The sequence below is a fragment of the Gossypium hirsutum genome, chromosome A09 (genome assembly GCF_007990345.1).
Source record: "Gossypium hirsutum isolate 1008001.06 chromosome A09, Gossypium_hirsutum_v2.1, whole genome shotgun sequence".
NCBI classification, from domain to species: domain Eukaryota; kingdom Viridiplantae; phylum Streptophyta; class Magnoliopsida; order Malvales; family Malvaceae; genus Gossypium; species Gossypium hirsutum.
In genome coordinates, this window is record NC_053432.1 from 68,007,416 (window position 1) to 68,149,792 (window position 142,377).

The window sequence follows — 142,377 nt, forward strand, 5'->3', positions numbered from 1 at the left end:
TAAAAGAATGTGCTGTTATTTAGGTTAAATGAGAAAAATCGAAACCCAGAAAGTTAGGACACGATTTTCTCGAATTTCCAAGAACGGAATATTGCCTTATTTTATTTTTTTATTCAAATAAATATGTATGCAATGTTTAAAACCATGCATATCATTTGAGTTTCAGTGTAAAGAATGAACCTTTAACATGGCTCATGATGTGATTGGAATAATAATAGAATGATAACACGAATAAACAACATAACGACTTATCTATAATAATAAAACAACGAGTATGCCGGGGCAATTAGCAACTAAATCTAATATTAATTAAACCATGATATACATAAGAATAATAATGAAAGAAAGTGGAATATGTATTAAAAATGAATATGAAAACATCAAAAAGAAATAAATAAATAACAAAGATGGGTTAAAATAATATAACAATGACGATAGTAAGATTTGGTGAAAACATGAGATTATAAACAATCATATTTAAGAAATATATGTAATAATGAACAAAAAGAAAAAAAATCGAAATTATATAAATAAATAAATCAAACAACTTGAAGTAATACAAAATTTAAGGATAAATAGGTGTACGTATAATATTACATTTAGAAATAAAAATAACAAACAAATAGTTAAAGTAATGTTGGATAATAATCTAGGTAGAGTATTAAAAAGGAATAATAATAAAAATACTATGATAGTAATGATGACAATATTAATAATCAAATTGCAACAACAAAACAAACAAAGTGGCTCAAAATAAAATAAAAATCAAAATAGGAGGTGCATAATAATAAAAGATAAACTATAACATGAAGATATAAGAAATACATATATGTGATAATAATAATAATAATAATAATACGCGCAGTAGAAAACACAAATAATCTAGATTTTAAAATATACGTGTATATATATACATATATATAAAAATACTTAAATGGAATATTATACAAAATGTTAGGATAATATAACATGAAAATTCCAACATAATGATTTTTCAACAAGGCAAAACCAATAAAGCAATCTCGGCAAAACGAGAAAAAAAATAATAAATAAATAAAAATAGTAATAAAAAATAAAAAAATTGAATGAATCCTTTTGAAAATAAGTATTGAATAGATAATAAGCCTAATTAAAATAAATTTAAAATAAAATGGGTAATCTGAAAATAAAGAAACCAACATGGGGGACACAGTAATGTGCGCAAATGCACAAGGACTAAAACTGGAAATAATCCAGGTCCCATAATGTAGTGCTTAGACGCGGACCGAATTGCCAACATGCGTAAATTTTGAAGCCAAATTAAAAAAGGAAGTGAAATAAATAAGGCATGGTTGAGTGCTTGCACAAAGGGGGAGGACTCAATGTGAAATTCCCCTATTTTCAACTTAAAAGGCGCAGATCAGGCCTGTTAAACAAGTTGAAATGCGGGCCTTCCTTTTTACAAATAATTTAAAACCCCTTTTTTATTCCCTTTTTCAAATGCAGCCACCTTTTAACTAAAAAAATCTATAACCCTAAAATCAATTAAACATTGCAGCAAAAAAACAAAAATGGAAAGAAGAAGGGGAAACCCAAATGTTTGCCCCCATTTGGTCTGCCGTTCAACCACCATCAATCCACCATGAACGATGGATGGTGGTCTACCAAAGCGTTCCCCTTATGCCTTCATTTAAAGCCCAGCCTCAAGGCTCATCAATTTCGGCCTCAAAACCCCTCTCAACCTTCGACGCCGGCGAAGAAGACGAGGATTTGGTGGCTCGTTCGCAAAGTAAGTCTTCTATCTTCCCTTTATTATACTAAAACGCATGCAGAGCAAAAAAGAAAACGAAATAGACCTGAGAAAAACAATGTACAAGACTTTTGAAATCCTTTTTTCTTTTTGATTGCTCTTTTTTTTTATATTTCAATCTTTGTGTGTATAAAAATACAATGTTTTTTTCCCCAAAATTCCCCTATTTTCAATCGGTTCCCTCTCCCCAAAATACCATCGATCCTCCCTTTACACTCATTTTTCCTGCTCTTATAACCGAACGGAGTACAATATTTTATATTTCTTCTATTGTTTTGGTTCCATTTTTGTCGTTTGCTCTTGTTTACATCTGTTGTTTGCGCGTGGTTTCTTCCTTGCAGGTGTCAGAGGCGTGCAACGCGCGTGGAGGCAGCAGACAGTGGTAGCATGGGGCATGTGGCGGCTGAGGCTAAAGGCATGCAGCTGAAAACTTTGGTGGCTGTTGAAATTTTTTTTTAAGATAGTGGGCTTGGGCTGTTAGGGTTTTAAATTGGGTTTGGGTATTATATTTGGGCTATTGGACTTTTATATTTGGTTATTTGGATTTTGTTATATTGGGCTAGGGTTTGATGTAAATTGGGTTTGGGTATTTTAGTTTTGGACCGAGCATAATTGGGCCTGTACAATTTTTATATTATTTTATGTGATAATATAAAGGTTGTTTTAAATAAAGTAATTATAATTTACTTTTATATTTTCAATAAAATGAAAATTATTTTAAATAAAGCAATATTTTGAATATTTTTATATTATTTCATGTAATAAAATATAAATAATACAACATATTGACAATTACAACAACTATCAACTATTGCGATTTGGACATGATCTACTTGTATGGCCTGGGTTCTTACACCATCCACATAATTTCTGTTGATTGGTTGTTTCTTGGATATCCATATTGTTGCGTATTCTAGTCGAGCAAGGTCGACCCTTTGGTTTACGCCGCAACTCTCTATCCAGTAACAGTTTAAACGGAGCAAGTGATACAGAGGGCCACTTACGCTCATCTGGGACCGGTGAGAATATGTGTCTCCACACGTTGTACATGTATTCCAATTTGTACACGTCGTCGATATAGCTCATGGGATTCAGACGAAGATTTTGACAAGCTGTAACTACATGAGCGCATGGATAACGAAGTGCGTCAAACCTCCCACAATCACAAGTCCTATTTCTTAAGTGTACACGATATTGCCCGCCAGTAATACCTTGGTGCGGTTTGTCAAACTCTGTCACACAAAACCATAAGTTGTCTCGATCGTGACACATTGTGTGCATAGTGTTCGCCCGTGCATTCGCCTTGTTAATTTCTTGAAATACATTTGCGCACCATACATGGCCTCATTGCATTTGGCCTGCATAACTCGCTGCTCGTTTCGGAAATAGTGCCGCTAAACAAAAATATGTCTCTTGCACAACTGATGTTATTGGTAAATGACGTGTTCCTTTCAGAACCGAATTTATACATTCGGCCAGGTTTGAAGTCATGTGACCATATCGTAAGCCGCCGTCGTATGCTTGTGTCTACTGTTCGAAAGGTATATTACATAGGTAGTCATGGCCCTCTTCGTTAACTGAATGGAAAACTGCCAACATCTCATGAAAACGGTTATTACTTATCTCATATCCTACCAATATAAATTGATAGCGAAAATTACATACCACTTTTCCATTTAAAATAAATTCAATATTCCAAACGAAATTATATTAATAGAGATAAAGTTAAATACCCATGTTGGCCACTTGCCGTCGTTCACATTTAGATGGATATTGCCTGTAGTAGTTGGAAGCAATGTGCCTTAGGTAATACCGATGGTGTGTGCGATGCCATAGGCTTCCCTTTCACTCAATTGCAGCTAGTATCCCAGTGCCTCGATCTGATATAACGCATATATCAGGTTGGGGGCAAACATGCATCCTTAACCTAGAAAGAAAAAAATCCCAGTCATCAGCTAACTCCTCCGGTGTTATTGCAAACGCAATTAGAAGGATTCTTCCACTACCATCCTGTGCAACTGCTAGCAATAGCCGATGGGTATATCTACTGTACATAAAGGTACCGTCAATTTGTACCAATGGCTTACAATATGCAAATGTGTCTCGGCATTGCTTAAAGCTCTAGAAGAGACACTTAAATACTTGGCATCTATGGAGCAATCGATCGTTGTAGTATGCAGGTTCTGTTTGAAGGTCTGTTATGCAACCTAGGACGTATCTCTCTAGCACTTGACACCACTGTCATATTTCATTATATAAAGCGTCTCACCCACTATGCAGCTTCTCCAAAGCCTTCTACTTAGCTATCCAAGCCTTGCGGTAAGATGACGTGTACCTCATTTGGTTACGAATATTGGCAATTAAGACTGGCACTGAAGTCCTAGGATCTGCCTTCACCGTGGGTAGTATTAAGCTAGCTAACATAGCTGAATTCATCTTGGGATGATCTTATGAAATACCTGTCAACGAAGTACGTTAAATAATGTAACATTACATAATAACAGTATTATTCAAAAACCTTAATACTATACCTGCAGCACATGTATGTGGACCTTTATACTTTTTTGTCTCCCACAACCCTATCATTTTCCTCAACGAGGCGTAGATTTTCCATGAATAACTTCCGTCTTGCACTGCACACTTCGCCTCAAACTTATCGGATTTAGATTTAACCACGTAGTAGTTAACACTGTTATTGATGCTATGTTGTTTCAATACACTAAGAAAACTATCCTTATTGGAAAACTCCTTACCAACTTCAAATTCACTCAAATCCAATAACGAACTTGTATGATCACGCGTTCTCTGTGGTAGATCTGGAAACTCCAATGCATCATCTGCAGATAGATCAACATTATGCATGTGGGCTGGATGCGAGTATGCCCTGAATCGTGGATCTTCTTCTTCATCTGAACCCCCTTCAATATCTTTAGGTTCAGTTGGAATAGGCTCCGGTTCAGAAAATAATCCAACTTCTGTGCCATCGCAGCTGGGCTCTCGAGGTGGATCCACATCGGACTCATCATCTAACCCACCATCATCTACGACGTATGAGGTCCCCTCACCGGTGGACGTCATGAGGAGTACATCATCCCTTATTCTGGGCATTTCATAACGTCCCCAATTGGATGTAGATTGCCAAGCACTATAAGTTGATGTCGTTCCCTAGTACATATTTCCAGCATCAAACATCGACCCACCTAGGTGCATGTCCCATCCACTAACAGAGTGTCGTGCAGGGGTTGTGTATTCCATACCGCTACCAAAAACCGGCGATTCCGTGTTATGTAACCCACTAACGGAGTGTCGGGCGGGGGTCGTGTATTCCTCTCGAACAGCAGCCGCAAATGTATCATTTGGCGATGCAAATTGTACATATAATTCAATATATGGTGCTCCACTAGCAAGATGAGTCTGCACCATTGCCTCCAAGCTACGAGCACATTTGATGTCGAACGAGTCATATGTTACTGGATCAATAGAAGTACAAAATCAATACCTAATAGACAACACTTTCATTGGCTTCGTTCTGAATATTATACGCCTAATCCTTTTACGAAGTTCTGTCAAATTTATGTTCTGGTTAAAAACCAGTCGTATTGTATTCTCCGAAAAAAAACAACACCGTTCTTGGTGTAACGAACCTCACCATCATAGTAAATAACAGCACTAATGCGTTCACTCATCTTTAATTTTTATCCTTCTTAACCTCTTTATTTTTTTTGCTGTAAGTTATGCAACCTGAGAACAAAATTTGGCTCATTTATAGCCCAAGTTATTTCAGAAACCACTGTAGCAAAAGAGCGTCCACGTGGGAGCTTCTTTTAGTACTTTTGCTAAAAATGCAGCCTGCTTGAAGCGTTTTTGACACTATTTATGTAGACACGTCTTCTCAAAATTATTTTTTCAGAGACCACTGTAGCAAAAGAGCATCCACGTGGGAGCTTCTTCCAGTAATTTTGCTGAAAATGCATCATGCTTGAAGCGTTTTTACCATTATTTGCGCAGACACGTCTTCTCAAAATTATTTTTTCAGAGACTACTGTAGCAAAAGAGCGTCCACGTGGAAGCTTCTTTCAGTACTTTTGCTGACAATGCATCCTGCTTGAAGCGTTTTTATACTATTTGCACAGACACGTCTTTTCAAAATTATTTTTTCAGATACTACTGTAGCAAAAGAGCGTCCACGTGGGAGCTTCTTTCAGTAATTTTGCTGACAATGCATCCTGCTTGAAGCGTTTTTGACACTATTTGCGCAGACACGTCTTCTCAAATTTATTTTTTTAGAGACTACTGTAGCAAAAGAGCGTCCACGTAGAAGGTTTTTTAGATTAACAAATAATTTAATTAAGTTACCCTAAACCCCAAACCCTAATTTATTTGATTTTTTTCTTAAATACTCTAAAACCCTAAACCCTAAAATCCTAATCTATTTTTTTAAATTTATAATTAATTTACTCAAGTAACCTTAAACCCTAATTTATTTGATTTTTTCCTTAAAAACCATAAGCACTAAACCATAATCTAATTTTTTAAAATTAGTAATTAATTTAATTAACAAAAACTAAACCTTAATTTATTTAATTTTTTCCTTAAAACCCTAAAATTTAAAAACCTAAAATTTCCAAAATCCTAACCCTAATTACAGAAAACCCTAATAAAAACATGGGAAAAACGCTTCCTCAAGGAAGCGCTTTGCCTACGTGGACAGAAAGCGTGCCCTCAAGGAAGCGTTTTTTGTCCACGTAGGCAAAGCGCTTGAGGAAGCATTTTCTTGCTTTTTCCCCTGACAACGCGCTGACGTGGACGCGTTTTGTAAAAACTGGCCCATTCCAGTAAATAATTTCTGACCTGGCCCGTTTCGGTAAATTTAAAAAAAAAGGGGCTTTTATTGGTAATTTGCCCTTTTTATTCCCTATCTTTCAATTTTTAAAATTTTAGTTATCATCAAACAATAATCATTAAATTTATTAAGTTTTCTTATTTTTAAAATTTAGTGCCACAAATATATTGACATATAAGTAATATCGTGTCAACTTATTATATTTACATATTACTCCTTAAAAATCTTGTTAATTGGTTAACAACTATCAATTCTATCAAGACTAGAATTTAAAAATTCGAAAAGTATCAAGACTTATAATGATTCAATTAGAGAATATACACTAAATCTAGAATTATACATATATCACAATACTAGTAATTGAATTTAACCAAACAGATTTAATTGTTATTATTATATTAGAATTAAAATTTCAAAATTTGAAAAGTAGATAAACTAAAATTTACCAATTTGAAAGATAAATGAACTCAATTTGATTAAATTATTATAGTGTTTCTGAACAAGTTCTAGATAACAAGCTTAAAGGTTTTCTTATTGATGATATCAATATTGATGCTAGTGACGATATTAATCGTGACAATGATACGGAGTTGGGGCCTCTAACTATGATGAATGCGTTAACTATGGATATAATGTCAGAAATATACCGATTTTACATCACCCTTCAATTCGAACTAGCAAAAGCAATGTTTCCCTACATAATATGAATTCCAAACATTCATAATATGGATGTAAATGAGGTGAATTGCTTATCCCTCAGTCTATTAGTGAACTATTTCTCAAAAATTTGTAAAATATATTCCATTATAAATATTATTGTTATTGCTTCGACTCATATTCCCTCAAAAGTGGATCCCACTCTAATAGCTCCGAAGTACAAACATTAATAGTAGAATTTAATTTCACCTCTAATTTGAGTAATTGTTATTTTAAACATCAATAAAAATTTTTCACAAGCTAAATTAATTTATTATTTGTGAGAGACTCAATCTTATTCAAGGTCTGAAATACTTAGAGCATTATTTAATTTTATCTTGTTTTATGACAATATAAAAATAGACTGAGGAAGACAATATCCCAATAAATTTATTGTTAAAATGAAGTTTTGATTTACAGTAATTCTTGAATAATATTTAAACGTGGTGGCTTAATGATTAATAGTGTTTATTACCTCATGTGTGATTCGAGTTTAAATTGTGTTAGTCGCATTAATTTTTTAAACTTTATTCTATTATTATAATTCACCAAAAAAATATATCCTTATTTTTACAATAATTTAATCACTAATCATTAAAATGAACTATTTGTATTTAACTTATATGTTTCAACCAAAGAATTTCCACGTTATGAGTGCATTTTTTTGGAAGAGTGATCATTGTCTTTGATAATAATTAATTTTCTTGTGAATATAATATTTTATTGGGGATTATTTCCTTCATTCATGAGAATATGATTCATGTAACTAATGGTAGGAAAGTAAATTTTCGGTGGTTAAATTTTTTCATTATATATAAATATATATTAAAAATATATAATAAAGAATGACACCGTAAAATTTGAAATTAATAATAATAATAATAGCAACACTTTAATAAGGTTTAAAAATATTTTAAGATTATTTTAATAATTTAATTAATTAAGTTAGTGTTAAATTCACTCGTAACACAAATTTAATCATGCACTTAAATAATAATAATAACAATAACAATATAAATATATATTAGAAATATATAATAAACAATGACACCATAAATATTGAAATTAATAATAATAATAATAATAATAATAATAATAATAGCAACACATCAATAAAGTTTAAAAATATTTTAAGATTATTTTAATAATTTAATTAACTAAGTTGGTGTTGATTTACTCATAACACAAATTTAATCATGCAATTAAATAATAATAATAATAATATTATGGATACTAACAATGTGGGTAGAAACTTTCGTGTAATAATATCAAAATGTAAAAAAAAAACTCTTAATGGAGTATTGATTTGAATGATAAAGTTAATGTTTTATGCACATTGATGACATGTATTCACTTCAAATACTATTATATACAATTATTTATTAGTTTTATTTAAAATGTAAAAAGAATAAAAATACTTTTTATAAGAATGCAACTTCTTTTAAATATGTAAAGTAATTTAATAAATTATTTAATAAAGTTGGTGTTCGATTGACTTATGACACAAACTCAATTAACTCAATTAGAGATTAAATATTAGTATAGATTTTCACTATAAAATCTTAAAAATTATTTAATGTTAAATTTAGTTTAAAAAATATCAAATTAAATTTTAAATTACATTCTATCTTAAATACATACTAAATATTTTAAATTCAATCATACATTAATATGGAGATTAATTTATTTAAAACAAATAGATTTTAAAATAAATAGATTAATTTACATGTTAATATTAAACTAAATTTTGTTAAATATCTTTCAAACTGTATAAGTTATTTTTTTTGTGTGTAATTTATTTTATAGGAGTAGTTTTGAATTTTACCATTATATTTCCGATAAAATGTACAATAAACCAAATATATCAATGTAATTTTCTTATAAATTTTAACTAATATTTTATTATGCATATAAAATGCTATAATTTTACATTCTTAATAATATTCTCAAGAGTCACATTATATTGAAACATTGACATGGAAACGTACAAAATATTATATATTTTATATGTAAAATGTAAATTATATCTGACTCAATCTAAATTTAATTATGACTTACAAATTATGACAAGTATAAGTTTTGTTCAGAATTATTTTAATTTATATTATGTTGGCCTTGTTTTTTTTGAGTTACTTCATATCCGTTTTACGGTCCATGTTCACGGTTTATGATTGTGTCTTCCAACAATGTCATCTCAAAAGTTGGAGCCTAAGCCTCCCATTAATAGTTCAATGTATCTTACCATTAATTAAATTTAATTGTTACTATATTATCAGTAATAGTTCATCTATAATTTATGTTAAATTTACCTAGTTCTCTATCATCAAAACAATTTTATTTACAAGAAAAGACCAATTAAATTTAACGATTAGGAATGACACCGAGCGGATCCGTGGCGCAATGGTAGCGCGTCTGACTCCAGATCAGAAGGTTGCGTGTTCGATTCACGTCGGGTTCAAAATCCTGAAACAATCGGATCCTTCTTTTTTTTTTTTTTGCCATCTTCGGATATGGCCGATCTCGGCTAAACTCGACCCGAGTCGTTCCTGAAAGAATAAGGGAATCCTTGCCTGCCGACCGTTGATTAGAAGTGGGTTAAGACTGTGATTCCTGATTCACTGTTGAAGAAGAATAAGAGGAATGAAGAATGGGAGCTTGCTAAAAAGCAGGAACTCGAAGCTGCAAAGAGGAAGAATGTCGAGAAACGCAAGCTAGCTATGCAGTATGCAAAAGACTATGAGGCTCAGGTATATGTGAAGGTGAAACCTAATGGATCCGTGGCGCAATGGTAGCGCGTCTGACTCCAGATCAGAAGGTTGCGTGTTCGATTCACGTCGGGTTCAAAATCCTGAAACAGTCGGATCTATTTTTTTTCCCTCTTCGGATATGGCTGATCTGAGCTAAACTCGACCCGAGTCGTTCCTGAATGAATAAGGAAATCCCTGCCTGCCGTCCGTTGATTAGAGGTGGGTGAGGAAGTTAAGACTGTGATTCCTGATTCACCGTTGAAGAAGAATAAGAGGAATGAAGAAGGGAGCTTGCTAAAAAGCAGGAACTCGAAGCTGCAAAGAGGAAGAAAGTCTAGAACCGCAAGCCCATTTACTCAAGAGCTATGCAGCATGCAAAAGAGTATGAGGCTCAGGTATATTTGCTGGTCTTCTGGATTTATGTTACTTAGTTTTTGATAAATCTTGAAAGCTTATCACTTATGTTGTCTGTGACCGGTGATGTTAGGAAAAAGAGCTGATTCAGTTGAAGCGGGAGGCAAAGTTGAAAGGAGGGTTCTATGTGAATCCTGAATCTAAGCTTTTGTTTATCATTCGAGTCCGTGGGTATGCTTGATTATTGTGACATCACAGTGGCATGTGAATATAAATTCTAAATGGTAATATGGTGTGAATGATTGTTTTTCAGTATCAATGCCATGCGCCCAAGGACAAGAAAGATCTTGCAGCTCTTGCGTTTAAGACAGGTAGCTTATTGCATCATTTTTTTTTCCAAAACTAAGTGAATTATAGGTTATGACTTACGAGAATCCATTTCCCATTTCAACTTACGTTTGGCTGTGCTAGTCTTTAAGACTTTCTGTCCAATTAAAATTATTGTTTAAATTGTTTATTTATACTGTGAAGTTGTTGAAACATCAGAGTATTTGATTTCAGTAGTATGCTCAAAAATTAAAAGTTAATGTTTTAGCTTCTTAGTGACTACCATCTTATTGTTAAATGTGCATGTTTTTGTATGATGCTGCTTCGACCTGGTAAAACTGGGGTGAATGGAAGTTGTTATATCCAGAACATTTTTATAGTTCTTATAAATAAACAAAATCTAAAGCTAAATTGATGCGTTTGCATCTTATTCAATGCAGATTTTCAATGGCGCTTTCCTTAAAGTGAATAAGGCAACAATGAACATGCTTCACCTTGTTGAACCTCATGTGACTTATGGGTATCTTTTACCTTTCTGGCTTCCTGGAATTTTTTTTTCACCAGTTCAATATAGTTGCCATGGCTTATTTCTTCTTAATGTATGCATCTAGATACCCTAACCCCAAGATTGTTCGGGAACTGATTTACAAAAGAAGTTATGGGAAGTTGAATAAGCAGAGAGTTGCTTTGACCGACGATGCAATCATTGAACAGGTCTGTATCATTTTTCATTTACGGTTTCATGCTGGTGACGAGCATTTAATAAGCATGCCTGTCGCTTTTACTGGTGAGAGGCTTTGGGTAAATTCGGCATCATCTGTGTGGAAGACCTTATCCATGAGATCATGACTGTGGGACCTCATTTCAAGGCACCATTGGGTGGTTTGAAGAAGAAGAGAAGGCCATTATGTCGAAGGAGGAGATGCCTGCAACCGTGAGATTTACATCAATGAAGTGGTTAGGAGAATGAATTAATAAACTTGGCCTTATTAGGAGGTATTTTGGGTTTTATTTGGAGGGGTCTTTAATTTCATTTAGAAATTAGAAACAGTATTAGTAAAAGCATCAAATCTGCATGGCATTACCATTACTCTACAATGTGCTTGAGCTTGAGCTTCAATATAAATGATGAGCTTAACTCAAATACAAAAATTGATAAACGAGCTTAAAAGTAAATATTTGATTTAGCTCAAGCTTTTCAGTATTTATGCTTGGCTCGGCACAATTAACACCCCTAATTTGCCAAGAAATTTTATTAGCAAGAGGCCCGAGTTGCATTTTACGTCTTTTAAACTGCACTTGCTGCTTCTGTCATAGACCACCAGCGAGAGTTACCAGAGCATGTGTTTGTGGAGCTAAGTCCGATACAATAGCAGAGCTCAAGTCTCGGCATTTGAATAATAACGTTTCTTTTTGAAACTGGAATTCCTAATCCGCATGTTGCCAGACCTAAGAACATGAGAAAAATAAAGTGAAATAAAACTTGTTTGAAATCTCATTCACCATATATTTCCGAGGCTGGACATGGACATGAGCTGTTCACTGCCTATTAGGAAGCGGATGAGGAGTAACGAATCAGATTCAACTTCGATGCTAGCCAGCTACAGCTCTACTAATAATTCCAGACCACAAATGATAGATAGCCAAAAGGCTTCCATATTATGAGACCCAAGTCTCGTACAAAACCCACAATATTTACTATTTTCTTGGCTCTTGCTTTGCATCGACGTTGAACTTTAAACAACCCTCTCCTAGTTTGCTCTATTTGCTAAGATTGGAGAATTATCAAAGCTCTGCGCACACAATAGTTTGCCCTATCTACTTGGTCTCTGAAGCTAAGCCCCAATCTAACTTACAGGACAAACTAAAATTATTTATTATTCAACCGTTCCAATATTCTTATAGAATATGTATTTTTTTCCCCAGAGTGATCTATAAATATTTATAACTAATATATCTCAATGGACACGGTAATACCACCTGGATCCGTGGCGCAATGGTAGCGCGTCTGACTCCAGATCAGAAGGTTGCGTGTTCGATTCACGTCGGGTTCAAAACCCCGAAAAATTTCGGATCACTTTTTCCTTTTTTGCCTCTTCGGATATGGGCCCATCTGGGCTAAGCCCGATCTGAGTTGTTCCTTAAAAGGGTGAAACAGGATCCCAGCCATCCATGGAATCATCAAAAACCTAACAAAACCCTATTTAACATTTTCAAAGTCTCTTCTCGTTCCCCTTTTACTCTTTATTTTTGTACAAGCCCTTGATAACTCTCCAGCAGCCGCATCCAAGTAAGGTTAGAAATTTGTATTTCTTTGATTGTATTTTCTGTTTTGCTTTAATTTTATTAACTATACATTCGTACAGGCATTGATTTTGTTTTACTAAATTGCTTATTTTAAAAAAAACGGGTCATCTTTTTTACTTAGATTGTGCAAGGTTTAGTCTGTAAAAAGTTTTACTAACTCTACATTAACACAAAATAATGGATTGGGTTTTATTCTACGACTGTTAGATACCTGGAATTTGTTTCCTGATTGGTTTTGGTTGGATATAATTTTGATTAGAGATGGGTGAGGAAGCTAAGGCTGTGGTTCCCGAGTCACTATTGAAGAAGAATAAGAGGAATGAAGAATGGGAACTTGCTAAAAAGCAGGAGCTTGAAGTTGCAAAGAAGAAGAAAGTTGAGAACCGCAAGCTGATTTTCTCTAGAGCCAAGCAGTATGCAAAGGAGTATGAGGCTCAGGTAAATTCGCTGTTTCGTTTTTTCTTTTTGGATTTATGTTGTCTGTAGTCCTGAAAACATCTGAATTGTGTTGTGTTGTCTGTAATCCTCAGGAAAAGGAGTTGATTCAATTGAAGCGCGAGGCCAAGTTGAAAGGAGGGTTTTATGTTGATCCGGAAGCTAAGCTTTTGTTCATCATTCGAATTCGAGGGTATGTGAATATTTTGACATATCATTGGTTTATGAATGTAAATTCTAAACGGCAGCATTTTGTGAATGTATGTTTTCAGTATTAATGCCATGCACCCAAGGACAAGAAAGATCTTGCAGCTCTTGCGTCTGAGACAGGTAACTTGCCTTATCTTTCCAAAACTAAAACTCTGTGTTATGAGAATCAATTCTCCTATTTTTCCTGGATGTGTGCTGTGCATGAAGTTAATTTCCCTTTGAGAGCTAGTCTGTGTTATGATATCTTGTTGAAATAACCCTAATCGTTTTATATGTTGGTATTAATGTGCTTTTGTTTGAGAAGTTTTGCCCAAATTGAAGGCAAGTGTGGGTTTGTTGAAACTTTGGGTATCATGGTAAAAGTGAGCCTTTCTAACACTGTAGGGAGACCGTCGTTAATTTAGTGGAAACTATTTAATATTTTTGTGTAATAAATAAATGAAATCTGAATCTAAATTATGGTGCTTGCTTCAATGGAATGTAGATTTTCAATGGTGTTTTTCTTAAAGTGAACAAGGCAACAATGAACATGCTTCACCTTGTTGAACCTTATGTGACTTATGGGTATTTTTTTAAACTCTCCTGCTTCCTTGCATTCTCTTTTACTAGTTTTATGTACTTGCCATTGCTTATTTCTTAGTAATGTATGCATCTAGATACCCTAATCTCAAGAGTGTGAGGGAGTTGATTTACAAAAGAGGTTTTGGGAAGTTGAACAAGCAGAGAATTGCTCTTACCGACAATGCCATTGTTGAGCAGGTTTGTAACTTTTCATTTATGGTGGTTCATGTTGATGTCGGACATTTTGTAAGAACAATTGGTTTTGTACTTGTTGCAGGCTTTGGGCAAGTTTGGCATCATCTGTGTGGAAGATCTCATCCATGAGATCATGACTGTGGGGCCTCATTTTAAGGAGGCCAACAACTTTCTTTGGCCATTTAAGCTAAAGGCACCATTGGGAGGTCTGAAGAAGAAGAGAAACCACTATGTTGAAGGTGGAGATGCTGGCAACCGTGAAAATTACATCAATGAGCTAATTAGGAGAATGAACTAGACATTATATCTGTTAATTTAGCGGTTTGAGATTTTAGTTTATGTGCAAGGATCCTTGATCTATTTTGGAGGTTGAGAGAAGTTTTCATTAAAATTATGAAATTTGCAATTATCTACTATGCGACTGTAGTTCCTAAAAGTTTTGTGGTATTTAAAGATTTTATTTCTAATGCATTAGATAGTGTTTATTTGATTTTTGTCACCTTAAATACTTAAAATGTTAGCAGATTCATAAAAGTTGGGGCATTGTGAAGGTAAATGACTAGTCTTTTTGTCTGAAATTTATTGACTTTTTAATGATGAAATAGAATATGGAGACCAACTAATATAAACCTGAAATCCCATATTCCCAGGTTTTTGTTGAAAGTTACGAAGTCAAAATAGTGTGGAATTGAAGTAAAAGACTATTTGTAGTACTTGTAATTTTGAAGTTGATAGACAATATCTTTGGATACCATAAGGATTAAAATGCATTTGGTTTCAAGTGGAAAGTATTATGGAAATTGAAACTTCCATGTAAAATTGTTAATGTTGTTGCGGAAAGAGGGCAATAATCTAGTGCCAGTCAGGAATGAACTAAAAGGAAACTAATTTGGGTTATTTGTTCTATCATGATGTAGAGACAATAAACCACCTTTTCAGAGCATGTTCCTTTAAGAAAGAGATATGATTCGGTACTTACTTGAGCAATAGGATTGACAGTAGTCAAAATTATATACGACAATGGTTCCAACAGTGTTTTGAGTTCCACGCGACGGAGGTAATGATTAGGGCAGGATCTATTTACCTAAATAGCATGAATGCTACTGTGAAAATGATGGCTGAAACGAGGGCTGATACCAAATCGAAACAGGAGCCAATCCCTCACAATCTGTCTCATCAATCGCATCCAAAATATTCAATCGCGATGAATTGGCTCTTGCCTTATCTATAATTGTTTCATCTGATGTTACCGGTGTGCTTGCAGCCTTCCCCAGCAGCTGCTATTGACGCCCTGCAGCGACCATTCATGGGCCGTGCAACTCTTCCGCATCGTGATTATTGTTATCCCCCGTTGAAATATTTTCAGTCAGTTTATCCGTAGACCTATTGCCCTTATCAGCATCCTTATGTACATAAGACTCCTTTATATGACCAAAATGACCACATACGTAGCAAATGAGCAGTAACCCTTCATACTTAATCCGTTGAGAAAAATCGTCTGATACCAAGTGAAGGCAACAGTGGCTTACTTAGGTAAACTATTACAGCAAGGTGAGCAAAATGACCCCTCTTCCCTTCAGTCGTATTATAGTCGATTTTGATCACCTTGCCAATAACATTCGCAATTGCCCGAAAGATACTCTTAGTATAATACCGGTTAGGGAGCGCTGGCAACAACGTGAGAAGGATATAGTTCCTTAGTGGACAAGTGCCTACTCCAAGGCTGGACTGTCAAATAACTATCATACAACGTCCATGGTCCTTCCATGAGCACTTTCTTGCAATCTTTTTTATTGAAAAACTTTACAAGGAAATATTCATTATCAAAACCAATAAGCTGTAACCTACCCGCTAGCTGCTAGAGTGGTTGAATTCACCGCATTAAAGCTTTAAACCCAATTGATCTTCCAAGTAGTCGTACAATCTCTACATTTCCCATGCTACCATCAACAAGATTATAAACCCTATCAGAAAAATGGATCTCCGGAATTGAGCATTCTCAACCACCACATCCTCCTCCCCCAATTCAAAACCCACTGCTCCAGGCCAAGCATTATCACTCTCAACTAGAACTGTATTTAAAAGCAATTTATCCTTAAAAGATAGCTTTTCAGCCGGTACTTCATCCATAACCAAGTAAACAGTATCATCCACACCATCCTCCCTATTCTTAACTTTTTTTTTTAACTTTCGCAATCTTTAACGGAATCGAAGATCTCGGTTGTTTCTCTGTCGATATTAAGTTAAGATTCACTGCTGCCATCCCCTTATATACTCTTTTAAGTGTATGTAAAATATATACACACGTATTTTTTAGGATTAAGCACTTTTTAAACCTTATGAGTTGAATGAAATTTTTTATGAAATCGAAGTTGTCCTATTACAGTTATTTGAGTCTATATTGATTCCACAACCAACTTCAATGTTGGAGGAGAACTTTGACCTATATATATATATATATAAGAGCTCACTTTGTACTCACAAAATTTGGGCCGGATGATATTTCCGATGGGGGTTGGTATTATGGTAGATGAAGTCTGGCATGAAACGTTGGAATGCAATCAAAAGTGGTTTATTGGGCATGCAAAGCTGTCATTTCTCACAAATTTTCCACTTAATAATCTTTTATATATTTTTAAAATATTTCCATTTTTTACTTGTGCATCTTCTTTTATTTTTTTTAAAAAGACCAATATTAAATAAAAAGAAATACAATAATTGATGGGTCATTCCCTCTATTATTATACTCTACGGGTGGGGGTCCATTTAAAAGGAGTTTTAAATTTTGAGCAAAAACTTAGAATACACTTATCCTCCCTAGTGTCCATATCCATTAATAAATATTTTCGCAAATTAAAAAAAATTGAATGGGAATTTTGTCCATAATCATCAAAATATAATTATTTTATTATTTATGTGTGAGTTTACATTTAGATTAATTTTGATTTAATTCTAATGTACAATTTATCTCATATGTTTTGGTTAATAATTTATTTATAATTATATTTTGTATATATCACTTGTAATTAAAAAACGAAATTTCTTAATTCAGAATATTATAACTCAATAATAATATTATATTCTCCTCTCTTAAGTATAAAAAAAGTACCCGAAAATTCTGAAGATAACTAAATAAATTATAGTAAAAGAGGAAGGGCGGGTTTGTCCTTTCGCTCCTATGTTCTTCTTGTTTTTGCCTTTACCTTTTTAAAAAAAAGCAGAACATCAACCAGCATAATATTATAAGAAGAAAAAAAAAAAGAGCTTCACTCTCCCAATCTCCTTGCATATTCTCTTTATTTTTCTTTTCCTGCTTTACTATTTATATTAATTTCTGTAGATAATACTAAATTTTTTCTTCCATTTCATGCAAGCTGATCCAGCAATCTATTTCCTTTGTTTTTCTTTTCACTTTTTCCATGATCTGTAAGTTCCAATTTTCTTTTTCTTTTTTCCTTTGTCGTTGAACTTTTTTCTCTCTCTTAAATTTAGGGTTTCAGTAACTAGACATTGTCTTTTTATTTTGGTTCTTCTACCCCTGCTTCGAGCTTGTTTAATGTAGTGCTTTGTTCTGGTTAGAGTTTAGATAATTTCTGTTTTTTTTTTTGTTCTATACTTTTTATATATATTATGTTATGAAGCTTAATGGAAATATCAATGTATATTATTTATGCTTAGTTACCAAACTATAGATCATCCGAGTAATATCGGTTTGTTTAGTTAGATGTTTGGCACTTAATTAGATAGATGGTTAGCAATGACCTGCATTTTAGTTTAAGCTGTTAACAAGTCTTTATTTTTCATAATGAATTTCCATTCTTAACCATCTTATTACACTTGTTCTTTCTTTGGTGATGTAACAGAGTGTAGATTCAGAACAATGACGAGGGTAAGTCGGAATTTTAGCGATACTGTGGAAAAGGAAGCGCTTCCAGCTGTATCAGCTGATGTAATATTTGCTTCGAGTCGTTTTCCCAATTACAAAATTGGGGCATATAATCATATTGTGAATGTCAAAGGAGATCCTAAAGTTTTGTCAATGAAGGAGATTGTTGCACGTGAGACTGCATTGTTGTTGGAGCAGCAGAATCGCCTCTCTGTTCGTGACCTTGCTAATAAATTTGAGAAGGGGTTAGCTGCTGCTGCTAAGTTGTCTGAAGAGGTCAAATCCTTTCAAAGTTAATTTAGTTGTTGCAGTTTTCTTAGATAGATTGCTAAAGACATTTGTATAAGTTTTCTACCTTTAAATTGACTTATTTGTGCCTTATGAAGAATCTAAAGAATTGAAGATAGGTTGTTTGAGACTACTTATAAGTTGGTTTGTGTTTAAATCTAATGCTAAAAGGTTAGCTCAATGTTCTGCTTGAGTGGCAGTAAGCGATCAGTTGGTTGATAAATTTTGGTTTATATGTTATGATTTGTTTATGCTTCTTGGATTATCACTGGCTTGAAGAACTAGGTTGCTCTCTGTGAAGTCCGTTCATGCGAGTCATTCTTCTCTTTTTGTTTGCTGTTTCTGTTAACAATTGAGAAGCATTGGGACTATTATTAATTTTTAATCCCTACAGATTGTCATGTGAACAAACTATAGTCATTTATTGGATTCAGGCTAGACTCAGAGAGGCTGCATCACTGGAGAAACATGTCCTTTTGAAGAAGCTTAGAGATGCGCTCGAATCTTTAAAAGGACGCGTGGCTGAAAGAAACAAGGATGATGTAGAGGAAGCTATTGCCATGGTTAATGTTTTATGTTTTGCAGTTTTATCATTGAATTATGATCTATCAGTGATATGCCAGTCCTATTTATTATAATTTTGAAAGTTAAATGCTAATATTTAAAATGCATTACTACTTTTTAGTATTCGCTATTAGTCTTGGTGTGTAGGAAATAATGTTCATGGTGAAATATTAGGGAAAAAAATGCTGTAACTTTAAGGGTGTGATTGCTGATTTGTTGCTTCAGTTGAAATTGCTAGGTTCAATGATGCTAATATCATTCATCTCAACATTTTCCAAACGTTTTGCCACTTTGTAATTATTGGGAAAGTACTATGTCTGGAGTTTAATTAGCAGTTAAACATGATGTGCCGTACCCATTGATTTCTTCTATTAAAGAAGGGTTTGGGTTTAGAAATAGCATCGAAAGTGTTTTAAGTTTTGCGGTCATCATCTATAGTATGGTTAGATATGAAGCCAACTTCTTTTCTAGGAGAAAACTGGTCAACTTATTTAAATATATCACCTTTGAGAAAGCATGTTTTTTCGCAGCATCCTGGGTGGGATAAATCGATATAAATAAAAAGTAAATTAAAAAAAATCCTTCAATGCTTGAGATGTTCTCTTTTCATCCCTGATTATCGCTATCCCCTTAGTGTGGTTCATCTAATACTGAAACAATTTATTTGGTTTCTTAGTTAATGTATATCGCCTGAAAACTTTCCAGTGAGGTTATAATAACCTTTGAAATATGGTTGCTTCTGCAGGTCGAAGCTCTGGCAGTTCAACTTACTCAAAGAGAAGGAGAGTTGATTCAAGAAAAGACAGAAGTGAAGAAACTAGCAACTTTCCTGAAGCAGGTAATATAACTTATGATAAATGCTGGATGCTTTTCCATCCTTTTTCTTTATTTCATATTAAATTAGTTTAGAATGTATAATTGTAGCATCAATATGTCTGAAAATGCTTAACAATCAAATGCATTATTTGTTACATATTCATGCTGTACTTCAGAAGTGTGCTTTTGGTACGAGAGATGCTAAATTTTGATCAACATTTAGAAAATATAAATGTACCGTCTAACAAAGACAGTGATTTATGACAGTCTTTCTCTTGAGCTTTCAGTATTTCATGTTAAATTACCCTTGTTGAGAAGTTCAGCTGAATAGCGAATAAGTATGGCACCTTTTGGTTAGTTATTATAGTTTAGTGGAAGAATACCTTTTTCTTTGTTGAAGTACTGATCTTTTTGGCTGGAATGATGTCAATTAAATTATGGTTCTCTCAAGTTCACGAATTTATATCTTGGAAATGTAGTGTGAGGCTATCATATTGAAATTTTGAGTAAAAATAATAGTTTAGAAAATGCTTTGCTTGCTATTTTTTTTTTTAAATGTGCACCTTAACTTATTATTGTAGCTATTCTTTATGATCCTCACCTTAACTTTAATATTTTCTCTCCTTTTAAATTTGTCTATTTGGTTTCACCTTGTTCTGATTGTTGTCAAACATTTACTGATACAATGGTGGTAGAATACTTAGTTTGTTGCTTTCTGATTAGACTGGCAAGATTTATTTTTCTTTGCGACCCTTTCCTAATTATTAACCCTCATCTAGGAAAGGAATGAAAAGACCTTCCTTTCTAATTCTGAAATGTCTATACTTCTATCAAGGTTTTCTGGAGGACTGTTTTTAGTTTTTGTCTCTGGAAACTATCTTTTGTTCTAAAAACCATAAGTTTTTTCAATGTAACAATTTCAAGAGCACTGTTCTCTGGACACCCGATTTTCTCAAAAACATATCCATTTATTTGTTTTTATCTGCATTCAGATTGTTTCATTTTTGTTTTTCAGTTTAAGTTATTCAAATGTAGTTTTGTATTAGAATTAATGCACCTAACTTCTTTGCTTTCTAAGAAAAGTGTTTTGAGAATTAAAGAAAGAAAAGAACATTGAACTTGTTTTAGAAGAATTCTGCTCTGATAACATCTGAGATTATCTAAGCATGCATTGCCTGGGTCCTTGAGTTATTTGCTTAATTACCTTTTTATACTTCGATGCATATAACATACTAATTCTTCTGTTACTGCTTTGCTTTGCATACTTGTGTCTTGAAATAGGCTTCAGAAGATGCTAAAAAACTTGTCGATGAGGAAAGAGCTTTTGCTCGTGCTGAAATTGAGAATGCTAGAGCAGCAGTTCAGAGAGTGGAAGAGGCCCTTCAGGAGAAAGAACAAATGTCTCGAGCTTCAGGCAAACAGGTTTTTGTTTTAATATTCAGTTTATTGCAATTATAGTCTATTTGCTAAAGGAATCTAGATTTATACTTACACTCCTCTCTTTCCCCATTGCATTAACTGTGAAAATATGTTTTGCTATCACTTAATATAAATTTCATATTATAGTATTCTCTTGTGAGCCTATTTCCTTCATCATATCAGTTTCTGCTATTTGTTTTTAAATGTGGCAATTCTTTTCTATGTTTTTGTCTTTTGTTTGTGAACAAATATTTTCCATGGATTTCAGGACCTGGAAGAACTAATGAAGGACGTTCAAGAGGCTAGACGGATCAAAATGCTGCACCGACCAAGCAAGGTTTATCTTAGATACTTATTATTATTTTCTGAAAACTTCTAACCTATTTGAAGTCACTTTGGGTTTATAGCACGCTGCTGCCTCAGTTTTTTAAACCATGAAAATTGGTTTACTTTTGTGCATGATGCAAGTTATATGTGTCTGCTGCAGTAATTCACAATCTTTTAGTCTTACAAACTCATAATCTTATATAACGTGCAAGAATGTTAGAAAATATATGCTCTGATGTATTTTAAAGATGGAGTACATTATTATCGTACTTTTATCATCTCTCTTGAGGTCGGGATAGCTTGTGGGGGTCAATGAGTTTTCTTGTTTACCTGTTTCACAGCCCCAATCATATTAATGACTTAAGTCTGTTAAGTCTTCTTCTGGATTTTGTTAAGGTAAAAAAATCAATCTATAAAGATAGAAGTATACTATATTAGGGATGAAAAAAAGCAACAAATGTAATAAGTCTTTTGTCACCATGTGCATGGTTTATGCTAATATCTTTTATCTTTCACGTATAATTTAAATCTAGGGCCTTAGCGTAAGGTAAAGTGCCCTATTATTTGAGTAGTTTTGTTGCTGCTTCTGTTGTCATTTGAAAATATGATTTCCAAAGGCAAGTATTAATATGACCATGGTCCTCTCTTGCTCTTGAATTGAAGAAATAAAAGAAAAAGGAAAGTTTCTTGTGTGATTGTTAAGCATCCAACCTGAAACCAATTGCCAATAGGTGAGGGGCTCAACTTGGATATAAGGTCACAAGAAACCTGATATTTATTAGATGTGATATAATACCAATTAACACTCCCCTTTATGTGTTTCTCAACAAGGGCCTATATGTGGACAACCTCACAAGGGGTCTACATGTGGACAACCTCACAAGGGGTGGTTGACCCCGTATGGGGTCAGGCAGGAAGAATAGATCACGCCTTGGGTCTAATACCATCTTAAATAAGGTGATGATAGTCCTAAAAGCTTAAGCATATAGGAAATGGTCCAACCATTATATTTAAGTTTCAACAATGATGAACATAGTTCTTAAAAAAAATGAAGCAAGTATAGTTTTTATAGATATGATTACCGAATGGCAAGTCTTATTATTGCCATTGCTCTCTCTTCTTCATCCCTGAATAGAAAAGGATTGGACCTGCTAGTGATGAAAACTGTTCTTCTAAACATGAAAATAATTATTATGGCATCCACTTGGTTATTTTTCCTTTGGCATTCCTCTAGACATAGGTGAAGAAATCATGGAGTGGGATGCATTATGTTAAACAATTCAATTATAATTTGACATATGTTTTGAAGTTTGACATATGGGGACAGAGCAGACACTTAGAGTAACCTTTGGGTATATGCTCATGAGGATTTGTGTTGAAATGTTGCATTCTTTAAGTTTTTTGTTTTGTTTCTCCCGTAGAGCTCTGTAATTGAATGATAGCTTGTCTTTGGCTGCAAAATGAATCAAGTTATGGATAGGCACGTTTAATTTTAAGGAGGTTTGCACAAAAAGCAAATCTTATCAAGTCTATTATATTGATGTATGTAAAATGCTCCTCTGAAGTATGTCTGCTTTGCAGCATGACAAATCAAATTGACACCATTTCTGCTAGATGTACTTGTTTCAAATCATTTTTAGTTGAAATACTGGATGAGTTAAACCAATAACAATTTGCAGGTAATGGATATGGAACATGAGCTTCGTGCATTAAGGGTTCAACTTGCAGAGAAGTCTAAGCATTCTCTACTGCTTCAGAAAGAGGTTAGTCTTTTTACCTTTTATCATGTGGATCTTGTTGATCAGTTTCTTTCAGCCATTCTATTTACAATAGTTGAATGAATGTTCATAGGTTTTTAGATTATTCTTGGTTCTTCCAAAGAAAGGTATATATATTTTCTATGGTACCGTGTTGAGCCACAAAATTTTCATTTCCTTCTCACTTTCTATTCCTTTACTGTGTTGGTATTTGCTTTGTTGAAGGAACTTCTTCTGAAACTGAAAAGTTAGGGAGGTCAATGATCTTTGGGATAATACATTGACCTGTAATTCTCTGGTTTCAGCATATTGAGGCCCTCATATGTTTGGGTTCTGATGTATATTTCAAATGTATGGACAAACTTAGATGTCTATACCTCTATTCCTAAAAAACATAAAATAAGACTGAATCAGTGAATAGTATGCTCTCTACAGCTTAAATAAGACCCTCAATTAGCTTAACAGCAAAGAAAGACCACATAATTTTCTTTTTGAAACAATCTGTTTCAAATTTCCATACACATGATCGTAAGGTTTTGTGCTATCTAAATGGACATCATCCCTAGTAGGCTTTCCCCCAAATAATCAGCTTATAAGTTAACGAGATCGTTAAACCATAATACCAATTAAGTAGAAAAAGGGTGGTACTTATCATTTCTTTTTCCCACTTTGCAGTGCTATACTGATATTCTTTCTGAAGGATGTTATTAACTCCTGTTACATTTATTTTCTAATTTCTATTAGGCACTTATGTGGAACTGACTGGTGGATATAACTGTGTTCCATTCTTTCTTTAATCATTAACTTCTTTAGCCTTCTGCTTTCCTTAACTAATTTTTGCAGCTAGCAAGAAGCAAGAGAGTCGAGGAAAATTTATCTCACTTGTATGAACTGGATGGTGCTGAAGTTTTAGGTTCATATTTGCGGATTAAACCTTGCTCTGATATTGCTCCAGAACTTTCCAAATGTGCAATTCAGTGGTATCGTATATCATCTGAAGGTGGCAAAAAGGAGCTTATATCAGGTAAAGATGGCCATTGATTATATCAGTTGGTTCGGTCAGTTAAGTCGGTTAACTGACTTATTTAAAATATTATAAAATATATATTTAAAATAATGAAAAAAAAATATTTAAGTGACTTAACCAACGTAACTTATATATTATAATTTATAAATATAATTAAAAACATCAAAAATTTTAAGTTAGTTGATTCAATTATGAAATTTGATAATCAATGATTGACCGACATAGCCAAATAAATCGACCCTACAACTGATTTAACTGCCACAGCCTACTAAATCAAATTGGTCAGTTAACTTATGTTTTCCCCTAGTGACCATAACAAAATAGTTTTAGTAAGCTACACAGAAAACATTAATAAAATAAGCATTATTGAGATCAAGATGCTAATCTTGACTCTTATGGTCAATAGAACGGTGTTTTTCCTTTTTGGATCTGATATATTTTTCTACCTTGCTTTACCCAGGTGCCCGTAAATCAGTTTATGCTCCAGAGCCTTTTGATGTTGGTCGAATCCTGCAGGTTGAGATTATTTATGATGGTCAGCTAATCATGTTAACAACTACTGGTGCTATTGATCCAGGTATACTGCATGTGTGTGTGTGTGTGATTTTAAATCCTTATACCTACTTTTATTTATTTATACATTTTTGAAGTTTTTATCTCATTATTTCTTGAGATTTGTAACTTGTGTTCTTTGTTTGTGAGAGCAGCTGCTGGTTTGGGGAACTATGTGGAGGCACTTGTGCGGAAACATGATGTTGAATTCAATGTATGTTGTCCTGCTTCAAAACAGTATCCTTACTTGGCTATATGAATAGTCTTAGGCTTTATTTGTTTTAGGTTCTTCAAATAATATTTGATTGTTGCATCTTTCTATTGATTTATAAAATTATTTAGCTAGTCCTATTTTTAGTGAACTTTTTATTTATTTTCCAGAGCAGAATGAGTTTCCACCTTAAACTTGAGTTTTAAGATACAATGCAATTGTTATCTTTCTAGCAGTGGTTCCTTAGGAAAATGACCTCTTATCTGTTTATTTGTTCTTCGTATATCACATGTTCTGTGAATAATCTCTCCTGTTGCTGCAGCTCATTAGAGCATTGAAGATCTAAACGTCTGTTATCCTTGCGAGAATTTTAAACAATCCCTCAAGACCTTAAAGCCTTAAACTTGTAGAGAAGTAGTGTTGAATTTAGAGCTCCTGCCCCAAGCAGAACTTCCCGTCCAACATCATTCTCAGATGCAAGTGTTGGTTGCTTGGTTACCAATAAACCCAAACTTGCTTGTTGTTGACCCTACTACTCAATGACCATATAGTCTCCACAATTCTCCTAGCTCCTGTTATATCAGCATCTCTCTGCATCTGTTTTGGGAAAATGACATGCTGAAAAGGTTTTAAAGCTTTTCACATAATTAATTGACTTATTTTTATCTCATCAGTTTTTCACTGGTTTGGGGTGCAGTTGCATACATGCAAATATTTACTTGTATTAGCTGAAAATTTAGCCATTTATTCCATTGTTTTTGCTTCTAATATTTGTTCATTTTATAGGTAGTTGTTCCTGGAATGAATGGATAACGAATATGTTTATTATATCTTTTATATAGATATTAACAACTTATTCCTTTATATTGGCTTCTAAAATATCATTATATTTTTATATTTTATAGGTAGTTGTTACCCAAATGAATGGTGTAGATCAACCATCAGAATCTATTCATGTACTACATGTGGGAAAGATGAGGATGAAGCTACGTAAAGGAAAGGCGACAATTGCTAAAGAATATTATTCCGGCTCAATGCAGGTACTAAGGCTTGTTAATTTTATCAGCAGTGAAAAGATGTTTTGATGTTTTCTCTAACAGTAAAGGGGAAAACGAAGAGAAGTTTTGTAGTTTGGGGACAGTTCTGCATATAACCTTCAAATTGTTCCTTGCTTTTGAGTATTATTTTTTTAGAATAAATTGTTATCAGGCACTGAAAGGAGTACAAAAAAAAAACCCATGTTGCCGGACTCGGGAGTGAGTGTCAAATATGGATATGTGTTTGACATGGTTATGCTCAATTCTTCTAAGTCTTCCATATATTTGGAAGAACATATCTCATATGTATGCTCGAATGTTCCGGACAAGAATGTCGGACAGAAAATGAAGAGTCTTGAGTAACATAGCTAAAAACCACATTTCATACGAGTAATTAACAAAATGATGGGAAACATGATTTTTCTGATATTCATATACATACATATCCCATGTGCAAACAATGTTTTGTTTCATAACACGTTTTGCTTATATATGGTTTAGCTATGTGGAGTTAGAGGGGGTGGAAATGCTGCTGCACAGGCTTTGTTTTGGCAAGCAAAGAAAGAGTTTTCGGTCGTATTAGCATTTGAATCAGAGAGAGACAGGAATGCAGCCATCATGCTTGCCAGGAGATTTGCTTTTGACTGCAATGTAAGTTTTAAGTGGTTTTCCAAATTCTGATTAAATGGTTTATTTTTTCATATTTATATTTTTGAAAATGCCAGATCATGCTTGCCGGCCCTGACGACAGAGCTTCTTTAGGAACCTAAACAGACTTGCTTAGGGTTCTGTTTTGCTAATTCACTGTAATTATGTTGAGTGAGTTTGTTTGTTCATTATGTATCATTAAGTTTGTATGTAATGGTAGGTCATGACATCATTGTTTTATTCTGTACTTGGTTTTCACCATTCTTTTGTCCTCTTGTCTTTGCCATTGTCTTGTCCCAACACTGAGGCATTGCTTGGTGTTTGTTTTTGTTATTGATTTTTTCTTTTTTAAATTATTATTGTACTAATGTAACATATCCATACCTACATTTGGAAGATTTCATTGTGGAGCCATATCTATTTATGGAACGGTTTATGCAAAAGGAGCGGTCATGGGTTTTTGGTAATTCTAATCCAAACCATAAAGTTTGTTCTATTAATATTTGGGTAAAATGTACTTCAAGTTCCAAGTCCATGTACTTGTGCATCTTATTTTTATTTCAATGAACTTAATCTATTTACTTTTTATATTTTATATTTTAAGATGTAAGCTAATTGTTAATGGCGTTAAAATTTTTTTATATTAAATTTAGGTTTATTACGTCTTTTTTTTGTTACATATGATTATTAAGTGAGTATTTTATTATTTTTTAACGGTGCTAATAATTAATTGAATTTGAATTTTGAAATTTGAAAAGTAGAGAGATTAAATTATTAAAAATAAAATTAGAAGTATTTAATTTCAAAGCTAAGAAAAGTATAGGAACTAGGCTAATGAAAATTCAAGCCTCAACTTCAAGTTACCTTATAACCATGTAGAGTCAAGTATAAGGCCGACACCAAAATGCAGGCTAGAGCTCCGTATTTGTCACTGGTTTATTTAATTATTCCAAATTTTCTGTTTATATTCAAATAATACTGGAACCTGAAGTACAAAGTGCTGGAGCAGCATAATAAACCAGAAGACACGCAAGGCAACATGGATGGTGAAGGGCTGAAATACAGCTGAACCCACCCAGACTTGAAACACCATATTTTTATTACCCAGAAGCAGGGGAGGACTATTTAAAACAAAATGTTAATCAAACTGACGGAAGAAGTCATAAATGAGGTTGTTAATCTCGTCGGGTTTTTCCATGTGGATGAAGTGCCCAACTCCTTCCATTACCACCACTTCCTCCAACGTTGGCACGTCCTTCTTGAATCCACCATTGTGAATGTATTCTTTCATGCCAGGCATATGGTATACCAGGTCCAAATCACCCACTACGAACTTAGCCGCTACTTTTACATCACAACCAGTCCATGGTGCCATCAATTCCCAATTTCTGTCATTATATCCGAACACTCGCATATATTTAGCCTCAATTTTCTTTGAATTAAATTACTGAATATAGCAAGTATTCTTATATTAGAGCTTGAATTAAGCACTTGTTCTCACATAGGACTAATTTGGACACAAAAAAAAATAAACTTCAATATAGGAACATTGCCAAGATCAGGGTCCAATTAGGATAAAAAAAAGGTTCAGATCCCACTTTAAGACTTAACTTGAACAAACAAAAGTTCAAACATTAATATGAGAATAATTGTCAAATTCAGACAATTTAACCCATTATCTTTCAATCCACCAAAAAATATAGAGTATTTTAGATTGATATGATTGAAATATTAGACCAGTTCAAAAATTTCCATATATGATAAGTATAATTATATTGATAAATTCAACAGTTAGTTCATTAAAATACTAATGATATAAATAACTACAAAAGTGTGTAAAACTATTTTAATTTTTTTAAACTGTATAAATCCATCAGTGTATATATATAGTTAGATACCTGTGAAGGTTTCGGTAATAGTTGATTCCACCAGTGAAGCCACTTTTGTTGTCAAATTTAGAGACATAGTAATGAACCTCTTCCTCTGATAACCAAGAAGGCAAAGCAACTGGGGTATCCGCTGAATGTCCAAATGGTTTCCCTTTGGGTAACATTATTGGACCAGGAACTCTGTATGTCAGAAATGCCTTCACTACTGTCTCTGTACCCATTTCCGCAAACTCAGCTTCTATTTCTCCAGGTTCCTGTAATTTTATTATAGTATGAAACTGGTTAATTTGTTTCTCAATCTTAATACAACCTACAAATTATACTTGAAAATACATTAAACAAGCGATATACCTGGAATCTACACATGTAATAATCATTCCCATAGATAGCTCTCCACCCATCAATAGGGTTCATTTGTGGATTATGTGGAATAAAGGGCACACTGAGGTTGAACATAGCTTTCACTTTGTCTGGCCTAAACAAACACATATACCAAGCTATGGCAGCTCCCCAGTCATGCCCTACTACCAACACTTTGTGTTCGTTTGGGGCAATAATATTTAAAAGCTGAACCAAATCCCCCACTATATGGAAGCAGGTATAACTGGTGATCAAATCTGGCGCATCCGTGTCACCGTAGCCTCTCAGGTCGGGTGCCACAGCTCGGTAACCTTTGGAAGACAAAGCAGCAATCTGGTAACGCCAAGAGTACCATAGCTCGGGGAAGCCATGGATGAAAAGAATGAGTGGGCCTTCCCCTTTCTCTGCTACGTGCATGTTTATGCCATTCACCTTAATAACTCTATGCTCAACCCCTTCCATCTTTCACATCCACAACCTTAATTTCAGTTTCTTTTGTGGAGCTTTTTCGCTGCTCACACAATCATCATAAATGGATTTATGAAGAAAAAAATAAAATGGTACACCGACCATTTGAATGAAACATAAATGTTTTCGCCTCCCTGCCGGCCCTGATTTTGTTTGTTTTTGTTGATTTTTTCCTCTATTTGTATCATTATATTTCATATCTTCTATATTTCAAGTTTTGGTTTGCATCTGTCCAACTAGTCTTCGTCAATGAGCTTTGCTTGTTACTTAAAATTAGGTAAACAAAAATTATTTCTTCTCTTCAAACCTTTTTGGACGTACTACGCTATGGTGAGAGCATAATATTCCCAAGCATATCTTAACTGATTGGATGAGAATCCTAAGGACGGCCAGAAGCTTAGCTTGCCATCTACCTATTGCAAATGGCATATGTTTCTTTGCAAGCAGGCTGATGAAGATAGACATGGACTTTTCTTCTGTTGCTTCTCTCTCTGTAGACTTTGCTCTAGACTTGTCCAATGCTCTACCTGTCCGAAAAGTGGAAGGATTCGGGTAATGCTTTTTTGCCCTGAGCTTGATCCGGCCTGAAAATGCAAAAAAAATAAAAATCTGTTTTTTTTAAACTATTCTTGCTGTTTTTTTTCTTGTTTTTTTTTGTTTTTTTTTCACTATTTTAGTACCATTTCACTATTTTGTTGTTATTGGTTAGATATTGTATAACTTTTGTTTTATTGTTAAATTTGTTACTATTTTAGATGCATTTGCTTGTTAACTTGCACTTATCTTAGTGTTATTTAAGTCTACATATTGTTTTTTTAATTTATTTTTAATTTATTGATGTTTTTAGTATTTTTGATGTATTATATATTTTTAAAAAATTATATAAAAATAATATAAAAAATTAATATGGGTGGAACGTACCTGAGTTTTAACATTTTTATCCAGGCCAGGTTTAGGTAAAATTTTGGCCCATTTTTTGGACCGGATCAGACCCGGTCCTAACAAATAGGTCTAGAATTTTGTTTGGACTTGACCCTTCCCATCAACACCTCTATTTTGATCATATCATAACCATGTATATTTATATAAAATTTTATATATTAATTATTCACATTTATTGTAATATCCCATTTTTAGTGAAATAAGGACAGTGGTTTCGAGACCACAAATTCGAAGTCGAAAAATTTATTTTATTATTATTATTATTTTATGGTATACAGTATGATAGAAATACTGTATGAAAATTTCGTTAAGAAATTTTACCGTTTACATATTTAATTTGATAATAGGGACTAAATTGCGTAAAGTGTAAAAGTTAAGTTCTAATAGCTAAAGGTATTAAATAGTTATAGAATTTTAAATTGGAGGTCCTTATATAGTAATTAGCCACTAAAGTTGTTAATGGATAAATGTGAATAGTCATAATTGGAAACTGAATGAATTATTAAAGTTAATTTTGAAAATTAGTGATTAAAGTTATAATAAATTAAATAAAATAAACTATTATCATCCATTCTCATCATCTTCCATCAAAAAAAGAAGAAGAAGAAAGAAACCTAACCATGGAAGCTTGAAAATTTAGGCAAGCTTATTTTGCTCAAATAGGTATGAATTTTTGTTCCCTTTTTTATAATTTCTATGTTTCTGATATCATAGTAGCTTAATCTAACTAGTTCGGGGATTAATTTGCAAAACTATTAAAATATTAAGGTTTTTCTATTGATGAATATGCTTGAATTTTGAAGTTTGATGATAGAAAATGAATGGTTGTTGTTAGATAAACAACTTTTGTAAAGAGAATTTTGATGAAATTATCAATTAGGGATTAAATTGAAAAAGATGACAAATTTATGGTAAAAATTGTGAATTTTGTGAAAGATATGAGATGCTATTAATATGTATAAAATCGGCTAGACTTGAGGAATGATTAAATTGTATGAATTTCATTTTACGAGCCTAAGGACTAAATTACAAAAGAATTAAAAGTATAGGGAAAAATGATAATTTTGCCAAAATTCCATGTTAGATTAAATTGAATGAGAATTATATTGAAATGACTTAAATTTATTTGTATAGATTCTGTTAAACCTCGTACAGAGTTAGATCGAGGTAAAGAGAAAATATCAGATTAGTCGCCTTTGTGTTTACGTACATTTTTCGAGGAAAGTTCGTGTAATTAAATTGAGTATTTATATGTTTTAATTGAATCATATGTATGTGATTTGTATAATTGCTATGTATAAATACCGATTTCATATTCGACGATTACCAAGTCCGATTTGAACCTAAGAAAAACGTAGGATACAAATGACATGTTATTAGGATTATCGATTTGATTGGGGTCACTACAGGAAAATAGACTTTTAGCGGCACTTTTTTTAGCCTTTAGCGGCGCTTTTAGGCGCCACTAAAACTTTTACCGGCGCTTTCTAAAACGCCGCAAAAAACGCTGCTATAGGTAACGCCACAAAAATTTGTGGCGTTTATTGGGAAAAAGCGCCGCTAAAGGTCAAGGCTTTTAGCGGCGCTTTTTTTTACAAACTCCGCTAATTTTGGCAGATTTGTAATATTTTTTTTCACCAATATCCAGCCCTTCCTGCATTAAAATCCAACCAAATACAACAAATATAATATAAAATGCAGCCAAAAACAGCAAATTTAACATAAAAAATACAACAAAAAACATTAATTCTAAATGATACTTCAAATTTAACTAAAGATATATGATATAATTAATAAATAAAGTATAATTTAAAATATTTTTACAATAATGTTAAACGTGACAAAACTTAAAAACATTCTTACAATAAGAAAACTAATGTCTAAGACGGCGGCTTTTGCGATTGTTGAAACATATGCATCATCTGCTGAAGCTGTAGCTGGAGGTCATCGTACTTTTTGCTCTGTTCTGCTACCATCGCTCGTGCCTCTGCCTCTCTCGCTGCAGCTGCTGCCTCCCTCTCTGTTGCCTCCGCTCTAAGTTGTTGCTGGAGTTCTTCATATTTTCGTTGAACCTCGGTAATTTGCTTAACCGTGTTCGCTTGCATCTGAGCTATCTGGTCTCTTAACCTCTGAACTTCAGCTTGAGCTTGACTTCCGGAAGGCATGTATTGCTGGGAGCCGGATCTAAAATATTGGGTCGGGGTAACACCAGATCCTTGAAATCGAACCCGACCGTACCTTTCAGGACCCAAAACTTCAGTGATAATTCTGTTATCAATGTTCTCAAGATTAACAGAACTATCACTCGAAGCAATCGCTTCATATTCCGCCTTCTTCTCCTTTAGTTTCTCCTAAAAAATCAATTAAAGAGTTAGAAACGAAATATATAATAAAAAGAAATGCAACATAACTTAACATTTTTTAAAACTACTAATGATGAATTGAATTAAACAATTATAATTAAAGATTATAAATATTTAGAATAAATCAAATATTATTAAATGAATATACCATAATTTCTCCAGCTTCGAATGTCATAGGAGATCCATCTTTCTTCCTATGCGTAATCTCAAAAAGCTGAAGGCGTCCAACTTTTTGTCCGGATTTGACTTCCTACAATATAGTAGTAAGAATATTATTTAATAATAGAAAGTTATTAATATTTGAAAGAATTAATAAATTCATAATACATCGGCCTCAGCTACAGAAGCAAAACTTCTCGACCCTGCCGTGTGCGTGAATTTTTGTTTTTGCCTGCTGCTTGTTCCAACTCGCTCACGGTCCTACATAATAAAATTATTATTACGTATATAGTAAACACTATATATAAGAGTTTGGAAATACGCAATACCTCTCCTTTCTTTGAATTCCAAAATCTAACCGCATCTTCCCATTGATACCTCAGCATTCCTGGCGGAACATTTCTCAGTTTTTCCTTGAGGCTTATGTCTTTCTTAAAATATTGTTTCTTTAAAGTGCTTTTATTGTCTCTCCATCTTTTACCTAATGCCTTCTTGATATAATCATCGGAGACTTCTAAAGCAAATCTCTCCTAAAAAAAACATAAGTTTAGAATGTAAATATAAATGAAACTTAAACCAAAGTATTATAAATTGCATTCACATTTTGTTACCTTAATATTAGCGAGAGCCTGGTTTTTGTTGCTATCAGGCATGTGATGCCATGATTCGTAGTTGATGGGCAACATATTTGCATTTCGTGCTAAAATGCCCAAATAGCCTGCTAAAAGTCGAGGTTCAGATCCAACAGGCTGACCATGAGTATTTCTACTTACTTTAACACGCTCGACAGGATCTAAGTCGTATAAATCTCTAAGTAGCGTACGTCCTCGAACTCTGCACGTCCCACCACTTTCAGCTGAAAAATGATATACTATTATTATATTAAAATTGACAAATAATTCAATAATAAAAGTCAACACATGTAAAATGAACATAATATTACTTTGAAATTCTTCAGGCTCATCAAGTGTCTCCGGCACATTCGAAGATCCAACAACTGTCTGCTGTTCACTATTTTTTTCTTCCGAATTTGGAGTATTCTGGATAATACTTAAATCTCGTACTCTTCTTCTACGCATTTTTCCTACAATACACATAAAATAATTAAAGTTTTAGTAACAAATTACAACAATAGTAGTACATATAAAATAGTTAAATTATATAACATGACAAAGATTAAAATTATAATATTACATATAATTAAAAAATTGTAAAATCTTACTACATCATTATTCGTAAATATCTTCATCCACATCATGTCGAACCCATTGATGTTGTGTATTAGTACTAGGGATATTTTCATCTAAGTTTTGTTCTAGAAAAGGTAATGTTTCTGATCTTTCGACGATGTCATCTCTACTTCCATTACCCATTTCAAACAAGTCTCTAGGGGTGTTCCGGAGTACAACATACCAACCCTCATCAGTTGGATCTTTCGAATAAAAAACTTGTTTCACTCGAGAGGAAAATACATATGGCTCGTTCATCAATTGTTGTCCAGTGTGAATCAAGCGAGAGAAATTCAACATTGTAAAACCAAATTGATCTTCTTTAATTCCTCGAGCAGTATTAACATCAGCCCAATCACACCGAAATAAGACAACTTTCCATCTGCCATAGTAATCCAACTCAATAATGTCGGTTATAAGTCCGTAATACTCTACATTACCCTCAACCGGATTACTGTCCCTAGCACTAGCATAACTCGTAATTGAAGAATTAACAACAACTCCACAATTTTGAGTTCTCCTCATTCTCTCACGATACTTTGTATGAAATATGTATCCATTGATGAGGAAAGCACTATATCTTTTTATTATTCTGTTCGGACCTTGGGAAAGCCATTTAACTTCGTCATTAACGTCCTTTCCACTCCAAACCTATTGAATCGAAAGTAAATTGAATAATTAACTAAATTTCAGGATTATATGTAACTTATTAACTTTAGTTACATACCGTTTGACTTAACCATTCATGAAAAGATTCTGTAAATAACTTATTAATCTCTCGATGTTGCAATCTTCGAGAGCGTGCACGAGATCTCAAAATTTGTTTGTACTCACTATGTTAAAAACAAGTGTATTTGGTTAGAAGATAAACAAATCAAAACGACAAATATGTGAGGAAATTTTAGAACTTACTTGCGTAACGGTTCAACTAAATTGTGGTGAAAAAGTACGTATCGATGTGCTTGTATCCACGATATATCATCTAATTCTACAATTTCAACTTTGCCGATTGGTTCTCCATAACTTTGGAATAAATAAGTTTCGGCCAAGTTATGATCATTGAGCCCAGTATTTCTATTTGTTCTATTCAATCGTGTTTCAACATCTTCTAAATATCTAGAACAGAATGTTATGCACTCCTCTGCCAAGTAGCCTTCAGCAATTGATCCTTCTGGATAACGCTTATTGCGACAATAAGATTTCAATTTGCTAAGGAACCTAAACACGATATACAATATTTATCAAAAGTTGTAACTAAATGTATAGACGCGAATAAATAAATACTTGACAAATAAATTAGCACCTTTCTATTGGATACATCCATCGATAAAAAATCGGTCCACCAAGTATTGCTTCGTGAGGGAGATGGATTACCAAGTGCACCATAATAGTGAAGAAGGAAGGTGGAAAGATCTTCTCCAAATTGCATAAAGTCAAAGCAGCTCGATCCTGTACTTTCTTAAGTTCTTCAACATCCAAAACTTTGCCACAAATAGCTTTCATTATATTGGATAGTTTAATTATACAGGACGTCACATTTTTTGACATGCAGCACCGTAAAGCAACTGGGAGTAAATCTTGCATCAAGATGTGGTAATCATGTGATTTTAATGAATATAATCTTCGATCTTTAAGACTCACACATCGAGATATATTTGATGCATACGCATCTGGGACCTTTATATCCTTCAACACCATACAAAACACCTCTTTCTCTTCCTTTGACATTGAAAAAATAGAAGGCAGCAACCGATATTTCCCATTCGGAAGTACCTGAGGATGAAGATCACGCCGAATTCTTATGTCAACTAAATCAAGTCGACTCTGAAGATTGTCTTTTGATTTTCCATCGACATTCAAAATTGTCCCAATTATGTTCTCACAGACATTCTTCTCAATATGCATGACATCAAGATTGTGACGTAAAATATTATGCTCCCAATAAGGTAACTCAAAAAAAAAATACTTCTTTTTTTCCACAAGTCTGCCTCATTAGGATCATCCTCTTCGTCAAATTCATCATCAGATTCATCCCTCGATATTCTCTTTACTTTCGTGTTAGGTGGTTGATTCATCTTCCCATAACTAAAGTTGATATCTTTTAACATAAACAAGATTTCAGATCCAACGGTCTACTGAGGAGCTCCTATGTACTCTTCAGTACCGTCAAATAGAGTCCTCTGAAATCTAAATTTATGATTTCCATCTAACCACCGATGATGGCCCATGTAAGAGAACTTCTTCCCATTGTACAACCACTTCGAACAAGTTTGCGCAGCACAACAAGGACAAGCATAACGTCCTTTAGTACTCCAACCCGATAAATTAGCATAAGCCGAGAAATCATTAATTGTCCACAATAAAGCTGCACGTAAATAAAAGTTCTCTTTTCTTAATACATCATATGTCTCAACACCCGACCATAATTGTTTTAACTCTTCAATAAGTGGCTGCAAATAGATGTCAATATCATTTCCGGGACCTTTCTCTCCAGGAATAATCATTGATAAAATATACGAAGATTTCTTCATGCAAATCCATGGAGGCAAATTGTAAGGAACAAGCACCACAAGCCAAGTACTGTACGAAGTACTCTTGATTTTAAATGGATTAAAGCCGTCAGCTGCTAGCCCAAGCCTCACATTTCGAGGATCGCTTGCAAAGCTTGAAAATTTCAAGTCAAATGATTTCCAAGCTAAAGAATCCGCAGGATGTCTTAATAATCCATCATCGGTCCGTTGATCATTATGCCACCTCATAGATTCGGCTGTCTTTGACGACATGAAAAGCCTTTGAAGTCTTGGTATTAGGGGAAAGTATCGCAAAACCTTGACTGGATTCTTTCTTAACTGTGCCCCACCTTCATCCGCATTCACATCTTCTGTATTCCCATTCATCCAACGAGACTTGCCGCAAACATTACAACACTGTTGGTTCTTCTGATCACCCCAGTACAACATGCAGTCATTTGGGCAACTATGAATTTTATCGTACCCAAGGCCCAAATCTTTTATTAGTCTCTTCATATCTTGACAAGATTCGGGGATTTTTGCAAAAGGAAACATCTCTCTCAGAAACTGTAGCAGCATTGTAAAAGAATTTCCAGTCCACCCTTCCAAACATTTTAAGTGAAATAAACGAATGCAGAAGGACAATTTCGAATATTTTGATCCCTCGTAAAGTTCTTCGTTCATTTCATTAAGTAAATTGTAGAACTTCGCCGCTTCTTCATTTGGCTCCTCATAAGGTGCAATTGTTCCCGTTTCGCCAAAAACATTTCCACCAATATTACAATCATCGGATGCAATAAAGTCAGGTGGAAACGATTGCTCACCATGACTGTGCATATTAAATGCATCCTGCAACATACCTTCCATGTCATCTTGTCTAACATACTGATGGTAATCAGTATCAGGATAAGTCGGATTAATCGTTGAAGAAGTTCCACTAGATGTACACTCTCCATGGAAAATCCATTTTTTATACCTCCGAATAAAGCCATCAACAATTAGATGTTCGTAGACAACTTCACGAGTATGCCAATTGATGTTGCCACACTTCTTACACGGGCAAAGAGTCATATTCTCTTGGCTTGCATTTTGAAATGCAAAATTCAGAAAAGTTTGTACTCCATTTCGATAGGCGTTGCTTACCTTTGACAATTTCATCCAACTCCTATCCATTTCGTAGTTCTTGAATTCTAAAGTTGACAATAAATTACATAGGTAAGTTGTTTATTATGTAAGTCTTGATATGATATATTTTTATGTTTTATGTAAGTGATGTAGATTATGTAAGTTATGAAATATGAACTTTAAACTATATGTTTTTAAAGAAATTATTAGATTACACTACATGTATTAGTTAAGTTATGTAAGTTGTTATGTACGTTATGTGAGTTATGTAAATTATGTAAGTTATGTAAATTATGTAAGTTGTTATGTAAATTACGTAAGTTATATGAGTTATGTAAGTTATATAATTTATTGAAGTAATAATCAATACTAATACTATTTTGATAAAAATTAGTTATAACTTTTAAAGACATTTAAAATTATTAAATATTAAAATCAAACATTATTAATATAAAAAAATAGTAATTTGAATATAGTAATTTTTTAAGATTCATCATACGTGGCGCTGTTACACCTAGGGAGGATCCATTATATCTTACAGCTCGATATAAGGCAACCCGTCAGGTTTCCAGCCTATATACTTTGAATCTTTAAAATATTTAAAAAAAGGTTGGATAGAAGGTCAGCTATTGTTGTAATTTTAATGGACAAACAAGCTACATGGTAATAAATATTCAATAGTAAATGAGCTCGATAGAACTTTTTTCAAGTCTTTTTAAATTTTTTAAGATTCATCATACGTGGCGTTGTTACACCTAGGGAGGATCCATTATATCTTACAGCTCGATATAAGGCAACCCGTCAGGTTTCCAGCCTATATACTTTGAATCTTTAAAATATTTAAAAAAAGGTTGGATAGAAGGTCAGCTATTGTTGTAATTTTAATGGACAAGCAACCTACATGGTAATAAATATTCAATAGTAAATGAGCTCGATAGAACTATTTTCAAGTCTTTTTAAATTTTTTAAGATTCATCATACGTGGCGTTGTTACACCTAGGGAGGATCCATTATATCTTACAGCTCGATATAAGGCAACCCGTCAGGTTTCCAGCCTATATACTTTGAATCTTTAAAATATTTAAAATAATGTTGGAGAGAAGGTCAGCTATTGTTTTAATTGCTTATAAATGCAGTTACTATAATAAAGTAATATTTTATAGACTAAGGCTCCACAATGATCACCATCAATTATATAATTATTCAATGCTCCGCAAATTATAACACAAAATGAACAACAGTATAAATCATACCAAGTATGGAGAGAGACCTACCTTAGCAGATATTTCCAAATTTGTCCTCCATATAAAACATTACTAACTTATACAATGCTCAAACTTAACACATTATATAATTATTCAATTATATTACATTCACACAATTATATTAATTCAGTATAACAAAAAAATGTATGTATTTATTTCTTTTAAACATGTACAATTGAAAGAAATCAAAGTTTTATACATACATATGAACCGCAATTTAAGTTTCATTTATATAATAACACCAAATGAAAATTTATGTATCAAATTATAAGTTTGATCAATATTTATGTATAAATTTAATATTTATTCCTATAAATATTAAAATATTCACTTATTCATATAATTAGCACATTTTCAAAAAGATTTTATTAAGGTGAGCTGAAACGGGATTAGCACAGATCAGAAAAAGAAGAGACCAAGAATTTACTTAATGAAACTTACTTTGCCAAATTTGATCAGCTGAGGTACAATCTTGAGCACAGTGGACGACGGGATAGCAAATCCTACACCAGCTGATGTATATGAAATGCAAATAATGAAATCAGAATGCATCTATTTTACTTGGACTCAGGTGTGACAGTATGGATATATGTCTGACACAAGTATGTTAAATTTGTTCTAAGTTTTTCCATATATTTGGACGATCATCATCCCCAGAGCACTGTCTGGATACATGTTAAACACAAGTGCCGCACATTGGTACTTCATGAAAAATGAAATGTTAGAGCAAACATAAGAAGGCATTACATAGGCATTACATGAATAATATTTTTCTCTTATATATATATATAACTAATTATGCAATTCTTGACCAATGAGACAACCTTTCACATAAAATCTACATTTTATTCAACCTTTATATTTTATTTTATATATATATAATAAGTAAAAAAAGGAATTGAAACAGCCCTCCCTTGGTTTAGAACTGGTGTGATCCCACCAGCAGGGACATTGGGCAGACCCTTACACTTTGTTTGTGTTCGAGATGGCACTCATGGGATTTGCAGAGCACAGAAGGTTCCAAGACTGGGCCAAACCAGGTTTGATGGGGAAACAATATTTCTTGGGGTTCGAGAAGTACCTTGGAGGGTCTGGTGAGCCGGCATACCCTGGAGGACCACTGTTTAACCCACTTGGTTTTGGGAAAGATGGGAAGTCATTGAAGGATTTGAAGCTGAAAGAAGTGAAGAATGGGAGATTGGCAATCTTGGCAATCTTGGGTTACTTCATACAAGGGCTCGTGACAGGTGTAGGACCATACCAGAACCTGTTGGATCACTTGGCTGACCCTTTCAATAACAATGTCTTAACTAACCTCAAGTTCCATTAGATGAAAGTGCCTATATTTGTTCCATGGAACCTATAAGTTATAATTTTATTTTAAACAAATGGTATCATCAACAAGGGTTCTAAATTACATACAACCTTCCTGCAATTTGCAAGCAAAGAGAAATGAATGAAGAATTTAACTAATGACAAAATCACCATGTCACTGCATATAAACCAAATACAATGTCAGAATCACCATGACAACATAGATACTAAGCTCAATGCCTCATCCATGGAATATCATTGATGCATTTCAGTAAACTTGTTATCAATTGGTATCATGAGAATGAAAATTAAAACAAAATTCAGTTTCTTTTTTTAAACCACACGTTGAAAGAAAGTGAACTTTTAAATAGAAAAGCAATTTCTAATTTAGAGTTCTAGGGTGATTCAATCTTTCTTATTGATACTGCTAGTGCTGAAGCATTGAAGAGATGTTATAACTTAAAAATCCCGTGCCAAACTTCCCGAATACCCATTTCCTCTGTTGGAACTTGAGAATTGAGTCTTTGGTTTTGGACTCCGAAGGTCTCAGATTCCAATTTTGAAAATGGAAAAGGGTGACCTCGCATGACTCCATTGATTCTTCATATAATGAAAAACTTAATTCTAGTATGCATGAGGCTAAAGTTTCTGGAGTCAATAAAATTTTCATAGTATCGCAGAGCTTATGCTGTTCGAGAATTGATTGAAGTCATAAAATTTTTCTTCTTTTTCTAGAAAATTTTAGTTTAATGTGTATTATTTTCATCATGTTACAACCATTCGGTGTTAGGAATGCAGGTTCAATGAAGAAAATTTCAAACTGAAAATCATGCATTGCTCTTCTAGAAGGCAAACAAGTATGAGTAAAGAAAATGAACCTATTGAAAGTATTGAAGAGCCTACAGGAAGAATTACTCGAGCAGGGGCTAAAGCACAGAGGGGAGCAGAAGGAATGTGCTCTTCAAAACCATCCTTCAAGCAGGACCAAAAATGTGTTATTCGTATGAACTCCAAACGTGCATCATCGGATGAGAACAGGACTTGTGTGGCTGCCACTGTTGGCCTTCAGCCTAAAAGAAGGGCAGTGCTTAAAGATGTAACAAATGTCAGTGCTAATGGTATGCAGATCGACTGCTTAAATGTAACCGAAATTCAGGTGAGGACATCTTCTGATTTCATCCTGAAGTTCAGTCTGCAAATTTCGTATGCACCAAATAGTAAATACAAATAACATTTATCATGAGCAGGAAAAACAAACTAAGTTAAAAAGTATAACCTGTCTACGAAAATGAGACGCTAGAGTTGCAGCAAATGGGTACTGAAATTTACCGACTAATTACGGAAGCGGAGAGCAACGGCGAAGGGACACAGAAGAGACGACGGCGAAGAGACGCAGAAGAGACGACGGTGAACAACGATGAGTAGGTGATCGATCGACTGAGATGCCTAGGGATTTGGGGGAAATTAAGGGATTAGGGGAAATCTATTTTGGTCTTTTGGGGGAGAAGGCTGAGACTATCGGGCATGAAAGAAGGACATAAATTCTGAAATGAAAACGACGCCGTTTTGAAAAAAAAATAACTGTTTGCGGCGCTTTCAAAAAACAATCTTTTGCGGCGTTTTCAGGTGAACGCCACTAATCTTTGAAGAAAACGACGCCGTTCCTATTAAGCACTAATGTTTTTTGCGGCGTTTATTTAAAAAACGCCGCTAATCCCTATATACTCAACTAAAACGACGACGTGTACTATAAACTTGAATTATTTTGCGGCGTTTTTGAAAGTGCCACTAATACCCGTATATACTAAAACGGCGCCGTTTTCGTTAAACTAATCTGTATTTTGTGGCGTTTTCTATAAAAACGCCGCAAATCCCCTATATATTGAACTAAAACGACGACGCTTCCAGTACACTTTACTTCTGTTGCGGCGTTTTTAAAAACGCCACTAGTACTCTATCAATCTAAAACGACGCCGTTTTCTTTCAACTATACTGTTTTGTGCGGCGTTTTTTTAAAAAACACCACTAATCTCTTAATTTTTATTCTTCTTTTTATTTGTTATAATTTGGTAGCCATAATAATTTACTTATGATAGTCAATAGTTAATAATATATCTATATTGTATGATAACTTTGAAATTTTAAGTTTAAATTTCACTTATATAAATTAAGTGTAGAGGAATTAATTTGAATTGAATTTTTCGTTCAATTAACTGTTTAGATTAATTAATGATTTTAATTATTAATACTAATGATGATAAATGTTAATATGATGATAATTAGTTATAATTTAATCCTAATATTATGAATAAAAGTTTAAAAGATTTATATCTCTTCCTGATATATGGTACGTACATACTAATCTTTTTTTCTTTTTTTTTTACATTTTACGGAAGTAGATAATTTTCAGTTTTTATCTTTTAAATATGCTTAATATTTAATCCTTATATTTTAATTTCTATGGTTTCTATGTGTTTATAATGTTATTAAGTAGATATAGTACCTATATCCATATATATGTTTTAAAAAGCATCAATTGATTGTATAAAAAATTTCATCATTAATTTAACAAATTTCAAGTAAACCAGCTTAAATCTTAAACCTTTTAATATATATATAAAGTTTATAATTTTAATAATTTAAACTATAATCATATATAATTTTAATATATTAAGATAAATATTATATATACAATTATATAAGAAATCGTTTAATAGATAAATTAAAAAATGATAATTAATCAAAATCGGCCTAAACCTCTAACCCTTTATCTGGCCTTAAAACCTTAAACCCTAAACTAATTGATACCCTAAATATCACAATACACATGTCTAATTAAACTCTAACCCTAAACTCATAAACCCTAAACCCCTAACCCGACCCTACTCATTAACCCCTAACACTTAAATCTTAAACTCTAACTGTTAAACCCCTAAATCAATACCTTAAAGTACTACATAATTGTAACCCTTAAATTAGTAATTCCTATACCTTAAACCCTAAACTATATACCCTAAATCATAAACCCTAAACTATAATGATAATTAATTCAATATTTTAAAATTAATACTATCTATTTTACAATTATATAAGAAAAATTTAATATATAAATATAAAAACAATTAGTCATATACCAAAAAACTTTTAAATTATTTTAAATAATAATATTTTAATTTATTTCATTTTTAATAAATATTTTCCTATGTTTTTACTTTTAAAATTATTCTACGTGTCATTATTTTCTTTTAAAAATTTAAATACACAATCAAAAATAAATTATACTCTTAGCGGCGCTTGATAAAAATGCCACTAAACCCTAAACCCTAAACCCTAAACCCTAAACCCTAAACTCTAAACCCTTAACCATTAACCCCAAACACTTACACCTTAAACTCCAACCCTAACCCTTAAACCCTAAATCATAATCCCTAAACCCATAATTCATCATAAACCTTCAAATACTAGTTAACTCCTAAACCTTAAACCCTAAACCATATATCTTAAACTTTAGTTAACTCATAAACCTTAAACCCTAAACTATATATCTTAAACTATAGTTAACTCATAAACCTTAAACCCTAAACCATATATCTTAAACCATAAACCATAAACTATAGTGATAATTAATTCGATATTTTAAATTCAATACTATCTCTTTTACGATTATATAAGAAAATATTTAATATATTGTATAACCATAAATTTTAATAATTATTGTTTTAGGGGTTATAGATTAGTGTTTATGATTTTTTTGGGTTTATGGGTTATATGACTTTTAGCGGCGTTTTACCAAAAGCGCCGCTAATGCTCTGGTTTTTAGCGGAGTTTTTCCAAAAGCGCCGCTAATGCTCTGGTTTTTAGCGGGGTTTTTCCAAAAGCGCCGCTAATGCTCTGGTTTTTAGCGGCGTTTTGCCAGAAGCGCCGCTAATGCTCTATTTTTTGTGGCATTTTTTACTAAAACGCCGCTATTGCTCTGTTTTTAGTGGCGTTTTTGGTAAAACGCCGCTATTGCTATGTGTTTTACAATTTTTGCGACGTTTTTTGATAAAATGCCGCTAAAAACGCCGCTAAAGCCCTATTTTCCTGTAGTGGGTTTTGCATTTGTTGTAGACACACCATAACTCATATGAGCTTTTAGATTTACAGCTCGTATGAACTTCTCGATTTGTATCTCGTTTGAGCTTCCCGATTCACAGCTTGTATGAACATACATGAATATGAATTGATGGATTATAGTTTAGTACACCTCGAGTGTACTACCCGTGTATCCAACGATATTTTAAATGGTCACAGTTCTGTTACAAGATTATATGAGTTCGATATGAACTATTACTGGTATTTACATGAAATATGATTATTTGATGAATTCAACCGTATGTGTTGGATCTTATATGTGATTTTCATAGCTAATATGTTGGTGATCATGTGTTTAGGCTTTTGGCCAAATTGGTTGTGATATACTATGTTTACTTACCTATTTTATGGATATATGGTATGTTAAATTTCATGTTATTTAAACTTACTAAGCTTAAATGCTTACTCTGTGTTATTTTTCATGTTTTATGGTAATTCAGAAGCTCATTCGGGTTGGAAGCTGGTCGGAGCTATTTCACACTATCTATCTGTCCTTTTGGTACTTTCAATAAATTAATTCTGGTTATAATAACATGTATAGGTTAATTTGGTCAATGTTGGCATATAAGTGTTTTGTTGAGATTAACCATTTATATGGCTTGTGTTTGGTATATTTTGATGTGTATATATATAAACTTATCATGTTTGATGTGTGATTGATATGATAGAATGAAATAAAGTAAAATGTGATTTGAATATGCATATATGTATTTGGTCATTTAGGTAAGTTGAGATACTTGGTTGACATATTTTTAATTTTTCATTTGAGGTGCTTAAGGGCATATTGGTTGTATGTGGTGATATTTTATGTTTAAGACTTGATTTTGACTTGTTTTGAACGTCTTGTTATGGCTTGTTGATGTGCAAAAATGTTGAGTTAGGTTGATGTCAAATTGGGTGAGAAATGTGGTTTGGAAATTTACCTATTTTCGTCCACACGGGCAGAGACACGGGCGTGTGTCCCTTGTATCTTTTTAAGAGTGCAAGTCAGTATGCTCACACGGCCTAGCACACGGGCGTGTGACTTGGCCATGTAACCCAAGTCAGAGAGTTACACGGGCATTGACACGGGCTGGGACACGATTGTGTGTCCCTATTTCAAATGCCCACACGGCCTGAGACACGGGCGTGTCTCCTGATCGTGTGAGTCACACAGCCTGGCCACAAAGCCGTGTGACCCCTACAGCTTTGAAAAATTTCAATGTTTTTTGAAAAAATTTTTAAGTATCCGATCTAGTCCCAACTTGTTTCTAACGCATATTTTGGGCCTCGAGGACTCATATAAGGGACAATATGTTTGTTTTCGATTGGTTTCTGACATGAATGCTATATGGTATGAAATGTTTGTCTATTTGATCTGTAAACTCCGGTAATGCTCCGTAACCCTATTTCAGCGATGGATTCGGGTTAGGGATGTTACATTTACGATTTGATATTGTACACATATTATTTGTTCATATTGTTTCATGTTTCGATATTTACGAATAAGGTCTGTTGCACTATTCTAGAATATAAAGGAATGGCGAGATGAATGTGGATGCATAAATTCTGTGGGAGGCAAATGACTAAGGAAATTTATAGTTACGTGACTCAAGTTAATATAGAAATTTGTACATTTTAAACTTTTAATTTATTGATTGAATTCTAATTTTTAACTTTAGTTTAGAACATTAGGAGATTTGCGTGAGTAAGTGACTGAATATTTTTTTTAAAAATTAATTTTAAAATACTTTTATGTTATTTATGTGATATAAGATATTTTTGTCCATATTTTATGAAAATCAAGTTAAAAATGTTAGTAGTACTAAAATTTGAAACATGTATGTTTGAATTATCTAAATATTTTTTTTCTATATTTAAATTTCATCGTATGATTATGAAATATGTTTCGGTGTATATATAAAATATGTTTTGCGAAAATATGTTGTCGAATTATGTTTTTGTATATGAAAGACATTACAGTAATCCAATTTTCATGATTTTGAGTTTGCTCCTTGTTGATATTGGGTATCAATAAGGGAGGAGACATGAAGGAGGGTACGTTGGTGTTGATTAAGGCTAGTTCACCCAGATAGGACGAAAAGCCAAAGAACGTATGTGAGTGAGGATGTTGAGGACACAAATATGGATGTTGAGGGCAATAAGGTAGCTATGTGTACTTAAGGGTCAATCTATTCTTCATCTCATGTGCGTGCAATGGGAGGTATATAGAGGAGGTTTTGTGTTTCGTGGTGCTAATGTGGTGAACTTGTTATCACGCCATCATTGTGGGATGGATGTTTGTAATGAGACACATTTTGTCATTCCTTCTAAATTGTGGTAGTTAGACCCACGTGGAGTTTGGTAACCTAAAAGTCACGTTTTGAACAGAAGAGCAGGTGTTCCTTAGGAATGGGCAAGTGAAAACCTTCCATTGAAAGCGGGTAGTAACCTTACAGGGATGGTTGACAAGAATCCTTCTGAGGAATATGAAATGTTGGTTGGAATCGGGCCTTCCGAGCCATCAATCTTTTGGTGATTTGCCGGTTGGTAGTGAGCGGAGGGATATCTTTTGGGTGGCTTGCTGTGCTAACCAAGACCATTAGCAAGTGAACATGTTTTGGCTTTATGTTGAGAACATGGGAATGGGGAGTTTGGGAAATGATGATTTTAGACATGATTGCATTTTTTAGCTTTTAAGACTTTTCAATTTTTCTTTTAAAATTTTTGATGTTATTAGATAAGTTTAAATTATCTTCTGAACTTTATTAGTTTAATATATTTTTGATATAGAGAAGAGATTGTATGAAACTGTGATTACACGTCATCCTTATCACTTTCCAATAGGAGAATGATAAATTTACTTTTTACTCTTGATTTTTAGCATTTTTAGTTGGATTTGAATTTTTTTCAAGAGAGAAAGGCTGAAAATTAGGAGGAAAAATTTGAATTGTCGTTCTCATGTTAGAAAGGGATAGGGATGTCATGTACTTACAGTTTCACACAATCCTTTCTCATCTATGTAATAGCCTTGCCCTTTAAAAAATGGTAAATATGTTTCTTAGTCTCTTTAAAATTAATGGTAAATATGTTTCTTAGTCTCTTTAAAATTTATGAAATTATAAATTAATATAATGATAAAATTACACTTTAATCCTACCTAAAATTTATAATTCATCTCTAACTTTCTTAAAAATAATTTTTTGTATTCGTCCTCTTTAACTATGTGATTTAACTATCTTATAAATCATCTTTTTATAAAAATCTTATTAACTATCTTAGTTGTGATAGATCAATAGCAACAAATTGATCGTATATTAAAAAAAAAATTGTGCATCCTTCTTTAGAACCTTCTACTCAATGCTATCATTGTAATTCTCAAGAAAAGAAGCTATAAATCTCGTATACAAATATTTGCTAAACACAAATATTTCAATTATATATCTAAAAACATTCGGGGAAGGATGTCGGGGGATTGGAAAGATCAAATATCAGTTCCCGAAATCAGCTGGATACATGCACAGATGATTAAGGTCCTTAAGCTACCCAAATTTTATTACACAAATATAGATGGAACAGACAAGGATTTAAAACAAAATGTCAATCAAACTGATGGAAGAAGTCATAAATGAGGTTGTTAATCTCGTCGGGTTTTTCCATGTGGATGAAGTGCCCAACTCCTTCCATTACCACTACTTCCTCCAACATTGGCACCTCTTTCTTGAATCCACCATTGTGAATGTATTCTTTCATGCCGGGCATATAGTAAACCAGGTCCACATCACCCACTACGAACTTGGCAGCTACCTTTACCTCACAACCACCCCATGGTGCCATCAGTTCCCAATTTCTGCGCGCGCAGACACACACATGTAAGGTTAAATCGTGAGACAGAAGGTAAAAAGTACCTATTACGGGGATGTTTAAAGTCGGAAAAAGAATTAAATACCGATCAAAGTTACGGTAATAGTTGATTACAGCAGTGAAGCCGCTTTTGTTAAACTTAGTGACATAGTAATTAACTTCTTCCTCTGATAACCAAGAAGGCAATGTAATTGGGGTATTTACTGAATGCCCGAATGGTTTCCCTTTAGGTAACATCAATGGATCTGGAACTTTGTATGTTAGCAATGACTTCATTACTGTCTCTGTACCCATCTCTGCAAACTCAGCTTCTACTTCTCCATATTCCTGTAATGTGTTTCAGTTGTATTTATTAGGATACTGTGAAATTACATATTAGAACCATAAAATAATATATGATATAAAACTTAAAAATCATAAATTAGGATCTGTCATGTCAAATCATTAAAAATAAATAAAGAACAAAACTAAATGCGGAAGCGTACCTGAATTCATCGATTTCTTGAAATCTTCGGATTTTATAGTTTTGATATTCCAAATTAGCACATAAATAATCTAGAGAATGTGGCTCTTTCTTTTCTAAAGAGGAGATATTAAAAAGTTACTTTATGTATAATTTGCGAACCATAACCTTAATATATAACTTTTGTAAATTAACCCTAATTTCTAATTAGCCCATTATTAATTAAAAATTAGTTACTAGAGTATCTACACATATTTAACACATACTTTATTTAATAATTAAAGCCCAATAAACCTTAATCAAATTAGATCACTTTTAATCTGGGCGAACCTATTATGATAGTAAATAATAGCATGTAATTACCCTTATTATATATGTGATGTTCATATTTTCCAACAATCTCCCACTTGGACCACATATATATACTAATTACTCTACAATTAAATGTCATTATATAACCGTATGAGCTCAAAACTTTACTATCATTAATTATGTTAACATAGAATCAAGAAAAATTTTGTTACATATATCGTAACTAAATCCATCCCTAATCATGTATATTAACACAATCAAATGACATAGATCAAGTATGGATATGTAGCATGGAAATTACATGCAATATGATCCAAACATGCCTATTTCCAATTGGTCCTCCTTAAACCTTATTGAGATCGAACCTTACCAAAATTAGAGTGTAAATAAACCAAATAAACTTTATTTCTGCAGAAAATAAACTTAATATCCATAAATTGAAATAACTAAAAAAGTATTTATAATATAAAAGCATTTAAAAGTACAAACTCCCACTAAAACTAAATATCATTAAATGTGATTACACCCATATGAGCAGTGTGCTCATGAAAAACCTTGGGTGTAGTCCATTAGTAAGCAGGTCCACAATAATGGAGTTTGTCCCAGTATGTTTTATGTCTACCTAACCATTCTGAACTTTTACTTTAACAACCAAGAACTTAAAGTCTATGTGCTTTTATTTTGATGTGCTTCTGTTGTTATTGGAATAAAGAATTATCAATTATTGTCACAAGTTGCACCCTAGTGACAAAGTTTTGCATCAATATTCCATCAAAATTAGAGTCTGTATACCTAATGATCTCTAACCTATCAGACTTATGATATGCGAGCATGTAATCTATTTTTTTTTCTCTAAAGATACCTCATAGCCCTCTTGGCTGCTATCCAATGGTTCATACTAGGGTTGCTTAAATATCTATCTAACATCCCGACAATGTACGCAATGTCCGGACATGTATATACTTAAGCATACATTAAACTCCCCACCCTTGAGACATAAAGAGAATCTTATGCATTTCCTTAATCTCAAAATCATTCTTGGGGTACTAGTCGAGCATTAATTTATAAAACCAAATATAGAACCTTACTCCTATTGAACTTGTGGTATATGCAATTATCTACCAAATTCATCTCTAAACCAAATGAGATAATCATTTGGTAAAATTTGTAAAACTATTGACGAGAAGTTAGCTTCAGCCTATTGATGGAGTTCTTTAATTTGCAAACCATTAACTTTGCATCATCAGTCACAAAGTTTTCTAGTTTCACCATATAAATGTATGATCAATGTTACCATTGAGAAACCATTAACTTAACATTCATTTGAAACAGTTTAAGGTCAAAATATTCCACTAAAACCGTTATAACCCTTTCTCTAATTGACCTTCTTAATGACATTCGTTCTTATGGTTGTTGAGTTTGTTCTTCTAGAATAATTACCTCATATTGAATAGAGAGTTGTTCAACATTACCTTGTTGAGATTCTGGATTTACTTCTTGATCAATGATAGGTATGAGAACCTAAATATCGTCAAAAGTGATAGTAGGAACTGAGTTAGAATCGAATTCCTCCTCAAAAGCAATGATTCTAATATTATTTCTCCCTCCAAACTCAACATCCTCAAAATATATTGCAGTTCTCCTCTAAAAACGTTCCTAATCGTGGGACAATAAAACTCGGCCCTTAGATCTCTCAGAATAACCAATAAAATAGTTGTTTACTGTTTTGGAGTCCAATTTCTTTTCATGTGGCCTATAAGACTTTGCCTCAACTGGACATCCCCACATGTGAAAGTGTTTTAGACTAGGCTTTTGACCTATCCAAAGCTCATAAGGTGTTTTTGCTGCTACTTTAGTGGGTATTCTATTCAAAATGTAAATTGTTGTCTTTAAAAGTATTGACCAAATGATCACTTTTAGACTTATCATGTTTCAACTTTTATTCCTCTTACACACAATAAGAAATGAGCTTATTTAGAGTCCATTTATCCTTTTGATAGTTGTAACTAATTTTAAATTTGTTAAACTGTACAAGAATCGATACCGAAATCATAAAAACAAGCAATTAATCAGAAAGTTCGATCTTAAGTGCCTTAAGTCTTGAAGCAACATGGAACATCTCCATAATGTACTCCCTCACATTTCCTTAACCCTTATACTTCATAGACATCAAAAAAGTCAAAAGTGATGTCATCTCAACCTTATTGTTTTTGGTAAAACATTTCTCAATTTCATTAAGAAAACCTTGGCTTGAGTAATCTCTTTAGATTTTGTACCCCTAAAGGCTTTTGGAATGATGTGCTTCATGATCATTAGATTTATGCGATTTGAATGATCCCACCTCTCAAAATCTCTTCTAACATAAGGTGTGTTTTTCACAGTGAGAGGTGTGAGCTATTCTTCCTTTAGTGTAAGGTCTATATCCATATAGTCAAACACTATAAGTGATTGTCTTTTCCATTAATTCATTGGAATTAGTCCCATTAAGCATGGGTATAAAATTTATATTAGCAGATATTGTGGCAGTAGAAGATGAACTAGTTGAATATAGAACAAAATAGATAAAAACAATCTCAAATGAATATTCATAAGTAAATAATAAGTTCAAAATAGTGGCTAATCTCATATCAAGATACCAAACACAACATTAATATCAAGCCTTTGGACAGTAATATTAACAGTCAGCGGTACTGTACTCTTGTTGTAGCAATCAAACATTGACAATAAATTATGTCAAATAATGAAATAATCTTTGGACTAACATATTGCTGACATAAAGTACCTTATAATTGTCACACATATATCAGCACAGATGTTGAAATTCTACCAAATATTAACTTACCTTTGGGTCAATTAATAAATGCATGAATCAAATAAACAAATAATCATCTTGATATTTTAAATAAATTAATCTATAAAATAGAGGTCACTTTGGTGGCATTTTGTTTCAACTAATCTATTTAAAATATTAGACATCCTTAATTTAATCCTCAAGCCAAAATCTATATTTATTTGTTCCAAAATATTTAAAATTTAAACTAAAATAATTTGAATAAAGGTAAAATCCATTTCAAGATATTGGACACTCCATTAATATTTCATCTTTGGACAAAAATATTAACTTGTAAGTGATATATTAATGTAGTAATCAAACATTGACAATAAAAAAACATGTCAAAAAATAAATCTTCCTTTGGGCCAATTTATTACTCACATGTAAAACCGAATAATTGTTACATGTTTATTACCACAATTGCACATGTAATATTATTAACCTTCATTTGGACTGATCAATATTAATATAACTTAAGTTACATGCACACAACCTTTTATATTTTAAAACAAAATAATTTACACAAAGAAGATCACTTTGGCGACTTATTTCTTCGATTAAGTACTTATTTTAAAATATATAAACATTCCAATATTCAATTTTAAAATTTTCATAACAATTAAAGGTCAAAATTATTATTTTTATTGCAATACAATTTCCGGAATAACCCAAAATAACATTGTCTAAAGAGTGCAATAAAAAAACTGAAAACCTTACGCTTTGACTGTTTTTTTTTAAACCATATATGTCAAAACCAAATAGAAATAATGTAGTGATTCAAAGCTAAATAATTAACAAGTACTTATATTTATAATTTTGGTATAGACAAAGCATCAAACAATTCACGCATATACATGTATTCGAAATCAAATAGAAAAATTTATCCTACATATACCATGTAAATCCAAAATTGTATTAATAATTAAACAAAGATTTGCATGAATACTTGAAAAATACATTCAAGCTAACAAATCTCAAAAACAAAATCATAATAGTTGGTATATCCCACAATTCATACAATAAACCACATCATCATAATTTAACCAAATATTTGGAACCATAAAATGCCAAAATTTATATTATAGAACCAAATTTAAAACCAAATTCTTTAAGCATGTATTATGATGGACATAAATTTGCACCAAACACCCAAAAAAATAATAAACTTGTAATCTATTCAAAAATGAAATGTCACTAAAAACTCATGCCTTTCATGTGAGCAGACAAAAGTAAATCAAAGAGGCAAACACTATAACCTTTTGAAAAGAAAACAAATAAGACTGCCTTCAGGCTTCAATACAGCTCCATCTCAGTGCACGAAATCAACATATATAAACCAAACATGAAAGCTTTGGGATTAAAAAGTTAAAAAAAGGGAATTCAATGAAAATTTAAAATCATAGACAAATAAGTGCAAAATTCTGACTTAACTCAGCCCCACTTCTATGATACTAAATATATATGGAGAATTTGTACGAAAACATCCCTAATTGCACAAATCAATTTTTATGTAATACAATGATACATTGAATTCTATTGCAAATATAATTCAAACGATAAATCTTGAATTATAATTCCATTGTAAATATTCATAATTAAGGGACAATAATGGAAGACCAAAGTTAAAAATTGAAAAATAAAAAAACAAAAACAAAACCTTAATTTTCTGTACATAAATTGAGAATGATTAAAAACATCTAATTTAGATATCAAATCCATAAAATATTCATAACGAATTAATCTAAAAATAATAGAAAATCATTTTTTCTCAATGATTTGATATGACGAGGCTCAGATGCTACTTATTAGGATAGTAAAATAATAATTAATATAAAACTTAATAAAATCATAAATCAGTATCTGTTATATCAAATCATCAAGAATAAATAAAAGAGTAAAACTAAATGCGAAAGCGTACTTAAATTCATCGATTTCTTGAAATATTCAGATTTATGGTCTTAATCTTCCAAATTAGCATATAAGTAATTTAGAGAAGACAAATCTCTCCTTTCTAAAGATGAGATGTTAAAAAAAGTTACATTGTGTGTAATTTGGGGAGTATAACTTAATATATAAGTTTTGCACATTAACCCTAATTTCTAATCAATGCATCATTAACTAAATATTAGTTACTAGAGTATATGTATAATTTGAAGGGTATCTACACATATTTTACCCATATTTTATTTAATAATTAAAGACTAATAAACTTTAATCAAATTAGATCACTCTTAATTTGAACTAATCTATTATAATAATAAATAATAATATTGGATTTCCATTATTATATATATAATTTCCATATTTTCGATCAAATTCTGGTTTGAAAGACATTAAAAAAATGTGATTTACCTGGAATCTACATATGTAATAATCATTCCCATAGACAGCTCTCCACCCATCAGTGGGCTTCATTTGTGGATTACGTGGAGTAAAGGGCACACTGAGGGTGAACACAGCTTTCACTTTGTCTGGCCTGAACAAGCACAAATACCAAGCAATGATAGCTCCCCAATCATGGCCAACCACGAACACCTGTTCGTCAGGGGCGATGGTGTTTAAAAGCTCAACTAAATCCCCCACTATATGGAAACAGGTGTAACAGGTGACTGAATCCGGAGCATCCGTGTCACCGTAGCCCCTCAGGTCAGGGGCCACAGCTCGGTAACCCTTGGAAGACAAAGCAGCAATCTGGTGACGCCAAGAGTACCATAGCTCCGGGAAGCCATGGACGAAAAGAATGACCGGGCCTTGCCCCTTCTCTGCAACGTGCATGTTTATGCCATTCACCTTAACTATTCTGTGCTCAACCCCTTCCATCTTTGGCCTGTTTTGTTAATTAAGATGGTACTTAAGTAGTTCTTTCTCACTGCGACTAACTAATTGGAACCCTCGATTCAACTGTGGATAATTTCAGTGAAATCAACTATCTTTCTATGAGAAGTGGACAACAAAGAAGAAATGCAAGCAAACTAGCAGAATAGTAGGAGGTGGGCTTATCTTTGTGAATCTGCTTTGATTCTTCAACCAATTATCTAGAGGCATGTATATTTAGTTTGGCTTTTTAATCTTCTCTTCCAAAAGGAGGATAGAATTTATCCTTAATAAGGTAGATAATATAAATAAGGGCGTGAGAAAATATTCAGCCGAAAAAATTGAAGTGAAAAAAAATTGATTTTTTCAATTTATTCAATTTAACTGGTTTATTTAGTTGGTTTTTAACTTTAATTAAATCAAATAAATTAATTAATGTTATAACTCATAAGATCATAAGGTTATAAATATTTACATACCCAAATTCAAATTTAAACATTAAACCTGAATAGTGATAACTGTAAAAAATAACATGTTTTAGTCTCATTTTTAATACATTTTTATTATTATTTGATTTAAAATTGTGAATTTTATGCTTCTCATTTTTTAAATTCATGTTTCTATACTTATGAGAATATTTGAGAAGAAAATGTGTGAAAAACGAGTAAATTGAAAAATTGGAACAAGTTTCAAGAGCCACGCGGGCTTGGCCATTTCACACGGGCTGGATACATAGCTATGTGAGCCATACGAGCGTGTACCAAATTGTATGAAAATCACGAACCATACTCCTAACTTGGGCGAAAGCGCATTTTTTAGGTTTTTCGAGCATTTTAAGATTTATATATAACAAAAACAAGAAAATGAGAGTGAGCCGTCATACAATACTTGGGAAAATAACTCAAAAAACACCATTGAAGTCAACTCTGAAGCATCTTTCCATCAAAATTGAAGATCTCCTTTTGATTTCTTTGAAGTTTATTATGAGTTTCTTTGTTTTTTGTGATTATACTGTCTTTGGGATATTTTTTTTTTGCTTTCATGAACTAATTTTTCAAATACCTAGGGAGATGAATATTAGGATGGATTCTGTCATTATTTGATTTATATTTTTATGCAATAAATACTTAGATCTTATTCTCAATTATGTGTGGTTAATTCTTGGTTTAATATTTCTAGACTATTGATCCATATTTGATGTGCTTAAATTAGAGGAGGAATAGTTCCCGTTTAAGAGTAGATCTAGAGTAATTGAGTGGAGTTGCATGCAATTTTAGAAATAGAATGAGATAAATCTATCGGATTAGAGTCAAATCTAATTGGGAAATCTATAGATCAAGTTAATGCAACAATATATATTTTAATTAGAAAGAAATTTCAATTAATCAACCTAGAGTCAGATGCTCTTAGTCTTGAAGAGAGAGATTAGCATAATTTAGGGATTTCTACAAATCAAGATACTAAGTGAAGAAATTGCGTAATTTAGATTGATAATGACAAATGAAATCTAGGTGAATTTTTTCCTAGGTATTGTTTCGCTTCTTGGTTGTTTACTCAATTATTTTCTTAATTTATTCTTTGGCGTGCTCTTTAGTTAATATAATTAGTTAATTTTAGTTTTTAATCAATCACTCTAATTTGTCGGTTAAATAATAGAAAAACGGTAGTTACTAGTACTTTTAGTCCTCATGAAAACGGTATTTTTACTTACCGTAACTATACTATTAATTGATAGGTGCACTTGCTTTAGTCAAATTTTTAATTGGTTTATAACTACAATCAAATAGTCATTAAAACTTAATACTTTTAAAGCGCCAAATCCTTAAACCCAATACTCATTAATATTTAAAACTTAAATTGATAATTTATTATTTATTTTTATTATATTCATTTTAGTTTTATCAATTAATATATATTTATAACAAGAGTAAGGATATATCGACCATGTGAGAAAATAAATATCTTTTGAGTTCATAAAAAAAATATTTGATTTAATTTTTAATAATTTTATAATAAATTTAAAATAAAATAAAAATTAAAAGTGATAAGATATAATAAAATGAATAAAGAAATAAAAAATCAAAGAAAATAAAATTATAAGTACCTCAATTAAAATTTTGTTCAACTTAAAAATAATATCAAAAAGGGAAAACCACACCAAAATGCACACCCCTAAAATTGAAGGTGGGCATATCTTTTATAATAAAAGAGAAAGCTAACTGGTGGTCCTTACTGGATAATATAATAATATCAAATTTAGTTTTTAATGTTGAGACTTTTTTGTTAAGTTCACATTTACTTTTTTAGTTAAATTTAGCTTTTTTTTAAAATTAAAACAGTCAAATTTAACCATTAATCTTTCAAAAAGATTCGAATTATTAACTTTTTAATAGAATTACTAACTAAAACATTAAATTTTTAAACATGATAACTTGCATGATAATTCACATGTATTTTTTATTTAATTTTTTAAATTTTAATGAACTTTTTATTTTTATTTTTGGAAATTTGAAATTCTTTAAATTTTTTAATATTTCTATTGTTTTAAGATTATTTGTTCGCCATGAAGTATATATGAATTGCGACGCAAATATTGTCAAAAATTAGTATTTTAACTAATATTTTCGTTAAAAATCGATTTGGCTTTTTTAAAAAGTTAGAGCCAAATTTAGATAAAAAAATTAAGATCAAATTAATAAAAAATACAAATAATGAGAACTAAATTTAATATTATACGTTAAGGAAAATGTGTATTAAATTTTTTTTTATCCCTCAATGAATGTGTATTTAAATTTAATAAACGTTTTATGCATTTTAATTGAAGAGTGCTAACTAGTTTTTTGTATCCAACCGATCCATGTTCTAGACTTGGTAATGCTTGATAGTCTCGACTTTCACAATCTTCCGTATTTGGCTTGAATACTCGATGCATGACAGCTATACTTCTTTCATTAAATATAATTAAACATTTTGTTCATAATTAAATATAATTTACATTTTATTCATTTTAGTCCTTATATAAATGCTTATATTTTCTGATACTTAAAATCGAATTAAAATCTAATTTCCTATTTTTTCATTAGAGACCTTATACTTTTAATCTATAGCACAATTTCTTAATATGGGGACTAATTGTATAATTTAACCTAAAATTTTTGTTTGAAATGATGATTTAATATGCCACGTCAGCTTACTGTTACATCGTTAAAAGAAATTAACGGCTCAATGACTAAAATGTTATAATAAAATAACGTAAGTGATTAAAATGTAATATTTCAAACATAAGTGAGTAAAATATAACATGAGATAAACAAAAGTGACCATAATTATAGCTTACCCCTTAAACTAATAAGCAGAAATTGATGAAATGATTTAATCATGCACTTTATCATGATTAATAATGATTAAATAACTATTGGGTCGCTTGTTAATTGCTAATTGGGTCTTCAAGCATTTTTTAAATTAAAATTTAATAGCGATTGCACTGTTACAATTTAATCTATGTACTATAATTAAAGATTTTCTCAATTTAATTACTTGACCGTTCATTAATATATTTTCACACTAACTTTGCAAATCCTCTTATTCATAATTCACTGACTCGGTTTTTGAAATTGAGTTAAAAAATCTCATTTCTTTTACATTAGTTATTACAGTCATATTCAATGTTCTGTCAGTCCAGTCCGTCACATTTATGTCTCTAGCTTCTAGGAGTTATCTGCTCCGATGTTCAAGACAAAACATCACCCCGGTTGGATTTAGTAGGCGACATATTATTATTTCAGTCGGTTTTACTCGTTTCCAATTAGACTAAGGACATGTTTAGATTATCTACTAATACAAGTTATCTTTTCGTATCACAATCCGACCACATAATACCACCTAGCATTAGTTAAATATTAGATAATCAATGAGCCAATATTTACTTCCATTATGCTTTGCATGCAAAAACCATTGATGACATTAAACAAATAATATTAATGTAAACAATGAATATTTTATTAAACCATTTTTGTTTGAAAAACACAAGTATACAAAATGAATATACTAAGAGCACAGATCCAACACCTTCTAGATTGTTTCTTGAATGCTTTGTTGAAATTCTAAGTTAACAATGCTATTTGTTCTTGCAATTCTTCTATTACAGTGCTTTGTGCAATGAGCATTTCTCTGGTCTAATATTCTTCTATGCCTTGTGTTAGGATCTAGTGCCTAACGGACTAGGTGTTAAGTGTTGGGCGTGTGAATAATAATGAAGTTACCTGGATGTACCATAGCTTAAACCACTAACATTGGCTTTATATAAAACTTATTTGCAAACATGGGCCAATTTTGGTGGTTTGAGCTACAATCTACTCAAGTACCTCCACTATTATTCACATGCCCAATACTAACACATATCTTGAGTATTGCAAGTACCTATGTCCACCAATTGAGGCGTCCCCTTCGTGAATTGTACACGAGTCTCCACGAAGATTGGGGATAAAACCCTGACATGGGGGTAATATCTTCAATTGTTGAGGTCCAAGTCAACTACCTAGAAAACAACACTTCGAAGACAAGACTTCTACTAAAGGAGTCGGTTCCCCCTAAATAACTGTAATGTCACTCTTCAGTTAAAGTTTTTTTTCTTCTTATTTATTTTGTGAGTTTCTAAAATTTTTATAGTTTAAATTTGTAGATGTTTATGTCTCTCTTTTTTTTTTCTTCTCTAGGGTAGGAAATGTTTTATAGTTTTGGAGTTGTTTTTTTTGTCATTCTTAAAACAAAAGATCTAGTTTTAGATGTTTGAATATCTTACCTTTATTTTAAATTAAATGATTCATATTTATATCAAATTAATTTTTTTAAAACATCGAATTAAATTAGCTTTTTTTTAAAATTACATTTTAGTGTCCATTTTTTTTTTGAAAGTTAGAATCTCCTTATTTGTGTGTACATATATAAAGCTTTTTCAAATGTTTTAAGAATTTGTAATAAGATAAGGGTAGTTTGGAACTTTAAAAAAAAATCTAAGCATTTTATTCATTTAACAAATAGTAACTTCCTACTACAAAGCATTGAATTGTTCTTACATTAAATTGTGCGGTTTCAAAAATAAATAATCTTTATTACTGTTTTTATAGACTAATTTCATATCAAAGTACAAAGAAGAAACAGGAATACGAAAGTTGAATGCTTATTTTACTTACATAATCACATTATTTTCATTTCTTAATTTCTATATTGATTTCATCACTTACCTTGGTTTCCTCTATCAGTTTCGTTTCTTAAATCTTTTGTGTATAAATCTTTTTCAATTTGAAATCGAAAAGTTGGTTTGTTATATTACTATATTTTGGAATGATAGTTGTTTCAAAATTGTAGACATGAAATTATTAATAAAGTGAAGTTACTGTTAATAGTATTGTCTGATCACGGACTGGTGAATCGGTTAATAACAAAATGAAACTCGACTCCATAGACATAAAGATATATTACTATATTTGAGTTTATGTTTTCATTCTTATTACTAATGAGAACCTGCTCAATAGAGATATATTATTATATTGTGTTTAATTCGATGTCAATTATGTTTGTTAGGTCACTTCAGAACATACTCAAATATTATGCTTAATTCGATGTCAATTTACCAAGGTGGAAATCCGTTTAAGATGATCAACTTGGAGTTTATTAATGAAATTGATATTTCCTTTTTATCATATCATATGAATGATAGATAATTAGCACAATGTGTATCTCATACTTGCCCCTCCAACTCTACACAATACAGGTAGAATCTAAATTGCATATGGAATCTTAAGCTAAGACTAGTTTATGAATCATTTCTTTTCGGGAAATCATTCTTAATGTTTCTGGTTGTTACATTTTAATATCATGATTTTATTTTTATTAATTAGAATTTATATCTTGTATATGTTATATAAACTTAATAGATATTTTTTATTTCGTTTAGGAGATATATATATATTGTTTATAATTTTTTAATATTAATCTCATTATAAGTTTTTTTATCAGATCTATTTTTTTTATACAATTCATTGAATTACTCATAACTCCTCTCCAACCCTTAAATAGGAGGATAATGTGTTTTAGCGCACTCAAAACCAAATTATTATATATAACTTGTAAGTAATTTTTAACTTAAAAATACTTTATAATTAAGTTTAGTTAAACGAAAATAATTGAATTATATGAATATTTTCTTTTACATATATGAAAAACAAGTTACAATCATATGTATGGACTGGCGATTTTTTTTCTCACTCCAACTTCAACTTGGATTCTATATCTTCGTTAAAATATATTATGTATCTCTTTTATTTTAAATTCGAAATTTAATCTTTGTATTTTTTAGTTTTAAGAATTTAGTTTATCTATTTGTTTATATTTTAAAATTCAAATCTAAATATTAGTATTGTTAAATTTTTTTGATTAAATTTATTGAGGTGAGATTTTAAAATTAAAAAATATATATATTTATAATTGAAAATGAGATTAAATTTAACAAAATAAATTTAAGATTATCTCTGACTAAGCTTCCCTTCTTCTCCTACGTAGTCAGGATTGTTGCCTCATTCTAGAATTAGTCCAACTGGTTCATATTATCATCTCTGATATTCAACAAATATGAAATTTAAATCCCAAGAATTGCTGCCTCATTCCTTACTATTAGATCACGGCCTGTTGTACGAAAAAAAAAAAAAGGAAAAGTTTTTTTTAAAAAAAGATTTCAAACTAAACCCAAGATAAGAAGAGATTTTGTATTACCAAACTGATTCCCAACACCAGGTAAAGAGGAATAAAAAGAAGAAAACATAACCATGATGAGTAACATTCAATGATATGTCACAAATAAAATCCAAAGCAACTTCCAAGTAAATCAACCTGAACCATATGTCTATTGATCACTTCACAACACCACACCAAAAATGTTCAAAGGGTCGTTACTGTTGCTTTCATTTCCAGGTAGAAGACAACAGTTCTCTCTAGATCATGAAAATTTCGGTGACGTTGACATCCGGGCAGCAGCCCTCGCAGTCATTGACATTTTCTTGAGTTCCCTGCCTCAAAAGTATCACACAAACATAGAACTATCAAGAACGAAAGTTCGTTCATGTACTTGTACATTATCACGGTCTTTATGGATCTCCACATTGTTTGTTGCAGATTCATCACCAGAAAATCTACTGTTTAAATGGTTGGAGGAAGCATGAGGTCCTGAATCATCCTCACGATCACCCTCCGGTATCGTCTGATCATCAATTGATCGGCAAGGAAGCGACTGCAAGAAGTTGAAGTATGCATACTTGATATCGAACTGCATATCGTACCCTGCAAACGAAACTTGCACAGTTTTAGCTTCTGAAAGATCATGCCAAGGCAACAAAGAAAATCATTTCATCCTTACAGTAATTAACAGCGATAGTGCATCCTCCGTCTCCAGGACTCTGTCTAACATGATGAAACCACATACTCGGCCTGCGCCGTCCAGAAAAAACAGCAGAATTATGATCCAGATAAAGCCACTGACCTTAGTATTTAAACCACAATACTCAATAACCATACACATAAAATTTAGAATGTAATAGTACTATAGACAGCAGAAATGTATAGCATATATACAATGAAACCCAGATTCGGGACATTGGAAACAAAGTTTAATGCACAAAAATGCATATGAATAAAGAGATGGGAATCGTTATTACAATGATCAGTGTTAAAAGAGGAAAAGGGAGGCTTACAAGTAAAGAACTTCTCCAGCTTTGACAGTAACCTCAAATGGCTTAGGCCCGTTAAAATACAATGGGAATTTCAAGCTCTCCTGCTTCAAACTCGCCCTTGCAGGACAAGGATCCACACTAGACCATGGCACATATCTCTCCGGTTCTTCGACTTCTAAACGAAACTCCCCATTCTCCTGTAAATCCAATACAACACTCGAAATGAAGCAGGATTTGCACATGCTGACAGTAATTTCAAGCACCCAGTTTCTTCAAGTAAAAACCTGGGAATAGGAGTATCGAGCTGCTGGGTACTCCTTAATATACATGCGGTGAACGTCGGTTGGGGGGAGAAGCAAAAAATGCTTCTCGCCGGAAACGACGGCGTAGAGATTCTCGTAATGGTCTTTGTGGAAAGAAGTCTGGGAGAGATGATTTCCGATCCAGAGATTGACGGCTTCAGGTAGGCAGCCTAAGGCTTCGGAAGCCCATGGAATATGGGCATCGCAATCGGACTCAAGCTCACAGTACTCAGTCCTGAAGCAGTCGTTTTGCTGCTGTAAATATGCCACCAAATGGCTGGGGGGTAGGCGAATGAGGTCAAGGGCTTGAGGGAAAAGGGTGGGTTGGACATGGGCTGAGACGAAACAGAGGGAAGACTGCGAAGGGTGAGGGACAAGGGCATCGGCCTGGCCGTCGGGGGTGAGGTGGAGGGAGACGAGAGAGGAGGAGAGGGCGGTGGCGAGGTAAGAAGGGGTGGACCAAAGAGAAAGGGCTGGCCAGTGAGAGATGGCATTGGAGATTATGCAGGGCTTGCTTTGGGAAACGAAGTCCCTGAGGAACTGCAGAGGTGTGGGCGGCGACTGAAGGCGGTCCACGGTGGTTCCTAGGGTGAGCTCCCTCACTTCCTCCCAGAGGGATTCCACTTTGCCCTCCATTTTTTTACTTGGTTGGATTTGGGCTGTTTTGCTTGGAAATTTAGTCGCTGTTAATCCAAGTTAGGGTTTGGTATGGCCGCTAATGAATGTCATATACCTAATTCACTAATCTAGGGTTTAGGGTTCAAGGGGTTGATTTCTGGAAAATGTGAAATTTTGTTTTGAGAAATTGTGCCAATAATTTTTGTTATTATTTTTTGCTGCAATTTTACTTGGTTGGATTTGGGCTGTTTTGCTTGGAAATTTAGTCGCTGTTAATCCAAGTTAGGGTTTGGTATGGCCGCTAATGAATGTCATATACCTAATTCACTAATCTAGGGTTTAGGGTTCAAGGGGTTGATTTCTAGAAAATGTGAAATTTTGTTTTGAGAAATTGTGCCAATAATTTTTGTTATTATTTTTTGCTGCAATTTTTCCTTACAAATCCATTTTGCTGGAAATTTCAAAGGAAATGTTTCCTTAGATACTAGCAAAACTCCAATTTTTCAAACGACACTTTCCATTGAAAATTCATGTTCAATTGGTACAAAACACCAATGTATATGAGAAATAAAAATGAGAGTGACCAAAACACCACACCGTCAAATATATCAAATGCCTAGTAATAGTCAAATCCTACTTCAAAGATCATAATAGAAACATGATCAACCCCCTTATATATGCAAGCGAATAATCAAGGAAACCTAACAAAAGCATTAGTTATATAATTTGTCTAGAATCATCAGCTTAACACTCTCCATCATGAATTGCTATCGGCAAAAGGCATTTTGCAGGTGCAAGAAGGGCCACGGCATTACGATCTGGACTTGAGAATTTCCTATACAATGCTTTGAGCTTACTTTCTGCAGCTGTTGAGTGGAATTTAACCAAGAGTTTTGCACACTCACTGCACACATCAGAAAAGAACATACCAGTTTTTTGTTATTTTATCAGAAGATGCCACACATTGATCAAAATGGGAAAAGGATGGGAGTGATTACATTAGCTGCTCTACCGAGTATCCCGTGTGGTGCTTCAGAGTTTCACTCCACAGAGGGCTCTCCCCAAGGGTGCATCTTGCAGCATACACAGCTGCAGCAGCTAGCATGGACGGACAGTATGAAACTGCGGACGGATATTGCATAAGGCCAAGCTCAGCAAGGTAAAACACCAAATCCTCCATCTGCATCCATTATCACCCCCAAAATGAACCAACTGAACCAAATTCTTAAAGGAATAAGCTGTTAGATAAATTTTCTACCTTATCATCTGATGGAACAGATGCTTTGATAAACCGGACGAGGAAGACATATGGTGTAGGAACCGTTAGGCACCATTCTAACTTATCCAAGATTGTTTTCTCCATAACCAAGACATGCTCCCTGGCATAAGCATTGTCTGATATGAAAACAAAGTCATTGACCTGAAACAATAAAAAAACAATGTAACAGAAACATCAATATCAACATTAAGGAAAACCTCCCAATTATACAAACGCACACACAAAAAACAGTACCTCTGGTGCCCAAATCTCTTCATATTTGCATGCTACGAGCATTGCACTAATGCCTACCAATTGCAGTTCCTTTCTTCTTACAACCTTCATCGAAAGAAATCGATCAACAATATTCATGGTAAGATAGAGTGTTTCTGGCATGAGCTCGAATTTGCGATGGACTTCGATCAACCAGTCAACAAGGATTGATCTCATCTTGGCATTGATATCCGGCTGCAAATCCATATAGTCGCGTACTCGACCCTCATCCTGCATCAAAAGACGTGTCATGCATATTTCACGTACAGAAGAAAAGATCAACACTAGAAAAGTGAAAGATTATTACTTCTGTGAGCTTGTAGAACTTGTAGATATCATCAACATATTCAGTAACAGCCAACTCATTACCAGCATCAGCTCCATCAATGTTCTCAATTGAATCATTAAGCTTATTGACAAGTCCGCAAGCAGCCTGAAATCAAATCAAAACCAAATCAACCCACAAACAGTAAACAACACAAGAATAACAGAAAAAAAAATGAAGAGTAGGAGCAACATAGATATATTACCTTGCTTCGAGCAGAGAGGATTGAAGTGAGGGTTTTGACATCCTTCCTTGAAGATCCTTGTCTTTTGGTAACATGTTTACTTTTCTCAGATTTTTCATCAGAGCTTATCACAATCACGTTCTCTGGTTTTGGTTTGTCAACCTGCTTTCTTTGGACTCCTTTCACAGCTTGTGCAACCACAACAGCTCCTTCGGTGATTGGTTTCTACAAGCAAAAAACACCAAGAGCAATTAGTGGTTGCCTAATATTTGCTACTATAATGCAAATGAAACATTTTTCTGTGTTTACTGGAACTACCTTTCCTTGTGCTGCTGCTCGTTCATTGACAAAATTGCCAATGTCTTGAAGAACTCTTCGGTTCCTTCCATCTGCTAATGCATTTTTCAGCTTCACTTCTCCTGAAAACAAAGAAAGTATAAAAATGTGTTGGATTTCAGGAAAAAAGGAAACATACATACATGTACTGAGAGTGGGAGAAACTCTTGACTTCGGAAAAGATAGAGTCAAGTCAGTAGTCACCAGCATTATACCCAAAAGGCAATGATGTAAAACTTATCAAATCAAAGGACAATGAATAATTTTCCCAATAAATCATATTGCTGGCTCTATGTTTGTACAAGTTTTCTTTATCTGAAACAAACATATCATCAAACACCCTTTTTTATTAATTATTCTAGATGCATCTTTCCCTTCAACTTTTCCATATACTAGATTTTTACCAGTCAAAATCCTGAAGCTGATTCAACAAAAAGATCCCCAGAAACAAAAAGAAATGTCATCGAAATCAAACCAACAGACCTCCTTAAAGAATCCCAAGATCAAAACAGAAATTTCAAAAATTCAACAGAAAAGCACACAAAGAGTAAACCCAGAAAGAATCAAGATCGGCGCGAGTTTTAAAAAACAAACCATTGTTTTCATGCTGAGGAACAATAGCTCTAGACGCCATCTCCGGTTCTTCTTCTTCTACTTCTTGTTCTACAACCTGGCCTAAAGCTCCACCAATAGTGGCCAACAAAGATGAAAGGAACACCCGGAGACGGCTTCCACGCGCCTCCTCCTCTTCTGGGTTTCTTCTAGTCGCCACCCTATAACTCTTTTCGTCACTTCCAAACAAGAAAGTAAATTCCTTGTTTCTGGCGCTTTCCCTTTGTTGTTTTCAGTTTTCAAATGGATTTTTTTTTCTTTTGATAATCGAAATGAGTTGCTAATTAACTCTTCTATTTTTTCTTTTTTACCCCACTAGTGGAGTTCCCTTTTTAAGCAGTGTTTAGGAAGGGACGCTGTCTCTCCAACGGTATTATTTTTGAAAATCCAATTTTGACCGTTTGATTGAGTGAGTATCTAACGGCTACCAAGCGCCTTATTTTGGAAACTTTCTAGCCGTTATAGGTGAGAAATTGAGTCGGGCTGATATGGGCTTCGAGCCGTTTGTTGGTCATGAACAAAACGAAATCTTTTTAGATTAAACTTTCCCTGGGCCGGTCATTGACAAATTCTTTTCGTAATTTGCATATGTCAGGCCCAGCATAAATTATTATTTAATAATTACAATATTTGTTTAAAATTAATATATGTTTTTAATATTAAATGAAAAGTAGTTTGGGTCTAATCGACAGTTAAGTCTAAAATGATGTGATCCATTCATTCGATTACTTGATATACGTATCGGATTGAAAGGTAATTATTTCTCTATCTATTAGGATTACACACAAAATGCATATAAAAATTATAGTCTCCATTGCTTAAGATTTTGGAGAAATCAATTTATCAATATAATTCTTCGCAAGTCTAATGGTCAACTCCAATTCCACATCAGGTATGTCTTAAACTTGTGAAAAATTATATTATTCCTAATATCATAAAATCATTATGTGTATAACATTAAGATTTTGACTTATATAATTTTAAGATCTAAAGATTTTATATGTGGTAGCAGAGCTTAACTTAAAGAATATATAATTTTCTAAATAATTTTATAATTGTTTCTAATAAACTATTTATACTAATGAATATTTTTATTTTAAAGGATTAGGTTAAATCATGAGATTTAAGGCTAGTAAAAGTTTTATCTTTTACTGGTAGAATATTTTAATTGATTTATATTATAAATGTCAATTAAATTATGCATATGTAAATTATCAATTTTCATGTAATTAATTAAATGTTGATGATAATAAAAATGTATATTTGACTTTCACACTCATTAAAATTTCGAAATTTACCCTAAGGTGAATTATTTATTTTATGAATAGTAAAAATTATGGTGATAAATTATTATTATACTTTTTTTTTATTGATATTTGTTATTATCCTTATGAATTAGAGATAAATTTACCACTATACTTTAATTTTATATGAAATTTTATAAATTTACTTTTATTTGATTGAATTTTGGAACTAAAGTTAGAATTTTTTTATATTAAACTTTGGTTTTTAATTTTAATTTAAAATAATATGAAGATAATTTTAAATAAAAATAGTTTTTTATATTTTACTTTAATATTTAGCAATAATAATTTAATTAGTATAATTATAGAATTAAATAAACATGGTTATTTTATTAAAAATAAACTTTTTTTATTTTACAAGCTTTTATTTCATTTAATGGAAAATTTAATTTAGTTTACTAATTTTTAATATTTATAAGTTAAATTATTATTAATTATTAAAATAAAACATTTGAAAGATTTTTTCCTATTAAATTATGTTCTCAAATCATCAAAATTAATATTGAGTGGTAAATTTTTATTAAAAAATCAAAATTAGTGACAAAAATTAGTAAAATTCAAAGTTTAATGATAAAATTTAATTACATAACTTGTTGCTATTATTGACTTAAGCGGTGAAGAAGAGATATTATACTATAAACAAAGGGAATGACCAAACATATTAAGCATTGTATTGTTGAGAATGACTATTTTCAATAACATTAAGACCATAATTCTACAAATTGAAAATGCGAAAGAATATCTTATGCTTGTGCAAGAACGTTTTCGTTTTGCGGATAAGCCTCTCATTGGTACTTTAATGATAGAACTAACGAGCATGAAATATGATGGGTCTAGGGGAATGCAAGAGCATATCATTGAGATGAATAATATTATAGCAAGACTAAGGACTCTTGGGATGACGGTGGATGAGTTTTTAGTGCATTTTATATTGAACTCACTACCTTTGAATAATAGGTCGTTTCAAATTAACTATAATACTATTAGCAATAAATGGGATATTAATAAATTGGCTAGTAAACTCATTAAGGAGAAAGCAAGATTAAAAAGTCAAGGAGTTGAAAAAAGACTTAAAGGCAAAAACAAACAAATTTAAGAAAGAGAAAAACTCGCTTATTAATGTCTCTAATGGCAAGAAAAATGAACGAATGACAAATAAATGTCACTTTTGTAAGAAAGCAAGACACTATCAGAAAGATTGCCAAACATGCAAAGCTTGGTTCGAAAAAAGGTAAACATTATGTTTCTAAATGTTTTAAATCAAATTTAATTAAAGTTCTTTGTAATACTTGGTGGTTTGATTCCGATGCTACTACTCATGTGTCCAACATGATGGAGGGATTCCTTTAGATTCAAACAACAAACCTAAATTGAAGTTTTCCTATATGTGGGGAACTGTATGAAGGCCCCAATTGAAGGCATAGGGTCTTATCATTTGGTCTTAGATACCGATTATCACCTAAACCTATTTTAGACTCTTTATGTTCCTTCAATTTCTAGGAACCTTATATCTATTTCAAAACTTGATGTTTGGGGGTTTAATGTAAAGTTTGGGCATAATTGTTTCAGTCTATTTAAGGATAATATTATTTTAGGTTTTGAAAACCTTATTGATGAATTATGTAAATTGAAACTTGATAATATTTTTTACAAATTCCTTACTTGTTGATAATGTGAATGTACCCAATTAATTGTAGTATGCCAAATGAAAATTATGCTTACTTGCCACATAAACGTTTGGATCATGTATTCAAAGAAAGATTAGAAAGATTAATAAAGAATGATAATCTACTAATTTTAGATTTTACTGATATTGGTGTAAGTGTAGATTGTATTATTGGAAAGCAAATCAAATATACTAAGAAAGACGCCACAATAAATATTCAGCTTCTTGAAATAATACATATTAATATATGTGGACCTTTTGATGTTCCATCTCTTAATGAGGAAAAGTAATTTATCACCTTTATTGATGATTTTTCACAGTATTGTTATATATATTTGCTTGATGAAAACCCTTAATCAATACATGCCTTTGAGATATACATTAATGAAGTTAAAAGGCAATCAGATAGAAAATGAAAATAGTAAAATTTGATAGAGGTGGTGAATTTTATGAAAAATTTATTGAATCAAGAAGATGGTCAAATTCATTTGCAAAATTCCGTGAAAGTTGTGGCACATGTGCACAGTACTACACCAGGCATACCTCAACAAAATAGTATTGTGGAAAAGCATAATCAAACTTTATTGAATATGATTCAAAGTATGGTGAGTAACTCCTCATTACCTATATTATTGTGGATGCATGCATTGAAACCCATTGTATATCTATTAAATAGGGTTCCTAGTAAAAGTTCCAAAAACTCCTTTTGAGCTGTAGATCAGAAAGAAACCTGGTCTAGCCTAAGGAATTTTTGGTGAGATAATTTTATTGTTTATTCACTTTTGAGTAATTAGTTAACAACTTTTAGTATAAGAGTTCATACGAAATGTACGAGGGTAAGTATGTAATTATTTGATAGTTAGGTAAATTAAGTTTAAATCAGTGCTTGTTCTACGAGTTTAGTTGTGAATTTCTTCTTTAGGCAAAGCTCTGTAAAGTTATGTGATGCATCAATTTGCGTTAAGTTTTTTTCTTATGTTCATCCCAATGTTTTTTGCTTTATTCACATTGTTATATCAATACTTATACTAAAGTTTGTGCCCACATTATGTATCATGACACTTACTACAGCATAACAGATATACTTTTAAATTATTTAAATATTTCATAAATATTAATTACTTAAAAGTATTTAAAATACATTTTTCATGTATCGTACTATTAAATTATTTAAACATTAGTAGCTTCGGATGCAATATTTAATTAATTTTTTTAAATATTTTATTTTCAAATATTATAATAAAAAAATTTTAATTAATAATTAAGCATTTTGAATATATTCAACATGCAATATAATTTTACTTCATATAATTAATACAAAGTTACATCATTCAAAATAATAACTAATTAACATAATTAACTTTAATATTATTTTTTATATAAAACTTTAATATCAATTAAGTGATAATTAAGATGGTTACTCTATTTTATAATAAATAAAATTAACATAACTTTTGTTTGCATCAAAATGTTTTTAACTAATAATTGTATATTATAATTGTAATTACCAAAACTTCTATTTTATTTACATTTTTAAAAAAATATTCTCGTCAATTCAAATTTCTTTCTAAATTCGTTGTTTTATAAAATTAAAATTAATTTAATTTTTAGTTTCCAATTTCATGTCTAAGATTAACATTATAATTTTTCAGTCTAATTTTCTAGAGCATTATTACACACTTAAAATTACAAATCACACTTTTTCAAATAACCATTAGGAAAACACTTTTCAAAAAGTTAAAATATGCAATTAATCTCTATACTTTTTCAAAATTTAAGATTTAATATTTATATTTTAAAAGCTAAAAAATAATCCTTCTAAATTTTCAATTTAAAAATTTTAATCCAATTATTATCATTGTTAATTTTCATCAAAAATTGTGAACTTAACAAATTTATTTATCAATCATATGTAATGTCATATGAGAAAAATCTAATCAACATATCAAATTGACAAAAAATACTAAATAATGTTAAGATAGAAATGAGATTTTAAAATTAGAAAAGTATGAAGAAATAATTTTTTAACTTTTAAGTATAGGGATTAAATTTTAAATTTTATGAAATTACAGGACTAATATCATTTTTTTGACCTTTCAAAAACCTTTTTTTAATGCATTCCGAAGTACAATTACAAATTTACAATGCCAAACATGCCCTGGAGTGAATCTCATAGTTCAGCAAGTGAAACCGAGCGAGCGCTCGGTCGCATCGTACTCTTCCAGCCGAAAGCTTATAAGCGCTGGGCACCATAAGCAAGGTGCATACAAAAGGGCCCCAAGCCACAAGAGCCTGAAAATCCTGGAGCTCCTTTTTACTGCTGAATAATCAAAATCCAATATACAAAGATTCTATTTAGTTGCAACTTTATTCATTCCTAGATTCACCAAAATCCCACTGCAAAACCCTTCGTTTATTTATTTATTTATTTTTTATTTCCTAAGTTCTCTCCGGTTGGAAATGGATTTCCAAGTGGTGGTTTTAGCTGGTGGCAATTCGAAGAGTCTAACTCCCCTTGTTTCCAAGGTCTCCCCTCCCACTCTTTTGGATAAAAACAATGACTATAATAAAACCCATTTCTTAATTTCATTATTCCTTACTTTTTCTTATTTTTGGTTCTTGAAATGCTTGCTTGCAGGACGTGCCTAAACCGCTGCTTCCGGTAGCCAACCACCCTGTTCTTTACTACGTTCTGCACCAATTGGAAGAAACCAACCTCAAAAATCTCATTGTTGTAAGAAAAGAGAGTTCCTTTTTTTCCTTATTTCTTTTAAAGGCTTGGGATGTTTTAAATGGATATTATTATTATTTGTTTATAGTTTTTAGGGTTTTTTATTTTGTTCTGAATGTTTGGGGTGGCAAATAGGTGGTTGAAGGAGAAGATGCTGGGCTTCTTGTTGGTGCTTGGATTTCTGGGACATTCGTTGATCGTCTACATGTTGAGGTACTGTATTCTTTTCTTTTTCTTTTTTTTTTTTACAAATTAGCTTTGATATTTTTATGTTGAAGCTATGACATTATATATATGATACATATATATATTTCATGAGAAGATATCAAGTTAATTAGTTTTACACCATTTTATAGTTTCATGTACTATTAGATTTAGCTTAGGAAGTTACATGGAGCAACCAATCAAGTTTTGTAGCTTTGTGATAGAAATATCAAATGCAATGAAATAGTGTGAGATAAATCCCTTTTGTGAGATCTTGTGCATTGACTTGTAATGGACCATGACAGAATGCCTATGAGTGTAATATCAAGAAGATAGTTACCCCTTTTGTATGGAGGTGTGGTTGGCTGCATTCTACAATGGGCAAATGCGGTGGAGTCTATAGAGTTATTGCTTTACTGCTTCACTGACTTGGAAATTTGCAGTCCTTGTCTTAGCTAGGCTGGGTATTGCATTAAATGATTGACGGCTTTGCAAGATTGTAAATCTGTTATCAAGAAGAAAAGAATCAGGCTTTGTCAATACATTAGTCAATATGATTATAGGATAATAGGATAATCAGATTAAGCTCTTCTTATCATATTAAACAATTTTTTATGGTTACTATTATGGCAATGTTTGAACTGTTAGAATATAGAACTAATCGATGCAGGAATGGAAGCAGTAATTTTCTTGTTGTGGCATTTTAGTTTGAACAGTTGAGGTTGCTTAAGATGGTAATTTCATCCATTAGGGCTTTGCTCATTTTATAGAATCTTATGCGTTTCATGTCTTTCCTCTTTACACTGTAGTCTTATGTTATCTAGTACTTGAAAAAACAAGGTAAAATTCATTATTTTGGCATCTTGAGAACCACATTATACAGCTTCGAAGTGAACTGTCCTGTTATGATTTGTTGTCATCAAGAGATATCCTTGGTCAAAAAGTAGACTTGAAAGTGCTTTAGTATTTTCCCTTTTATACTTTCTCTTTCTCCATGCTGTTAACTATTTCTGTTCTCGGTTTTTGCAATCAGTACTGTTCAGTGTCAGAATTTGTTATCATCATTATTCTGAAGCTTCCTAATCAGGTTATGCATGTACTTTACGAAACTCCACTTGTTTGCACATGCAGAATCCCTTAATCACATATGTTCAGTCTATTAGTGTAAGATTTTCCTTTTTTCTTTCTTCAGTTCCAAAAAACTATATCTAAGATGACCATGCATGCATACATGCTTCACTTCATTTCTGTTTTCATAAATATGTTCTTTAAGGTTGTAAGGTTGCATGCCATTCTTGTGACTATGAATCATATTTGTTTGTGGTGAGATACTCTCCTTTTCCTAGTTTAATAACTAACTGGTTTCCTTTTATCTGGTGTTGCAGATTGCTGCAGTCCCTGAGGATATTGGAACGGCTGGGGCACTTAGGGCAATCTCACACTACCTCACTGCAAAAGACATTTTGGTTAAGAGTTTTTTTCATTAATTGTGTTTGAGTTCCCAAACTAGCTTCTTTCCTTACAGCCCTCTTCATGTTCCTGCAGGCTGTGAGTGGTGATCTTGTTTCTGATGTTTCTCCTGGTGCAGTTGCTGCCACCCACAGGCGACATGATGCTGTAGTGACTGCAACACTTTGCAGTGTTCCCATTAGTGGGTCTTCAGAATTAGGGTCCTCTGGTGGGAAAGACAAAACCAAAAAACCAGGACGATACAACATCATTGGACTGGACCCTCGCAAACGGTTTTTAGTACACATAGCAACAGGTTAGACTTCTAATGTTCTGATTTATTTAGCATTTTCATTGGGCTGGAGTCTTAATCTTTGAATGCATTCTAGGAGCAGAAATTGAGAAAGATACACGACTTCAGAAGCACCTTCTCCATGCAGTAGGCCAGGTATTGCTTTCAATCAGTCCATTTACTTCTTCTTCTTCTTCTTTTACAACATTAATGCCTATTTGGTGGGGTTGACTGATGAGAGAGTTGCATGCTCCCACTTACAAGTTTAGAGGCTTCTAATATTCTTTATGGCCAATAATTCAAAAGCTGCTCTTGATTCTATTGCTTCAGAGAAGCATTTGTGTTATTACAATAAATTGGCCTTTTTATTGGCAACATGGCTTATTATTTTATTTTAGTCTTGTAATATTAATCTTTTCCATGCACTTGTGCTTGGATCCTCCCTCTCCCTCCATCCATATGTTTGCATATGCGTTTATTTTCCTTTGTCAAATGGAAAAGTAGATTGCTAAAGAAAAATTTTCCTTTTGCATTTTAATTATCTGGAAAAAGACTCATATTTGTTACATTCTGTTGTTATTCTTGTTTTCCTTTTTTGTATTTTAATAGATGGAAATTCGATCTGATCTGATGGATGCACACATGTATGCATTCAAGAGGTTGGTTCCCTGTCATCTCCTACTTGCTTTGAAATCAGCTTTCAAATCTGGGGTGCTCCATTTTAGTATAATTTGTTATATTTCCGCTCAGGTCTGTCCTGCAAGAAGTTTTAGACCGAAAGGATACTTTTCAAAGCTTGAAACAGGATGTAGTTCCTTATCTTGTCCAGAGCCAGTTGGTTAGTAGCACTACATTTCAGGATGTTCAAAGGCCACTCTTGTATAACTGGGTATCTAATTTTGTTCCTGATTCTTTTAAAACTGTCAGAAATCTCAGGCTGTATTAAGTGGAATTCCACAAGCAGAGGAAGATGGTAACAAGAAGGTTAGTTTCCCAAACAACCAAGTAATGGTCTCTCAAATCCTTGCTAATGCATCTACCCCAAGCTTTCATGAACTCTATTCTATGGATCCTGATGGTTTTGCCCAAACTCGGAAAACCCATAAATGTTGTGCTTATATTGCAAGCAGCAGCAGTTATTGTGTTCGCTTAAATTCCATTCAAGCATTCATGGATATCAATCGAGATGTGAGATCTATTTTTCATTTTGCTTTTTTTATTTGGCACTTTGTGTTTTCTAATCCACATTGTATTTTTCATAAATAACTTATATGTATCTCGAACATTTCAGGTCACTGGTGAGGCAGATCATCTGCTAAGTGATAATGTTATAGGCCCTTCACCTAAGCTTGGAACCAAAACTACTGTAAGCCTACATCACTAGCATATCTTTAGAATCATTAAAACCAATTTGGATAACTGCTGGTTTTTATTGTGAATACTAAAGAATAAACATGCAGGTTTTAATATACATGCTTTATACCCATAAAGTAAGGCCTTATCTTCCTATGATTTTAGGTCGGACCACACTGTATGCTGGGGGAAGGTTCAGAAATGGGTGATAAATGCCAAGTAAAACGATCTGTAATTGGCCGTCACTGCCGGATAGGCTCCCATGTAAAGGTATGATGATTTATTTAGTCATAATAAGCAAGTAAGATAAAGCAAAATGTAAATCTGTCAGTAAAGCTTGTCCCATATGATTTTGTCATTTATGAACTTATAAATAAAAGTTTCAAGCTTTGATTTTTGTTCACTTTGCAACACAAATCGCTTTCCATGCATATGCAGGTTGTCAATTCAGTTGTAATGAATCATGTTACCATTGGCGATGGCTGTATAATTCAAGGCTCCGTGATTTGCAGCAATGTACAACTTCAAGAGTGTGTTGTATTGAAGGATTGCCAAGTAATTCTCCAACACTGTTAACTTTTCATAATGTGAAGAATCAACTAATTTCATTAATTTTTATTACATTTTAGTATTTATTACCGTAGTTATTCCATTATGCTTCTTTTAGGTTGGGGCAGGCTTTGTAGTTACCGCTGGAAGTGAGTATAAAGGAGAATCTTTGGCTAGAAAAGAGAAATGAGTGAAGGCAATTGTATCCCAGAAGAAAAATGCGAGGCTTGACCCCATCTCATTTTAATGTTGTTTTTCGGGCATGCTTCTATGGAACTGCTGGCACTGGTAAAATGTGATCCTTGGCAAGTGAAGGTAAGACAAATGTTAACAAGGCTATTTTCCTGCTTATCATTTTATTTTCATTTCGAATGTTTGATGGAGTTACCTTGCTGTGTATTTTTTGGAAGACAAAAAAGGATATATAGAAAGCCCAATTTTGGCTTATGTTTTGGTGGTCCAAATTTTACAGTATTAAAAATGGAATGCCTTTGATTATATGTTCCTATTTATGCTTTGTTTTTGTCCTATTAAAGTTTCTGGTGCATGGTTTTCTTGTTAACCACGAATGTAGTAACAAGAAAACCATATAATCAAAGGCGTCTGATACTGGCATATATATATTTTAAGATTTTCATATATTTTGGAGGGCAAGGATTTCCTTGCAAAAGAGTTTTGCAAGTCTTGAATGATAATAGAGGTTCAATCAAAGCCAAATCGAGTTTAAGTTAAAAGGAGTCCTAGTTATATGAAGCTTGAACTCATCGGGATTAATTTTTAAAGTTCAAGCTCGATTTGAGATACAAATCGAGTTATTTGAGCTTTGCTAAATTAGAGGCTCAAGTAAGCCTGTTACCTAGTAAAAGATAAGCTCAGTTTTCATGCCAGACTTCAAACTTGGTTATTACGATTATATAAGCAATCAAGCTCAGCATATTAGGAGATTATACAAGATCATAGACAACCAGACCAAATTCATTTTCTTATAGCATGTTTATTTTTCCATAATCATTTTAATCATTTTACTTCAGCAAGGACATTGCAACAGAGGGGGATCAATCATATCCTGGCAAAGTCCATCGTTTTCTTTCCGTCATGTTTCTTGCTGAAAAAAATATTTGAAGTAATCTGAGAAGACAACTTCCTTATACAATGGTTGCTCCCCACTTTCTAGCACTTCCGGCAGAGGACTGAAAACAGCATCTGGTCCTGGATTCACAAAAATAGGCACTGAAACTGTCTTTGCTTCCATTGGCAACCACCCGGTGTTCAATGCTTTTGTATCTGTCGTTGCTCATTATTTGTAGAATGTCTCCAATGTTGATTACGAGAGCCCCATTGATTGGCAGAACATGAATCCAGCTATCATTTTGAGTTGCTCGAACATAAAGGCCGCCATTATCGTCTTGGAGGAGAACAGTGAGTGCTGATATATCGGAGTGAGGCCGTACTCCTGCTGTGAAGTCTGGGTTCGGGCAATGTGGATAGTACATTAGGTTAACTATCGGCGAACCCATTAATGTATATTCTCTAGCTTTATCTATTTGTTTCACCTTCAGGCCCTCCAGGAGGACCTCCAGCAGCTTCCTTATCACAGACTTTGCACTCTCCACGTAATCCACCACTTCATCCCTGTAAACAGTCATGAGGCAATTGTAAATATGGGTGTTATTTTGCAGTTCGAGGTTTTTTTTCAATCGATATTTTCTGTAATCGACTGTCGTGTCACCCATTACATCCGCAAAACGTCTGCAAATGCATGAATCAAGCTTACCTGTCTTCCGACTTGATAAGAATATATCCAATCCTCTCAAGCACCCATTTTTTAATTGGTCAAGAACTGCAAAAAGGTAACTTCTTCAAAACCTAACCCTCAATGAAGATTGTTATACCAAAAGAGCAGATCCATAACCATTACAAAAGCTTGACTTAAACATGTGTAGATGCTTAATAGGCGACAATTAAAGCAGAAGGGTAGAAGAAAATAAAATTACCTGCAAACAGGGGGCCATAGGGGGAATGATTCCAGATCCCGAGGACTACAACGAAAGCTGAGGTAATCTTTCCACTCAAGAGCAGCCTCTGCCTGCGGAACAAAGCTTGTTTTCAAAGTCACTGTGTCAGTGAGCGAATTCCCAGCCCAGTACTTGTTTCTCTCTTCGTATGGTAACCCAAAGAACCTATGAGCGGCTTCCTTGACGGCGTCGAGAACATGCAAGGGCACTCCATGGTTAATTATCTGAAAGAAACCCCACTTGCCGGCAGCATCGCGGATCGATTCCTTAACCTTGGGATCATCCCAATTGGAAACGTCGATTACTGGGATGGAGTCGTAAGTTAAGATGTTGTTTGGTAGCAATCTCTCCTCGATTGGTAGAATGTAAAGGTCGGGAACGGTTTCAATGCCTGTATCCACTAATCCCTTTATTCCATTACCTTTGTTTACCACAAAATCGAGTATCTTCTCGGACTTTGGGTTTCTTGGTGGCATTGCTAGAGATAGAAGAGGGAAGACTGTAAAATGGTTGTCTGAATTACGTTGCCTTCCGTAGTTATATAGCAGTAATCCTGCAAACCGGAGTCCCCGACCACAATAAAATATCTATGCAAGTGTCGGCTGGAGGGTTTTTATTTATTTATTTATTAAAATAATATAAAAAATTAATTACAAAAATGATATAACTAAATTAATTATAAATATTGTTTCGGATGCTGTGTTAAGTAACACACTAAAATTCTCTCACTTTCTGCTAATGAGTCGGTAAAAGAATATATATTTTGAAATGGTGTAGCTAAGCGTATCAAGCAGTATCAAAATAATGCTCCTTAAATATAGATCAAATACGATACGGATAAAGAAAAAAAATATTTTTTTGAGGTGCGACACCGGTTTGAACTAAAAAAATTTGCTGCTTTAAAAAATTTAAATGAATTGGCCAAAAGTTGATTCCACATTTTTTTTTGCCTGAAAGGGAAAAAGCTATCTCAGCTTTGAAAATATAACACAAGCATAAATTAAAAAATAATAAAATAGTCAAACATAATATAGCAGATACAACTCACCCGATAGAAAAAACAAATAAATAAAAAGTGCATTGACTAATTTGATTCCCATGCCTGGAAATAGAAAAATGAAAGAGAAAGTAAAGTTGCCTTCCAATAATTACTAAGAAGAGAAACAATGAAACTTCAAACTAAAAAAGAAGTAAATGTTGGCATGTTGCACATGCATCCTCACATTATGAAGTTTGTGATCGGTACCGGGGACCTAAGGGAGGTGCGAAGCTGAATAGGACGGTGGCCTGAAAGAGGTTGAAGCAACAGCCAGCAACCAGCAAGCAGAGGCACGGAGCAAGAGAGGCAGCAAATATGAAGGAAGCAGAGAGGCGACACCCTCAACGTCAAGTTTTTTTGTTTTTTTTTTTAAGCAGCATTTTTTTTTCTTAATTTAAATCATTGTGCTGCTTGACATTTTAACGGTACCACTTTAAAAAATAATTTTTTTTCTTATTGATGCCATTTTTTTTGTATTTAAAGGTATTTTTCGGGTGTTATTTAATTCTCTGATGGCATCACTTAAAAAATATAATGAGTGAAGTTAGACGGAAAAATTAAATTATAATTTTTACAATAGTAAAAATATAATTTTATTATTTTAATAGTTTATATATTTATAATTTTTAAAAGATTAAATTAAATTTTTATTATTTTTAAGAGGTAAAGTGTAATTTTACTTTTATTAATTTAAAATTTTAAAAATTTTAAAAGATCTAAATAAAAATTTTCTATTTTAAGTGGGGCGGGGCCCTTACCAACTCCCTAGTTATGCCTCTAGGTGGAGGAAATTTTAGGATGGTGTCGCCAGACACTTTGGTTACACCCAAAAACACCGCACAAAACGACTTAATTTTTGTAAATAATCTACTTCATATATAATTTTCATAATTAAATTTTTTGATATTATTTTAATAAAATACCCGACAGCTGGATCTAAACTATTATTTAACAACAAATTGATATACTATTATTATTAGCTATTTAATATATTTTTTATTATGATATTTGTGTTGTTTTTTTTTATTTAACAAAAGTTAAATATTTTAGTGCCAAAACGTAATATTGTTAACTATTCAATGTTTAATTTAAGTTTTATGTTAATTTGATAAAAATTGATTGATAATATTATTAGGTTTGAATTTTTTATGATTTTGTTAATAGAATAAATTTAATATTAATTGTGAATTTTTTTAATTTTGCATTTAATTTATCAAATGCAATTCGATGATGAGATTTAATTCTCATTTTAGGGTTGATTTGATCAAAGTTAATTTCTATTATTATTAGCTAGTTAATGAATTTTCATGAAGTTAACTTTAAAATCCAAATTAAACATTAAAAAAGTTAACACTATTATCTTTGGATACCAAAATATATAACTTTTGTCAAATACAAGTACGGGATTGAACTAAAAAATAGCACATATGTCATATTAGAAAAAAAAAAGTGTCAAACTAGGTACCAAATTATTTATTAAGCCTTTAAACTTTCATTAATTTCCTTACATTTTACTCAAATCTTATATAAACAAGAATGTATCATGTGGCATGGTTTTATTAAGGGTAAAGTACAAAAATGGTCACTAAAATATTCAAAATTAAACTTTTTTGTTCACCTACCATTAACACTCATTTGTAAATTGACAGAAGTGTTGACGTGAAATTTTTTATTATTAATCTAATAATAAATTTAGTTTTTTAAAATTTACACATTATATCAAAAATGGTCACTAAAATATTCAAAATTAAACTTTTTTGTTCACCTACCATTAACACTCATTTGTAATTTGACGGAAGTGTTGACATGAAATTTTTTATTATTAGTCTAATAATAAATTTAATTTTTTAAAATTTACACATTATATCAAATTGATTTTAAAAATTTATATAAAATATAAAAAAATATTAAATTTCTTAAAAAATACTAAAATAATATTTCACTAAAATTATAAAATATTTGCATGAGGGAATATTACACTAATTTTTTTTGGAACACATTGTTTTTATTTAATTTCTTAATTATTTTCTTTGAAGTTTTAATTTCTCAATTATTAATGTTAATTTTTTTACTTTTATAACCTACCCATCACCTCCAAAAAGCTTCATCAATGAACAATAAAAAGGAAAAAAGTTAAGCCTCAAATTCATAAATGAAAATTGAAACTGAAGAAATTTTTTTTAAAATTTTTTATTTAAACTACTTAAATCAAGCAAACACAAAATTTTAAATACAAAACATTCTTCTTCAACAAATTAATGAATGAAAACCAAAAATTAGTTTCAGTTTTAATATAAGCTAAAAGCAATAAAAAACAATAAAAAACAAAAACTCTTATCTCAAAATTGATGAAGACAATCAAGTATCAGTTTCAGTTTTTATTCATCAATCTCAAAAACTTACAACCCTAATCAAAAACATTGAAAATAGAAAACAAACACTTAAAAATTTCAAGCCACTTAATTCAACCAAAGTAAAAACAAATTCATAATCAATAATTCCAATAAAACTCATTTAATCTTTTGCCAATTAAACCTTTTATAATAATCTGTTGAGTGTCAATGGAAGAAGAGATAAAAGGACTTGATGACATGTTAGTTCAAAGCCTTGTTGATTGGTATTTTTGGATTTTGGATTTGAAAAATTCGTCTCAACCTTAGTTGGAAGAAGCTATTGGTGTCGACATTGATATTTCTAAGATTTTAGATTTGAAACTTCATCGACGTCGTGATGGTAAGAAGCCACCAATATTGACGCTAATAATGGCGACTCCTAAGGATAGAACAAATGAGAGCTTTGTTTATTTCAGAAAAAGACTATAGTGAAAATTCAGAAAGGTTTTTTTTTTTTAACTGCTAGAAATGACAGTTTTGTAATATTTTAATTTTTTTACCATTTTTATATTTTATATATTCTTTTTGAGAATTTAATAATTTATATAAATATATTTTAAATTTAAATACTTTTTAAATTTTTAAATAATATTCTATAAGTTTCTATATATTTTTTAATTTTTTTAATTAACTGGTGATATGACATTCATGTGGACTGCCATATTAGTAAAGTTAACCAAGGAATGCTTTTACAAACAATGCAATTCAAAGGCTAAAAGAGACATAAAATTTGTTATTTTGTAAATGTTGATGACTAAATTTATTAAATTTTTTAGAATTTAAACTAAAAAAAATTGTAAACAATAAGGGCTATTTGTTGAATATTTTAAATTTATAATCAAATTGATAGAAAGTATAAAAATTAGAAATTTAAATTTATTATTAAATCAATAAAAAATTCATATTAGTGGTTTAAGTTTAATGATGAAAGTAGAAAATTTTGAAAGTTCAATAGTAGATTTAATAGTAAATTAATTAATTTAATAGTAGAGTCATCATAACAGTTATGTAAATTAAGCTGTTGGTGGGGTTTATGGCGGAATATTAGACAGCTTATAATCTTAAGGATTCAAATTCCTTCACGAGTCACGAAGCTTACGGCTGAAGCTAAGTAGACAGACCATTGGGATTGCTCACTGAATTTATTCATTCATTCTAGATTTTTTGACTTTTAAATGGCTTACGCGTTAAGGAATGTAATTTCCACCCACGGAATCTCAGAAATAAATTAATAATGTTTGGAATGGGTAGTTTTCATTTTCTTCCGCATTTTCAACTTTTTAATTTTATTAAATCATATCTCTAAGTTTCCATCCTTAATAATTTAACCCATTTATATCAAGTCAATTCTGATAATATCTACTCTACCTATTTATGTTGACATTTTGGGCCCTAATGGTTTTGTACGGAAAAAAAATCACCAATACATGGATAAATTTTGAAGATATTATCCTAATGAGATGTTAAAAATTAGATACTGTAATTAATGTAAATGATTTAATTTATTAACATTTGATGAAAATTAAAAAATGTAAATTATCAGACTGTAAAGGGGAAAAATTGTATCTACTACGTTAAAACTCGAGTTTTAATTAAATTACTTTGCCATAATTTTGATCCTTAGTAAGTTTTAACTGATAATATAAAATTAAAATTTTAACTTTTAACAGGGATCAAAACTAAAATTAAACCAACAATTTTAAAAGCGTGGAAAATATAGCTCTACCGATACTGGATAGTTGTTACGCGTCGATCTCCACCAATTACTAGACGCAAAGGATACTGAAACAAAAGCATCTCTTTTTGTCATTTCGCTGACTTTTTTTCTTCTATAAAAATACGACACTTGGATATCGGAATTACTGAATTACATATAATAAAAATCATATCCTCAGAAAAAAGAAAAAAAACGCAAAGAAAAGAGAAAATGGCTACTTTGGGTGGAATTAGCCAGGTCGATGGAAGCGCCAATAGCCTGGAGATTGAAAACCTCGCTCGTTTTGCTGTTGATGAACACAACAAGAAAGGGGTACTTTTTTTTTAATTTGAATTTACATGTCAATTCTCTAAACTTTATTGTCGATTAATGGGTTTTTTTTGGATTGGGGGGGGGTAAAAAATGTAGAATACGATGCTACAGTTTAAGAAGGTGACGAATGTAAAACAACAAGTGGTTTCTGGGACTATGTATTACATAACATTGGAGGCGATGGATGGTGACAAGACGAAAGTTTATGAAGCCAAGGTGTGGGACAAGCCATGGATGGATTTCAAGGAGTTACAGGATTTCAAGGTTATTGGCGATGCTCCCGCCGGTTGTACTTCCACCGCTTAAGGTTAAAGCTCAATCCCATTCCTAATTTTGTTTTCTTTTCTTACTGTAGGTGATTAAATGAAAATATGGGTTGATCTTTTATGGACCTTAAAAAGTAGTGTTCATTCATGGAATCTCATTTGTTCTTGGATATGGGGTTCATTTAAGCCTTCGGATAATGAACTTCGTCATAATTCATAGTTGGGGATTGAAACTCATTTCACAAATTATGAAGAGTTGGCAAGCGAATTGATTATTTGGGTTGTCTTTGGTTCAACAAAATTGAATTTTGAACTGTGGATTGATGCTTAAGTTGCCAGGTTTTTTTTGTTGGGATTGATTTGGTTTAACAGTTCTCCATTTTTTTCTTCCTTTCAATGTGCGGTTGCATGTGCATGTTGTTGCTTCATCGATATGCTTGCTTGTATGGCAATTGTTTTTCCCAGAGTATAAACTAAGGAGATTGAGCTTTTAGGATCTTTTTTTTTTCAAATGTTTGATCTTGTTTACCATCTTTATTCTATGTTTATCTGATAGGGATAACTTTTTGTGGACAATTGTAATGGATAAGGTAGGATGAGATATGGGGGAAAGGGGACAAATCGAGGCCTATGGAGTTCGGATAGTGCATGAAGTATGCAATGAGCAAAAGGATGAACTTGAGGGTTCAGTGAGGATTATAACAGTTTGGAAAATAAATCCGAGGATTGGAAAATAAGTGAACTCGAGCGCAATGATGACTAACAAATAGAATTTACATGTTTGGATGGATAAAAGAAATTGCCAACCTTGGTTAATTGTAAGCTGTAATAGTATAAAACCTGAAGAGATGATGTTAAGGAAATTAGTAAAATTGAGGCATGATAATGGCAAATGTCATTAGGTTCTAGGTTGCTCTATTTTGTAGGCTTGGGAATATGAAAAATTGAATAATCTTTCCATAGTTCTTTGCCTAATACATGACTTTGCTAGTGTTACTTAGAAACTAAAACAAGGAAACGAATAGTTTGGTTATAAATTTGATTAAATTCTACTACATCGGGAGCTGTCCCGATAACGCTGGATGATTTGATTTTCAAAATCATTCTAGTATTATAATTTTGCCTCATCTATATGTAGCATTAGAGCTTAATAACCTCTATCCCTCTTACAGAAAGAGTAACTCTTCATCTGAATCTCAAAAACCTTATTATCACAAATTTTAACCGTGGTCCCTTACTTTTGGGGAAATTCGTGTTAGCTTTCACTATCAATAATCTTGTTGCTTTTTCTATTTTATACGAAGTTACATTACTTCTTGTTCTGTTTCTCTGTTTTCGATTCGTACTTGGGAATTTCATTATGCTCTTTTCCTATTGTATAGGCCTGGTGGTGGTATAGTTTTATTAGTAGTAATATTATCTTTATTTATTTATTTATTTATTCAGGTGACTGGAGATTGTAGAGGAAAGGATATCAGGATACCGAATGCGGGTTTTAAATAAATGTAACTGTCTTATGTTAATTTGGATTTAGACTACTAAATTCAGTGGTATTGAACTTAAGCTTATCTAGAACAATGAATGAATAACGTCTATTGATGCAAAGTACATAATTTACCTGTGTCCCTTGTACCCTATTTCTTCTGTAATTTTAGTATGATACCATTATCTGAAGTAAATCTACATTTTGGGGATTTTATCTCCATGACTGTCTTTCTATATGCATAAAGTTAAATTTCTGGCTTCCATGGTCTATGCATAATTTGCACCAAGCTTTTATCATCTGTTGGGATTGATTCAAGCAGAACTCTACCTCTTCAAATATCATAATCATGTTTAAAGTGTGTTATATACATGTTGTTTCACCCATCTGTTCCAAGGCCGCCTTCCATGCTTCCAGGCCTATCTTGCCTGCATCAACTCCCAGCTGATGCTTGGAGATGGAGGGCCAGTTGATGCTGATTCCTTCGGTTTCCAAGGGCAAACTGGTGTTGATGGCATTCGGCTACCAAAGGGCATTCTTTCATATTAACTTCCTCCCTGTCTCCAACTGCTTTCGGCTTTGTGTTGAAGTTCCAGCAAATAATGTCAGTTTTTCTTCTGGATTTATTTTGGTGATGAATTATAAAACATAATTTAGTACTTGATTTCCAGGTTTATTGCTAGCTAAAGAAGTTCCAACAGATAATGTTACCAAGCAATTCTTTTGCAAAATGATAAAAGACAGGTTTTAATCAGAAGGTTCAAATGAAAATGGAAAAATGAAAAACAATACCATGAATCACGTGATCAGATGAGGAATCTTTCCGGTGAGAAACGTAGGGGGAGAGTTTTAGAAAAGAGAGAATAGTGGGGAGATGGGGAGAGGAGGATTTCGAGGACTAAGTCGGTGAATGAAATGACAGTTTAAGTATTAAAATGCATTTTAAAAATTTTAAATACTAAAGTAGAAAAATGATGAAATTTAAAGGTTAAATCGTTAATTAGGTCTATTTTTTTTATATCGGAATTATGTTTTAAGGTGTTATATTTGGATACTAAAAATAATTTTTTTATTGATCAAATAGGCCATTTTAGAAAGAAAAAAAAGTTTATACATATGTAATATTTATTTTTTAATCTATATCATGAATATAGCAAATTTTAGTATTATATAGTTTTATATGTGTATTTAAAATATTTTACATATAAATATAATGATATTTGAAATAATTAATTGAAAGATTTTACATAAAAATATATTTGAAATATCATACCCATAATATAAATGAAAAAACATTTAATATATATTATGTTTTCTTATCCCATTAATTTGAAATATATTACCCTCTCTCTCTTCCCAATTTCTCCCTCCCTTCATCTTCCCCTTTCTTCACTCAAACATATATTACTTTTTCTTATCCCATTAATTTGAATTTTTTTTAAATATTTAACTCAAATAAATAGCATAGTTTAAAGGCAGGTTAATTAAACTCTTTAGACATAATGTCAAATTTAACCTTTAATGTTTACATCTTGTGTCAATATAATTTTTTTAATTAAATTTAGCTATCAACCTTTTAAAAAGAATTTGACCATTAATCTTTTAAAAAAGAGACAAATGATTTTTTAATGAAAATATTAACTAAAATGTTAAATTTTTAAATATGACAATTTGCATAATAATTCATAGTATTTCATGCTATTTTTTAAAAAATATTTTAAGTATTTTTTAATTTTAATTTTTAAGTATTTTTTTAATTTTAATTTTACTTTATTTTTTTATAATTTTTAAATTATTTGTTAACTTAGAGCATAAGAAAAATTGACAAATGACAAATGACCTTAAGTTAAGATGATGTTTAAATGGATTGAGAAAAATTGTAAGTGTAGTTATTTTTACTTATACTATGGCATGGGAAATGGAATAGGATGGCCCACGTTATCCAGAGAGAACAAGCGTCGTCCTTTGCTTTCATCAGTTGAACCATGTCTCTGCTTATATTGTTGGAGCGATAATGACACTGCCTAGTGACTAAGCTCAATCAGCTGACTCTAAGCTCTGAAAGGGAAACACGAACAATGTCCATCTCTATGACTATTCCACTGCAAACGCCCACTTCCCTTATCTCTCGTGCAAGGCCTCGACTACTCTTGCACACCCACAACTTGTTGTGCCCAAAATCATTGCTCAGAAACAGACTTCACCACCACTCTCATCACCAGCTTCCTACTCCTTTCAAAACCTTCAAGTGCTCCTCCCAGAGACAGTCTTCTGATAATCAGCCTCAAGAATACGAATTTGAAAGGCTTTTTTCAAACCTCAATCAAGCCACTCTCAAGAGAGAACCTGGTATATATATATTGTCCTTTTAATTACCCTTTAAAATTTTAATGATATGTTTGACTTTTGGGTTCTATGATCCCCTCTAGGAAGTTTATCCAGTGCAATATTCCTGGTGGCGGGTACCACGGTATGCCCTTCATTGTATCAGCTCTCCTGCCATTGTTTGAGTTTTTACGTATACATACATATATGTGTATGTATATATAAATATTGATTTGTTTGCCTGATGTTGGCTCAATCTATAGGTGGGTGCAGGGATCCTGGCCATTCCAGCAGTGACACAAGATTCTGGGTTTTTGGCCTCCGCAGTTGCTTGTATCCTTTGTTGGGTTTTCATGGTGATATACAACATTCTTTCTTTCCGTTTTTTCGTTTCTGTTCTTCATCTCTATACTTTTTTATTAAGGCAACCATTCATTCCAGGTTGCCACTGGGCTGCTCATTGCTGAAGTAAATGTCAACACAATGTGTGAACTGGGTTCTGGTGGTGTTTCACTGGTATGTATGTAAACTATATGCCACTCTATCATTCCTAGAAACCAAGTCTGCTTAGATCACATTTTGGTTAGATCTTTTGTAAGCTTACCATTAGTTTAATTAAATTCAATTAATTCCTATTTCCATATGGCATATTTCAGGTATCTATGGCCAGGAGAACTCTTGGACCAGTTGGAGTTCAAATTGCTTGGTAGGCTGAAAAGACATAAATTTGATATTAGCAAGTACATTTTACAATATCAAATGCATGCTTTATGTCTATAAATGAATAATGGAAAAGTCAACTTAAGTAAATTTTGTGTTGATTTATCTTATCTGGTTTGAAATTGTTTGTCAAACACCTTATAAAATTTTTGCAGCTTTTTAAGTTGTCTGAAGTCATTATTGTTTTGTTTTGTCTGCTTGTCTTGCAGTTGGTCATACATATTCATACATTATGCCCTTCTTGTTGCCTATCTGGCTCGTTCTTCAGATATTTTGACAAACTATCTTGGCCTTCCCTTGTACGAGTTCTAAGCTTCTAACCAACTTATCATGATACCACGCTTCTACTATGATTAATGTATCAAACAGTTGTTCCTATGTGGTTTTAGGTTTTGATGACAGCCTTCGATTTGCAGATGGGAGAGTGCAACATTGTTCTCTTTGGTCTTTGGTGGCATTTGCTACTTTGGAAGGTTGGTGTTGTTTCGTATTTTCTGACATGAGTATGGGCGTATGATCCTCCAAGAACCCTTCAAAAACATGAAATGCTCTTAAAAAATTGAACATATACCTGTAACTGACACTCACATCTGTATTCAAGTAACATAAGTTGAAATTGTCATTACTCATTGATGTGCTTACGAACGTGCTAAACTATTTGATAGCAAGGCTTTTTAAGTTTGCTTACAAAACTTTCTTGAAAGTTATGTTATTCAAATAAACTAGTTCAGATGCAAATAAAATAATAGTTATTGTAATTATCTCAATAAAAAATTATTTGCATCACGAAATTTAAGCTCAAGTACCCAAATGCTCATCTTTTTATCATATATATATACATGAAGCCAAACCTTAAGTTATAAAGAATTGTTAGCAATATGGGATTACTGACACTATCGTCCCTACATTTCTTTTCTCTGCCAAAATTATTCCTTGTAAGTTTAAAAATGTACTTCCATATTTCTTTGTTTTAGAATGAACAGATTAAGATTAACTTGGACTTGTGTTTCAACTGTAGCCAGCGCTTTATTGGTGCTGTTAATGGAGTTCTTGTATTCGGAATCATCGCTTCTTTCACTGCTCTTGTGGTAATTCCCTGACTTTTTTATCAACAATATCGCTTAACTTTCATTATTTATAGCTTAATTAGGTCCTCTCTCACTGAGTTTGCTCTTAAATATATCTGATGGATTTGTGTCAAGTCTTTGCACATTTCACTAAGAAAATGATGTTTTTTGTTTTTGGCTTAGTCTGTTGCAAGTGGAGGCCTAGAGTGGGATGCTCTTCTTAAAGCTAACTTTGAAGCTGTTCCTATGAGTATACCGATAATTGCACTATCATTTGTTTACCAGGTAAAATCATTAACATATACTCGTATAGTTGCAGAAATCCGTACCTAACTTGCAAGGTACGGACACCAACCATACCTTACAAGTTCGGCACGGATCTCCATCCTAGTAAAATCCAATGTATAACTAATTTGTTTACGTGATTCAGAATGTTGTGCCGGTTCTCTGCACAAATCTTGAAGGAAACATGTCAAAAGTAAGGTGACAGATCTTATCATTAAGGTTCTTTTTATTCCTTTCCATTCCCCCTCCATTCTGATTTTTTTGCCAAATGGGGGCACAACATTTGTGTTATTTCTTCTCAATATTTTGTTTGTCAACTGATCTCTCTGTTTGTGTCCTTATGATAAAATCTTTTGTTTAATGCAGGACTGCTATTGTTGTAGGCACAGCAATACCGCTTGGTTTATTTCTTGTGTGGGACGCTGTTATTCTAGGATCTATTTCAAGTCTTGGCACGGGCTCCGATCAGATGGTAGATCCATTGCAACAGTTGCGAGCTAGTAATAGTGGAGTTGTTGGAGTAAGCTCATTGTACTTTAATGGATTTCAGCCAAAAAAATTTCAGGTTCAAAGGGGTTTGTAATTGACACCATTTTTGGGGGTGTTTGAAACGAATTTGCAGCCAATAACTGAGGTGTTCTCACTTCTTGCAATTGCAACATCATATATTGGATTTGTTTTGGGACTTTCTGATTTCCTGGCTGATTGTAAGTTTTCCTTGGATATTGTCAATGATTTCACATGCATCAATATCTTACTGCTTGTCCCACATTGGCTTCAATTCGAAGCTTATGTTACTTGAATATGTATACTACACAACATTATTCAGCTTAATTTCAATGCACCATATGTCATTGTTATAATGCATAAACTACCCATTTTTGCTAATTTTATTTTCCAATGATTTCAGTGCTGAAACTTCCGGCCGGTGAGAATAGGCCTCAGCCCTATCTCCTTACACTAATTCCACCACTAGGACTTGCTTTGCTAGACCCAGGGATATTTTTTAAAGCCTTGGATTTTGCTGGAACATATGGAGGTAACTCTCTAGTTTAAAGCACTTTCTGCACCTTTTTCCCAAGCTTTGGACATTAACTAATTTAAGCTATTTTGTTCTACCTCATTGTTTTGCGGAACCCTCAAAATCTATAAAAAATATCCTTGAGATATGCTCATATCTAACTTTTTGCCGAATCCATGTGACATAGAGTTTTAAGATAAATATGCTTTTCCACTTGTATATTGAGAACTTAAGGTTTACTACAACTGGATTCATATAATCACACTTACAATGCAACAATTAATAAGTTTAAGATTTGAATCGCAAAGGATTTTCGTGCCTTGCATCGGAAACAACAATAAACTGTTCTAGTTTTCATTAAAAGCCTAAATTCCTTTGCCTTGTAAAGTGACAAAATGTTGCATGTGTTTGGCCAGTCTTGGTATTATTTGGGATACTTCCTGCAGCTATGTCTTGGTCAGATCGGTACTCCACTCCATCAACATCAGTTAAACTGCCAGAGCTCGTTCCCGGAGGAAGGCTTACCCTGACTCTGGTAATGCTATGTTCAGGAGGAGTCATTGTTACTGAAATACTCGAGAGCTTAGGCCACCCATGATTATCCTAAAGTAAATGTAGTATCATATATTTGAGGAGCATTTCCAAAAGAGTTGCACCAATTCAAACTTTGACTTTGCTGATATACAAACATGCGCATATATCCATGGGAAGATGAGCAAAGACATGTATATTCCGAGTTCTATATATCTACCTTGGCCATCTGAAATTAATCAGTAACCTTTGCAGTAAGATGAATGAGAGGTTGCACGAGGCAAGCCACCAATCAGTCCAAAAGTAAATCAGTTCACCATTGCTCCGCCCACTCTCCATTGGTTTGCAGCCATCAATATCTACTTCAACAGTGAATGAGAATAAATGCTTGTGAAGGAATAGCAAGAAAAGGCCTGATTTGAAATTTATCTCAATTAGCAGGCTTTTTCTTCCCTCCGAAAGAAGATATTAGTATTCAATATCAAAGAATTGTATCCATACAGATAAAACAACCTAAGCGCTTTAGCCAGAACCTATGACCAGTAACCCTGTCTAGGTTATAACAGCATTAGAGTGGAGCGGGCAGCAGCAAGCTATTCAATACTTGCACTTGTGGGCGCACTGTTTCTCTGTTGGAACTTCATAGCATCAGCCAACTATTGTTTGTGGTTATAAGAAGAATGCACAATATTCTATTTCTAGTATTTCCTTACGAAATGCATCTTCATCTCGATATCCTTTATGCGATCATGTTGAACTGGATTATTGGCTATTCATATGGTTGCTTTTATTATCACAAAATAATTCTATAGGATGTTCTTCAAGCACTCTCTTCAGGCACATTAATTCACACTCCATTAGCCATCGTCTCAATATCTGCACATTTTCATTTTACTAAATTTTCCCATAGAAATATACAATTTCCGAAATAAACCCTATCCAATATACACCAGTGAAAATCTCCACCGTTTTACTGCTTCACTTGGTTACCGGTGTAATAAGAAGAGGAAAAAGTTTTATTTATGAGGTATGCATTGTAAGAGTTAAATATGAAATAAAGAATTTAATACAATTTTAAACTTGAAATTAGAAAAAAAAGTAATAACTCTTGTTAAAGATAAGACATATTCAAAATAAGCTTTTTTTTTTCAAAATAAATAAATGAATTAATTTATTACTAACTAATATACTAAAATATGTAAAATTAATAATACCCCGGAAAAGACACAAATTGCAAAGGCAATGTCAAGCCTTCCTATGAGACGCTGGTACATCCCTTTTTCCACTGGCACTCATTGGTGTTTTCTTCAAGCTTATGGTTAGCATCCACATCCACTCATCCCGGTTTCCTTTAGTCAGTCTAACATACACTTCCTTAGCATTGTTTATAACTTGAAAAAAGCTTTTCACTTATAAAGTACTTTTCAAACTCTACCTAACACTACCTTAGTAGCTTACTCAAAACCTCCATGAATCGAATCTCCAAATTATCATCAATAATTGAAGTGAAAGAGTTTGGCAACAATGGTAAAGATGAAGTTCAAGATTATGTCTGCCTACTGATATGGATTATCATCAATAATTTTGTTTTTATCTAAAAACCAGTAAATAGCAGTACCAACTACTCAGCTGCAAGTTCCGGTACCTTACAAAAATAAAATTCAAGAAGTAGACAGTTAAGTTATTACGGAAATTAAACTACTACTCCACAATACAACAAATTTGTATACTTCAGCCCACAAAAGTACTATAGTTTACGATCTTTTTAACAAGCCAGGACTCATATTATTATTATATAAATCAAAAGAAAATTGGTATAGCTTTTTCTTTCCTGCAGATTTCATTTGCTTATGAATTTACATTACATGGCAGCTGCTTTCAAACAGAGCCAACAAACTACTAAGAATTTACATTTGCCACCCTCAATCCCTCCCACACACCACAAATGGCACGTTATAAGCAAAAAAAAAAAAAAATTGAAGTAAAATCAACTGAAATATATATCATAAAGGAGGGAAAAATAAAAGAAAACCCAATCCGAACTCTCTACTTATGCCATTTCTGCTTCCCTCAACTCTTGATGAACAATGGAAAGCCGAACATAATATGATCCACTGAGATCATCCCAATAATCGGGACTGCAACCTTGCCAAAGACTTACATGTACATATGGTTATTTCACTGTGTTAATGAGCCAAGTCCTCACTCCCAACACCAAAACTAGATTTGTCTATCATGCGCACATTGTATTGCTCATATACCCTTGCTCTGTTCTCTGCCCACCATTGTTCCGCTTGTTTCTCGCTAAACCGCTTCTTACTGCATTTAAAGTTTCATAAACCATTTATTTCTCTTCAACCTTGGATGGTTACACAAATCAAGGGTAGTCTAAACAGACATGGTTATTTCCAGGCCATTAAATGTGTCTGGGTGTGGATGAGGAAATAGGAGTGTTAGCGTTGTAGTTTAAATTAAATCATATCAACAAGCTTTTCACTCAATTTAGTCCCATTCACTTAGTTCAGAGGCCAAAAACACGGGTTACAAGCTTAGCACTTAGGGATGCATTTAGGAGTAAAATTCAAACATTATGTTCACTTACCCGTTCTTCAAAGCCAAGCATGAATATCAGTTGATTTTCACATGCTTAGATAATGCCAAACATCTGACATCAGGCTAGTTTATGAACACTTAAAGTCATCCTACTTGAATTTGCTTACTACAAGCAGAAATGTCCTCCCCATCAAACCACTCCCACTTCCCCATTATTTCAGATTGATTTTCTACAAAATCTAGAACTGCCAAAGAGAGTAGTAAAAACACATACCTGAAACGAACTCGCTTGAGATCCTTGGCACCTCCTGGTAGCGAGGTAAGTGTTATATACACACCAGGTTCATCTTGCTCAACCCATTCATTCTCATTTCTAGATTCACTCTCTTTTGTTCTACCTCCACTTTTTGTTGCTGGTTCAATATGGCTTTGTTTGTTATGGCCAGAACTACGAGTACTCGCAATGCTAGATCCATTAGAAAGCAACTGGCTGTTCAATACATTTGAATCTTGTTCTTGGCACACTAGTTGACCATTCAATCTGTCAATTGAAACACTAGAGACATCACCGGAAGCAGGGTTGGAGCCAAGCGAAGTAAATGAAGGTGATTTGATGCTCCGTGCAGCCCCCATAGGCAATCTTTCAGCCATATCCTTTAACTGTTCACATAAATTATCATCCACATCAGTCAAAAGACACTATTAAAATATTGAATGTCCAACTAATCACTTAACTAACTCTAGTGATACACTGAGAAAGTATATAAACAATAGAGCAGAATAAAGAATATGTAATGCACCGGTAACACCATGCATCATGGCTAATACATTTAATACAAAAGCATTTAATATGCAATTGAAAAAATGATCTATATTAGTGGCAGTTTAGAAGAAGGATTCAGATTTCAGAAGCTAATTATTCAAAATTAATTTTGTCTTGATTTACAACAGAGAACAGGCCAGCCATCTGTTAAACCAGAAAACAAGGAAAAATAATCCACTAAAAGTGTAGTATAATCGAACTTGGGCATGCTTGTGATCTCGTGACATGCTCAGAGTCACAGTCCACCACAACCTGCAAAATATTTCTACTTCAGACCCATTGGGCCTCATGATTAAATTCCAGATAATGAAACCCCATAAGTGAAAATGATGTGAATTGTTCAATTGAACTCTATACACAGCCAATGAGGGATTCAAGGCTCCCTATCAAGACATGACATCCTATCCAGTCCAACAGGTGCCCACTATCCTCGTGGCACATTGCTAGTATCCCCCAAAGCCAGCTTTTGGTATTTTACCCATTTTAGCCTATTTGGCACTGCTGTTAGTCCTACAAAATGTGCCTTACTGGCTGAAAATAGTGTAACAGTAGAACACAGCCAATCAGAAATTTGAGGCTTCCTTTTCAGACCATGACACTAAGTTTGTTGCATTATGGTAAGCAGAGAGATTCAGATATAAATAAGAGGAAACCACAGTATAAAAACTGGGGAAAATGACTTGATAAAGCTAAGAAAAGAACAGAGGACAAAAAATATATTTCAAAGCAATAATCACTCCTAACACATTGCAATTCAGAGATAACAGATGAAGTTTTATGAATATAAATATCCATGGATAACAAACAAACATAAATCCATCTTACTTGGGCAGTAAGTGACTTGATTACTTCCTTTGCCGCTTTGCATTTTGCAGTCTCCTCATCTGCAATTGCTATAGCCTCCTTCAGCTGTTTCGTTGTTTTCTCCAGCTCAACTTCTTGAAGTTGTGCTTTACGTGTAAGATTCTCCACCTGAGATAAAAGAATGGTAAGACATAAAAGCATAAGCACTGAACAACCTGTGAAGCAAGTTAAACAATCTTACAGAATAAAGAAAACAAGAGTAGATCTTCTATACTGTAAAATGTCCTGCAAAAGTTAGAAAATATCATTTACTTTCCCAGCCCATTTTTAGCTCTTAGATTTTACTCCTTCCTCATTTGTTGACATATTATCTGTGAGAGAAATCTTAGAGCTTGCAGAATTTATTGTAAAATAGGAAGTCATATCTTGACCATTATTCTGAAAATAAGACTTTATTACAGTGCATAGCAGAGGCACCTTTTTTGATGCATTCACACAGTTGCTTTGAACAGAAATATATAATCCATGCTCATCTGTTATCTAGGTCCAACAAATATCAATTTTACCATCTAAAACACTAAGCGAGATGGGTTCTCATGATCTAACCACTCTCACAGTTCAATGACACAGTATAATGTTTTCAAATTCTTTATCAAGCTTATTTCACCTTAGCTAAAGACACATTAAACTGTAAAATGTAAACCCTGTAGGGCACTGCAATTTATTTAGGTATCATTTGGCACCATATTTTGCAACTTTTCTTTTTGCTCAAAAAAGTCAAAAAGAAAACGTGTCTGAATATAAAAGGTTTTGTTTCTTGAAAAGTAAAAAATTAAAAAAGTTTTAACTTTTGGTCAAAAAATTTATTATACTTACCTTTATTAAGAATGATTACGTTAGGATTTCTGCTGCTTTCAAATCACTTGTTCATTTTTAATCAATATGATTTTTTTTTCCTTTTGAATCTTTTAGCAATTTGTAGGCAAAATTTAAATAGGAAAATACAAGGAGCACAACAGCAATCAAAGGGAACATTAGTTAAGAAATGAAACACAAAAAATAAATCTCCACAAGAGCAATGAGAATTGCAAAAGGCATAATACCTGAGATCTTAATCTAACAACCTCTTGACTAAGGTTATCATTGGTCCTCTTAGCATCATCAACAACTATTTTTGGAGAGGTGAGGCCTCCAAGAGTTGGAGTTGGTGTAGTTGAACGAGGAGGGCTAGGACGTCTTGATATTGGTGATGTTGCACGAGAAACAATTCTTGATCCAGGAACAGAAGCTGAGAAAAATTTCTTGGATGATCCAAATACCGGATTAAAAGATTTAGAAATATTAAGTGCTCCCCACTGGGAGCCTCCATTTGGAACTGGCGAAACTCGACTACTATTAAATTCTAGCTTCTTGTTCCTCTTTGATCGGCTTTCTCCTTGCTTTAATGATTCCATTGACGAAAATCTAGCAAGTTGTGCACGAGTTTTGAATTCCACCTTATCATCTTTATCAACAAATTCACTAGTCCCCAGATTTATGCTTCCTCTTCTACTTACAGAAGATTGCGATGACGCCTCAGTTTCAATGGCTTTCCTCAGCTTATTAAAACAATTGTCACATACTCGATAGGGTTTGTTGGGATTAGGAGCCATTGAAGCCTTGAGACATTTCTTACAGCTACATGCATGACAAAAGGCCAGTCCACAATTATAACAATTGTGACGTTTTCGTTTGAAGTTAAAGGGGAGGCGACAACCAGAACACATGGACTGATCAATGCCGGAAACCCATTTATGGAGACAGATTGCTGCAGTGAAGTTGGTGCCACAAGCAATACTTTTGACTTGCTTGTCTTTCAGAGCTTCTAACAAAGTTGGGGTGTTTCTATCATCAGCATCCCCATGACCTAATCGACCGTTTGCTCCCTTCCCCCAAGTATAGACTTCAGTTCTGGAAGTCAAAGCTGCAACATGATAAGCACCACAAGAAATTTCCTCAACAAAACTCTTGGAAAGCTTTCCTTCAACACGGGTAGGAACCTTTCCATCAGCCTGGGGATTTCCCAGCTGGCCATAAACAGAACTTCCCATAGTGTATACATGCCCTGATGTTGTAAGGACAACTGTCAGACTGTGTCCACAAGCAACTTGACAAAAGTTTGGTTCAACAAGAGCAGCAACACAAGTAGGAACAAGTTTTGTTTCTTTATCACCATGCCCAAGACGACCTTTATCCCCATCTCCCCACGTAAATAGCTTCCCCGAGGAACAGTTGCTAGAACTCGAATTTCCTGCCATGACTTCAACAACTGCAGCAGTATGCCACACTCCACAAGCTGCTCTCACAGTGCGGAGCCCCTTTAGGGATTCCACTTCCCTTGGTATTGAGACACTATTACGATCTCCATGACCCAAAACGCCAAATGTGCCATCACCAAAAGTAAACAATTGACCAGCAGAGGTTACTACAGCTGTATGCCAGGGGCCACAAGAGATTGACGAGACATGTATGCCCTCCAAGGGTCCATTCACTCGTTTTGGCACCCAATGACTTACTTCATTTCCATGACCAAGAAGACCAAAATTATACATGCCGTCACCCCATGTGTACAAATCACCTGAAAGTGTTACAGCACAAGTATGGTACTCACCACACGCTACAAGCTCAATATTGGTATTACTAAGGGCATCAATAAGCTTTGGATGCAAAACATCAGTGTCTACACCATGCCCAAGTTGACCTCCAGATTCCTCTCCCCAGGAGAAAACTTCCCCCTGCTTGGTTACCAAGGCAGCATGTCGACCACCACAGGCAATATTCTGGACATCGAGTACAACTGCAGATTCTAAAGCCTTAGGCAAAAAGGAATCCATTTTAATACCACAACTGTCAACTTTATGAAGTCCACCACCCAAAACACCATCCCCAGTGCCTTCACCCCAAATGAAAACATCACCTAAAGCATCACCGTCATCATGACCAGACCCTTGGCTTGATGAACTAACTGCACTCGAGAGACTAACCCTAAAAGCGTCCATAGCCATTGTCTTCATGTGACCGTGTACACTATCTGATCCAGCAGAAGACAAAGAATGAACCGAACCACTAGCAGAATCAGGAGGAAAGAAACCCTTGGGAGGAACAGTATATAATACATCTGAAAATGCCTTATCCAGACCATTCTTTGGAGGACTTTCATACGGACTATGAAGGCCAAGATGATCCCTACCATCCTGAATTTAAGTAGAAAACACATCTAAATTTGCAAGCTTGCAGTGTTATAAAGCAGATTCTGCAGAAGTGGTTGAAACTATACCTTCTGCAAGCTATCATTACTACTAAATGGAGAATGCAAAGGTGAACTTCTTCGAGTGTATGTTCTTGGACTATTTGCTTCAGAAGGAATGCCATCACTTCTTGATTCTGTCCTCCATTTTCTTTGGTGGCTACGGGAGATTAATGCTTTTAAACCACTAAACCAGACTTCAGCCTCATCTTTATCCTTGCAAATCTAGTATATAATTTTATTCCCAAAAAAACTAATACTAATAAGAACACCTTCTAGTTGCTTGTATATGGCACAGGAAAGGAGGCATAAAACAATAATCAGACAAACAAGAAACCATGCTTATAAAGAGGCATATTCTTACCAAATCCAGCGATCTCTCATTATATATAAGTGAAAAAGACTGATACTCTTTCTCAGGCCGAGGATATCTTTGAAAGATAGGCTGGGAGATCACATAGACCAGTTATTATCAGTACCAACAGAAAATCAAAATTAATAATATAGTCTGTGTCCTGAAGACAAGACATAAATGGTGAAAACAGGGCTACCACAAAAGAATATACAAACGCCACTAGTAAAAATAATACGCACAGAAGAGACCTACAAAAACTCATTACCCACTACTTCATGCAATTGTGTTATATTCTATAGCAGTGTGGATAAACTTTTCACAATTGGTTTTCAAGTTTCTTTAAGGAAATAACTGTTACATATAAAAGATGAATAATGAATACTGCCATAGAAGAGATAAGGATAATGATTAACAATATCAGCCAAAACAAACTTCTCCTTTACATTTTAATCAGGCATGTACCAACTCTCTAAATATTGACAGAATTAGGGCAAAAGTAGGCACAGATAATACACCATCTCTACGGAAAACCACTTACAGTGCGCTGCCCAGATATAATTCTAGAGACATGACTTAGTTTAAGATGTTTCTCCTCTTTCCCCGAGAACCATATTAAAACAGACTCATCCTGAAAGTGGAATAACAATCAAGAATTAGGCTTCTAGCACAAGACAAAAGGATAAACTGGAAAAGCATTTGCAATCTAAGCTTTCGTCTCAAGCTTTTTCAATGCAACATATGCTATTTCAGGCAGTTATAGACCAAGATTTTCAACAAAGGGTATATTGACAAAATACATGATCCCATAGATTTGCATATACAAGTGATGGCATGTGTAAGCTTCAATTTTCTTTTATTATCTTAAACTGAAGGGTCATGAAGGAACCACTATTATTATGTAATAAATCAAGTGATGACGAGTTCTACCGATGGCAATCAGACTGTAGTCTCACCAAATCCATTTTAGCGTGAATTGTGATAGCATAGAGGTGACAGCACATGGTTATAAATAAATATGATGTGTTATCATCCAGAATAGGTTGATTGTTGTTCAAATATAGATAGTTTGTATCCCAAGTTGGCAATCAGAAATAAGTCTTCTTACCAGCAGCTTTAACCTGAATTTTATAGTAGTATTTGAGCAAGAGTTACAAAAGACAAACAAATAGCACCAAATAGTTGTAAACAAAGTAAAGGATTATCATGCAGAATAAGACTCATTTCTATTCAAATAAAATTAGCTTTAACTATCCAAATTGACACCATGAATAGCCATATTATCAACATCTTTGAACCCACTTTTTCTCTATATATCACTAGTCATTCCATATTTCATTAACTAAAATAGCTAAACATACTTTTCCATATGCTTGTTCTTGGCTTAAAAGTCGTGTAAAACGTTATTCAAATCTTCCATTGAAGCTGATTGAATACAAGGAAAATTATGCCCCAGAATAGCTACATATTCTAAAGAATCATGTTAAAAATTTCAAGCATGAGACTAAAAACTGAGCCAAACTTACATTTGAAAGGCGGAAGGGGCAAAATTTTGGTTTTCCTCTTCTTCCGTACTTCAGCAGGTATGCCCCTTTCTTCAGAGCAGTAATGGCCTGTTGCAAAGAGCATCCAATAAGCTAACTTGGGCAGCTTTAGCACACTTGACATAATTATAACTCCAAGATAAGCTTACATGTAGCAGAATGAAAAATTAAGGAAAAACATCCACTGCATCATAATATCATTTAGAAATATATATATTCATTACAATAGAAGGGGAAAAAGAATTATGGAAAAATTTCTTCAAAATTCAGAAAGAGAAAAAGGCTGAAATAGTAATATACAACAATAAATAAATATTTGGGCACACTAAGAAGCTGAATTCTGAGAAAGTGAAAGGCAATTCCCTTTGAGCAAAGCCAAATTCAGATTAATTCCCACCTTGACTGTTGTACAAGCATACTAACACTCAGCATCTAAGCCATACATTTTTCCAACTTATTTTGAACAAGAGATACATACATCAGATTTTTCCCTGGATCAATCTCCAAGGATCCAAAGACAAATGAAAGATCCTCAAGAGGGAAAATTTGTGTCTATAGATGTGACATAGAAAATATGCAAGTCCCATTTATTTATCTGTTGCTAGATATCAATTTACTTGGTACTTAAATTTCAACTACCCAAGAATAAGAAGTAATCTGCAGAAGTTTTAAACTACTCATAGCAGACAATTATTTCCGGTCTGTTACACTCTTCCTCCATCTAAAGTAGCATATCTTGGATATGAGATTGTAGTTATCACTGGCTTGTCAAAAACAAGACAATGTAATGAGTTGTTAGTATACCTTAGATGCAACGGCATAACAGTATTCATTATATGAAAAATCATTGATGGTGAACAGAGAACACTAATCAGCCGAGAATTATCATCACTCAAGTTGATTTGAGTCTATCAAGTAAGGTAGCACCATAATAAAATGCCTAAAAGTTTCATCACTCCTAGAACATAGGGTGCTTGTATGCCATTCCTTGGTCACAATACAGGTTTTACTCACATGGTGATTCAAATAGCAAATTCTAAGATCGTTCAAACAATGCAATAACAAGATCAGCTGGCTTCCTCTCTTTACTCTTACTATGAAACGCTTTGCAAGAGCAACTTACAGTTAAAATAAGCTGAATATCGCTAATGGGACTTCACCCTAGAAAGCTACAAGAAGAATGCCGCCATGTTTTCTACTTGATCCTACAACTATGCATAATTTACTCATACACATCACTGGACAATCATTAAACAGCTGAATTACTCCTAAAGACCTCCCCATATATAAAGCATCGAATTAGCAATTTCAAACAAGAATCAGACGGAAACAGGAAGCCAAAAGGAAAAAATTCAATCCAACAAACAGAAACCAAATTCAATAATTGAACTACAAAGAAAATCGGCAATAAAATAAAATAAAATAACCTGCTCGACATCTCTTTCGACGGGGCCGGTTCTGCTAAGATCGGAAGCCATCCTATCCGTTCTTGACATAAGCGAAATTACACTTCACTGAACCAAAAAAAAGGAGCACCTAAAGCCCCTCAAAAAGTTAAGGATCCAAAAAAGAAATTAAAACTAACCCACCTAAGAAATGTTCAAAATAAACTCATCCATTTTCAAAACCAAACCCTTCCATCCAAATAACTCGTGTTGCTCCTCTCCACAGCTGAACCCTAACTTTAACCTCTCGAAATCCACCCAATCTCCGAAAAGTTGGGACTCTATCATCACGAGAATCTCACTGACTCCAATCTTCACTCTATTACATCTCTTTCAAAATTTCAATAATAGTACTTTAAAGCAAATACGGAGACAACAAACTTTGAAGTAGTGAAAGTAGTCAAAAAAAGAACAGGTGAGAGAAAAAAAGAGTCAATTGAGAATGGGGGAAGGGAAGGCAGAGAGGTGTTTGCAAGGAGAGAAAATCTGGGAGGAAAGTGGAAAAGGAATATAAAAATGGGAAAGATTTAGGAAAATTGTAAACTATGATCTGATTACGAGTTGCAGAAGAGAGAGAAAGAGAGGAGACGGAATAAAGAAATGAGAGAGGAACAAAAAAGAAAGAAAAAATAAAGTGAAAGAAAATAACAGAGGGGATAATGCTAATTGCTAAATATAAATTCCCACAAATATTTTTAATCTTAATTTGTTACTTTGATTAAATAATATTTGCTTTCTTCCTTTTGTTTTCTCATTTTCTATTAGTTATCGGGTTCCTTTTTTCTGTTTGGAGGCCGAGAAAATCGTGGAAAGAAAATACAGTGAAATGATGTTACTGAAACAGTAAATAGTGAAATCTTCAGTCAAATCTTAGTCAAATGAGTTTTTATTTTTCTTTTTCATTGGTATCAATAGTCAATACGAAGAGGAAAAAATTTGATTTTACTCATTTTTCTTTTCTTTACTATGCAAAACAAATATTTTCACATCATTTTGGAAAAAAATTCAAAATCACTTAGAAAATTAGTAAAATTATGGGTAAACTGTAAAAATAGTCACTTTTGTTTGCTTCAGATTACATTTTAGTCACTTATATTTAAAAATGTTACGTTTTAGTCACTTATGTTATCGTTTTGTTACGAAGTGGTCACTCTACCGTTAAACTTCATTACGTCCCTAACGTTAGTCCTACGTGGCAGTCCAAATAGATTTTAAATGCCAACTTGGATATCCATTTGTTGGGATGAAAATAAGTTTTGAATTAAATAAATTTAATTTGGACTACTATGTAGAACATCCAAGTTGGCATTTATAACCCATCTGGATTACCACGTAGAACCACTGTTAGAGAGGTAACAAAGCTTAACGGTAGAGTGATCGCTTTGTAACAAAACGATAACGTAAGTGACTAAAACGTAACATTTCAAACATAAGTGACTAAAATGTAATCTAAGGTAAATAAAAGTGACTATCTTTATAGTTTACTCGTAAAATTATTTATTTTAAGGGTTAATTCCTTATTCCTAGTTTATTTTCAATATTTAATTAAGTATGTATGTTTTTTTTCTTAATTTAATATTTGAGCTTTGTTTTAATGTTTAATTTGATATTTAGATCAAATGACATCATATGATCTCATAAAAGTTTGACACATGTGCTCCAATAAAAAGTATAGGCACAAATAAAAAACTTAGGTATCAAATTGAACGTTAAAGTCAAACTCAAGTATCAAATTGGGATTAAAATCTCATATATCAAATTAAACATTAAAACCAAAATTAAATAACAAATGATGTACTAATCCTTTCTTTAATGGATAGTGAGTAGGGGTGAGCGTTTAATCGAATCGAATAAAAAATTTTTGAGTTAATTGATTTGACAAATCTTATTTTATCATTCTAACTTGATTTGAAAATTTTCGAATCAAGTTAAACTCGAACCGAATCGAGTGAAATTGTTCGAGTTAAATTAAACATGTCAAATTAAAATATTGTTAGAGTATAATTAATTCCATGCTATAACACATAAATTTGGAACCATATATATTTGAAAACTTTTTCAAAGCAAAATAATAATAAAAAAAGATACTTTAATATGATAAACTTGAATCATTAATTGACTTATTTTAATTTTTTAACTTTCTTTATATATTTTTTTGAAATTTTTTTGAATTTTTTATAAATATTTTGAAATTTAAAAATTATTTTAAAATTTTTTGTAATTTTTGTTGAGAGAGAGACCAATTTGCTCATTTTCAAACTTGATAGGGACCAAAAAAGTATTTACACTAATTGTTATTCGAATTATTCGAGTCATTTGAATTGTAAAATTCAACTTGATTCAAACTCGAAACTCAAATTATTTATTCTAGTTTACTCGAATAACGCGATTCAATTAACTCAAAATTTAAATTTTTTTTTTAACTTTTTCGAATCGAATTGAATTTTGCTCACCTAATAGTGACATTGAATTAATAGTATTATAAATTTATTTATTAATTAATAATTTTAATATTATTAAAATATTAATCATACAAAAAATAATATGGAATGGTGTAAAATTTTACACTCCTCTAAATTAATGAATTAAAAAAAGCAAACATTTAATATCACATACACCAACACGTCATTTATAAACTATAATATATATTTATATGAAAGCACAAATTTAAGAAAAAAATTTAACTAACCAATACACCCATTGTTGTTTTATTAGATTATTGATTTTGCTTTTTTTAATATCTTTTTTATTATTTATAAATATTTATCATATTTATTAAAAAAATCTAACTTCAATAAAATATTTAATTAAGAATTTTGAATTTTAAAATGACATAGAAAAACTTGTAAACTAATTAATATACCATTTTTTGTTTATTATATTACTAATTTTACAATTTTAAATATGTATTTTAGTATTTATAATTATTCATCATGTTCATAAATAACATTATAGTTTCATTAAACTATTTAATTAAATAAATTTATTTTATAAAATAATGTATTAGTTTTATAAATAAGAATTCTCATGCTCAAAGCAGCTATGAAGGCTTATTCTTCAAACCAGTAATCTAGATGCAGTGCTTAGCTCATGGCAGGAAAGTTTTGAATGGATTAAAGGCATGGTAGGGAAAAGCTCTTCCCCTTCAATTGTTCCATTGACATGAAATGAATGACTGTAATTACTTTTGCTTTAGGGGAGGAATAGTAGGATCCATAGTTTTGTTTTTTTTTTGAAAGATAAAACAAAATTCCTTACGTGTTAACAGCATCAGCCACAATGGCTTGGTGAAACAAGGGGGATACTCATCAATCCAAGATAAATCAGTAGGAACATTAAGATTGAATTTAGCAAGATCATGGGTTGCTTTGTTCCCATCTCTACGTGGGTAGCTAATTTGCACCATGGAATATCTTTGGAGTAAAGCTTTAGCAGTAAGGAGAATAGGACCGATGTCAAAATAATCCTCATCATTGCTTGCTAGGCCTTTCATCACAACAAGTGCATCACCTTAAATAATAATTCGAAAGCATCCCGTATCTAAGGTCGTTTCAATGGCTTTTACAGCTGCAACAGCTTCTGCAACAGTTGGATTAGCAACATTAGACAGCTTAATGGCTGCAGCACCCACAACGAATCCATCCGAGTCTCACAAAACAATTCTTGCCCTACCTTTGCAGCAGTGACTAAGGAAACTAGCATCAAAATTAACCTTAATGAAGTTATCATTAGGTCCTTTCCATTTACAAAGTGGCGTTTTATACGGCCTTGCAGATCCTTTTAAATTTGCATCAAGAAACTCACTGCATATTTTTAGCACTCAACAATTCTGACAGCAGAATCTTTAGCATTTTTGAAATAATAAAAAACGCATTTCTAGAAATCCATAGTGACCACAAGAGAAATAAGAACCGATCGAAATCCTCTTTTTTAAGTTCCCTCGGTGCCAATTCAATCCAATCAACTCCACTTGAGACCTCTCCATTACGTACCCTCTCCGGCATATCGCTTTTCATCATGACACTCTTAGCAATAGCGCATTCTCAAAGGGTGTAGGGTATCCTTTGACTCATAACCACGTCTCAAACAAGTGACTTTCATACCTTGGAACCGCGTATTCAATACACAACTGGAAGGCAGAATGTTGTTGCAACTCCGCCAAGCAAAAACTTTGATCTTGTTGCTAACATTGGCTTTCCAATTTGATTTCCATATAGATATGTGTTAGAACTGTTAATGGGTCGGGCCACCCGGCTCAGCCCAAAGGCCTGCTTGAAATGTGAGAGGGTTTGAGCAAAAATATAAGCTCGAAAAATGGGATTGGATAAAAAAATAAGGCTCGTTTAAAAAAGGGTCGAGCCTCAGGTAAGATATTTTTGTCTGGGCTCGGCCCGACCCGAATTCACTAAAGGACAAAAAAATATAATTTTTTTAATATTATTTTATTATTATTTTCTCCCTATTTTGTAAACATTTTAGTATTATGTTACTACTATTTTATTGTAATTGTTTGAATATTGTAGAAAACTTATTTTATTATTAATTTTGTTATTATTTTAAAGGCATTTGTTAATTTTGTTATTATTTTAGAGATATATGCTTGTTAAGTTGCATCTATCTTAGTATTATTTAAGTATACATATATTTTAAAATTTATTTTCAATTCGTTGGGAAATATTTATTTTGATGTTTTTAGTATTTTTTATGTATTATATGTATTTTAAAATTATATAAAAATAATATAAAAATTAATATTGGTAGGCCAGGTCAAGCCCAGGTTTTAACATTTTTATCCGAGTCAGGCTTGGGCAAAATTTTAGGCCCATTTTCTGGGCCAGGCCTGGGCCTAACAAACGGGCCTAAATTTATAGTTGAGCCCAGTCCGGCCCATGCACACCTCTAACCTGTGTGGCCCTAATTCATTTTCTTCTTGGATTAGAGATCGATAACCACTTCCAACCGAATAGATTCCATTACTGTTCCCATTCCAAACCAAATTATCTTCAATGTCCAGCTTCATCAATGGGATTTTAAGAATGGCATCTGCTTCATCATTTAAAATTCCTCCCTAATAACATTCTCTTTCCATTGCATTCAGTTTGCATCATGAGAGTTCACGCTTTAGCATCATGAGGTATGTTGTGGTAAGGAGATTGGACCAAGCAGCTTTGTTGCATATGACCCAAGCATCTTCTTTAATACAGGTTAAAATTCCATTCCCAATTCTCCATCTTATACCTCTCAAAAACACCTTTTTGTTGCTCCAAACACTTCTCCAGATAAAGGATAAATTATTTCGAATCATCTCATCCAATAAGGCACAATTTAGAAAATATTTAGCCTTCATGACCTTGTATCAAAGTGAATTGTTGTTATGGATAAGGCGTCCGCCTTGTTTAGCTAGAGCTATAAGGTTAAAAAGTGGAAATCTTGAAATCTCGTACCCCTTCATTCTTCACCTGACATATTTCACTCCACTTAAGCCAAGTAATACCTTTCCCAACTTCTATGTTATGCCACCAAAATCTATAAATTACCTTTCTAATCTCATCACAAAGAGTTTTCAGTAGGAGGAAACACTGCATGACATACAACGGTATTGCTTGATCAGGCTTTATCAACCAAAGCCATAAAAGCCCTTTTCTTCCTTTATTTCCTCTTTAATATCCTCCATTGTGTTCAGGCTAAAGAAAAGTGTAGATTTTTCATAATCAATCTTTTGTCCCGATTAGCTTTCATGCAATTTGAGCATACTAAGGAGTCTCTCCCCACTTTCCTTATTAGTTTTGGGGAACATCATGCTATCATCGGTAAAGAAGAAGTGGCTAATAGTCGATCAATTACGGCAAGCTCCAACACCAACTTGTTTCTTATGATCATTTCTTTTTTCAACAATGCAAAAAGTCCTTTGGCACACAAAACAAAAAGCAAAGGTGACAATGGGTTTCCTTCACGGATTCCCCTCAACGGTGTGAATTCTTCCATAACTTCCCCATTGATATAATCAATAAGAAACTTTCTTAACACATTTTAATGTAAGTTCAATCCACTCTTCGACAAATCCCATTCCTTTCATCACCACTTTAATGAAGCTTCAATTCACCTTATCATATGCTTTGCTCATATCCAATTTTAAAATGAATCCCCCCTTTCTACCCTTTTTTCCCCTTTTTAATTGAATGCAAAAGTTCATAAGTGTAACACCTTTAACTGGACACAATCGCTAGGTCCAAGTTACAGAATGCTACATTCGTTACCGTAACAACAATAAAGAATTAGATAGTGTTTAATCATTCACACATGCAATTAAGTATCAATCACATTCAATTTGTGCTAAACAATCATTTTTAAGTTTTAAACAAGCTTATGAAAGCTCTTTTGTTAGCTAGAGCATGAAATGGGACCAAATTGTAAAGTTTAAAAATTCAAGACCGACGTCGTGACTTCATTCAATTCAACGTCGTGACATCACTTACTGTTGGTTGATATTGTGACGAAGGATATTGATCATCGGGACGTGGCCCCTGCTTTTGGCAAAATACATATTTTTCTACCTATTCCATAACTTCTAACCAAAACCTTTCAACATGTTCACCCAATTACCACTTCCACTTGATTCAAACATATCAAAACATGTCAAGCAAGTTAAAACATTCAAACTCAACCTATTATCAAGACATTCAATACTTATTCATCAATTAGACTTAAATAATTCAAATGTCATTAAAACATAACAACCAATCCATTCAAGTTTACACCAACTTACCTATCCATTTCCTTTATACCCTATGAACCTAAATGACCTTATTATGAAACAACATAAAACATACAATAAACATACATCCAAGCTTCGCACTCAACTTTGCCAACTCCAAATATGATCTCAATCTAATCAAAACCAAATCATGACATCTCACTCATTTAAATACCAATTTCACCTATGCCAAATCTACCAAAGCATGACATTCCACTTTAATCCATACAAGTTTGTGCATATTACATATCAATGGCTTATAGGCCTTAAGCATGTACATCAACAATCAAGAATAAGTCACATATTACAAGTATACTCCTAGGTACCAATTTCCAAATACATATTCATCTCATTCATTCATTAACCAAGCTACCACTTCTACCTCAATCTATGTCATTCCACATGCCAAACATATAATTATAGATCATCTCTTACTCTAGCATAAAATCTAACTATAACCAAGTATGTACCAAATCACAAAGGCAATACATTACACAAAATGGTTATGTCATACTTGCCATGTAGAAAATATTTTCACATGCTAAGGTACACACCAAGACACTTATATACATGCCACAACCCTAGACTTCAAAAGATAGCAAAACTACCGATTTGGTGATAGTGTGAGCTTTGGGACGATCCAGCTTGATGAGTTTCAAAAGATGACGATCTACAAGGAAAGGAAAACAAACAACGTAAACATATAGGATACTTAGTAAGTTCATATGTATATTATAAGACTTGCATTTTTTTTTTGTGAAGAACGACTTGCCTTTTTTTTATTATTACCTAAACATAACAATCTACATTATCTTGGCATAACTTTGGCTAGACATGGCAAAATCAAACCACCAACAAGGTGAGCATTAACTTACAATCAACATCATTTAATTTTACAATCATTTAACTTGTCAATTCATGTCACTTTATATAACTTGCCTCATAAACACATTCAATCAAGGAATAATACAGTTACTTACATATCAAAGGCATTATTTCAATCAATTTTTTATGATCAATTCATTCAATGAATTTCAATTTAGATATTAAGATTATTTCATTCCATTTCAATTTCTCAATTTCATATAAATCTTATCGCCTAATGAACCTTAATAGACGGACTCGGATACACAGATAACTACACCACACCAATTGTTCTTCTGAGCTAAGTACATTTATATACTTGGTTACCCGTCGGGGCTAAACTTTTATCATGACATTTCAGGTTACTCTTCTGAACTAAACTTGGGTCACATAAATACCGAAAATCCGCAACAAATGTTGGATCTCGTTAACGTCTGTAATAAATCTCGTGAAAGCATGCACAACACTCTATTGGCATGCCAATCGTATCCTAACCCTTCACTAAGTTCACGTGAGCATCTTTTACGCATATAACGTCACATTTTAATTTAGTCCAGTCTAGACCTTCATACCAATTCACAATTAATCAATCTACAATAAAACATACATATATAAAATCAAATATATAACATCCTAAAATAATAAATACCAGATGAACTTACCTGTTCAAAACACCAAACAAGTTGATTTTTCAAGGACCAATCAACAATTTTAGCTTTTCCTCGATTAACTCTATTTTAATCTGATTCTTGATCTAAACAAATTATTTTATACAATCCATCAATATAAAAAATTTTCATATTATGCTATGACATGAATGAACCTATATAACATCATTTTTTGATACCCTTAAAATTTTACATTTTATTCAATTCAGTCTTTGAATTCGAAATAGCCATAACTTCCAATTTTTAACCTCGGTTTAAAATCCCACTTCACATACATTCATAAGGGACCCTTTACCTTCTATTTTTACTGAAATTTAATAACAAATTTTCATTTTATTAACTTTAATCTCTATGTACAAAACTAATAATTAAACTTTACAATCTAGTCCTTTTCATAATCTAAGCTTAAAATCTATCAATTTCAAGCCTAATTCTTTAAGAAATCACCAATGGAAACTTTAAAAAACTTTAACATTTTTACAAATTGGTACATGGGCTAGCTAAATCAAGTTCTCATGACCTCAAATATATAAAAAATTTCAAGAAAATGACTTGAATTTACCTACTAATTGATGACCGAAAGCAAAAAGCTTCAAAGGATTTTTTCTTCTTTCAAATTTGATAAGGAAGAAGATGAGTGAAAAAAAATGATATCCTTTTACATGATTTTTCCTTCCTTAACCGGATTCGATTCTTTTATTTATTTTTTCTTACGACATGACAATTTTTATTATCAAATTTTTTGACTAAAGCATCAATCTACGTTTGATAATTTTGAATCAATTGAAAGGGTAAGCCTATTTGTTTCTGGTTCTAAGAGTAGTAGTTCTAGTGGTCGACTCGCTTCTTTCAAAATGTTTCTCATTATTAATAAAGAGTAACAAAGATAAAATACAAGCTTGTTTTATAGCAATAGTAATTAATCGTTGTTGTTTTAAGGTCAATCTATTTACTCGCCTAGATAATATTTTTCCACGTTCACTAATAAATCGACTAATTAAACTCATGTTTTTATAATCAATTTGATTCCCCGATTGGATTGGAGGCAAACGCCTACGAAAAGATAGCTTGGATTTAAGAAAGAATTGCTTGGATTTATCCATGATTTCTTTATTCCTTATTTCTAAAAAGAATCCTATCATTATCTCTTTTTAGTAAGATTAAGGATTAATTAACTTGATTAATTAAACTAATCATGCTTTGATTAACATAAATATTCATTAAACAAACATAGTGGATCCTTTCATCACCATCCACTAATTCATATTATAAAATGGTTTAATTACCATTTTGGACCTTTGGCAAATTCAATTTAAGTTCCTAAGTCTTTGGCCAATTAAAAACTTATAGTGATTGAACATTTACAATTTAGTCTATGCACCTAAATTAACTATTTAATTGACAAAATTGATGGACCAAACATTGATATACTTTTATACTAACCTCTTAAATATTCACATTTAATATTTACAAACTTGGTTTACGGAAATGGGATTCTGAAACTGTATTTTTCGGTACCACTGAAAATTGGGTTGTTATAATAAGCCACCGTAATGTTATCCGTGATTTGCCTACCTGAGACAAAGGCACTTTGGTTTTCACTTATATAAAGCAAGAGTATTGGCTCACCTCATCGAGCTAATGATTTGTTTATTCTAATTAAGAGGATTGTTCTTGATAGATTGGTAGGCAATAAAGTAAGGCATAATATCAATTTTAACTCTTAACGTTTACATCTTTTGTTATTTTGGCCCTTATTTTTTTAAGCTAAATATGGCATTCAACCTTTTAAAAAGAGTCAATTTGACCATTAACATTTTGAAAAAGAGTCAAAATGATTTTTTTAACCTAAATACTAACTAAAATGTTATATTTTTAAATACAACAACATGCATGATGATCCATGTGCATTCCATGCAAATTTTTTTAAAAAAAATTATGAACTTTTTATATTTTATATTTTAATTTATTTATTTATTTTTATTTTCAAATTATTTGTTGACGACGTATAAGACAAATGGTGTTATACTAGCATGATGTGTACATGAACTGCCATGCGAGTTGCCACGCCAGCAATATTAAAAAAATGTTTTACTAATATTTTCATTAAAAAAATTTGACTCTTTTTGAAAAATTAAGAACTAATTTTAACTAAAAAATATAAAGATTAAGAATTAAATTTTTTATTATACCATAAAGTATTTACAAATGTTTAATGTCATTTATGTAAGGATTGGGTACTGATTGTGAAAGTTAGTAAGATTTAGATTGATAGACAATGAAGTAACCACAAATGCTTCATGTGATTTATGTAAGGATTGGGAACTTGTTGCGGGAGTTACTGAGATAGTACTACTTGCCTAGTTGTAATTTGTAGCTGCATTTTTGCTAATGAATTTTTACTTATTCAAATATATATATATATAGATTTTATTACAAAACATTTGTTAAATAAATTTATAAATTTATAAATTAATATGTTAAAATGTTAAAATTTATGTTGGATTATTTTATATTTAAGGTGTTATTTCTTTTCACTAATTTGATTTTGTAAAAGATGTTAAAATAAGAGTTTGGAGAAATTTTTTAACTGATCAGTATATTTTTTTATATTATTGACTTTGTAATTTTAGATATATATTTTTATTATTTTTAAATATTTATCACATTATAAATAAAAATTTAAATTTTATTAAAATATATAATTAACTAAATATGTTTGATAAAAAAACTTATTACACTTATAAATAAGAATTATATTTTATTAAAGACCTTTGTAAAATTAACTATATACTAATACGTAAAAAATGTTAAAATTTATTATTTTTAACCAAATTCATTTTGTATCATATTTTATTAATTGATTTAATACCGTTTCTTTTCTAATTTTGTGTGTGTGAATGTGTCAAAATATAATTTAAAATATGTGGAAAGTTTAAAGCTTGATAAAATAAAAGTCCCTCAAAGAAATTAAAAATACATATAAAAAATTAATTTTAATATTATATCTTAAAAATTTTGTTTTGAATTTAAGTTAATGATAAAAATATATTAAATGTGATATTTTTATTTTCATTTAATTGAATTTGTTAATTTAATTTAATTAAAATATAAAGAATAATAGTTTTCAAATTTTAGTTTAAAACAAGAATGAAATAATACATTTGGATGTGTTATGTGGTGTGTTGTTATATGTTGGATGCGCCACATGGCATGTTATAATAAGTTAGAAGCTACAATCAGTTTTTTTTTTTAACGTTGTTAAGGTTTTAGGCCAAATCCAAAAAGAAAAATACTTTAAGTATTGAAGTGAGCAAATTAATATAGTTTAAAGGCTAAATTGAATATTAAATAAAAAAATTATTAATAATAGTACGATAATTTGATAGAACATAATTTTTAATTTTAATTAATAAATTTAATCTTTCAATAATCTCGTATGTTTAAACCTGAATCTAACTTAACTTTTAAACGTACCTAATTTTTTAAACCTAAACTCAATTTTTAATCTAATATTTGTAAAGATAATTTAACCCTTAAAAAGTTCTACTTTAGACACATGCTCTAATAGCGTAAAGACAATTTGTATAGTACCGTCACATTATGGACTAAATTGCAACTATTTAGCTTCTTTATAACTAAGGACATTGATGTATTCTAGAAGAATGAAAGAATAAAAATGCTCCATATGAAAATATTTTTAGTACAAAATTAAACTTGAAAAATGAGAATTAAAATAATATAAAAGAATTTTGGTACAGAATAAAATATAAATATTTAAATATTTGAACTATAAATTCTTCATATGCACCAAAAGCACAAAAACAATCAAATTCTCTAATACACTAATAACGAATTTTCATAAACTTGAATTATTGATATATATATTCTTTTTGTACAAATTAAAAATTATTTTTTGTATAAAAAATAATGAAGATTACAATAAATTGAAAATTATGTCAATTTTTTTCGAACCCATTCTTTAGCTTCTTTAAGATATTGATTGACCCATGCACTAACTTAACCATATCAAAATCTTTCGTCGCTACTTTAATATCATTAAGAGTAGGATTAAGTTTCCAAATTGCCTTTCCGCTTTTTGTCCTTGCTTGTTCATGCATATACAAAAGTATCAAATAGAGAAGAAAGAGAAACAATTAAAGGTTAAAGTTTTAAAAATTCTGTATTATACTCTGATAGAGTCTGAAGAGCGAGAGGAAACAGAAAACGGGCAGAGCAATAGTCAACTACCAAAAGGTGGAGTAGCCAATAATCAAGAAGGTGATGCAGATGTTGTCATGGAAGCTGTATTGCTTCCAGACAGGCCTAGGTCCTGGAAAGACCGCCTCATTGGTAGAGGCCTGCGAATCGACGATAAAACAGAAACATCAACTAAAGAAGAGGACGACGATGACTTAGATTTACCTGATGAAGATACTGTGAGATCGTCGGTAAACGGCATACCGACTATTGACTTCTCTAATCGGTTAATCAATTACTCAGAAAAGACATGGAACATACGGTGGTAATAAAACTCTTAGGAAGGAACATTGGATACGCAACTCTACTAAACAAGATTCATTCTCTATGGCGACCGAATCAACCGTTCCAATTAATGGATATTGAAAACTGTTACTACCTGGTTAAGTTCCAAAACCCTAGAGATTTTGAGAGAGTATTAAGTCAGAGGCCCTGGGATTTCAAGAACCCTCGTTTACTTGGCAACAAGGAGAAGTCTTCGAAATATTGGATCGAGCTGTAGGTAATGAAGCTTGGTGTCAATCTTTTCCTCATTGTTTAGCAACACATCTCACTCGAATTAAATCCGACCATAGGCTGTTGCTTGTAAACATTAACTCGGACTTTAACTCCCTAAAGGACAGCCTTTCAGGTTTCTTGCTAGATGGACACAACACCAAGACTTCCCAAACATAGTTAGAAATTCATGGAACTACAGTGGAGACATGCACAACTCCTTAAATCAGCGCACTGCAAGTCTTAAAGTCTGGAACAAAAATGTATACGGGCATATTGGATTCCGCAAACAGAAACAAATGAAATATTTAAGCTCGATACAAATGAAACTTGAAATATCATATTCGTATTCTCTAGCCCAGAAAGAAATGAACATTAGAGAAAAACTAGAGAATGTTCTTAGTCATAAGGAACTATTGTGGAAGCAAAAATCCAGGTGCGACTGGCTCAAATTAGGGGATAGGAATACAAAATTCTTCCACAACCGTGCAATGCACAAAAGGAAAATTAATCGCATTACAACACTCCGCAAAATAAACGGAGACTGGCTGTATAACCCAGAAGAAATACAAGAAGAAGCTGTTAATTACTTTCAAAAATTATATGGCGAAAAACCAAGTAGATTGGGAAAGCTTCCCCTAAGTCGCTTCCCTTCATTAGAAAATAATGACATTTATTTTTACAAAAAGAAGTCATGAATGAAGAAATCAAAATAACACTCTTTGATATGGCTCCCCTAAAAGCACTTGGAAGTTATGGATATCACGCATTTTTCTTTTAAATCCAATGGGATAACATATGTGGAGCAGTATGTACTTGGGTCAAAGATGTATTCAATGGGTGACCCATCGACCAAGAAATTAACAACACATTAATCATCCTAATCCCAAAGATTTTCAACCCGAAAAAATATCTTAATTTAGACCAATAAGTCTTTTGTAACGTCTTTACAAACTGGTCATGAAAGTAATAGCCAATAAATTCAAAATAGTCTTCTCTAAAATCATCTCCCAAGAACAAGCTGGATTCATAGCCAATAAAGTCCTACTCGTGATCTCTTGCCTAGGTTATCACCCAATGCGGTTTTGATCTTTTTGTAATCCTATAATATGCCATTATTATACATTAAGTCTCGACCATTATTATGCATTTTGCATGATCCTTAAGTAAAATATTGCATTTTAGTTTAAATTGCTTGTTTCGAGTCTCATTTGCATTTATTCATCTTTTTTTCCCCTTTATTTTATGTATTTTTAAATAATTAAATTTTACTCAAGTGTTTTTGAGGTTGAAATAGGTGCATGAAAGTTTGAAGCTCAAGTTTTGAAATCATCGAAAGATTTGACAAAGAACCGAGGCAAAGCATAGTCGAAAATGAGGAGTTTGGAGCCCCGACACAGCAATTCGGTGCCCCGCACACGAGCAGCAGCGCCTTAGCCTCAGCTGACACCCCAACATGAGAAGTGAAGCACCTACGTCAGCACCCCTGAGCCGAATCGCTTCATTTTGACTTGAAGTTTCGCTTCATCATCAAGTGAATCAAATGAACTAATTCTAGGATCACTTCTACGTTTATTGAAAGTATAAAAAAGTTATCTTTATGAGGTATTTGCATAATTATTAAGTGTTGCGTGTAGTAATAATGTATATTGCATTATCAAAAATAGAATAAAGTAATCAGGAATTTCGAACATAAATCATAAAACGAACATGAAAAAGAAAAAAAAAGTATTTGCATAATTACGTTCTTGACTTAATTTAGTAAAACAGATAGTTTGGGTTTTGGTTTACCGAAGAAAACCCCGCTTTTGGTCTCCATATTCTTTCAAGAAAAAGCAAATTACTGAAATCGCCAAATGAAACCTCATCAATCATCACCCAAATTAGAAGTATAGATCAAAACCTCGTCAATCATCATCATGGGTCAGGTAGACAGGCTGGGCCAGCCTACAACAGCTGGACCTCCATGTTAGAGATAAAGAAATACTAAGCCGAGCATATACGAAAAGAATTTGACAGGGTTAAGTTGAGTGGGCACATTTTCCATGAAACTTGCTTATCCATCCGATCACGTAAGTTGAAGATTCGAATTTAAATGAAGCTTGAGTCGAGAATTTTTATTTTTTAAACAGTGGTTGACCAAGAATAGATTAATCATAAAAGTAAAACACTACTTCCTTGATCATCACAGCAATATCTGCACATGACGTTAGATCATATTAACCAAATGACAGCCGAAAATTAGACCCAACAAGTCTTGTATTTGTGTTTCAATTCCGTACACCTTGATAGCAGCAGAATCCAGTAACAGCCAGTTAACATACCGAAGTGCAGGTTGAAATGGAAAGCACAACGAGCATAGATAGCAGACCCTCACGTGGTCTTGAGAGAGACTGCACCATCAGCTTTAAATACTAACACTGCTTTTCGGACTTAAGTTCAAACAAAACTAAAGTAAAATTTAGGAGTTTGATGAGCGTGACACCACAAAATTATGCTATCAATTGATTTTAAGATTAACGAGTTTGATGGGCGTGGCTATATAAATATATATATATTGATAAGAAACATGTCATTATATGTCTATATAAGAAATGTTGAGCTTTGGAAGTAATGACTACCGTATTAAGTCCACAAAGAATATGTTAATTGAAAGGTTTGAAATTAAAGTTTTGGGTGTTGCAAATATTATATTAAGAATTAAAATTTTTCAGATGTCTGGTTGATTTTATCTCAATCTCACAAAAATCTTTTTAAATGTGAGAATAGCATTATCAAAACAATGCTCAGCTTGAGTTTGAATCAAGAGAGAGAGGAATACACCAATTACATATTTGAGATACAAATTAGATTTTGGACTTTATTATGGTAAATAAATTGCAAAATTAGAGATTATAGTGATACAAATTAGGTATTTGGTACTAAAGATTTAAAATCCATAAATAGATATGTTACAATCGTAGAAATTCTTTATGGATATGTTAATCAACAATCGGAAGGGTTCAGAGTAGTATATATAATGGCAAATCTAGATGTGATATCATTAAACAATTTCTTTCTAATAGAGTTATTTTCATTGACCATGTAAAGCCAAGAGAAAATATCATAGATCTACTGACTAAAGGTTTAACAAGAGAGCTTATATATATATAGTTCATTGAAGGGAATAGACTTATAGGCTTTAAGAGACAAAAGATGATGATGATAACCCTACCTAGTTAATTTGAGAACCCGATATCTAGCTTCAAAGGGGAAATTAGGTTATATTGCATTTTAGTAGCACTTTTAAACTATTATCTTTTATATATTCCTATGATGAAAAATAAAAGTTTTAATTGTAGAGAAATAAGAATGAGTTGTGCTCTTAATGATTTTCATACCTTGATGTCCAAGTGAGATATAAATAGAATACTCTTAATGAGAAATCACTGACATGAATGAGACATATGGCCGTTTCTTTAAAAAATTCTAATCATTTGTATTCTCTAAAGTACTTATTGAACTAGGAGTTGTTCATCAATAAACACAAATGTGATAACTAATGAAATCTTAAAGGAGAAAATAAGTGAGTTTTATTGTTTTGATTTACACTAAATGTTTGTTAGTATTGACTCATGAGAATCCCACATTGAATGGGATTAGTTAATTGTCGCCTCACCTTTACCGTATAAGAAGGTTTTATGCTTTCGCTTTGTTTTATTCCAAAACTGTTCTCCCTTCTCGTAGGTATACTTTGATATACTTTAGGAAATCCTTTAATTAAGGATTTTATTAGTATGTAAACCTTTGATATTAGTATAGTTATCATTCGGTGTTGGTGTCCGAAGACGTAGCTAATTTGCTAAACCTTGTAAATTTGATAGTAGTTATATGTTGGGTTAATTTGCTACTCTTGGGTAGTCTCAATTTGGATTTGGTGTTCCTAAATTAGTATTGGTGTTCAATTCTGAAGTTACATTTGTGTGGGATATTACTCGATGTCCCAATAATCGGTTTCAAAGCCTCAGTGAAGAAGTGTAAGATATGAGTATAGTTGTGTGAAAGTACATGTCTAGGAAAAGGTTTGAATAAGAAATATTTGGCATTTAAAAGTGTTTTTATAACCCACCTCTCTTTCTTGGGAATTTACTTGGTACACTCACTATACTATTATCAAATGCTTATTATTGAATATTGTTATTTGGTGTTAAAATGACATTCATGTTGACTTTTAAGCTCGTAATCTATATTAATGAGGACAGTAATGTCAAATGCAAAGTTTTCAGTGGAGTTGTTTGACGAAACTGGTCATTTCGGCATGTGGAAAGGTAAGGTAATAGGCAATTTATTTCAACAAGGTTTAAACATCGCTATTGGATAAGATAATCCTAAAGAAATTGAGGATAATGAATAGAATCCTAGCAATCGTTTGACATGTGATATGATTTGATCTTGTCTTTTTAGAGGCCAGAAGAATAGCTTCAAGAATAAAACTTCTACATATACGTTGTGGAAATATATAAAATTATGAGCTTAATCAAAGAGTCAAGTATAAATAGATATGAAACCATAATAATTACATATATATCATGGTTGTTTGAACTGGATTGGACTAATCGGTTAGATTGGTTGAACGGGAAACGATTAGGGTATCAGTTCGGAGAGAGACATTAGATTGGTTGACTAGTGAATTGGTATGGATTAGTTGAACTAGCGATTGAATTAATTTCTTTAATATTTTTATGAATTTTTAATGATTTATTTAATTGAATTGTATGAACCGATCAAACCGATGACATGATTGATTTGGCCACCAATCTAGTTCTAAAAACAACTATATATACAAACATGTAAGTGTTAATTTATACCATTTGGTCTATAAATAAAAGGAGACATAAAAAGAGACTATTAAATGATTAAAACTTAAACTACTTCATACATGGAAAAAGCACTATGCAAATATTAGATGATTAAGAGTAAATTACATTTAAGGTCACTGAACTATTAATAAGTTTACATTTTAGTCATTTAACTTTAAAAAGTTACAAAATGTTCACTAAACTATTTGGAAGTTTTCATTTAAGTGATTAGATTGTTAAGTTTTTTTTTTATAAGTCTGACTAACGAGCTCTAAACGACAATTGGTACGATGGATTAGTACTCATCGATGAGTAAAACATATCTTAGATCTAAGTCCAATTGACGATCAATGTTAAAGATCAGAGAAGAAAGTTGTTTGGTTTTTGTTTCGTAGATTCATGACATTTAAAATTGTTTTATAAAAAAAAGTGAATTGTAGAAGAGAAGGGGGATGGGAGCTTTCGGTTGGTGCAAGCGATGCAAACAAATAAGGCCATGCAATAGCGATTTTAACAATACATTAATTTAAATGAAAACTTTTAAATAGTTCAATGACCATTTTGTAACTTTTTGAAGTTGAAAGACTAAAACGTAAATTTACTAATAATTTAATGACCTTAGTGTAATTTACCCATGATTAAAGCTTAAACGACTATGTACATGGAAAAAGTACTATAGAAACATACAAAATACCATTATTAAACTCTCAAATAATGAACAAGTTTTTTTAACCAAAACATTTAACCATTTGATATCAAAGATTGTTAAAAGGGGAGGGATCCACTTATACCGATGTAAAACTAAAATAGTTTTACACTATTTCGTATCTCTTTGTAAGACTAATATTTTAAAAATTTAACCATTAAATTTATCGGTAAAATTGTACTTACGATGCATATAAATTTTCAAATGAATATTATATTTATATAATATTGATTTAAAATACTATATATTAATATTTATTGAACGGTTAAGTTTTTTTTACATAAAACAAATAGTTATAAAATTTTAATTTACATCAAATTTAACATGCACGATCTATATGGATGAAATATAAAATATAATTGTTTAATCATTAAAATATTAATCGTACAAAAGGATATGAAATAACGTAAAATTACTTTAGTTTTATATTGGTATAAGTGGATTCCTCCCTTTATTAGGGTTGAAATTCCAACAAGAATAAAAATCAAAACTATGTTGAACATTGCACTCAATAAAAGAGCTAAAATCATATTTCGATTAAAAGATTTGTCTAATATATTGAAACTCTTCCCTAAATTTAAACTTTGCTCCTATCAATTAAGGTTTTGGATAAAAAATTATAGAGAATAAATTTGATCTTTAATATAAATAAATTGTATATTTTGAGTAAAATTAGGTTAATATGGTGTTTATAAAATTAAAAAATATATTATGAAAAATATAATAAATAAAGAGAAGGAAAAAAAAAAGAGAATGTAACCCTTATTGTTTTTTCACATTCACTCGAATAGTACAAGAGTAGGGAGTAAAAGATAATAATAAATCTTTACAAAGGTAAATAACTAGATAAATGAATCCATATTGATAAATAAAAAATTATTGATTTTAGATAAAATAATAATTTATCTCCCTATAAATATCCGTTATAATATATATAATTAATAACACATTTTAAAAAGAAAAAAAATTATTAAATTAAAGGTTAAATATGCCATAGATCTTTGTATTCTTTATAAATTTTAAGTTAAAACAATAATTTTAACAATATTAATAATTAAATTTAAATTTTAAAATCAGAACTAAAATTGTAAATAGTAAGTAATAATTTAATTCAAGATGTTGCTTATATGGGAACAATCACAGGATCCAATTGAAAATTCAGAGGTGGGTGATATCATAGTAATAGTAATAGTAAAGTAGATAAGGCTAAGAAGTGTATAGGGCACCCATCCCTTAAAGCAGGGAATAAAGGGCCCATAACTAACCAAAAAGTGCTGTATTTTTATTTCAGAGAAGGGGCCAATCACTATCACCTCACCTCTAAAAGCCTACATCTTTGCTAATAGGGTTTAGGGGAAGGAAGGGACCATTCTATTTTCTTAATATTGTGTTAAGTCTATTAGTTTAATTAATATGCATAAGAGGCTATGGAAAGTAAGCTATACCTTTCTAACAGAAAAAACTAGAAGCTTCATAAAAATTAGATGCCTTTCAGTAACCCTCTACAACTACGTGTCATGAACCCATTTGCTGTACTAAATTGGAAAGAAAATTATGATAATATATAATTTTAGGTGATATTTTGTGTATAAAATTCTCCAACCTAAAAATAGACTCATAAAAAACTGACACGTAACATTCTATAACCCTATTCTCTGCACTTACGATTCTCGTAGGCTTCTCCTTTTATAGTTTTGCTCCAAAATCAAATTATTATTGGGAAACTCACCATATTCCCACGCGGCAGTCTCTGTGTTTTTCTTTTAAAACACAAAACACATCGTTTTTATACTATGCAGCAGCAATGAATTATCAGTAACTCCTCTTTTTTTTTGTTATTTTTATTAATAAGATTACATAAAAAAAATTGAATATGAAGCGCAGGGCTCGAGGCAATACCCACTACCTTTTATATAATTTTTTTTTTGTTTTTTTGAAAATCACGAACTTTACATTTGGTTTCATTAAACATAAACAAAAAGTAACAAGTAGAAATAAAGCAAAAGGGGGAAACAGTGATGTGGGCATGTGAACCCTAATAACCTATACTATGCCTATACCTATACCTATACCTAACCCAGTGCCGCTATACCTACGCCTACGCCCGACGGCCTACTCTCTCTGCTCTGCCGCCCACTACCATTTCCATTTTGAAGCAGTATTAGTAGATCTGTGCTGTAATACAATATCACCACTACCTTTTACTTTTCATCCCACTTTCTCATGCAACGCGTGTGTTTCAGACTCCTTTGTCCAAACCAGAATAATGCATGGCTGACATTTTTTCCATACCGCCGCTTTCTTTAATTGTATGACTCACTTCAACTCCTAATCTTGCCAAAACTATTTATTTATTTATTTGGGATTTTTTTATCACTGCTCTAATAAGTTTTTTCTATTTTTTCAACTCAACTATCTTCTTATTATGTCTATCAACATTGCTAATTGCTTGGATCCTTGTGCTTTTAATTTATTATTAATAAAAGCCAATTAATGTTTAAATTATATATTTTTTCAAGTGGATATTATTTTTCTCCATATAATTTATTATTAAAATATTTCTTAGTCTATTATTTTGTGACATGTGTCATTTTAAAAACTAAAAAAAATCCAAAAATGTTAAATAATATTTCGTTAAGTTTTCTTTTTAGAAAAAAATTATAAGCCTATTTATCCTTTTTTTTACCTAAGAAAGAAAATTTAAAATTTTATTGGAAAATTCATCCAAACCCGAATTTCGACAACAAAACTTAGATTTCGATTCTTTTCTTATTATAATTCAAAATCCATATATCATTTTCTTAAATATAACATTTTTTTATTTTTTATATATTTTGCATAAAATAATTAAACAATAAGTCAACTTCTACAATAAAAAAACTCAAAAAATATAAAACCCAAATACTTGTAAAAAGCTGAGTAAGCAATGAAAAGAGTATTGTAAAAAGTAAAAAGAAAAAAGAAAAAATTATCTAGCAAATAAAAAAAACGCATTAAAAGAGAAAAATGGATAGAGGGTAAAAAGATTGAAAATCTTTAAATAATTGAAATTGGTATTTTATAATTTAATTTAATTTTTATCATTTTAAATTTTTTGTAAATCAGAAAAATAATATGCCAACAAAATAATTATTTATTTAACTAAATTGAATTGTCATATAATTCTTTCAACATATGACTATCACTTGTAATTCAATAAGTGTATTTATAATTGATAATTATCAAATAATGATGAAATTTTGGAGATATCGAAAATATTTTATATAATAAAATTAAGGAACAGTTTTTGTAAAATCTTAGTAATGTTGTTATAAAAAAAATAAAAAAATGATTTTTTTCTATAAATTTAAAAGAAAGAGAGAGTAAAGACCACGGCAAGGAGGACGGGGCACGGTGCTCGAGGAGCGGAGATGATGGATGATATTCACATGCCTATCCACTTAAACAGCGATAATAATACAAGTAATTCATTATTTTTAAGCTTAAACAAAATAGCTTTTATTTCTCTTTAAAATAATTATTATTAGTTTTTTTTTGCGGGAAAAAATAATTATTCTTAAGTAATACTTAAAATTTAATAATATTATTATATAATTATAATTATAGCTATAACTTTTTATTTAATGTAAGAGTTTAACTTAGATTTTTTTAAAAAATTAAATTAACTTAAAATAAGATTATCCTAAAAATTACTTTTTAAACATCCAATAATAACATGCCATGTCATATAAATCTTATATTACTATACTTATTTGTTAATTTTATTTAATTAATTAACACTAATTAAAATATTATTAAAAAAATTGATTTAGTGTTAGAAATTGCATAGTAATAATTGAAAATTATTTTAGAAATATGATGTAAAATAGGTAATGATAAGTATCATAAGTTTTAATGTTTAATTATATAGGCATATTTTTTTAACAAATTAACTCACCATAAATTTACTTTTTAATAGTAAACTACCCCCAAAATTTATTTTAAATTTTCATTAATAGAGTGTTTAATCCTAGTGTGTTATATAACAGTTCATGAAACTCAAAAAAGTTCACAGACAAATTTCAACCACAAATTTTAATATTTCTTAATTTTATTTTTTAAAAATATTTTTTAAGATTTAAGATTAAGACTTTAATATTTATTGTTTAGAATTCAATCATGTTTAAGATTAATGTTTGTTTCTTTAATTTTTTGTGTTTTATATAGGTTTAATATTGTAAGATTTAGGGTTTTATAATTTTATAAAAATATTTAACTAATTTTTAGAATTATATTAATAATAAAATATATATTATAAGTGAAAAATAAATAAATCAAAATTTTAAATGACTAAAAATAAATAAAAATTCTACTATTAAATCTAAAAATATTAACCGCTTATATTGGGAGTAAATTTTATTGAATCGTATGGACTGTTAGGGAAGTCTCTCTTTCCCTGAAAATAATTATTCTTAGATTTTGACCTAAAATAAAGCAATTTCTATTAAAGTTTCCCCTTATTTACAGTAAACAGTAGGACTGAAGCAGTAGCCAGCAGAAGGTCAGTATAGTGTATCAGCTTCAGCTTGCAGCTCAAATTTCCTCTCTTTTTATTTCTCTCTTCAACAGTCTCAAAATCTTTAGACCCCTTTTTCCCAACAGAACCCCAAGAAACTCTCTCTCACAGAGGATTGCAGAAGCCAGAAGAAAAAATAAAAAGAAGAGATCTAAAGCTGCACTAACTGGAAAGCCACCCAACGAACGTCTCCCTTTCCATGTTAAAACCTTTTCCTCTATCTCGTGCTGCTATAATTTCAGAGATCTTGACAGACCCCACCCTTCTCAGTTCTCACTACCTCATATATATAATATATAACACCCACATATCTCCTACATCGTTTTGTTTCCTATTTCGTAAAGAAGCTTGAGTTTTGATTGTGTATATATGTTTTATGTTTGTAAAGATTGAGTTTTTAGCAACCAGAGGAGAAATCTATATTTATGTAATAAATTTGTTACTATCATCGTCATTGTGGCTACCACAAGAAGGCAACTACCGTCGGACTCTGGAGGAGCCTTTGCAGATTGGGCGACTTCATCGTCCACAACAATCCGAGCTGGTCCCGATGACCTTTCCCTCGGCTTCAATGCTAATGCTGCCGCCGCCGCCGCTGTTCCCCCTGGATCTACCAACACTCAATGGCCACCCTCAGCTCGTCCAATCAACTACGGGCTTCCCCCTGAAATGGGGATGGTTGGTCTCCGAGATTTCGTCGTTGTTGCTCCTGCCTCGTTTAATCACCACCACCACCATCATCATCACCATCATACTCAAGATCCCATCATGTCAAATGATCAAATCAGTGGTCCAAGTGCTTCCACCGCACTTGGTGTTGGCGTTGGCGTTTTCCCGCTTCTTACAGCAGCTCCATGTCTAGCTCCACTGAATGTGGAAGACCCCGATTTGTTCAATAACAATGGTCGTACCAAGCTCAGCGGGATGCAGTTATGGCAGGATCAAAATTCTTCCCCTCACAATTATCTTAAAAAACCATCCTCATTCCCTGATAGCAATAATTCGTCTTCTATGAAGTTGATACAAAGCAGTGGCGGGGGTGGGATTGGAGATGGAGAGAGTGGTGGTTCGGGATCAAGCTCAGCGACCACGTGTCAAGATTGCGGGAACCAAGCTAAGAAAGACTGTTCCCATAAGAGATGTAGAACATGTTGTAAAAGCCGAGGTTTTGATTGCCCTACTCACGTGAAGAGCACGTGGGTACCCGCTGCTAGGAGACGAGAACGTCAGCTCATGGCGGCTGCAGTCACCACTGCTGGTGCTGGCTCGTCTGGGTCGACTTCCGGAGCTAAGAAACCGAGACTCATAACTTCGCAGAACACAACTACTTCTCATACATCAACTTCAAACACTACTCCTAGAAGCTTTGACACTAGCTCAAGTAACCAAGGTTCATTTTAGTTTTATTTTGTTTATTCATGGAGACTGGAAATAGTAGGGTTTTGTTGAAGTTTCTATTTACAGACGCAGGTTTTAAAGAGACACTGCCGGGGCAAGTACGTGCACCGGCGGTATTCAAGTGCGTCAGAGTGACAGCGGTGGAGGACGGTGACGATGAGTTTGCATATCAAGCAATCGTTAAGATTGGTGGACATGTTTTCAAAGGGTTTCTTTATGATCAAGGAGTCGAAGGAAGAGATGGATTCCCTAATATATCTGAATTGCATTTAGGTGGTGGCCCAGGCAGCGGTGGCAATGGTGGTGGTGGGAGAAATGGCGGATCATCGTCGTCTCCGGTTCTTGATCCTTCTGAAGTTTATGCAGCCACCGGAGGTTGCTTTCTTGGTTCAAGTTATGGTAATCCAATAAATTAATATCACAGTGTATTGATCAACTTATCAGTGTAGCCTAATTCTTCTTTTGTAGACTTGTATCCTTATTAAACATATGCTTTTTTTTCTTCATTTATTTTGATTTTCAACTGTTTTCGACCTTTGATTTTTATTGTTTTCCTTTGCCTATTTGCCTTTGAAATTGAACTGAAAGGATCAGATACTTCATTTGTCCACGAGTCTACAATTCCATACACTAACTCGGATATGTTTTGAACGGTAATTGCAAATCATATAAAAGAAAAGGTAAGAACAAGAAATCCTACACTGAACATTCGAATTCTTGAAGTTGTTGCCTTTGTTTTGTTTTCTTGTTCTTTTTGCATTAAAGTTGTGATTTGCAGAGGTGAAATCTATAGTGTAGAAGTGGTTTTCACCATTGAAAGACATTTGTGTTATGACCCTTGCTTTATGCTTCCGTTGATGACGGTCGTCTTGTATTGAAGGATAAATTTTTCATGGAAAATTTCTCCATGAAAATCATTTCTTTTGTCTCTTCTAACTCCTTTTTTTTTCTTTCATCATTTTGATCAAATAGCAATCATTATGAGATCTAACACAGTTACGCTAGCATTTGTTGTGCTGGTTGGGTGTTTGGTTTGGATTGAACCACAAAGTTGATGTGGAATCGATGAGACTTTATGATACGAGTCACAAAAGCCCAAATTCTTGAAGGCGAGGCCCAATAAGAAGATTTCAAGCCCAATCAAGAAATCCACCCATACTTAGTTGAAAATCAGGCCAAATTGTCAAAGTGGCCCAAGTTGTAAAGTTTTATTTTTATTTATTTATTTATTTATTTTATTTAGTTTAAATTTTTATATTCAGTCCAAGAGTCCCAAATAAAAGACCCTTGGCCGAATTTTCATATTAAAATAATTAGGAGTTTTTTTTAGTTTTAGTTTTAGTGTTTTAATTAAATTAGGAAAACATTTGAAAGGCCTATTTATATGGCTTGGCCAGCCACCCTATATTACATTACAATTACATTGAAAATTTCAGATTTGATTTGAGTGAAAATTCTCTTTGAGTTCTTCAAGGATTTTCTCTTGAGTTTTCTTTAGAAGTTGTTTTAACAATCTTTTTGATTGTGGGAGCCATCTTCAACCTTCTTCTTGCCATTGATATTCTTTGGAGGGGAGATTAGAGCCGTTTGAAGGGAGTTGTGAGATTTTTCTAGATTTCAAGGCTTCTTAGGACTTATCTTTTAATTTCTTACTGTCAATTCTTTCTTTATTTCTACTTGTGCTGAATCATTATCTAATCTATTTTCTGTTCTTATTGTGTTTTCAGCCTTTTTCTATCTTAAGGAATGAGCCCAAAAATCCCCAATTTCTAGGGTTTTTCCATACTCTTTTTGGGTGAAATTAGATTGTCGAAATTTGGGGAAAACTATCTTGGTGTTCAATTGGGCAGAATCACAATCTCCTTGAGGGTTTCAAGAACCCTAACACTTATTTCTATTCTCAATTTGATTCTTTGTTGATTTGGGGATTTTATTTCAAATCTGAAAATTCAAAAATCTAATCTTTTAATTTTCTGTTTCGTTTCAGATCTAATTGTTTAGGGTTTTCGTAGGAGTTTCTCGTGACTTGACAACTCGATCTTGGTCCGCGCGCAACCCCGTATCATTTGGTATCAGATTTTGGGCGTTTTGGGTGTTCTTGGTTGATTTCTAAACTGATCTCTATTTTTTAAAGCATAAACGGCAGTTTTACCCAGAAAAATTGTTCAAAAAAAATTCATTTGAGTGGGTAAACGTTGTCCGATTGATCTGAAATTTTACATACATGTTTTTGGCACTGTGATTGAATATAAAAAATTATTCTCGCAAAAAAATCAGTCAAAAAAGTCAAAAAAATAAAAAAAATACGAAATTCAATAAAAATTTAAAAAAGATTTAGCGGGTTGAATTTGGTGCCCAAAATTTCCAGATCAAAAATTCAATATATAAGGACACTCCAGATTTAATTTCGTGATTTTTGGAGATCGGGAACACCTCGAACGAAGTTGTCAAGTTACTCCACAGTTTTTCGGGTTTTCTGTTTTCAGCAATTTTTATTGATTCTTAGCTGTAGGTTTTCATTTGTTTACCTTTATTCTTCCTTTATGTTATCTAACACCTTCTTGTTTCTTGTGTTAGTAGGATTTAAACGTGTGCACAACTTCTTCCTCAGTGCAACACGAATCAATTGGTGTCTCGTCAGTTTTTGGCATCCTAGTGCAAATTAGGATTCTTTGGTAGTTTGGTTCACACTCTCTAATTGGTTGATATAAACTCTGATAAAGAACTCACAAGATTGAATTCGACCTCATTGAGAATTTGATTTTTTCTTTTTGAGTGATTAACGGTGAGGTTTGATAACTTTTATTTTTGAGTGTTGAGTGTTTTGCAGGTTTTAAAAAAAAAATGTCTACAGGTGATAATAATAGTGACATATTTAAAAAATTCCAACAACAGTTGGATGAACAGGCTGCTGCTCTTCGAGCCTTGACTGCTACCATCAATGAGGTACGATTGAATCAAGAACCTCAATATCGATATCTAATCAAGGAAGATCGGGATAACCAGCCCCATAGGCGCGACCCTCGACGTGTCCCTAGAATGGATGATGATTTTCATGATCGTGAGCAACCTTCTTTGGCAAAACCAAAGAGTGAGCAGCAACGAGAACATCTCTTTCATACTCGCTGCCACGTACAAGGTAAGCTTTGTAGAGTTATTATTGATGGTGAAAGTTGCTCGAACATAGCCAGCACGACGATGGTGGAAAAGCTTTGCTTAACCACTACCAAGCATCCACGACCTTATCAACTACAATGGCTTAGCAACGAAAGCCAATTTAAGGTCACTCAACAAGTGCGCATCGCCTTTTCTATCGGTAAATATCAAGACGAAGTCGTGTGCGACGTAGTACCTATTCAAGCCTGCCATTTATTGCTAGGAGAACCATGGCAACTGGATCGAAAAGTCACTCACGATGGTCGTACCAATAGGTATTCTTTCAAGCATCAAGGAAAGAAACTTACCTTAGTGCCGCTCACTCCGGAACAAGTCCATGAGGACCAAATCAAACTGAGAAATTCTGTTAAAACAAGTGAGGAAAAAGAAAAAGAGAATGAAAAAGAGCAAAAAGAGATTGAGAGTGAAAAGGAATGTGAAACAGAAAAGAAATTTGAAAAAGAAGTTGAAGAAAGAAGAGAAAATGAGTTAGAAAAAGAAACAAAAGAAAAAGACGAGGAAAGGCTAGTTAGGAATGTTTCTACTAACCAAGATATGAATTTTTCTTGTGTTGCTACTTTTCAGGTTCCTGAAAGATCGAAAGATAACTTTCAACTTCAATACCTCTCAAATGAAAGACGCTTTCATACGATCAACTTAGGCAAAGATGAAATCACACTACATGATCCCGAAGGTAAGCGAGGTAAGGAAATTTTAGAAACCGAGTCCAGTGCAGATTTGAAAATTATTAATAAAACTTTTGGTGACTTAGTTCTTAAAAGATCCCCTCATTTTGATCCGATTAATTGTTACTCTTCGATTGTGGTTGATAAAGTCATTACGAAAAGAAGCGTGATTTGTTATTCTCTTGATTTACCTTGTGTAAAATCCTTGAATTTGTCCAAATCTGTTTTGGAGAATAAGGTAACGAAATTTTCCAAATTTGTTTTCAATTTATATTCGTGCCTTAAACAGTTTATGTGGTTGTACATGAAGTTTGAGTTCCATTTGACAAAGGTTAACTCAACAACGGAGATTCGACTACACTATGCCCCCGATGAGCGAAGGTTTGTTTTAAATGAAAAAGGTAAAATCGACCCTTATTCTTCTGCTTATTGAGGTAAGATGCTTGAAACCTTTGAAACACTTTTGTACTCCTCGGATAGTGATAAAGATCGTGTTGATGAACACTTAGATCGAAACGTGCTTGACTGTCCTATTTTATTTATTCTATCTGTTTTGATGGTTGATAAAAAGATTCTTGTTTTTGATAATGCATGTGTGAGTGAATCTATAGACCGTCGATTAATGCATGGTATGATTATGCAACTCTGTGAACCATGTGAATCTTTTCAAATACCTACTTGTGACGATTATGTTTACCATTTGATTTATTACTCGCAATTTATTCATGGTTTGTGGGAACAATGTGAGACGACTGAATGCCTTAAAACATGTCCATCTTTGTTTCAAATATTTGACGAGACAGTGGTGAGTAAATTAGATTGTTTGCATGTAATCTGAATCTGTCCATTCACATGCGTTATACCTGTTCTGTTATGCTTATAATTGGACTACAAGCTTGTTTGTGTTGCTATTTACTATTTCATGGCTATTCTTTTCAGTGGACTCAATTGCCATTACTCCCGTTCGATAGAGGAAAGTCGAGTTCATTTGATTTTTCAGATTCGAGGACGAATCTTTTTGAGGAAGGGGGGAATGATACGAGTCACAAAAGCCCAAATTCTTGAAGGCGAGGCCCAATAAGAAGATTCCAAGCCCAATCAAGAAATCCACCCATACTTAGTTGAAAATCAGGCCAAATTGTCAAAGTGGCCCAAGTTGTAAAGTTTTATTTTTATTTATTTATTTATTTATTTTATTTAGTTTAAATTTTTATATTCAGTCCAAGAGTCCCAAATAAAAGACCCTTGGCCGAATTTCCATATTAAAATAATTAGGAGTTTTTTTTAGTTTTAGTTTTAGTGTTCTAATTAAATTAGGAAAACATTTGAAAGGCCTATTTATATGGCTTGGCCAGCCACCCTACATTACATTACAATTACATTGAAAATTTCAGATTTGATTTGAGTGAAAATTCTCTTTGAGTTCTTCAAGGATTTTCTCTTGAGTTTTCTTTAGAAGTTGTTTTAACAATCTTTTTGATTGTGGGAGCCATCTTCAACCTTCTTCTTGCCATTGATATTCTTTGGAGGGGAGATTAGAGCCGTTTGAAGGGAGTTGTGAGATCTTTCGAGATTTCAAGGCTTCTTAGGACTTATCTTTTAATTTCTTACTGTCAATTCTTTCTTTATTTCTACTTGTGCTGAATCATTATCTAATCTATTTTCTGTTCTTATTGTGTTTTCAGCCTTTTTCTATCTTAAGGAATGAGCCCAAAAATCCCCAATTTCTAGGGTTTTTCCATACTCTTTTTGGGTGAAATTAGATTGTCGAAATTTGGGGAAAACTATCTTGGTGTTCAATTGGGCAGAATCACAATCTCCTTGAGGGTTTCAAGAACCCTAACACTTATTTCTATTCTCAATTTGATTCTTTGCTGATTTGGGGATTTTATTTCAAATCTGAAAATTCAAAAATCTAATCTTTTAATTTTCTGTTTCGTTTCAGATCTAGTTGTTTAGGGTTTTCGTAGGAGTTTCTCGTGACTTGACAACTCGATCTTGGTCCGCGCGCAACCCGTATCACTTTAGTTTGAGAAGTAGTTGTTGTGTCCCCATCATTCATAGCCAATGACAAAAGTGCATTACATTGATGTCGCTGTCTGTGGTTGGTCCACTTTGCTGGTGTGGGATTCCTGCAATATGGACATGCCTTAATGAACTTGCTTCGCCCCACCAGTCCCAGGAGACACATCTGAACTTGCATGCATTATGGGTCTAATGCCATACCTCCTTTTTTTAATTAATTAAATATTTTCTTTCTTTTGTTGCAAATTAGCATTATACAATGTATAGGAAATCATGCAATATCCTATTGGTATTCGTCCGGCTTTTATGTGTCTCTTGTGGAAAGTTGGAGATGTCATTTTGGCTTCTAAAGATACTTTATCCCCAAAGATACTGCATGTTTCATTCAACTTTTTGACTATAATCTGTGTGTAAATGTTTGACTAATGTGAACATAAAATGAAGTATGCATTTAAAATAGTTATTCGGCACACATGTGTGCATATATTATGGTAATGGGTGGACTGCATTGTGTAGAATGCAAATTTACTTGTTTGGTTACAGGTTGATGTGTAATGCATTACGTTGTTTGTTGTGAATGCGGAACATTTCCGAAATTAGATTTAGGAAAATATTTGACATGATCTTTACTATCGATTTAGTATCGAGAAGGAACTTACATTAATGGAACTCTCGGACTTCATGTTTATGTAGGGGTCCATTTTTTGTTGCATGCAACAGCGCATAAGTTAAGGGATTTTATGTGTTGTAAGTAGGTATTATTAGATTGTCTTTGAAACCCCTTTTTACTCATTGTTTTATATACACGTTTCTTTAGGTTATTATAACAAAGATCAACCAAACTAATAGTTTTTTTCATGTAGCGTCTATGCCTATCTTAAGCTAGATTTAGATGAATTACTAGAATTCACGGTGTTTTGTAAGCTGCAACACGTTAAAACATGGTGGTGGCTTGCGAATATATGTAGGTCATTTGGACTTTGGTGCGTTGGACACTAGTATTTTTATTATGGGAATGTTCGATTATTTTAAGCTTATTTACTCGGAGAGTTTTTAAAAGAGGAATATTTTTGTATTCATTTTTCAATGCTTTATATATATATACAAGCATCTAATTTTAACCTTTAAATAAAAAATAATGTGGCATGTATAAAATTTATGATATGCAGCTGGAAAAGCTTCTAAGACTTCTTTACTGTGGTGAATTTACTTGGTTCGAATGTAAATTTTAATTGTCGTGGCTCCTATCCCGGTTTTTGCAATGTATTGCTTCAAGCTTCCCGCTTCCATTTGCAACAATCTTAGTACTCTTCTCAATGAATTTTAGTGGGGGCGATAGGGACGAAGATTATGGCAAAACCCATTGGTTAAGTTGGCTAAATTTGACAAGCTAAAAAAAAAAGTGATGGGGGCATAGGCCTCAAAGACTTTCAAGGCTTCAATATGGCTTTTAGTGTAAAACAAGTTTGGGGATTCATCAAGAATCTAGAGGCACCTTAGGCTTGATTTATGAAAGGAATCTATTTTCACTCTACCTCCTCTTTTAATGCCTCAGCTATCTCCTCTCGATCTCTTTCTTGGGTTTGGATGTCTCAAAAGAGGAGATCCTTCTTATTATAATGGGTTCTAGATGGAATGCTGGAAATGGAAACCTCATCTTTATTTGGGAGGATAGATGGATCCATTCTTTTTCTTTCTTTTAGGTCTCTTTCCATCCTCCCCGAATAATGATATTCATTTGGTTAAACATTTCATTTACAATGGTGAGAAGGAAGGATGCTGTGACACTCTCTCTTCCCTTTTCAATGCCCTTGAAGTCGAAGTTAAAAAAATAAGTTCCGATAGCATCTACTTTGGAGGATTCTCTTATTTGGCATCACATAAAACATGATCATTTCGCAGTTTGATTGAGTTATCACTTTCTTCGTCAATCTCATGACAACTCCATGAAAAATGCCTCTTGCTTGAATCACGCTTGGAAGAAAAAAAGAATGGGACACAATTTAGAACCTAAAAGAACTCCCCACAATCAAACACTATTTAGCAAGCTTGTTTTAATATATTTGTTTCCAATGGAAATCTTGTATGAAGACAACGAAGTTTCTTGGTCTCTTGCCCAAGATACAATGATCACTTTGAGTCGTTAGAGCACATTCTCTTCTTTTGTCCTCTGACTTGAACGACTTGGCAAGCTTCACACTTCCATTATGATCCTAATCCAATATGGTTTTCTATCATTTGCCTAATGGTGGATTCCAATTCAAGATATGTTCACTTCATAAGATTCTCTCCTTGTCCTTGATCTTATTGCATTTATTTGTTGGGAGATTTGGAAAGCTCACAGTATTGCCATCTTCGAAGGGAAAATTGAAAGATTCGGTCAAAGTGTGGAATGAAGTGTTCCAAAGTTACTCCTCTTTTCTAGGCAAATCCTCCTTTTACTCCAATTTAATCCTCTCAAGATTTGGTCCTCACCAAAAGGGACATTAAAGATTATGTTAGAAGTTGTGTGACCCAAATTACTGTTAAAATAAAATATAAGTGACAAGATAGGAGGATAAGATCAAAACTCATCGTAGATCCCCAATAAGCAAAACATTAGATTGGGGTCGCAATCGAGGAAGTGTCTGACCCCCTCGGTATGATACAGGCTGCACAAATAAAATCCATATAGAAATTTATTTTTTCTATTTGATGTTGATTAGAATAAGATGTTTTAATCTTACTGCATTACTTTTATTTGACTTTGATTAGAATAAAATTTTAAACCAATAAATAGACGTAATTGTCTCTCTTCTTGCATAATTCGAATTCGACATGGTGAATTATCTTCTCTCCTGCCCGATGTTTTTTTCTAAAAGAGTTTCCACGTAAAATTTTATGTGTGTTCTATTTTCTTTCTTTCTTTGCAATTCATTATCATTATCAACGTTCAATTTTCACAGATTAACTATGATGTGATTTTCTCTTTTGATTCATCCAAAGTTGGAATAGTGGCCCTTGTACACAACCATATCAGAAGTGTAATTGCTAAAGCCAACGCACTAATGCCATCCTCTTCACTATTGGCAGCTGAAGCTTATGCATTGAGGTTTGGCTCCAAGTTAATGCTCGATCATCAATGGCAACTAGTTATCTTGAAATCTCACAACAAGCTATGCATCGACACTCTGAGCTGAAACTTGGACCACCCTTGGGAATCCTCAACCATTGTGGCGGACATTCTCACTTATTCCTAATGGTTGTAATTGTTTTTTTTTTTTTTTCGATTCACCCTTAGAAATTGTAATATGGCTTGTGATTGGATTAGTGAACTTTCTTTATATGAGGCTTGCCCATCGGACTAGGTGCATAACCCTTTGACTGAATTACAAGCTCTCTTATAATTTGCTCTTTCCTAATGAATGCTAGCATGTTGAACAAAAAACTACTAGAGTCAATATCCAATTTATTATCAGTATTATCTTTTATTGCATTAATTTATCATTTATAAAAGTTATTGTATTGAATGGGAGTACAATAGATATGGTTAAATGTGGATATGCTTATTATGGGCATAATTTAATTTTAACTATTTTCATTTATTTGATAAAATATATATTATACATAAAAAAAATAAAAATACAAAGTAATTACTATTTTAGTTCTTGTCTTCCATTGATGATTGACTTTCCTGATGTTAAAGAGACAGTTACCCTCAACATATTTACTAAATTTATGTTTGAATTGAATAAAAATAAGGAAAAGGAAACTAAGGGAAAACAATACCCTTTCTTTTGTTTGGATAATTTTTTATTTAAACAAGAGAAAAGTAAAAGGAGTTGAATATCCTTTATTTTTCATTTAGTTACTCAATTTTTAATTACCTCAATTTGAAAGGAAACCTGGGAAAAGGAAAGTGATGTTTCTTTTAAGATGTAATATACCATTTTTTATCTTCTTAACCTTTTAGGTAGGTTATTTTATAAGAAGGATATAATTGAAAAAGTTTATTATAAATAATCATTTTCTTAACTTTTCACAATTTAACCAAATCAAGGTAGTGAAAAATCATTAACTTTCCTTTCCTTTATTAATTTTAACTATTTAAACAAAATAAACATAAACTATTTCCTTTTCTTTTATTATTTTCCTTCCTTTACAATTATTTATACAAGCATAGTGTAAGTAAAAACTCTAGTCCACATCTTACCATGTTCACCTATCAATCTCCAATCCATTTAAGGAGCTCTATTTCTTAGGGCATCATTCTTTTAGTGCTAATCACATGGGATAGATGCAACTCTAGTTGCAACTCAACTTGTATTTGGCAAGCAATATAATTTGTCATATTTGATTGGCATCTTTTGACTAAAAAAAAAAATTGGGACTCTTAAAACACACCTATGAGGATTTTTAGCCGTACTTTAGTGAAGCCAAAATGCGAAGGAAATTAAATCATGTGAGGATATTTTGAAGACTTTCAATTTGATCAAGTTTTCTTATTTGAAGAGATTTAAATTGTAAAAAAGATTACATTGATAAGATCTTTGTTGATTCATTCCATATTAAAGACTTTACCAAAATGAATTCAAGGAATTAGAGGTTCACATTGATTATACTTTTACAAGCCATTATACGATTGCTTAAGAAAATGCTTGCTATATTTTTATGTACAAGATTGAGAGATTAATTATCTTGTTCATATAAGGAACTTGTTTTTGTGTAAATTTGTTACAAGCAAGTTGTTCTTGTCATTCAATTTGCATCTGAGCTTTCGAGATGAAAGTTTTAGTAGGGTAAGTAATCTGGATTATGTATAGGAGTGAGATTGCAACTTGGTGAGTGGATTGGACTTAAATCATGCCATGTACAAGGAGATTAGGCATTGCTTAGGCAAATTTGTCACTATTCCCTCACCTCCCTGCATCAATATGTCAAAACAAATTTTATGACTCATATCCTTAACCAAATGTAATAGGACCAAGAACAAGGCATTTGAAGTTGTTGGAAATTGCCAAATATGCCAATATTTATGACTACTTGGGCGAGCTTAGGCACAAAAATCCTAAAACCAAAACTGTATGTTACCTAGATAATATGTTATTTTAAAGGATATAAATGCGTCTATAAGTTGTGAAATATGGGTTTAAAGCTAGATGCTAGTGTATTGTCAACCTCAATGGTTGTTTCCTGAAGGTGTATTATGGTGGACACTTATTGTTTGTTATTGGGATTGGTCCAAATGATTGCATTCATCATGTATCATATGTTGTTGTAGAAAGTGAGTACTGTGCTTCTTGGGGTTGGTTCCTTGATCTGTTGAAGAATGGTTTGGATAATACAAACTCCTACCACATCCCAGTTATGTCTGATAAGCAAAAGGTACCATGCTTATTAACAGCATCCTAGTCATAATTTAGTATTTATATTTTTCTTATTAGTGGTTTCGTACATTCATGATACAAGGACTTATGGAAGCATTGGAAGAAGTTTTCTTTAATGCATAACACTAAACTTGTGTAAGGCACATTTGCACAAATTTCAAGTCTAAGCTTACAAACAAAGGGAAAGCACTGAAAGATGTCTTTTGGAAAGTTGTCAGGGTTACAATAGTGAAAGAATATGAGGATGTAATTATTGAATTGAAGTCATTATCAGTGGAGGCATACAACTAGCTGAAAAAGAAATACCTTCTCTATGGTCTAGATCTCACTTCTCAACTAAGAGCAAGTGAGATATGTTGCTAAACAAGTGTGATTAGCAACTTATTTTACTATAAGCTAGTTCATTTGGAACTAAGATATGTTCCTATATATCTGTCGAAACCATTTTTATTTTAAAAAACGGGGATCAACTTTACAAAACGAATTATGGAGTCGCCACCGATCTTTTTTGAGGTGTAATCGGATTACCTTGAGATTGATCATTTTAATAAAACATTTGATTTATTAAAACAATAATTTTAGGTCTGTAAAAATCGAGAAAAAAGGTTCGGGAGTCGGTTATGCACGAGGAAGGGTTAGCACCCTCATAACGCCCAAAATTGGTACCAATTGATTATTTAACGTCCTATTGTTGAAAATTTAAAGGAAAAAAATGCTAAAATATGATTTCTTTAAAAATGTGTGAACAACTCGAATTGGATTCTAAGATTCACTCATTCCAAAGGAATAAAATACCACATCCAGCATGTTAGGACATGATATTTTATGCCTAAAAAAACTGAGATCGCCTCACGATTTCCAAAATGCAAAGAAAAGGGTATTCAATTATTTGGTCCGATGAAAAAACGAAACCCAGCACGTTAGGGCACGATTTCACGAATTTCCAAACATAGAACATTATCTTGTTTTAAAATTTAGAAAACATGAATGAAATTTTGAACGAATATTTGACTATTTTAGGCAAGCAGAAAATCGAAACCTAGCACGTTAGGGCACGATTTCCCAAATTTCCAAACGCCAAGCATGACCTTTGTTTTGGAAGTTTTTTAAATAAACAATTGCAAAACCAGCTCAAATTATATTCATTCAATTCACTTTAGAGTTGAAGTAGTAATACGACATGGATAAATAATGAGAAAATACAAAGGATTAGGATACATGCAAAAGCGACATACCATATATTATAAAAAATCCCAATATTCACATTTGAAGGCTAATGAATTAAAAGCAAATTTAAAGAAGTTCCAAGCAAATTAACACAGACAACATGTGGCAAGTTTTAAAACTAGCAAACAAATAAATAATATAGAAGAAATGCAATTTGGAATTATCAATATGCAAACAAACAAACATATATAAAAATCTTAAAGTAGCATACATGAAAGTTTGAAATAGATAAAAAATAATAAAATAAAAATCATATATGAAATGATAATATTTAAATGAAATTTCAAAATACATAATGTATATATAAAGAAAAATAAGTAACATATAACATAGTATTTGTCAATCTAAATAAATAATATACATGAAATGAAAATTTTATATATAAAAATAAAGATACTAGTATATGAAGGTATTTAAAATAAATAAAATATATCGTTTAAAATAGGGTCCTTAGAAGAAGATATACATACATAAAATAATATGAAATCAATAATACATATATACACATAAAAAATGAAAAATTAAAGGAAATATTTACATAAAATAATAGGAAATCAATAATGTATACTTAGAGTAAAAATAATTTAGTATAAGTTACGTATATATATGTATAATGGTATTGAATTGAACATTTATAGATCTTTAAATATAGGAATATATGAAAGAAAATTTAAAACGAATAAATCGCAAAATATTACGAATAAAAAAATAATAATAATGAGAACAATGCAAAATTAATGATCTAAATGAACATTAGCACGAAAGTGGGGGATTAAATGCACAAATCCTCCACTCATAGCCAACCATGCGGACAAACTTCCCCTTTCCCCCAAAAATGCTGTTCCATTTTATTAAATCTTGTTTTTAAAATTTTTACTTTGGAAAAAAAAATAAACATTTTGACTTTTATTTTTTGTTTAAAAAAACCTAAATGCTTTATGCTTTCCATCTTCCTCACTCGCCCTTTACTCTTCAGCCGAAAGGCTAATGCCCAAGCTCTTCGTTCGAGACCAGCGAAGGTCTTTCTACGGTGACTCCGGTGAGCTGCTTCCCCTTTCTCTTATTGCTTATATACAGTAGATAAAAAAATCAAAGAAAATGGAATTAAAATTGAAAGAAAAATGAAACTTTAAATCACCTTAAACAAATATGGTTGCTATATTTTTCTGTATGTTTTGATATTATCTTTATCTTCAATTTTTCTGAAAAAAAGTCCCAAAAAAAACCCATACAATGAAAAATTTGAAGGCTTTATAGCCGAATACAAGTAGTTTTCCTGCTATTTTCTTGCTAAAATCGTAGGTCGTGGAGACGTGAACGGACGTGGGAGAGCAACGAACGAGCTAGGGGTCGTGCCTGGTGTGCCGACGTGTGTGGTGGAGAGGCGCTGATGGTCGTGGGTGGAGAATGTGGGCACATGGTGGATGAAGGGAGTCAGTTTCTCTCTTTGCTGAAAAAATTTTGTGGGCTATGGGTTTTTTAAAAATTTGGGCTTTTGTTTTATTTGGATTTTAATGTAATTGGTTTGTATTTTGGGTTTATTATTTGTAAATAGACATTTGGGCCCGTTTTTTGGGTTTATTGTTTGTAAATGGACATTTAATATTTTGTTTTATTTTTTGGTTTTTGTACGTGTATGGGCTTGGGCCAAAATTGGGTCTTACAGCTGCCCCTTTTTGCCCGTTGTAGTGTAACGAGAACGGAGCAAAGACCCTGAAAGGACCAATTTTACTCGGTCTTGCCGAATCTTTGACTTCTTTAGTGCTCCTCTTCTTCAAGTAGTCTTATAGCAAGTTCAGGAAGATAAGGTTTGTGACTTCAACCTGCTCCACTGCAACTTCAGGGAGACAAAGCTGGTGGCTAAAATATGCTCCATAGCCGATACATGGAGATAAGACTCGCCACCTTCGATCTGCTCCATAGTCGATACAGGGAAATAAGATCTGTTATTTTCAGTCTGTTTCCTTGCTACCTCAAGAAGATAAGACTTGCATATTGAGCCTGCTCCACTACAACTTCAGAGAGATAATGCTAGTGGCTAAAATCTGTTCCATAGCCGATACATGAAGATAAGATCTGTTATTTTCAGTCTGCTTCCTTACTACCTTAGGAAGATAAGACTTGCATATTGAACCTACTCCACTTCAACTTCAGGGAGATAAGGCTGGTGACTAAAATTTGCTCTATAGCCGATACATGGAGATAAGACTCGCCATTTTTGATCTACTCCATAGCCGATACATGGAGATAAGATCTGTAATTTTCAGTCTACTTCCTACAACTTTAGGAAGATAAGACTTGCATATTGAGCCTGCTCCACTGCAACTTCAAGGAGATAAGGCTGGTGGCTAAAATCTACTCCGTAGCCGATACATGGAGATAAGACTCACCATTTTCGATCTGATCCATAGCCGATACATAGAGATAAGATCTGTAATTTTCAGTCTGCTTCCTGCAACTTCAGGAATATAAGACTTGTATCTTCAACCTGCTCTCTTGCTACCTCAGAGAGATAAAGCTGGTGGCTAAAATCTGCTCCATAGCCGATACATGGAGATAAGACTCACCATTTTTGATCTGTTCCATAGCCGATACATGGAGATAAGTTCTATAATTTTCATCGATATCGCTACGCTGTCCTCTGGGGAACATACCCTACAGACTTGGTTTCATGTCTATGTTTATGCCAAATGATTAGAATGCTATGACCGAAATGAATCAGATGCTCCTAACCAAATGTGTTATGAATGATATGAATGTAGAAATGAAAATGATTTTTATTCTTTTTTTTTAAAAAAGCCTTAAATGTCATCACTCGTTATTCATCAGAGCTTTATCAGCATCGTATTATGCTGTCTTCTTGCTCTACTAGCATTTCTCAACAAAACCTGTAGAAACAACTCATTTTGCTCAACTGGTTTGCCCCATTGCAACTTCAGGTTCTGTTTTACTATACTACTAGAACCTAAGGTCTGTACCATCTTCAAAACCCTCTTTCATCAATTCGGTCTATTACACCACTCTCCGGGCCCCATGACCAGATGTGTACGCCTGACATTACATTAACGAGGAATATCATGTCCCCTCTTATGCTTTGGTTGACACAATATCCTGTTTTCTTATTCAATCAATATCTTTGACTGAAAATCTGAAGAGATAATCCCAATCTGAACACAAATATCCCACCCTTAAGTTGGGT

The 142,377-nt window shown here is 32.5% G+C and overlaps 12 protein-coding genes, 2 long non-coding RNA genes, 3 other non-coding genes and 1 pseudogene across 25 annotated transcripts; 12 read left to right on the forward strand and 6 right to left on the reverse strand.

The window, feature by feature from the left end:
- Positions 1-9,594: 9,594 nt before the first annotated feature.
- Positions 9,595-11,846, forward strand: LOC107889273 (60S ribosomal protein L7-2). Its single transcript, XM_016813642.2, has 5 exons — positions 9,595-10,470; positions 10,563-10,660; positions 10,743-10,800; positions 11,197-11,276; positions 11,368-11,846. Exons 1-5 carry the CDS (start codon positions 10,441-10,443, stop codon positions 11,603-11,605), a joined length of 504 nt encoding a protein of 167 aa, XP_016669131.1. The 5' UTR covers positions 9,595-10,440; the 3' UTR covers positions 11,606-11,846.
- TRNAW-CCA (transfer RNA tryptophan (anticodon CCA)) lies at positions 9,715-9,786 on the forward strand. Its single transcript has one exon. It is a non-coding gene; the product is annotated as a tRNA-Trp (tRNA).
- TRNAW-CCA (transfer RNA tryptophan (anticodon CCA)) lies at positions 10,100-10,171 on the forward strand. The gene has a single exon. It is a non-coding gene; the product is annotated as a tRNA-Trp (tRNA).
- An 892-nt stretch (positions 11,847-12,738) lies between the features above and the next one.
- Positions 12,739-12,810, forward strand: TRNAW-CCA (transfer RNA tryptophan (anticodon CCA)). Its single transcript has one exon. It is a non-coding gene; the product is annotated as a tRNA-Trp (tRNA).
- A 122-nt stretch (positions 12,811-12,932) lies between these two features.
- On the forward strand, positions 12,933-14,954 carry LOC107889272 (60S ribosomal protein L7-4). Of its 2 annotated transcripts, none has more exons than XM_016813640.2 (7): positions 12,933-13,051; positions 13,323-13,501; positions 13,594-13,691; positions 13,771-13,828; positions 14,193-14,272; positions 14,365-14,467; positions 14,547-14,954. In XM_016813640.2, the coding sequence occupies exons 2-7, from the start codon at positions 13,325-13,327 to the stop codon at positions 14,760-14,762; spliced, it is 732 nt and encodes a 243-aa protein (XP_016669129.1). In that variant the 5' UTR covers positions 12,933-13,051; positions 13,323-13,324; the 3' UTR covers positions 14,763-14,954. The 2 variants fall into 2 exon arrangements, with proteins under 2 accessions (XP_016669129.1, XP_016669130.1); XM_016813641.2 differs by having other exon boundaries at positions 12,933-13,046.
- A 2,636-nt stretch (positions 14,955-17,590) lies between these two features.
- On the forward strand, positions 17,591-27,349 carry LOC107889274 (stomatal closure-related actin-binding protein 1). Of its 3 annotated transcripts, XM_016813643.2 has the most exons (13): positions 17,591-17,890; positions 18,328-18,626; positions 19,073-19,201; positions 19,948-20,040; positions 21,300-21,440; positions 21,706-21,774; positions 23,444-23,527; positions 24,365-24,545; positions 25,009-25,125; positions 25,256-25,314; positions 26,217-26,351; positions 26,850-26,999; positions 27,074-27,349. In XM_016813643.2, the coding sequence occupies exons 2-13, from the start codon at positions 18,345-18,347 to the stop codon at positions 27,116-27,118; spliced, it is 1,485 nt and encodes a 494-aa protein (XP_016669132.1). In that variant the 5' UTR covers positions 17,591-17,890; positions 18,328-18,344; the 3' UTR covers positions 27,119-27,349. The 3 variants fall into 3 exon arrangements, 2 of the variants coding, with proteins under 2 accessions (XP_016669132.1, XP_040932446.1); XR_001681701.2 differs by lacking the exons at positions 26,850-26,999; positions 27,074-27,349 and adding an exon at positions 25,519-25,937 and having other exon boundaries at positions 17,600-17,890; positions 25,256-25,337; XM_041076512.1 differs by lacking the exon at positions 19,073-19,201 and having other exon boundaries at positions 17,640-17,890.
- A 582-nt stretch (positions 27,350-27,931) lies between these two features.
- LOC107889275 (epoxide hydrolase A) lies at positions 27,932-55,349 on the reverse strand. Of its 2 annotated transcripts, XM_016813645.2 has the most exons (4): positions 54,558-55,349; positions 48,683-48,924; positions 48,384-48,583; positions 27,932-28,184 (listed from the first exon to the last, which is right to left on the reverse strand). In XM_016813645.2, the coding sequence occupies exons 1-4, from the start codon at positions 55,023-55,025 to the stop codon at positions 28,135-28,137; spliced, it is 960 nt and encodes a 319-aa protein (XP_016669134.2). In that variant the 5' UTR covers positions 55,026-55,349; the 3' UTR covers positions 27,932-28,134. The 2 variants fall into 2 exon arrangements, with proteins under 2 accessions (XP_016669134.2, XP_016669133.1); XM_016813644.2 differs by lacking the exons at positions 48,384-48,583; positions 48,683-48,924; positions 54,558-55,349 and adding exons at positions 28,895-29,139; positions 29,237-29,865 and having other exon boundaries at positions 27,932-28,384.
- Positions 34,121-42,145, reverse strand: LOC121206156 (uncharacterized). Of its 2 annotated transcripts, none has more exons than XR_005901135.1 (4): positions 41,950-42,145; positions 41,499-41,812; positions 39,748-39,818; positions 34,121-34,261 (listed from the first exon to the last, which is right to left on the reverse strand). It is a non-coding gene; the product is annotated as an uncharacterized lncRNA (long non-coding RNA). The 2 variants fall into 2 exon arrangements; XR_005901134.1 differs by having other exon boundaries at positions 41,897-42,145.
- On the forward strand, positions 39,921-41,807 carry LOC121206155 (chlorophyll a-b binding protein 8, chloroplastic-like). Its single transcript, XM_041076513.1, has one exon. It carries the CDS (start codon positions 40,292-40,294, stop codon positions 40,634-40,636), a length of 345 nt encoding a protein of 114 aa, XP_040932447.1. The 5' UTR covers positions 39,921-40,291; the 3' UTR covers positions 40,637-41,807.
- A 6,409-nt stretch (positions 55,350-61,758) lies between the features above and the next one.
- On the reverse strand, positions 61,759-64,018 carry LOC107889279 (bifunctional peptidase and (3S)-lysyl hydroxylase JMJD7). Its single transcript, XM_016813647.2, has 4 exons — positions 63,028-64,018; positions 62,765-62,940; positions 62,431-62,501; positions 61,759-62,354 (listed from the first exon to the last, which is right to left on the reverse strand). The coding sequence occupies exons 1-4, from the start codon at positions 63,679-63,681 to the stop codon at positions 62,098-62,100; spliced, it is 1,158 nt and encodes a 385-aa protein (XP_016669136.1). The 5' UTR covers positions 63,682-64,018; the 3' UTR covers positions 61,759-62,097.
- A 144-nt stretch (positions 64,019-64,162) lies between these two features.
- LOC107889278 (G2/mitotic-specific cyclin S13-7) lies at positions 64,163-67,002 on the reverse strand. The gene is made up of 8 exons (XM_016813646.2): positions 66,634-67,002; positions 66,022-66,122; positions 65,725-65,928; positions 65,502-65,627; positions 65,177-65,425; positions 64,922-65,083; positions 64,662-64,843; positions 64,163-64,567 (listed from the first exon to the last, which is right to left on the reverse strand). Exons 1-8 carry the CDS (start codon positions 66,671-66,673, stop codon positions 64,408-64,410), a joined length of 1,224 nt encoding a protein of 407 aa, XP_016669135.1. The 5' UTR covers positions 66,674-67,002; the 3' UTR covers positions 64,163-64,407.
- A 4,760-nt stretch (positions 67,003-71,762) lies between these two features.
- Positions 71,763-77,877, forward strand: LOC107889280 (translation initiation factor eIF-2B subunit gamma). Of its 3 annotated transcripts, none has more exons than XR_005901136.1 (14): positions 71,776-72,147; positions 72,260-72,355; positions 72,488-72,565; positions 73,942-74,022; positions 74,102-74,321; positions 74,401-74,453; positions 74,907-74,956; positions 75,048-75,135; positions 75,225-75,485; positions 75,589-75,663; positions 75,816-75,920; positions 76,089-76,205; positions 76,318-76,514; positions 77,231-77,877. XR_005901136.1 is itself a non-coding variant. In XM_016813648.2 (13 exons), the coding sequence occupies exons 1-13, from the start codon at positions 72,082-72,084 to the stop codon at positions 76,387-76,389; spliced, it is 1,368 nt and encodes a 455-aa protein (XP_016669137.1). In that variant the 5' UTR covers positions 71,763-72,081; the 3' UTR covers positions 76,390-76,646. The 3 variants fall into 3 exon arrangements, 1 of the variants encoding a protein (XP_016669137.1); XR_001681702.2 differs by having other exon boundaries at positions 71,777-72,147; positions 74,395-74,453; XM_016813648.2 differs by lacking the exon at positions 77,231-77,877 and having other exon boundaries at positions 71,763-72,147; positions 74,395-74,453; positions 76,318-76,646.
- Positions 77,159-79,329, reverse strand: LOC107889282 (feruloyl CoA ortho-hydroxylase F6H1-3-like; annotated as a pseudogene).
- Positions 79,330-83,381: 4,052 nt separating this feature from the next.
- Positions 83,382-85,644, forward strand: LOC107889285 (cysteine proteinase inhibitor). The gene is made up of 3 exons (XM_016813652.2): positions 83,382-83,675; positions 83,772-83,982; positions 85,388-85,644. Exons 1-2 carry the CDS (start codon positions 83,574-83,576, stop codon positions 83,979-83,981), a joined length of 312 nt encoding a protein of 103 aa, XP_016669141.1. The 5' UTR covers positions 83,382-83,573; the 3' UTR covers position 83,982; positions 85,388-85,644.
- A 156-nt stretch (positions 85,645-85,800) lies between these two features.
- Positions 85,801-92,077, forward strand: LOC107889284 (tyrosine-specific transport protein). The gene is made up of 15 exons (XM_016813651.2): positions 85,801-86,028; positions 87,352-87,773; positions 87,854-87,894; positions 88,013-88,105; positions 88,191-88,265; positions 88,406-88,455; positions 88,679-88,768; positions 88,886-88,942; positions 89,488-89,557; positions 89,720-89,821; positions 89,967-90,019; positions 90,188-90,341; positions 90,444-90,528; positions 90,732-90,860; positions 91,259-92,077. Exons 2-15 carry the CDS (start codon positions 87,503-87,505, stop codon positions 91,438-91,440), a joined length of 1,452 nt encoding a protein of 483 aa, XP_016669140.1. The 5' UTR covers positions 85,801-86,028; positions 87,352-87,502; the 3' UTR covers positions 91,441-92,077.
- Positions 92,078-93,135: 1,058 nt separating this feature from the next.
- Positions 93,136-102,864, reverse strand: LOC107889283 (PH, RCC1 and FYVE domains-containing protein 1). Its single transcript, XM_041076514.1, has 10 exons — positions 102,325-102,864; positions 102,163-102,249; positions 100,718-100,804; positions 99,733-99,822; positions 99,204-99,284; positions 98,870-99,064; positions 96,657-98,786; positions 95,575-95,721; positions 94,201-94,586; positions 93,136-93,692 (listed from the first exon to the last, which is right to left on the reverse strand). The coding sequence occupies exons 2-10, from the start codon at positions 102,229-102,231 to the stop codon at positions 93,560-93,562; spliced, it is 3,318 nt and encodes a 1,105-aa protein (XP_040932448.1). The 5' UTR covers positions 102,232-102,249; positions 102,325-102,864; the 3' UTR covers positions 93,136-93,559.
- A 22,285-nt stretch (positions 102,865-125,149) lies between these two features.
- Positions 125,150-127,224, forward strand: LOC121206157 (protein LATERAL ROOT PRIMORDIUM 1). 2 transcript variants are annotated; one of them, XM_041076515.1, is made up of 2 exons: positions 125,150-126,710; positions 126,785-127,224. In XM_041076515.1, the coding sequence occupies exons 1-2, from the start codon at positions 125,990-125,992 to the stop codon at positions 127,132-127,134; spliced, it is 1,071 nt and encodes a 356-aa protein (XP_040932449.1). In that variant the 5' UTR covers positions 125,150-125,989; the 3' UTR covers positions 127,135-127,224. The 2 variants fall into 2 exon arrangements, with proteins under 2 accessions (XP_040932449.1, XP_040932450.1); XM_041076516.1 differs by having other exon boundaries at positions 125,241-126,701.
- A 12,578-nt stretch (positions 127,225-139,802) lies between these two features.
- LOC107889286 (uncharacterized) lies at positions 139,803-140,761 on the forward strand. The gene is made up of 2 exons (XR_001681703.2): positions 139,803-140,217; positions 140,481-140,761. It is a non-coding gene; the product is annotated as an uncharacterized lncRNA (long non-coding RNA).
- Positions 140,762-142,377: the final 1,616 nt, after the last annotated feature.

Excerpts from the sequence above, each read along its gene's own strand:
- LOC107889284 (XM_016813651.2), top strand. The coding sequence starts at position 87,503 with ATGTCCATCTCTATGACTATTCCACTGCAAACGCCCACTTCCCTTATC. Across the intron at positions 89,822-89,966 it reads CACTATCATTTGTTTACCAG|AATGTTGTGCCGGTTCTCTG; the intron begins GTAAAATCATTA and ends TACGTGATTCAG. Across the intron at positions 90,020-90,187 it reads GGAAACATGTCAAAAGTAAG|GACTGCTATTGTTGTAGGCA; the intron begins GTGACAGATCTT and ends TGTTTAATGCAG.
- LOC107889275 (XM_016813644.2), bottom strand. The coding sequence starts at position 29,707 with ATGGAAGGGGTTGAGCATAGAGTTATTAAGGTGAATGGCATAAACATG. Across the intron at positions 29,140-29,236 it reads ATTACATGTGTAGATTCCAG|GAACCTGGAGAAATAGAAGC; the intron begins GTATATCGCTTG and ends ATAAAATTACAG. Across the intron at positions 28,385-28,894 it reads TATTACCGAAACCTTCACAG|AAATTGGGAATTGATGGCAC; the intron begins GTATCTAACTAT and ends ATATAATGACAG.
- LOC107889285 (XM_016813652.2), top strand. The coding sequence starts at position 83,574 with ATGGCTACTTTGGGTGGAATTAGCCAGGTCGATGGAAGCGCCAATAGC. Across the intron at positions 83,676-83,771 it reads ATGAACACAACAAGAAAGGG|AATACGATGCTACAGTTTAA; the intron begins GTACTTTTTTTT and ends TAAAAAATGTAG.
- LOC107889278 (XM_016813646.2), bottom strand. The coding sequence starts at position 66,673 with ATGGCGTCTAGAGCTATTGTTCCTCAGCATGAAAACAATG. Across the intron at positions 65,628-65,724 it reads TCCTCTCTGCTCGAAGCAAG|GCTGCTTGCGGACTTGTCAA; the intron begins GTAATATATCTA and ends ATTTGATTTCAG. Across the intron at positions 64,568-64,661 it reads TACTCGGTAGAGCAGCTAAT|TGAGTGTGCAAAACTCTTGG; the intron begins GTAATCACTCCC and ends TGATGTGTGCAG.
- LOC107889274 (XM_016813643.2), top strand. The coding sequence starts at position 18,345 with ATGACGAGGGTAAGTCGGAATTTTAGCGATACTGTGGAAAAGGAAGCG. Across the intron at positions 21,775-23,443 it reads TGCTGCACCGACCAAGCAAG|GTAATGGATATGGAACATGA; the intron begins GTTTATCTTAGA and ends AACAATTTGCAG. Across the intron at positions 23,528-24,364 it reads CTCTACTGCTTCAGAAAGAG|CTAGCAAGAAGCAAGAGAGT; the intron begins GTTAGTCTTTTT and ends TAATTTTTGCAG.
- LOC107889279 (XM_016813647.2), bottom strand. The coding sequence starts at position 63,681 with ATGGAGGGCAAAGTGGAATCCCTCTGGGAGGAAGTGAGGGAGCTCACC. Across the intron at positions 62,502-62,764 it reads GCTGGAGAAGTTCTTTACTT|GCCGAGTATGTGGTTTCATC; the intron begins GTAAGCCTCCCT and ends TGGACGGCGCAG. Across the intron at positions 62,355-62,430 it reads CACTATCGCTGTTAATTACT|GGTACGATATGCAGTTCGAT; the intron begins GTAAGGATGAAA and ends TTTCGTTTGCAG.
- LOC107889283 (XM_041076514.1), bottom strand. The coding sequence starts at position 102,231 with ATGTCAAGAACGGATAGGATGGCTTCCGATCTTAGCAGAACCGGCCCC. Across the intron at positions 99,065-99,203 it reads ATGAGAGATCGCTGGATTTG|ATTTGCAAGGATAAAGATGA; the intron begins GTAAGAATATGC and ends ATTATATACTAG. Across the intron at positions 95,722-96,656 it reads TTGTTAGATTAAGATCTCAG|GTGGAGAATCTTACACGTAA; the intron begins GTATTATGCCTT and ends CTTTTATCTCAG.
- LOC107889280 (XM_016813648.2), top strand. The coding sequence starts at position 72,082 with ATGGATTTCCAAGTGGTGGTTTTAGCTGGTGGCAATTCGAAGAGTCTA. Across the intron at positions 75,486-75,588 it reads TCATGGATATCAATCGAGAT|GTCACTGGTGAGGCAGATCA; the intron begins GTGAGATCTATT and ends CGAACATTTCAG. Across the intron at positions 75,921-76,088 it reads GGATAGGCTCCCATGTAAAG|GTTGTCAATTCAGTTGTAAT; the intron begins GTATGATGATTT and ends ATGCATATGCAG.
- LOC107889273 (XM_016813642.2), top strand. The coding sequence starts at position 10,441 with ATGCAGCATGCAAAAGAGTATGAGGCTCAG. Across the intron at positions 10,471-10,562 it reads CAAAAGAGTATGAGGCTCAG|GAAAAAGAGCTGATTCAGTT; the intron begins GTATATTTGCTG and ends CGGTGATGTTAG. Across the intron at positions 11,277-11,367 it reads GAACCTCATGTGACTTATGG|ATACCCTAACCCCAAGATTG; the intron begins GTATCTTTTACC and ends GTATGCATCTAG.
- LOC121206155 (XM_041076513.1), top strand. The coding sequence starts at position 40,292 with ATGGCACTCATGGGATTTGCAGAGCACAGAAGGTTCCAAGACTGGGCC.
- LOC107889272 (XM_016813640.2), top strand. The coding sequence starts at position 13,325 with ATGGGTGAGGAAGCTAAGGCTGTGGTTCCCGAGTCACTATTGAAGAAG. Across the intron at positions 13,692-13,770 it reads TTCATCATTCGAATTCGAGG|TATTAATGCCATGCACCCAA; the intron begins GTATGTGAATAT and ends GTATGTTTTCAG. Across the intron at positions 14,273-14,364 it reads GAACCTTATGTGACTTATGG|ATACCCTAATCTCAAGAGTG; the intron begins GTATTTTTTTAA and ends GTATGCATCTAG.
- LOC121206157 (XM_041076515.1), top strand. The coding sequence starts at position 125,990 with ATGGGGATGGTTGGTCTCCGAGATTTCGTCGTTGTTGCTCCTGCCTCG. Across the intron at positions 126,711-126,784 it reads CACTAGCTCAAGTAACCAAG|ACGCAGGTTTTAAAGAGACA; the intron begins GTTCATTTTAGT and ends TTCTATTTACAG.